The sequence below is a fragment of the Microtus oregoni genome, unplaced genomic scaffold (genome assembly GCF_018167655.1).
Source record: "Microtus oregoni isolate MIOR12 unplaced genomic scaffold, Mior012 000015F_ref0000493, whole genome shotgun sequence".
Lineage (NCBI taxonomy): Eukaryota > Metazoa > Chordata > Mammalia > Rodentia > Cricetidae > Microtus > Microtus oregoni.
In genome coordinates, this window is record NW_024543074.1 from 36,886,594 (window position 1) to 37,029,556 (window position 142,963).

General features: G+C 47.0%; 3 protein-coding genes and 1 non-coding gene across 4 annotated transcripts; all 4 read left to right on the top strand.

The window, feature by feature from the left end:
* The first annotated feature begins 15,329 nt into the window (after positions 1-15,329).
* Positions 15,330-15,401, top strand: Trnaw-cca. The gene has a single exon. It is a non-coding gene; the product is annotated as a tRNA-Trp (tRNA).
* A 6,048-nt stretch (positions 15,402-21,449) lies between these two features.
* On the top strand, positions 21,450-22,499 carry LOC121456778 (glyceraldehyde-3-phosphate dehydrogenase-like). The gene has a single exon (XM_041665230.1). The coding sequence runs from the start codon at positions 21,498-21,500 to the stop codon at positions 22,497-22,499; it is 1,002 nt and encodes a 333-aa protein (XP_041521164.1). The 5' UTR covers positions 21,450-21,497.
* A 24,160-nt stretch (positions 22,500-46,659) lies between these two features.
* On the top strand, positions 46,660-81,478 carry LOC121456830 (multidrug and toxin extrusion protein 1). Its single transcript, XM_041665309.1, has 17 exons — positions 46,660-46,791; positions 52,014-52,115; positions 53,650-53,718; positions 54,958-55,106; positions 55,911-55,953; positions 57,512-57,556; positions 60,558-60,655; positions 60,919-61,016; positions 61,096-61,209; positions 61,301-61,368; positions 64,341-64,449; positions 64,562-64,637; positions 70,842-70,911; positions 71,169-71,301; positions 75,901-75,995; positions 77,343-77,421; positions 81,004-81,478. The coding sequence occupies exons 1-17, from the start codon at positions 46,660-46,662 to the stop codon at positions 81,228-81,230; spliced, it is 1,707 nt and encodes a 568-aa protein (XP_041521243.1). The 3' UTR covers positions 81,231-81,478.
* Positions 81,479-83,350: 1,872 nt separating this feature from the next.
* Positions 83,351-118,370, top strand: LOC121457170 (multidrug and toxin extrusion protein 2). Its single transcript, XM_041665912.1, has 17 exons — positions 83,351-83,512; positions 83,590-83,691; positions 90,370-90,438; positions 91,926-92,074; positions 92,648-92,690; positions 96,659-96,703; positions 97,748-97,845; positions 100,354-100,451; positions 105,548-105,661; positions 106,562-106,629; positions 110,336-110,444; positions 110,803-110,878; positions 111,970-112,039; positions 112,928-113,060; positions 116,417-116,511; positions 117,833-117,887; positions 118,138-118,370. Exons 1-17 carry the CDS (start codon positions 83,351-83,353, stop codon positions 118,368-118,370), a joined length of 1,719 nt encoding a protein of 572 aa, XP_041521846.1.
* The last annotated feature ends 24,593 nt before the right edge of the window (positions 118,371-142,963 follow it).

Sequence of the window (142,963 nt, forward strand, 5' to 3'; positions counted from 1 at the left end):
GTGAACTTGTATGCATGGGCATGTGTGTCCACATGTGCACAGCCGTGGGCTCATGTGCCTTCTGGTTTCTTTCTTTCTTTGTTCTCTTTTTCTTTTTGCTAAGTTTTAAGTTTGCTTTGAGAAAACAGCCACCTTTCTCAGTCTTCATAGACTAGCTTTACACAGAGATGATCTTTGCCTATTAGTCTTCTAGAATTTCTAGGAGCCTCTGAAATCTTTGGGGAGCAGAGGTAAGCATCTCTCATTTCCCCATGTTTTCATATGAGTGTTTCTTGCTTTGGTTGAGAATTTCCCAAAAGAGTAGTAGAACACGCTCCTGGGTATATCTGTGAAGGACTTCTTGGAACAGTGAAGGGGAAGAACCTACCTACATTCAAAATGATGATGATGATGAAGAGGAGGAAGAGGAGCCGGAGGCAGTGTTCAGGCATCCTCTCCTCTCCACTGCACACCCCCACGAGGGAGCAGCCTTGTTCTATTCTGTCCATTCTGTGCTGATGCCCTGTTTTGTCATGATGTGTGAACAACGGAGCCAGACTACCATGGAATAAAATGCTTGAAACTGCACTGAAAGCAAGTGCTTCTGATGGAGGTGGATCTTTATCTATCTGTTGCTTTCATTGGTTAATTAATAAAGAAACTGCTTGGCCTGATAGGACAAAATTTAGGTAGGCGGAATAAACAAAACAAAATGCTGGGAAAAAAAAGCCGAGTCAGGCAATTGCCATGATTCTCCTGCCGGACACAGACACAGGTTAAGATCCTCCCTGGTAAGCCACCTCGTGGGCTACACAGATTATTAGAAATGGGTTAGATCAATATGTAAGAGCTAGCCAATAAGAGGCTAAAACTAATGGGCCAAGTAGTATTTAAAAAAATACAGTTTCCATGTAATTATTTCGGGTAAAGCTAGCTGTGCGGTTGGCTGGGTGCCAGGAACGTAGCCCGCCGCTCTTATTACTACGTGCTTCTTTCTTCCCAACCATTTCTCTCCCATCAGTGACAAGAACTAGCACAGCGTGCACTCATTCAGTTAGAGACGTCTGATGATTTCTCTTTCCAGAGTTGGCATCTCTCTCTCTCTCTCTGTGTCTCTGTCTCTCTTTCTTAATTGAAACATTTTTTCCATACAATATATTTTAATCATGTTTTTTCTTTCCTGCAACTCCTTCCAGATCTTTCCCACCTCCTTTCCCACCCAACTTTATGTTCTCTTCTCCTCTCTCTTTAAAAACAAACAAATGTACAAAACAAAAGCAAACAATAAGAAACACCCCAAAATGCCCAGAAAGCCACAAAATCAACAAGCAAAAGGCTAATAAGACAAAACAAAACAAACAAAACCCCCACTGTTCAGATCTGCTATTAGCAGAAGGTACCTTGGCAGGTTGGAGTTAAGGTGTGCTGCAGAGAGATCACACCACAAAACAGATCTCATAGAAGAGGTTTATTGGGGGAGGGGAGAACAAAAGTCCATCTTGAAGTATGCACATGAGAGAGAGAGAGAGAGAGAGAGAGAGAGAGAGAGAGGCAGACAGAGAGAGTCTGGGAGACAGAGAGAAGAGTGAGAATTTGGGGTGGCGGGGGCCTTAAAGGGTTGGCGACCAGTGATGACACGGCTGCTGAGTGGCTGAGTCCCTGAGGGGCAGGCTGGTGGAGCACCTGATTTCTGACACCCATCACCAACAAAAAACAAAGCAAAATGAGAGCAGAAACAAAAGTCTACAAAAGCACCTCTGAGTTTGTTTTGCGTTGGCCAACTACTCCTGGGCACGGGCCTGCCCTGAGTCAACATACCCAGTGAGATTCCCTTGGAGAAAGCTAATTTCCCCTTTGTTAGCAGTTGTCAATTGCAAATAGCCTCTTGGTTAGGGCAGGAGCCTGGGTCCACTTCCCCCATCAGTGCTGTGACCTGTGTGGGTCTTGTGTGTGCTGCCACAGTCTCTGTGAGTTCACATGTGCATCTGTCCTGTTGTGTCTGGGAAACACTGTTTTCTCTGGAGTCTTCCAACCCATCTGGCTCTTGCAGTCTTTCCTCCTCCTCTTCTGCATAGATCCCTGAGAAGCTGGCATTTCAGGCTCCTGGTTTACATTGCTTTACTGTAGGTTCAATGGCACCACACTGCTGGTTCTGTGGCCAGATTCTATGGAGCTGCACCGCAGGTTCCATGGCACCGCGCTGCAGGTTCTGTGGTGCTGTACTGCAGGTTCTGTGGTACAGTAGCAAGCCACCTCTCTCTCCTCTGCTCTCAGCTATTCATGGCAAATACCAGCTTCCTTCCGATGCCAAGCCCTGGGGCAGCTCTGCACATGTCTATCTACCATCCATATTCCACGAGTAGGCACTCTGGTGGCACAGTGAGAACTCATCCCTGCTTTAAAGAGCCCACAGACTTCCAAATTATACCTATTCAATTAATGCTCTTAGATGAATTCAAAACCAGTCTTTTGTGCATGATCCTACCTGACCCCACCCCCACCCCAAGGAGAAGCCACAAATTCAAGTGAGCAGTGTTAGCTTAACGGGGTGTTTGTGGTTAATGTTTTATCCACAGGTGGCTCTTCTGACCAATTTCTTTTTTTTCTTTCTACATTTATTTATTTTCATGGGGTGGGGTGGTTGCACAGAATGCTGGTGAGGTCAGGGGACAAGCTGTGGGAGTTGGCTCTTTCCTCCCACCATGTGGGTTCAGGGGTTCAAACTCAGGGTGCCAGGTTTGGCAGCAAGTGTCTTTACCTTGATCCACGTTACCAGGCCTCTTATAACTTTCCTGTAGTGTTCTGGCTTGATCTTATCTCTTACAAAGCAAATCTTAACTGGTTTCTGAAATTTCTGTGCAAAATTTGGATCCATAGATCTGTAGATTATGTTAAACCTGAGCCTCTATAGAAGAATAAAGGCTGGGGTCTCCTATTCTGTCATCTTGTTAATTCACCCCATTAGGTACAAAGGAAAACCCCAAACATCCCAAAAGGACAGGCCTACTGACTATGCCCAAGATGGCATCCTAGGCTCAGCCTGGGCTGAACGCTGACAGGAAAAACAGAAGGATTGCTGGTGGATTCTTTCAGCATCCCTCAGGAACCTGTGAAACAGTTTCTGTCAGAGATTACTGCGAATTGAAGGTCAGCGTGGGCCAGAGAGCCTGTTGAAAAAACTAAAACAACCCAAACAGTGGATTATATTATACAACCCTATTTTCATTTCTTAAGGTTTTGGTCGTGATGTTTTGCACGAGGCCTTCCCTCTTGCAGAGATTTCAGTGCAGGCTGCAGCATTGCTAGCTGCAGGTGTTCTGTGGTTGACGGATCTCAATTACTCATTCAGCCTGCTAACTAAGTCCCGCAGGAGATCAATAGCAGCTTCCACCCGCCCCTCCTCCCAGCACATTCTCTTCTCTATGCACTCACCTTCCCCACCTCAGAAATGGAGTACAGCAGCCTCTGTCCTTTTGTCATTATATTATTTCATATTTCTCAGGGGTTCTCTGGGCCACACGGGTCAGTATTCCTTTCTTGTTTACAGCTGTGTGGATCCCTCAGACTACATACTGCAGTTTGAATGGATGCTCGAGTTGCTTCTGCCTCTGGGCTATTGTGAATAAAGCTGTAATAAATACAATTTTGCAAATATCTCCTCTAGATTCCAATTTCAGTTCCTTTAAATAAGTGCTCAGAAGTGGGGTTTCTGGACCATATGGTAGTTCTATTTTTATCTTTTCAGGAGACTCAACATGCTATTCTATAGCAACTGTATTCTCTTTCTTTTCAGCCCACAGTGTGCAAGGGCCCTATCTTCACATCTTCACCAGCTCTCGATGTCTTTGTATGTTTATAACATCCACATGTAGATCAATAACTCATTTTGACTTGCGTTTCCTGATGGCTAGGGATGCTGAGCATCCTTTCATGAACCTCCTGACCTTTGAGCAGCATCCCTAGAGAGACATCTACCCGTTTGGCTCTGTTTGTTTTTGCTTTTGAGGTTCGTGAGTTCTATCCAGGTTGTGGATGTGAAGCCTTCATTAAGTTACATGACTTGTATATTTCCTCCCGTTCTGGAGGTCACATTTCCAGCTGCTGACTGTCCCCATCGCTGCTCCGAAGCCTTGTGCTTTGACACGGTCCTGCGTGTCTGTTTTTCAGTTTGTTTCTCGTGCTTTGTCACTGCCCAGGGCAGGGTTGGTGGTGGCGCATGCCTTTAATCCCAGCCCTCGGGAGGCAGAGAGAGGCGGATCTCTGTGAGTTCGAGGCCAGCCTTGACTACAAGAGCTAGTTCCAGGAAGCTACAGAGAAACGCTGTCACGAGAAAACAAAAACAACAACAACAACAACAAAAATTCACTGCCCATTCCGACACCGCGAAGCATTTCTGCTACCTTCTCTTTGACTCTTAATATCTTTAATCAAATTGCATTGATTTTTGTGGGTGTAAGATGGAAGTTCACCGCCATTATTTTCCATGTTTGATATCTAGTTTTCCCAGCTGCATCTGTTGAAGAGAACTTCCTTTCTGAATCGTGTCTTACTGACATCTTGCCAAGGATCAGGTGCCTATTCATGGGTTGATTTCAGGATTTTGTCCTGGCCCATCGGCCGATACACCCACTTTCACTCCGTTATCACGCTGATACCACATGGTTTCATGTTACAGCTGGGGACTGCTCTCTTCTGGTTTGGCGTTGAACCTGGGGTCTTGATTTCCATAAACAGGCCCTCTACCAGTAAGCTCCATCTTTGGCCAGACCCTTCTTTTTCATGTTTATTTATTTAGTATTTATGTGAGTGGTCATCACAGGCGTGCCTGCTCACGTTACACATGGAGGTCAGTTCTTTCCTTCTTCCATGTGTGTATCAAGAGTTCAGCTTAGGACTTCAGACTTGACAGCGAATATCTTTACCCACTGAGCCAACTCACATCCACCTTTTATTTTTTTTTTACTTTTTTATCTCAAGACAGAGTTGCTAAGTTGACTAAGCTGGCCTTGAACTTGCAACCTTCCTGCGTCTTTCCTCCCAGGTAGCTAAAATTTCAGGTCAAGTTAGGAAATGTGATTCTGATTTTCACAGATTACCCTCTGACCTCCACCACACATATGTTATGGCACTTGTATGTGTGCCAGCATGTTCGTGCCGCGGGGGTGACGCTTAGAAACCTTATACTAAGTGAATTAAATCAGCCACAAAAGAAAGGTCTCTGACTCACTTGGGCAGCTCCCCTGCATAGCAAATGGTAGTTGGTACATGGTGCCCTGCTTTGTAAAGACTGTGAAGGCTAAACATGACCAGTTTGGAGCCTTCTCTGGGCAGAAACCTACTCCCACTGACCTCACCCTCTGCTGCTCTGGGAAGGGAGTCCACTTGAAATGAGCCACTTTCGCCTCTCTGACCTCTAGAGTAGGTAGAGGCTTTCCTGTGTGGGTGATTCTCAGAGTCACCCACACTGTATCTGGTGACCGATCTCTGATGTGGTCTGTGTTAATCTCCCCTGGTTGATAAGGTTCCTGAGAAGGTGGTTAGTGACAGGGAGGCCCTCTAGAGCAGCGTTCTCAACTTCCTAACACTGTGACCCTTGAACGCAGATCCTCACATTGTGGTGACCCCAACCATGCGGTTATTTTCGATGCCACTTCGTAGGTGTAATTTTCTTACTGTTATGAATTGGCTGATATTCGGCTGATCTTAGGTGACCCTGCGAAGAGGTTGTCTGACCTCCTAACCCTCAGGAAAGGAGTCATGACCCACAAGTTGAGAAACACTGCTCTAGGAGGATTTAGGCAAGTAGAGGCCGCTTAGAGGAAGCCTCAAATGCCCCATGTTCCCTGAGTACTCACAGTACAAAGGAATCCACACAACGAGGTTCTGTGTGTGATGTGTGTGCTGTGTGTGCTGTGTGTCCTGTCTGTGCTGTGTGTGATGTGTGTGATATGTGTGCTGTGTGTGATGTCTGTGATGTGCCATCTCTTGCCCTTGGCAGCTATCAGGAGCATCCTTCTTCCTGGGCGCAGGCTTGTTATACCCAGTACTCCCTTTACAGATGTAAATTACTTTCTCAAAGGATTTTTTTTTTTTTTTTTTTTTTTTTTTTTTTTTTTTTGTAGAACTGCTCTCAAAATAACCCTTTACCGTTGCCAGAAAAGACAGCAGCAGCAGAGTGTTCTAGTCTCCTGCAGTCATGCAGTCATGAGATCTTGGCTCCGGAGCCCACACGAGCTTCCTGCACATTTGCTCATGGGTTCCCTGGCTCTCCCAGCTTCGCTGGCTTCCCCCAGTTTTCCCACCTGTCCTTCATGCTTAGTCTCATTTTGGTTCAGTATCTATGCTCTGTAAGGATAAAGAGTTCACAGGTGACCTCAATGCATTTGGCACCGGAACCCACACTTGCAGCCACTGGCATCCGTCCATGGTGATGCAGACGTGTGGACGCTTTTGTCTCAGCAGTGAAGTAAAACTAGGGCAGACAGAGTGAGCCTTTCAGTTAAAAGGGAAAGGGAGTGCGGGAGAAAAGGGACAGCACTGTTAAGCGAGATCTAGGCTGTCCCAAGTCAGGGCATGAAATTGGCCCTTTCTTTGGTTGCTGGACAGGTGCTAGGGCTGGTGATTTCCTGCTAATGATAAAGGGGGTGTGTGCGCACGCGTTGTGTGTGTGTGTGTGCACACACGCGTATGTGTGAGCATGTGCACACATTCATGAGTTTGATAAGGGAATGTGTGTGCCATGACACAGATGTGAGTTCAGAGTCCGACACTTGAGGATTGGCATTTTGTCTCGTGTGTGTGTGTGTGTGTGTGTGTGTGTGTGTGTGTGTGTATGCTAGATCCCCTAGAACTGCCATGTAGGTGCTAGGAATCAAACCCAGGTCCTCTGGAAGAGCAGCCAGTGCCATTAACCACTGAGCCATCTCTCCGGCCCTGGTACCTGAGGTTTTACACTTGTTTGAGGCAGGGCCTTGGTTCTTTTGATGACCCACAAGCTTCTGGGGAGTCTCCTGTCTCCACGCTGCCCCCTCTACACTCCGTGGGAAGCCGGGACTACACTCTCCAGCCTTTTTTGTGGTTCTGGGAATTCTAACTTGGGTCTTCAACTCACCTGGCATGTTCTTTTACTGTCTGACCTCAGCCTCTAACCATGGGAGTGATGTTTTAAAAGAAGTTTCTTTCTTATATGTGAAGAAATGGCTTTCCCATGTAAGATACAGACAGACCTGAGGCCAGTTTGCCTTTGGGGACCTTGTGGCACCACCTCGCCCCTGTTTGGTTTTCATCCTCGTGCTGGGAGTAGGAGAAAGATTTAAAGGACAGATCCACACACACCACCACCTAAAAAGACTGGGGCTTAGTTCTGCGGGTAGCGAGGTGTTGAAGCCTCCGAGGCTCATAGAGAGGTGTTGAAGCCTCCGAGGCTCTCTCCATCTCTTGTCCCCACAGGTGACCTTGCTCTACCTTAGTAGGACAGCAACAACACAGCTTCCTAGACTCCTAGCACTGCAAAGTAGGATGGGAGCAAAGGGGCATCGTTCACAGGGCTCTGCCCTGGGCTGTGCTTCTCTCTGGCTCAATGGGCAGTCATTTAAACACAGGAAACGTGACATTGAAGTGAAAGCTCAGCTCTAATAAAAGGATGGGCGTGGTGATGAGGACAAATTGTCCACTCTTCCAGCTGTATTTTAGAGAAAAAAGTATTAAAATTTGTACAACTCTATCCTGAACAATCTGCCAATAGTGAACAAATCCTGAGATGGTGTATTCTGTGTTTTAATACAGAATTTCTTTCTTTCTTCTTTTTTTAAAGATTTATTTATGGCTGGAGAGATGGCTCAGAGGTTAAGAGCACTGGCTGCTCTTCCATAGGTCTTGAGTTCAATTCCCAGCAACCACATGATGGCTCACAACCATCTGTAATGAGATCTGGTACCCTCTTTTGGCCGGCAGGGATACATGCAGACAGGACACTGTATACATCACTAATAAATAAATCTTAAATTTATTTATTATGTATGCGTGTTCTGACTGCATGTATGCCGGCATGACAGAAGAGGGTGCCAAGTCTCAATATAGATGGCTGTGAGCCATCATGTGGTTGCTGAGAATTGACCTCGGGACCTCTGGAAGAACAGTCAGTGCTCTTAACTGCTAGACCATCTCTCCAGTCCCCTAATACAGGATGTCTAAGGTGGACATGAGCAGGACTAGACTTCCAGGGAGGCTGGGCCACCCCTAACCCTAACAGCACAGAATTAGGAATTGAATGTGGCTTAGAGCTGGAGTGAGGGCTTAGCAGTGTGTGTGGGGGGAAGGGGAAGGTGTCTCCCACCCCAGGTTGCAGAAGAAAAGGAAGTTGGAGCAGGAGAGATGGCTCAGCTGTTAAGACCACTGGCTCCTCTTGGCAGAAGCCTTGGGCTCAATTTCCAGCACCCACATGATGGCTTGCAACTGTCAGTAACTTCAGTCCTAGAGTGGTGCAGGAGAATTGTCTGTATTCTGTCAATCATGTTTTGAGTAAATGATTTGAGTAAATGTTTTGAGTAAATTCCAGGCAGGAATATAGGCAGGTCAACCAGACAGGAAGTAGAGGTGGGGCGATGAGAATAGGAGTATTCTGGGAAGCAGGAAGCTCCCTCCACACTCCTGCCCAGACCCCCGAGAAGCAAGATGTAATCTGCCCAGCTGAAAAAGGTACTGAGCCACATGGCTAACATAGATCAGAATAATGGGTTAATATAAGTGAGAAGAACTAATAAGAAGCCCGAGATAATGGGCCAATCAGTTTTATAACTTATGGAGATCTCTTTGTGATTTCTTTGGGGCTTGCGGCTGTGGGGTATCGGGTGGGCAGAAACCCCAACCAGCAGGCCCCTCATGTTACACTAGGGGATCTTTGGTTACTTCCCAAACGTGGGAAGGTAGGCTGTCATTACAGCGTGCCAGAGTGCGTGGAGGACATAGTGGACTCTACTGCCAGGGCCTCTGACCTGCACCATTCCGTATTTTTGAGGCAATGCAGAGGAGGTAGGAGATACTCCAAGTTGAGCCTGTTTGACTTGGGAGAAAAACACCCAATAGCAGGGTCACTGTGAACTTCCTGGACAGAGGATCATCATTTGTGCCGTGACCCTGCCCAACGGTCTAAGTCCCCAGAGTCCAGGCACACTGGCCACAGGGGACTAGAAAGGACAATGGAGTTAGAGAGCCACGTGGTCCTAACTCCATCCTGAACTCAGAGAAGCCTCAGAAGGGGGAGATGTTGGCTATTTCTTGGGCCAGCTCAAATATCTGTATACCTTCCAGCCTAAGTGAGAACAGGGGCTGCACAGATGGACCCTAGAGGAAGCTTCATGACCTGTGCCTCTGGCCACGGGGTCAGCCAGGGAACCTGTGATTCTATGGGGAGAAGGCAGAGCCCAGGGAACACTGGAGGCCTTGCATCTGCATGGGGCACTGGATACGCCTACTCTTTCTGCGCACTTCCTCCTCCACCGGAACATGTGAATGGCCATGGGTCCCTGGAACCGTCTGCCCCTAGGGAGCAGCCAGCACAGCCGCTCTCCTCCTACAGTACTGACAGTGGCCTTGCCTCTCACAGCCGGTAAGCAGAGTTTTCTCCACATGGCTACACCCACATCCCTCTCACTCAGGGGTTCCTCTCATGTGGGCTAGGGTCCTATCCCCACAGTGACCTGCTTTGTCCCTCCCACTCTGAGGAGGTTCTGCCTCTCCTAGAACCTTACCTTTGAAAAACTACACGCACATTCTCTGTAAGGGGAGGTTTCCTCACTAGCGCAAGGTCACTCATGCGCCTTTGCCCAGCTGCCCTCCATCCTTCAGAAACCCGTGCAGTTCCTGCTCTGGTCTGTGCAGCCGGAGGTGTACTAGTTTGCCTTCTATTGCGTCAGAAAGACCACAGCCACAGGCAGTTTAGGGAGGAAAACATTTATTTGGCAAATTTGTCCTGATCCCACAGTGAAGGGACGCTAGCCCACTCGAACATGTGACTCTGGCAGGCCTCCCCCCCTCCCCCATTCCCTCTGCCCCGCTAAAAACCCTCAGATTACATTCCTAAAGCCAGACACTGAGGTCTCTTCCCTTATTTGGCCAACTTCCTCCTCCTGAGGCCGACTACCAAAGTCCAGCAATCAGAAGCCCCTTTTGGTCTGCCTAATTAACATTCCCAATTAAAATTAAACCCCTCATTCTAACACGGGGTTTCCCCTTTCCTTTATAAACCATTTGCCTATGTGCTACGAGTGTCCCCCTCTATCCAGAGGGATACCCCTGCAGGACAAATGCCCCTTCCTCCTTTCCCATGTCTCCGTCTCCCTTGTCCCCTAGCTCCTTTACCATTGCATCCCAGCCCGTTCTCACACAGACCTCTCCTTCTCCTCTTTCCCGAGTCAGAAAGCAGCCGCTTCAACTTTTCATTCCTGCTTAATAAAGGATCTCTCTGTGAAAACAGTGTTTGGGTGTGGTTTGTGCCTAATCTGGAGGCCTCAGAGGAAATCCCCACTGTTTGGGGGTCTCCTCACACAGTCCTTCACTGAGGGAAACCAGGGCAGGAGCTCAAATAGGGCTAGCAACCTGGAGGTGGGAACTGAAGCAAAGACCACGAGAAACACTGTTCACTGGCTTGCTTCCAGGTTTCTTATACAGCCCAGGTCCACCTGCCCGCGTATGGCACGTGCCATAGTAGGCTTGACCCACCCACATCAATGAAGAAAATGCCCTATAGACTTGTCTACGGGCCAGTCTGATAGAGGCAGTTCCTCCGTTGAGATTCCCTCTTCCCAGATACTAATAGGTGTGTGTCAAGCTAATGGAAAAACTGACCAGCACACAGTCATTTCCTTTCCGGATGCTCCGAATGAAGTCGCCATGCACACCCTTGTGCACATCATCAATGGAGGTGAACAGACAAAACAACATGTGGAGATGGCTTTCAGTCATCTCTTCAGGCCTCAAGGACCCGTGGCAGAACCTGTGCAGGGTCACATGACCAGGCTATGCAGTTAGGAAACAAGTCTGGGTTGCCTGCTGTCGCTCTTTTGTTCCACCCACATAGAAAGCACAGGCCGTGGGCCAAAGACCTCAGGGCGGCTAAGCTGCTGGTAGTGGGCAGGCTGAGCGGCTGAGCATGGCGCCCTCTAGCGTTACAGTCTGGTTCAGGCCTCAGGTGCCTGGAACAATTAACAGCGCTCATTCTGAGGTCTGAGAGCCTTAGGATCCGACGGATCTTTGATGAGGGCCTGCAGTTTCTGTTTTCTGGATCTTTAAAACCTTTTTATTATTTTCATTTCATTTCATTTATTTTGAGGTTGAGACTTACATAGCCCCAGCTGGCCTTGAACTTGCTTTGTAGCTGAGGGTGAACTTGAACTCCGGAGCCTCCTGTCTCCACCTCCAGGATTACAGACTTGGGCTTTTACACTCGGCTCCTTTATCCTCCATTAGCCAGCCCCACCCACTCCAGTCTCTCCTGGCACCGGCTTCGGCTCCACTCTGGCTCAGCAGCCTCTTTCCGCTGTCAAGCGGTGGGCTGCCTTGTTGCCTTTTCATCTTGGCGCGATGACTGCTGAGCTGCCGCTGCCACCTCTACCATAGCCACTGCTCTCTGTGGTCTCTTTGGCTTCTTTGTGTTACCACCTCCGTTCTCACTACAGAAGTCAAGTGAAGATCACTTACTGCGTCTTTAGAGGAAGTTGGGTGTCTCCCTGCCAACTCATTGGATGAACTGGGTTATATAGCCTAAGAAGGATGTTAGGGCCAATCACAGCTGTGTGTTTGGGCCAGTCACATCCTGACTCTTAGGCTAGTCTCGACAGCCCCTCTGCCAGACCTCCTAGGGAAGAACCCACCCTCTGACCAAGGTGGAAATAGTCACAGGGTTACTTCGACATGGATTTGGGTCGGATGATGAAACGCTGGGAATAGTTGTTTCAAACAGTGAGGACTGGGCTGTGCCTTTGGGAGCAAGGGCAGTCAGTTGTGGTTGCCAGATCATTTCCCTGCAGTGTTTCAGATGGCTGGTGCTAGCGTAAGGGTAGCCTGCCAGTCTGCTCGGCCGCTGGTCCTTTGGCTTAAGGCAGCCATTACAGCCAGGGAGAGCCAGACAGTTGCTGATTAGGGAGTCAAAAGCCCTATCCACACTCGCTGCTTCTTTACAGGAGAACGAGCATCAGAAGGAGCACTCACAATATAAACAACTCACCACTGATGTGAATAGGGATTTTAAGGGTGCTTACAGCCTGCCCAGTGCCCACGGATAGATAGACCCCCCCCCCCAACACACACACACACACACACAAACACACACAATATTTCATGGAGTCCATTTTGTGCTGTCCATATACTTTTGTTCAGGGCCATCCATTGGTTGACCAGGAGCCTCTCCGTCCCCCAGAAAGCATCAGCTGCCAACAGTACCTCAGCTGGAGGTGGGGGCTCTTGAGACGTCCCTCTCCATGCTAGAATGCTGACTGGCTTGATCTTGTGCAGCCACAGCTGCTGTGTGCATGGGTGCAGCAGTCCAAAGACACTGTTTCTCTGCTGTCCTCCCCAGTCTGTGGCCCTTACAGACTTTCAGTCCCCTGAGCCTTGGCGGGAATGTAATACAGATGTTCCAGGTGTGGCTCAGCCTTGGCAGGAGGGTCATACAGATGTTCCAGGTATGGCTGAGTGCTCCAGTCACTTACTCTCCACACTTTGATTAGCTGTGAGTTTTGTATTGACTTCCACCCAGTGCAAGAACTTCTCTGCTGAGGTCTGAGAACTGCACTGTGGGTATAGAGACGTGAATTGAGAGGGCAGATGGACACTATGTCCCATTAGCAAAATCATAGTAGGTTCACCACTATGAACTGAACTCTGGTCCTAACCCACTGATCCATCTCTTCTGCTTTATTAGTAAATAGTTCCAGAGAAAAATAAATGCTGGGACAGAGCCTGTAAACCATCTGTTACCCTGTGACCCCAGGACACAAGAGTATCAGTTCCTCCAAACCATTGTGCTCTCTCTGTCTGTCTGTCCTCCTCCCCCAATGTGTGTGTGTGTGTAGGTTCCCACAGAGGCCAAAGGTGTCCAATCCCCATGGCCACAGAACTGGTGGTACAGGCAGCTGTGAGGTGCAGGGCATGCATACAAAGTCCTTTGCAACTGCTGAGCCATCTCTCCAGCCTTGTTTTCCCTTTCTTGAAAAACCCTCCTCCATTTTAATACTTTTCTGTGTGTCCCTGGTAAAATCTTGGGATTTTTGGTGAGTGCCCTGGGGCCCCAGAGCCACGCTTTTAAAGTTGGGGCGTGAAGGGTGGGAGCCAGGCTGTTCACTTGCTTTGTCCCCACACTCGCTTTCACCTGGGTTGGTCACGGACCCAGGGCTGCGGGTCCCAGAGCACTGCTACATTCGCGGATCTTCCCGGGCCCTGTGCACTCATTGGCATGCCCCAGTTTTCCTTATGCCTTCCCGGATGCACAGCAGGGCAGCAGGGACAGGGGCGCAGGGCGATGGGGACACAGACGAATCTCCAACTCACCACTTACATGAGCGCTGTCCCCTATAGACTCAGAATACTTCCTCCCCGCTAGTTAACTTGGGTTCCCACTTTTAGTGCATTATTCCCTAACTGCTCTCAGTTTTCCTATCCATTTAGCATAGACAGTCCTATTCCAAGAGTATGGAGAGAATTTTCCAGAAAAAAAATACACTGCCTTGGACACTGGATACAACGAAAACAGCCTCTCCCATCTGAACTTTTATCCTGTCGATTTAAAACTCAAAAAACAAAATACAAAGCTATTCAGATAATACAAAGATATTCACTGAGTCCAGTAGATGAATTCTTCAGGGGCTGTAAATTTTATTTTACTTGTGTGCACGAGCCATTTTTATTTGTATGTGGACCATGTGCGTGCAATACCCAAGGACACCAGAAGGGGACAAAAGAGCCCGTGGAACTGGAGTTCAAGCCCGGCTTCAGCTGCCAAATATGGGTGCTGGGAACTGAACCCAGGTTCTCTGGAGGGGCAGCCAGTGCTCTTAACTACTGAGATATTTTCCAGGACCAGGTTTGTTTGTTTGTTTATTATGTATTTTAAAAAGTTTCTTATGAAAGAAACCACTTTTAATGAAGGTAAAGAAATTCCTTTAGATATGCTCTGAGCTGGAGGCCAGCTTGGTCTACAGTGTGAGTTCCAGGACAGACAGGCTACATAGAGAAACCCTGTTTGGAAAAACAAAAGACTATTCCTGAAAAAAGGAATCTATAGTAACCCAGAGAGACCAGAAGAGGGCATCAGATCCCAGGGAACTGAAGTTACAGATGGTTGTGAGCCATCCATAGGAGACACTTTACGTAGGAAGGAAATCATCATTAAAAATGTATCTGTATCTCATGTTAAATTACATAGTTTGATGAATTTTTTTTTATCCTTGGCCCCGTGAATGTTTTGGGTAAGCAACATTTTAAGGTTTTATGAAACGTTCAATAGATCCAAAGATATCATTTAGTAGATTTTAAGATGGTAAGAGTTCCTCAGTTTATGAGTGTGTATTTATTGGGCCTTTCAAAATATCCAAAAACACATGCTATTGGTGCTGGTTAGGAATTTGCCCTTCGTGAAAATTCGGATACTTTGTGTGCGATCTCTGCACTAGCATACGTACGGGTCACAATCGGGACGAAGAAACAGCACCGAGAAATACTAGTGTTTCTGTTTTACTACTATTCCGCGTGTTGTTCTTTTCTCAAAGAAATGCTTATTTGTATAGCTAATAAAGCTGCGCACCTTTCCTGCTTGTTCATCTAGCCGTTCGCTTGGGCATCGCCCAGTTTCTTCCTAGGGGACAGGGGACTAAGAACCAGAGCCGGCGCTCGAGTGCCCGCCGGGACCGGCCTGATCTCCACCCTCCCGGACCGGCCGCCCCGGGCCCGGGGTCCCCGATCTCCGTCACCCCGGGCCCGCCGTCCCGTGCCCGCCGCAGAGGCGGTCGCCATCTTACAGGCGGGTCCCGCGGCATCCCAGCCGCCGTCAGTCGGGTACCCCGGTTCCACAGTCCCCGGGCGCCCCCGGCTCCCGAGCACCCCTCAGTTCCTCCTCGGCGCCCCCTCGCTCGCTCGTGTCCCCGGCGGGTCGCCGCGAGAGACTGAGGGGGAAGAGCCAAACGTTTGTCGCTGCCTGGCGACCGGGCAGCCTCCGCGCGGCGGTTCTGGCCGGCGCCGCGGGATTCCGAACTCCTTCCCTACATCCGCGAGCGCCGACGCTCTATCCGGAATCCCGGAGCTCAGGAGCGAGCCGGTGGAGCGAGGCCTTTAGCGACGCAGAGTCACTAGCTGACTGTGACCTCGTGGCGCAATGGTAGCGCGTCTGACTCCAGATCAGAAGGTTGCGTGTTCAAGTCACGTCGGGGTCAGCTCTGGTTCATTTTTTTTCCTTCGCCAAGAAGAATAAAGTACAGCAAACCCTTAAAGACGAAATTGGATTAGTAGCGGATTAAGCCGTCTTTCTTACACCGTGAAAGACAAGTACGACTTTTTCTCTTCGAGATCGTGAACGCCCGAACGCTCTGCAAAGCGATGATTCCCGATGACCGACAGGAGGCGCTGCTGCAGCAGTAACTGAATCGAGGTGGGACCTTAGGGAAGGTGCGCTGACTCAGCCTCTAAGGTCAGAGCCCTGCCTCGCCCCTCGGGCTGAACCCCCCACCCCCAGGTTTCCTAGTCCGGTGTGAGCTATCAATGCTGAACCTGTGCTTTAAGATAGATCTCTCCGGGTTTGCCTGGAGTTTCATTTTCTCTTGATTTCGCGATGATTATCTCTCGGGAGGTCATGTCTTCAACATCCTAGCCCCATCCTAATCCCTCCAAGTCCAGTTACAACCATTAGACCTGGATGTTTTTTTCTTAATAGCTTTGTTTTCATTCTCTTCCTCCCCCGCAAGATTGATGCAGAAAATAAAAGTATGCTGCATCAAAATTATAAACATGAAATTGAAATTGAGTTCATTTATGTAAAGTGCTTGGAACCAGAACTGTTTCAGATTTTTATGAAAACTTTTGGAATGTAGGCTGTCTTAGGGTTACTATTGCCGTGATGAAACACCATGACCAAAGCAACTTTTTATTTCACTCAGTGTTGCATGTAACAGTTCAATCAAAAGCGCTGGGGGCAGGAACTCAAACAGGGCAGAAACTTGGAGGCAGGAGCTGACGCAGAGGCCACAGAGGTGCTGCTTGCTCTCATGGCGTATTAAGCCTGCTGTCTTAGAGAACACCTGCCCAAGGTGTCTCAGCCACCAGGTCAGGCCCTCCTCCACCAATCATTAAGAAATTGTCTTACAGGCTTGCCTACTGCCTGTCTGCAGACATTTTCTCTACTGAGGCCCCCTCCTCTCAGATTCCTCTAACTGTGTCAAGACGACATAAAACTAGCCAGGATATTGATATACATGTAATTACATATTTTTAACTTGAAACTCAAATTCAAACATAGGATCCACTTACGTTTCACACATAATTGCTATGTCCACCTGTCCTGTGAAGCCAAGGTGTAGAATTTTCGGGCTGACCTCGGCATCATGTCACTGGTCAGAAGGTTTTGGGGTTTGAAGCATTTTGGATTTCCAGCTTAGAAAGAGTCAAGCTGTAAGTAATTTGGTATTGAAATGTGTATCTGTATGTAGAAGTGAATGGCGACTCTGTTGTGGTGGCAGGAATACAATCCTAGATCTTGGGAGGATGAGGCAGGGAAGTGCAAGCTCAAGGCTAGCCTCGGCTACATATCAAGACCTCGTTTCAAGAAAAGGGGTGGATAAGTGCATAAAATATACGCATGAAGTATAATTAAATGTGAAGCTTCTCAGCTTCTATTCTGATTGCCAATTTTAATTTCTCATTGAGTTCTATGATTCTGATTAATCTTGGTATATGATATTTTTATTTATTTGCAATTTTTTAAAAAAATAATGAAGTTTACCATAAACAGGATTATACACATCAATCCTAGGACAGTGTATCACATCAGGAAAACAAAAAAGAAGAGACTGTGGTGTGTGCAAATGCTCTTTCTCACCAAAAGGATGTAGTCTCCATGGGGTCATGGAGAGATGGCTCCGCTGTTAGCAGCACTGGCTGCTCTTGCAGAGGACCAGAGTCTGTTCAAGTCTCAGCTCCCACACTGCTGCTCACAACTGCCTGTAACTTCAGTTCTGATGGTTGCAACTCCCTCACGCAGACATACATGCAGGCAAAACACCAATGCACATAAAATAAAAATAAATAAGTAGTTTAAAAAAATAAGTAAAATAAAAGATAGCTTTAAGTATGACTCACTCGACCTGACTCACTTGTCTGGTACTGACAGAGGCGCACAGAGGTGGAGATAAAGTCCCTCTGGAGGAGATGTCATCCTTACATCGTGGCCTCTAGCTTTCTCATAGAGAAGGTCTCAGATGAACCTTACTCATGATAGCATTGAAAGGACAAGAATATTAAGGGGCTGAGGAGGTGGCTCCCTCAGCAGCGAGCTTGGCATGACTGACACGCTGGCTTCTGTTCCCAGACAGGATTAAACTGGGCATGGTGGAGGCCTCGCACAAAGACTGAACTGAGAACTTACAAAGTTCAAAGGAGACAGAAAGTTTGAGCAACTGTTGAGATCATGAAAACAGAATGAAAAAAAATCTAAGCCTAAATTAAATAGTTTCTCTGAGGAAGATGATAACAGAGCAGGGGAGGGGCAACATTCAAGGGAGACAACAGAGAGCAGAGATGGTGGTTTGTTGCTTTCAGGCCTGACAACATAGAAGACCCTACTCTGCAGAGGGCAATGTATCTTAAGCCCGATATAAGACACCCACCCCCACATTCCGTGGTTTGCATGAGAAATGTCCCCAACTTATTCGTGCATTTGAACACTTGGTCCCCAGTTGGTGGTGCTGTCTGGGGAGGTTTTAGAGCCTTTAGGAGGCAGTTCCTTGCTGGAGGAAACATGTCACTTGGGTGGGCTTTAGGGCTTCATAGTCTGGCCTTACTTCCCGTTCTCTCTCTCCCTTTCTTTCTCTCTCTCTCTTTCTCTCTCTCTCTGCTGTCTCCTGTCTGTGGATGAAACTGATCACTGTGCTTCTGACCGCCAGGCTGGCCTCATGCTCCTGCTGTGATGCTTCCCCTGCCATGACGGACTGTGTTCCCTCCGGAACTGCACGCTCAAACAGACCTCCCCTCCTTGAACTTGCTATTACTCAGCATCAGAAACATAACAAGACACCATGTAATGGCATGGTACAATAAAGAAGTATTTTTAAAACACTGTCGATTATCTATAAAAAAACACACATTATAATTGGACTGAAACAGAATTATCAGCAGCAGCAGAAGTGGAAACTGGGAAAGCTGTTCTCACAATTCCAAATGCTCAAGGAGAACAATTGCCAACCTAGAACCTCAAGAACAGAGACGTTTGGCTGGGAGGGTTTCTTTAATCCCACCCTCCCAGGGGTGGGAGGGAGGCAGAGGAAGGTGGATCTCTGTGAGTTCAAGACCAGCCTGGTCTACAGAGCGAGGTTCCAGGACAGCCAAGCCTATTACACAGAGAAACCCTGTCTTGGATGCCCCACCCCCAAAAAAAATAGATACTTGGAAACAAATACACCTACCACACCCCTCCAAGAGGGACTGTAATGGACGTGATTCAGGAAGGAGGAAGATCTACAGAAGGTCTGACTACTGAAGGACTGGTGAGCAAAGGAAATGCAGACTTCATTAGCTGAATGAAAACAAGTGAAATACTGAACAAGAATAGCATGCAATCAAGAACAAACATAACGTAGAAGTAAAGACGCGCAAGAAGAAGAAGAAGAAGAAGAAGAAGAAGAAGAAGAAGAAGAAGAAGAAGAAGAAGAAGAAGACGAAGACTAGACTCTTCGCTGGCTTAGATGGCATCAAGTGTGTCAACAGTAGGAAATTCACATCCTAGAGATAAGGGCTGGAATGTAGCTCAGTTAGTAGAGTGCCCAGCATGCACCAAGCCTGTGATCTATCCCCACCTACACACACACACACACACAGACTCTAATCTGTAAGACCTATGACACTCACCTCTCAAGATAGCTAGGCCAGGCCAACTTCCTGATTCTCCACAGACTATAGCCTGAGCCTGCTCCCCTGCAGAGATCACCAGCTGAGATTAGCTGATCCACCTCCTCCTTCCACTGTGTAATAAACATGCTGAGTTTCCCTGATGTTGGTGTCTCTATCAAGGAGCAAAGCACAACCAATCCCAGCTTCTCTGTATGTGCGTCTGTCATTTCTCCATTTTCTGCTGCTCCAGTCAGATAGAAGACCCTTCCTCCCACTACCGCCCAACATCCAGATTGCAGCGGGGTTTCCTGGACTTCTAGGCGGAAGCCCTCTCTGCCTTCTCAATAGCTGTGCTCACAGGCTCATACCTCTGAGCCTAGCCAAATTTTGGGCAGAGAGGAAGTGTAGACCCAATATGCAGCCCCAGGAAACCCAAGCAGCCAGAAAACCTTGATGAGACAGGAAGAGAACAGTCTTAATCTACAACAAACAGCTCAGTTGTAAGTATCTGCAGGAAGCCTTGAGTGAGTGATGTCCTGGGTGCTGTGTGTAGTTCATATGGGCACAGCCATGTCAAGGATCTTAGCCTCAGACCCATGGGAAAATGGCAAAATCTTCCCTCTAGGATGCAGCTCAGGGGGATGGCAAGACCTTCTGTGTGCAGATGTTGACAGAGTGTGCAGAAAGTGTCTACTGTGGCTTTCTCCTCCATGATGCTCCCCATAGCTGCTCCTAACTGAGATGAGCTAAACTTGCCTCCTCATTTGCTGTATATACTAACTCTGCTGCTCTGTTTATTTGTACGCTGCAACCCCCCAGCTCCCTGTTCTTCTGTACGCAGTAACCCTGCCTCTCTGTTGAACTGTCTAATAAACACACTGAGCTTCAGAGCACCCGGTCTACCTGATCCCAGTTTCCCTGTGTGTTTGTCTTTTCTTCATTCCCTTGCTGCCCCAGTCAGGTCCAGGTCCTCAGCGCTGTGCAAGTATGTAAGTGACATAGAACAGGACATTCTCGGGTGACTTGTGTCAAAACAGGAAGGAGCCCATGTAGACAGAGACCTTCTCTGTAGGGCTCTGGGCAGGGCACTGTGTCTGGCTTCTGCATACCATCGGTGGCCTTCTGTCCCTGGCCTTATACCCTGTCTTCCTACTGCGATATCTATTGTGCGATAATCTTTTTGTACACTGTGTCTCTCCCAAGCATCTTCTGACTGGTTGAATAAAGAGCTGAATGGCCAATAACTAGGCAGGAGAGGATAGGTGAGACTTGTGAGCAGAGCAGTAGTAAGTCGAATGTCCAGTATCGGGCAGAGGTAATGAGCCACGTGACAGAATGTAGGTTAATATAAATGAGTTAATTAAAGTTTTAAGAGCTAGCTGGGAACAAGCCTAAGCTAAGGCCAAGCTTTTATAATCAATAGGAAGCCTCTGTGTCATTATTTGGGAACTGGCAGTCCAAAGAAAGTCTGACAATACTTGGTGCCCAGCGCATGGCACATATATCCACACAGAGCCTGAGAAAGCTGAAAAAATAAAGTTCCAAACACAGAGCTGGATGTGGCTTCCTAGTAACTGATGTCTCTCAGGTGATCCTGGTGCTCACAGCATACAGCTCCTTTAAGAGGCCCTGCCTGCTATGCAGCTGAGCATTTGAGCACTAGGCACTAGGTAGAAATGCCGGCCACAGCTTGGGCCCACCAACTTCCCAGAGCTGGGGAAGATAAATGCGGTTCCTGGCTGGCTGGTAGTGGTGCACTCCTTTAATTCCAGCACTTGGGAGGCAGAGGCAGGGGGATCTCTGTGAGTCTGAGGCCAACCTGATCTACAGAGTGAGTTCTAGGACAGACAGGACTACTCTGTCTCAAAAAAAACCAAAACAATAGCAACAAAAATGTTAGCTCTCCCAGGACTTGACCATTACACCAATTTTCAGAGGGTCCCCTAAAGATGCTACACCCAAAGACAACAGGAAGTAATTTTAAGAACACGATGTCCACATTCCTGAAAGGTGGGGTGGGTGGTTTTTGATCATTTGATGGGCTATGGATGTTTGCTATTGTTTGGGGGGAATGTTGGTTGCAAGTTGCTATTGGTCAGGATCAGGGAAGAAATTAAGCAAAGGAGGTTAGATTCAGGAAACTCCTTTAGAAAATAAAAAAGGGGGATATAGGAATGATAGGATGCAAGGGAAGATTATTGAATCTACTTTTAAACAAAAAACCAACTACTTTTCTCAAATATTTTACGTTGGTATAGATTTTTGTATATCGATACATATTTGAGGTTATTTTTGTTACAACACACTGTAATGTATTGTACCTATGAAACCCATTTAAAATTGTAATGTAAAGTTCTAGTCCTGTCTGCTCCTCCCTGTTCTAGAGACAGCCGCTTCTTTTCGTGCAGTGCCTGCCTCGTTCCAGAGACACGATGGTGAAGGTCGGAGTGAACGGATTTAGCCGTATTGGACGCCTGGTTACCAGGGCTGCCTTCACTTCTGGCAAAGTGGACATTGTTGCCATCAATGACCCTTTCATCGACCTCAACTACATGGTCTACATGTTCCAGTATGACTCCACCCATGGCAAGTTCAAAGGCACAGTTAAGGCTGAGAATGGGAAGCTTGTCATCAACGGGAAGGCCATCACCATCTTCCAGGAGCGAGATCCCGCCAACATCAAATCGGGGGATGCCGGCGCTGAGTATGTTGTGGAGTCTTCTGGTGTCTTCACCACCATGGAGAAGGCTGGGGCCCACTTGAAGGGTGGGGCCAAGAGGGTCATCATCTCCGCCCCTTCTGCCGATGCCCCCATGTTTGTGATGGGTGTGAACCATGACAAGTATGACAATTCCCTCAAGATTGTCAGCAACGCTTCCTGCACCACCAACTGCTTAGCCCCCTTGGCCAAGGTCATCCATGACAACTTTGGCATCGTGGAAGGACTCATGACAACAGTCCAGGCCATCACGGCCACCCAGAAGACTGTGGATGGCCCCTCTGGGAAGCTGTGGCGAGATGGCCGTGGTGCTGCCCAGAACATCATCCCTGCGTCCACTGGCGCTGCCAAGGCTGTGGGCAAAGTCATCCCAGAGCTGAACGGGAAGCTCACGGGCATGGCCTTCCACGTTCCTACCCCCAATGTGTCCGTCGTGGATCTGACATGCCGCCTGGAGAAAGCTGCCAAGTCTGATGACATCAAGAAGGTGGTGAAGCAGGCATCCGAGGGCTCACTAAAGGGCATCCTGGGCTACACTGAGGACCAGGTCGTCTCCTGTGACTTTAACAGTGACTCCCACTCTTCCACCTTCGATGCTGGGGCTGGCATTGCTCTCAATGACAACTTTGTAAAGCTCATTTCCTGGTACGACAATGAATTCGGCTACAGCAACAGAGTGGTGGACCTCATGGCCTACATGGCCTCCAAGGAGTAAGAAGCCCGCCCTGGACCACCCATCCCAGCAAGGACACAGCAAGAGAGAGGTCCTCGGCTGCTGAGCAGTCCCTGGCCTAACTAACCCTTAACACTGAGCATCTCCCTCACAGTTTCCATCCCAGACCCCCAGAATAGCAGGAGGGGGCTTAGGGAGCCCCACTCTCTTGAATACCATCAATAAAGTTCATTGCACCCCTCAAAAAAAATAGATAAAGTTTTAGTCCTTGAAGGCTACTATTATAAACAGTTTAGGATAATTAAGATACAAATCAAACTTGTAGTCATGTTAGGTATGTTTTCAAGGTCAAACAGAGATATATTTTGGATAGATAGGTGGTCTTTAAACACTGCAGAGATCTACAGAATAAGGCACTTAAGATGTTTTAATAACACAGGCTTCTCATGACAATGAGATACATCTGCTCCTGGCAGCACAAATCTATTTCAGGGAAGATGATGGGCGTTAAAGAACCTCCATATTGAATTTGCTTTCATTGTGGCAAAGTCAGTCACTGGGCAAAAATTGCCCTTGCCTCGACTGCTGATAGTATGCTGTTCAAGTTGGACAAGCAGGGCACAAAAGATGGTGACTGCCATGCTTTGCGAAGACAAGCTGGGCCAGTCCTTCAAAACTCCTGCTTCATAAGAAAGTTTGTTAGATAGTCTAGGCCTGTACGCTGAAGATGGGTGCCCCGATGCTGAGGACAAACCTTGAGTGTCTGTCCAAGCATCCATCGGTCTCTATAATTTCTTTTTTCTTTCTTTTATTTATTTATTATGTATAAAACATTCTGCCCCCATGTATGCCTGCAGGCCAGAAGAGGGCGCCAGACCTCATTACAGATGGTTGTGAGCCACCATGTGGTTGCTGGGAATTGAACTCAGGTCCTCTGGAAGAACAATCAGGGCTCTTAACGGCTGAACCATCTCTCCAGCACCTGTCTCTATAATTTCTATAGTTTTGGAAACAGTTTTCTCTGTACTTTCTGTTTATCCAGGTAATATTTTATCCTTCTTGGGTCTCTGATGGGGGTTGAAGACAGAGAAAAGATAGTTAAAGTTTTACCATTTTCTTTGTTATAATATTTTAAAAATCTCAAAAGAGAAAAATAAAGTTTATAAGGGTTGAGAGACATAAAAGCTTAAGTTGTTTATTTAAAAAATATTTTAAAAATGTGTAGCCCAGCTGGCCTTGAACTCATGACCCTCTTGCCTCTGCTTCCTTCAACAAATCCTATCCATGTGCACCACCACAACTGGCCTAAAAAGATATTTTTAGTTTGATAGTACAAGTTATGATAGAAGGTGGTTTAGGTAAAAATATTTGGACTCGACAAGATAGGATAGATAATAGAATACTTTCTCCAAATTTGCTAAATATAAATGGACTGGATATTGTAAATATAATTCTTACTTGGTAATTGTTCTTACTGTATATAGTTTTACTGTGTTAGAGTTAAAACCTTTCCTTTTTACTTAGACAAAAAGGGGAAAATGTTGTAGGATAATCTTTTGTACACTGAGAAGATGTGTCTCTGCCAAGGTATTTTCTGGTTGGCTTAAAGAGCTGAATAGCCAATAGCTAGGCAGGAGGGCATAGGCAGGACTTCCAGGCAGAGATAGGAACTCTGGGAAGAAGAGGGGCAGAATTCACCAGAAAGACATGGAGTAAATTGAACATACAGTATGCAGGAGAGGTAATGAGCCACGCAGCAGAGCATAGATTACTATAAATGGGTTAATTTAAGCTCTAAGAGCTAGTTGAGAATAAGCCTAAGCCAAGGCCAAGCTCTCATAATTAATAAGAAGTCTCTGTGTCATTATTTGGGAACTGGCAGTCCAAAGTCCAACAACAGACCTTCTGAGGGGGTCCCATGGATAGCCTCCCCCCTTTGTATCTAGCCTAGTGTGTAACTTGACCAAGTAGCACTTCTGTGGATGGTTGATATCATCTGTGCCATCTGGCTTCCGTGTGGCCCTGTGGAGTGGCAGTAAGTGGAAGAATGTTCATGTAAAAAGGGTACAAAGCTTGTGGAAGTGTGGAGTCAGCTCTGGCTCGGAGATTTGCAGAGCCTGGGCAGTAAGCAGAAGCCTGGAGGATTCCAGGGTTGTCACGAGGCTCTCTACCCCACACCTACCCATAAAGCTGGCTTCTCAGCTGGGTTTGACAGCAAGAGGCAGCCTTCAGAGCTGCTGCTGGGCAGAGAATTCTGGGTCAGCATTCTATTTTCGTGTCTGGTCTGGCCACTGTCCATTTCTATATTTACTCTCTTAAAGGATATTCCCAACTGCTTTCTTAAAGGGTCACTGCCAACTGTGGCCTCAATGGAGGCACAGAAGTCACCCTTCCCACTGGTCACTCTTGTCTTACGCTGCTAATAGCCCTTGCCTGCCTTCAGGCTTAGAGGTGTGTGTTGTGCCACCCCAGACTATGCCAGGAGGTATTTCCTGAGATTCAGGCCCGAGGCCTCAACACTGAAGGACTCCAGTATGTAGTGCTCTGATATAGTGGGTGGAAATACAAGTGTCTGGTGTTTCTCTGAGGTTAGGTAATCTGGCAGACACTAGCAGGTCATTGAGGGTGGGCCTCCTCCTGCCATAGTTAGCATTGGTGCTCCTTCCCTGATCATACAGTGATTATTTTTCTTGAGGAAAAGAACATTTTATAGTTGTCCCTCTTTAAGACTTAAATACCACCCACCCAAAGGGAAGAAGGTTGCATTAGCAGAGCTATGTCGAGGCCTGCTGAGGGAAAGCTATTTCTTTCTTATAAACTATGGCTATTGTATAGACGTGGTGGCCTCTTAGAAATGCTTTTCTTAGCATATGTTAGTCTTCCAGAATGAGAATGATGGGCTTTGTCATGACATTTCATGCGTATGTATGGTGCTTTCAGTCACGTTGGACCCCGGTACACTCTTTTGTGAGTGCATTAATTCCTTCTCCCTTCCTCTATTTCACATCTCTGTGTGTGGTCCAGTGAGGTTGATCAGGGTTGTTTACAGGAACAAGGCTGAGCAGTTGCTAATAGGAGCACAGACATCCTTCTAGTGGCTACACTACTGAAGAGCACCCCTATTTCCCCCCTTAGCCATGAACTGCCCACAGATCCTCAGGGAGGTGAGGGGCCTCCCGAGGGCCTCCCTGCTTCATGACACACTATTGACAGGTTTAATATCATGCAGCTAACACAAGGGCTGTCAGTAAAGAGCGTCACATCCTGTCACGACACTCCACTCCATCCTTCAGTTCCTACATCTTTCTTCAGCATCCCCTGAGCCTCTGGTGGGTGATATAGATGCTTTACTTATTGATGTGTTGGAAAAGAACCCCAAATTTTTAGAAAAAGGTATTCCCAATGTCTCACAGAGAGACACGGATATAAAACACAATAAACTGAACTGGGCAGGCCACCAGTGTAAACAGAGACTGCACCTTCATTTCCTGGCTTCCCAGACCTGAATACTCACATAGAAATTATGTTAATTACAACACTGCTCAGCCAACAGCTCAGGCTTATTCCTAGCTATCTCTTACATCTTAAATTAGCCCATTTAGATTATTTTATATTTTACCATGAGGCTCATGGTTTACCAGTAAGTTCTGACATCTTTTTCCTTTGGCAGCTACACAGCATCTGCCCGACTCTGCCTTTTTTCTCCCTGCACTCAGTTTAGTTTTCCCTCCTACCTATATTCTGACCTGCCATAGGCCAAAGCAGCTTCTTTATTAATCAATGGTAATAAAACATATTACAGCATACAGATGGGAATTCCACATCACACCAGGGCAGGAAGTTCAGTTAATTTTTACCCTAAAGCCGGATGATGACTGTGTCTCACCCCACTGGTAGGAGCTTGACCTCCCAATTTGACTAATTCACAATTGGTGTGAAAAGGAAAGTTGTAATGGAGACAGAGCTCAGGAATGTCTGGCATCTGGGGCTTGGGAAAACAGGTGGTACACAGTGGTTTACAGGATGGGGAATTTGTAGGATCCTGACCCTCGCTGGACTGACTATCTGTCTTAGGGTTTCTGTTGCTGTGATGAGACACCATGACCACAGCAACTCTAACTCAGGAAAACATTAGGGATGGCTTGCAGTTCAGAGACTTAGTCCATTATTGTCAGGGCAGGAAGAATGGTGGCACGCAGGCAGACATGGTGCTGGAGGAGCTGAGAGTTCTACATCTGGATCAACAGGCAGCAGGAAGAGAGAGTGACACTGGGCCTGGCTTGAGCATCTGAAACCTCAAAGCCCATCCCCAGCGGCACACTTCCTCCAGCAAGGCCATGTGTCCTAATCCTTTCAAATAGTATCTCTCTCTTTGAGCATATGGGGGCCATTTTCATTCAGACCACCACACCGTCTTTGATTGAAAAAGACTTCCTCATAGTTAGGCATCCAATGGCCATTTATTCTTAGCACGTTGGCAGTTACAAGTCTCTGCGGTTAGGGCTGCCCTCTACAAGAAGAAACTTCCCCAACTGTGGGTGATACAGCACTAATCTATGGCCATAAATGTAATTATTTAGAAGGCAATTTGGTGGGTACATCGGGACATGCTGCTGGATTTATTATGTTAAAAAAAATTCTTTAAAATTTATTTTGTTACCTGATTTTTGATCAAAAGAATGGGGTCTGAGTTAGATCTCTGGCCCTGAGTGGAGGCATGGCATTCTAAACTGCCCCACAAAGATCATATATGAAGACACAGTATTAGTATTGCCTCCTCTCTTAAGTGTTGGTCAAAGGGACCTGTCAATCACACAGGCAGGAAAACGTCTTTCTGAAAACTGGACCGGTGACATGTCTTGGCAGTGAAGGCAAGTTCCGAGCCTGGTGATCTGAGTTTGACCCTGGGTACCCGCCTGGTGGAGGGAGAGAGCCCTTTCCCAAGTTGTCCTCTGACCTGAGACACGCCCATCCCCACCATGCCTAGGCACACACATTAAATAAACAAAGGGATAAATAGGTAAGCGTAATAAAAGCTGTAACTTCAAGAAGTTACACTTGAGGGCGTTTTGAGGAGTTGGAAGAAATGACTACCCTTGACCCAGCTAGGCACGTGTACAGTCTCGAGCCTCTCCCAATGCAGGTGCTCCCAGATCGCTACTGCTAGGCCTGCCTGCCTTTCCTGAGTTCTAAGTAGGAAAGCATAACTCATCTTCTCCTTTTTGGGTGTTTCAGGAAGGGTCTCCCCTAGCCCAGGCTGCCTTTAACTCACCCTGTAGCCAAGGCAGACCTGCATCTGGCTCCCAAGCGTTGGGATTAGAGCCGGTGCCGCGATGCCTAAGGAACCTGTCTTTCCAAGCCTGCCTGGAGGCAGGGGCCACCCAACCCAGTGTCAAAGAAATGCAGGGAGAAAAAGGTGTCCCTTCCCATTTCCCTCAGATCCTGAGAGTCAATAAAATTGTCCCCTTCACTTACCCTGGTTCCCTGATTTTTCTGCAGAAGAGATGGGTGTGGATTTGGTAGTGGTGGGGACCTTTGAGGGAGGTCATGACCATTTCCTGTCACCCTCACCCCAGAGAGACAGAACAGTGTGCTCTGGAGGAGAGGCTGTGTCTGTGGGTTTGAGTCTGTGTGTATTCCTCCCAGGCTGGGGAAGCAGGGCAAGCAGCAGCAGACAGGAGGACCTGGAACTGGCTGCTCAGACAGAGAACTCGGCGGTAGCTCACCTCAGTCTCTGAGATGGGCAACTCTCTTACGGGGACGTTAGGTCTGGGGGAGTTGCATGGCTACACCTGAAGTTTTAGGGCAGAAGCTCCGGCTCTGGCTAGCCCCAGTGGGCTGGGCTCAGGCTCCAATCTGAAAGGAGACATGTTATGATGAAAACAGCAGGCAGGGGATCTCATCCATACGACCAGCCAGGAATAAGAGACGAAGTGGTGTCCTGTGGTCTCAGGTCCGTCTCGCGGAACAGTTAAGGCTGAGGTCTCGCTAATGGCTGTTTTACTACTCGTTCTGCAAGGGGGTCCGAGGAAGTCCTTACTGCTTGAGAGGCGCTCGTCCTCAGGAGGTGGATGCGCCTGTTGCCTGGTGTAGCCTCACCCTTCGGGATACTGCCCTCACAGAGAGAGTGGGCTGTCAGGGAAGGCTCTGCCCTTCATCTGGGGTCTACAACAGGACTGTGACTGATACCTCAGCTCTCTTATCTTTGTGCCCTCAGGCCGGAAGGGGTGAGATAGGTTAGCCGCCCCTAGTTTTCTAGCGTGATTAACAAGCGCATGTGCAGTCGAGCAGGAGACTCGAAGTTCCGAAGGTACACAATGAAGACAGAGGGGCCGGCCTTTCCTTCCGCTTTTAGGGACTCCGTGGGCCGAGTGAAGGGGCAATGCTTCAAACAAAAGCAGCTTCTAAGCACTTGTTTATACAGCCAGCTCCAAGCATGAGAGAAGGGGTTAGGCTCACATCCTTGAGGCGCTTTCCTCCAGGAGGGAAAATTCTCTAAGACAAATATCAGAAAGAAACCGAGTGACTGCACCTCTCTCCAGGCTGAACTGACAGGGCCTGAAAACAGAGACAAAGGGCTCCAGAGGAACCTAGACGGCTAATTTACAGCACATACAGCGGGTTATGGAACTAGATAGAGATGGGGTTTGCATGAACTAAACTCAAGGGCAGAAGCTCACACACTGCCGGACTTGGCAGGCAAGGGACATGTCAAAGTGGCTGCCTCTGAGCCCCAGGGGGCAGACTCGTTTGGTTGACTCTTGGGTATGTTTTCTCATTTTTCTCCTGGAGATGATGAAGAATGGAGGTGGGTGTGCCGACTGCAGAGTTGATGGCTCCTTTCTAAGCTTAGCTGCTGCCTCTGATTTATTGTGTGGCCCTGGACAACTTCTCTACGTTTGCACTGCCCGATCTCCTATCTGTAATATGGACATGATAATGTTTCCAACCTCATGGGGCCAATGGGAGAGCACACTCACTGTGTTTGTGGAGAGCGCTTTGAGTGAGGCTGGCATAAATTGGCAGCAGAGATTCACCCATTCTGATGCCACTGCATGTCCAAAGCTAGGCTCCTCACTTGGTCAATTAGTAACAGAAGGTTCCATACACCCCCAATATATATACAATATACATACATACATATCCAATATACATACATACATACATACATAATGTTCAATACATCCACAACTTACATACACAGTACATACTCGTACATACATACATGAATACTATTCCATACATCCCAACATACATACATACATGTTCCATGCATCCCCAACACACATGCATACATGATGTTCCATACTTCTCCAACGTGGATTAATAGTGAGATTTAGTGTTGCATGTCTGTAGTACCAGCTACTTGGTAAGTTGAGGCAGGAGGATCATTTGAGTACAGGGGTTTGAGATCAGTGTAGGGAACACAGATATAGTCTAGATTCTGTCTCAGAAATCAGCAAATAGGAAGGCTGGCAAGGCTCAGTGGATAAAGGCACCTACCACCAAGACTGGCAACCTGAGGACCACAAGGTGGGAGAAGAGAACCATGCTCTCTAGTCGCCCTCTGGCCTCTATATGCACCCCCCCCAATAAATAAATGTAATACAATCTAAACATAAACCAGACAATCCCCCAATGACAAAAACTAAACAAATAAAATCCTAGAAATGGAAAACATGTACTTGAGAGAGGGAAGACCATGGTGAGTTCAAGGTCCGTCTGAGCTACATAAACTCCAGTCTCAAACACTTAAGATAAAGAACACTCAGAAACTGAGACTGAGAATGCCTCGCTGTCAGCACGACATCCTGCCCCTGCTCTGCTGTAGATGAAACCTTCAGACCCACAGCTGATTAAGGTCCCAAGACCACAGCAGGCAGCCTGGCTCTCATCAGGCGAGGCTTTGACCACAGCTAGAAGAATACATTGCAAGAAGATAGTGTTTTCGGCATCTTGTCCCCGCCGGCATGGGAACATTGCAGAAGGTGTCAGGGGAGTATCGAAGAGTCAGAGGATAGGATGAAGGCTGTGACGTGTTCTCTAAATGCAGCAAAGCTCACAAGACCTGCAGTTACCCACAGTGGGCCTGCCTGAGACTGGTCCTGCCAACAACATGTCACGAAAGGAGAAGAGGCTCAGGGGCCCACTCCTTACTGCTGAACTACTGGCTATTGATAAATTTCGGGAGAGGAAGAACCATCATCTTCAGTGGTGTACGGACTGCCAAGTCCAGCAGACTTCTACTGATAGCTCCTGACCCAGGATCACATCCTTGGTTTGTGACTCAGTGGGTCACAAAACAAACACATGAACGCAAGAAAGGTATGCTTGAGGAAGAGAAGGAAGTACGAAGGAGAAGTAGTAGTTGAAGGATAGGACAGGGTAGAATGTCATTGGGTCTTATTTACTGTGTGTCGAATTAATAAAGAACAAATTTGGGCGGCGGTGGGGACTGGCGGGGACCGGCACTGCGGCAGACGCAGGCAGCAGGGACTGGCCCTCAACACTGAGAGCAGATTGCCCCACTACAATTAAATCAAAGAGGTAGGCCTTTGGTTGGCGAGGTCCCTGGCAAAGGAGGAGCTGGGTCCTGTTCCTGAATACCCTTCTGAGGGGTGAGAGGGATCTTGGCCCTCAGTAGGACCCAGGAAACAGAGTGAAGGCATTTTGTAAGAGGAGCCCCTGGCAAGCAGGGAAACCTGATCCGGTTTTAAAAGACCCATTAGATAGCATCGATAGGAGGAGATGGGCAGGCGCCAAGGCAAGAATTCACCCAATAATCTGAAAAACAACATGAAAACACCAGAACCCAATGATCTTACAACAAAAGGACTTGAACATCCTAACACAGAAGAAGTGGAAAAAATTGACTTTATGAAAGCAATAGAGTCCCTTAAACAACATGTGAAAATTGCCCTTATAGAAATGGATGAGAAGTATAACCAAAAGTTTGAAGAAATGGGTAAATACATACATGATACCCTGGGAAACCAAGAAAAAACAATCAAACAGGTAATGGAAACAGTTCAAGAAGTGAAAACTGAAATGGAAGCAAGGAAGAAAACACAAACTGAGGACCAGCTGGATATGGAAAATCTAGGTCAATGAGCAGAGCCTACAGAAACAAGCATAATCAATAGAATACAAGAAATAGAAGAAAGAATCTCAGATTCTGAGGACACCATAGAGAAAATAAATGCACTGATCAAAGAAAACAGCAAAGCCAACAAATTCTCATTACAAAACATTCAGGAAATATGGGACACAATAAAAAGACCAAACCTAAGAATAATAGGAATAGAAGAAGGAGAAGAGTCACAGCTCAAAGGCCCAGAAAATATTTTTAACAAAATTATGGAAGAAAACTTTCCCAACATAAAAAAAGATATTCCTTTGAATATTCAAGAAGCATACAGAACACCAAACAGACTGGATCAAAGAAAAACATCCCCTTGCCATATAATAATCAAAACACAAAATATACAAGTTAAAGAAAGAATATTAAGAGCTGCAAAGGAAAAAGGCCAAGTAACTTATAAAGGTAAACCGATCAGACTTACACCTGACTTCTCTATGGAAACCATGAAAGCCAGAAGGTCCTGGATAGAGGTTCTGCAGAAAATAAGAGACCATGGATGCAAACCCAAATTACTATACCCAGCCAAGCTATCGTTCACTATCAATGGAGAAAACAAGACATTCCAGGATAAGAACAAATTTAAACAATACGTAGCCACAAATCCAGCCCTACAGAAAGTAATAGAATGAAAATGGCAACCTAAGGAACCCAACATTGCCAACACTGCCTACAATAACTCAGGCATCTAGCGACCCTTCACCAGCACAACTCAAAGAAGGGAGACACACAAACTCTACTTCCAAAAACAATAAGAATAACCGGAGTAAACAACCACTGGTCATTAATATCACTTAATATTAATGGTCTCAATTCACCTATAAAAAGGCACAGGCTAAGAGATTGGATACGAAAACAGGATCCAACATTCTGCTGTTTGCAAGAAACACATCTCAACCACAAAGACAGGCATCTACTCAGAGTAAAGGGTTGGGAAAAGGCTTATCAAGCAAATGGACCTAAGAAACAAGCAGGTGTGGCCATACTAATTTCTAACAAAGTTGACTTCAAACTAAAATCAATCAGAAGAGATCGAGATGGACACTTTATACTCATAACAGGAACAATTCATCAGGATGATGTCTCAATCCTGAATATCTATGCCCCTAATATAAAAGCACCCACTTATGTAAAAGAAATATTACTAGAACTCAAGGCAGACATCAAACCACACACACTAGTAGTAGGAGACTTCAATACACCTCTCTCTCCAATGGACAGGTCAATCAGACAGAAACCTAATAGAGAATTAAGAGAATTATTGGAAATAATGAAGCAAATGGACTTAACAGACATCTTCAGAACACTCCACCCAAATAGGAAAGAATATACCTTCTTCTCTGCAGCTCATGGAACCTTCTCAAAAATTGACCACATACTTGGAAACAAAGGAAACCTCCACAGATACAAAAAAATATCAGTGTCCACCTGTGTCTTATCAGATCACCATGGATTAAAGTTAGAAGGCAACAACAATGCTACCCCCAGAAAGCCGACAAACTCATGGAAACTGAACAGTCAACTACTGAACCACACCTGGGTCAAGGAAGAAATTAAGAAAGAAATTAAAGTCTTCCTTGAATTTAATGAAAATAAAGAGACAACATACTCAAACCTATGGGACATGATGAAAGCAATGCTAAGAGGAAAGTTCATAGCACTAAGTGCCCACTTAAAGAAAACAGAGCCGGGCGGTGGTGGCGCACTCCTTTAATCCCAGCACTCGGGAGGCAGAGGCAGGCGGATCTCTGTGAGTTTGAGGCCAGCCTGATCTACAAGAGCTAGTTCCAGGACAGGCTCCAAAACCACAGAGAAACCCTGTCTCGAAAAACCAAAAAAAAAAAAAAAAAAAAAAGAAAAAGAAAAAAAGAAAGAAAACAGAGAAAGCATACATCGGAGACTTAACAGCACACCTGAAAGCTTTAGAAAAAAAGAAGCAGACAAGCCCAGGAGGAGTAGAAGACTGGAAATAATCAAACTGAGGGCGGAAATCAACAAAACAGAAACACAGAAAACAGTTCAAAGAATCAATGAAACAGAAAGTTGGTTCTTGGAGAAAATCAACAAGATCGACAAACCCCTATCCAAACTAATTAAACAACAGAGAGAGAACATGCAAATAAATAAGATCATAAATGAAAAGGGGGATATAACCACAGACACAGAGGAAATTCAGAGAATCATTAGATCTTACTACAAAAGCCTGTATGCCACAAAACTGGAAAATGCAAAAGAAATGGACATTTTTTTAGATAAATACCATATACCAAAGCTAAACCAAGACCAGGTGAACAATCTAAATAGACCTCTTAGTCGCGAAGAACTAGAAACTGTTATCAAAAACCTCCCTTCCAAAAAAAGCCCAGGACCAGATGGTTTCAATGCAGAATTCTACCAGAACTTTCAAAAAGAGCTAATACCTATACTCCTTAATGTATTTCACAATATAGAAACAGAAGAGTCATTGCCAAATTCCTTTTATGAAGCTACAGTTACCCTGATACCAAAACCACACAAAGACCCAATCAAGAAAGAGAATTACAGGCCTATCTCACTCATGGATATCGACGCAAAAAATTCTCAATAAAATACTGGCAAACCGAATCCAAGAACACATTAGAAAAATTATCCATTATGATCAAGTAGGCTTCATCCCAGAGATGCAGGGCTGGTTCAACATACGCAAATCTATCAATGTAATCCACCATATAAATAAACTGAAAGAAAAAAACCATATGATCATTTCATTAGATGCTGAAAAAGCATTCAACAAAATTCAACACCCCTTTATGATAAAGGTCTTGGAGAGATTAGGGATACAAGGGTCATACCTAAATATAATAAAAGCTATTTACAGCAAGCCGACAGCTAACATTAAATTAAACGGAGAAAAACTCAAAGCCATCCCACTAAAATCAGGAACGCGACAAGGATGTCCACTCTCTCCATACCTCTTCAATATAGTGCTTGAAGTTCTAGCAATAGCAATAAGACAACATAAGGGGATCAAGGGGATTCGTATTGGAAAGGAAGAAGTTAAGCTTTCGTTATTTGCAGATGATATGATAGTATACATAAGCGACCCCAAAAACTCTACCAAAGAACTCCTACAGCTGATAAACACCTTTAGTAATGTGGCAGGATACAAGATCAACTCCAAAAAATCAGTGGCCTTCCTATACACTAAGGATAAAGAAACAGAGAGGGAAATCAGAGAAGCATCACCTTTCACGATAGCCACAAATAGCATAAAATACCTTGGGGTAACTCTGACCAAGGAAGTGAAAGATCTATATGACAAGAACTTTAAGTCTTTGAAGAAAGAAATTGAAGAGGACAACAGAAAATCGAAGGACCTTCCCTGCTCTTGGATTGGGAGGATCAACATAGTAAAAATGGCAATTCTACCAAAAGCAATCTATAGATTCAATGCAATCCCCATCAAAATCCCATCAAAATTCTTCACAGATCTGGAGAAGACAATAATCAACTTTATATGGAAAAACAAAAAACCCAGGATAGCCAAAACAATCTTATACAATAAAGGATCATCTGGAGGCATTACCATCCTTGACTTCAAACTCTACTACAGAGCTACAGTATTGAAAACAGCTTGGTATTGGCATAAAAACAGAGAAGTCGACCAATGGAATCGAATAGAAGACCCTGACATTAACCCACAAACCTATGAACACCTGATTTTCGATAAAGGAGCTAAAAGTATACAATGGAAAAAAAGAGAGCATCTTCAACAAATTGTGCTGGCAAAACTGGATGTCAACCTGTAGAAGAATGAAAATAGATCCATATCTATCACCATGCACAAAACTCAAGTCCAAATGGATTAAAGACCTCAATATCAGTCTGAACACACTGAACCTGATAGAAGAGAAAGTGGGAAGTACTCTACAACACATAGGCACAGGAGACCACTTCCTACGTATAACCCCAGCAGCACAGACATTAAGGGCCTCATTGAATAAATGGGACCTTCTGAGACTGAGAAGCTTCTGTAAAGCAAAGGACACTGTCACTAAGACACAAAGATATTCACCCACTGACTGGGAGAAGATCTTCACCAACCCCGCAACTGACAAAGGTCTGATCTCCAAAATATATAAAGAACTCAAGAAACTAGACCGTAAAAGGCTAATCAACCCAATTATAAAATGGGGCACTGAGCTGAACAGAGAATTCTCAACAGAAGAAGTTCAAATGGCCAAAAGGCACTTAAGGTCATGCTCAACTTCCTTAGCGATCAGGGAAATGCAAATCAAGACAACTTTAAGATACCATCTTACACCTGTCAGAATGGCTAAAATCAAAAACACCAATGATAGCCTTTGCTGGAGAGGTTGTAGAGAAAGGGGTACACTCATCCATTGCTGGTGGGAATGCAAACTTGTGCAACCACTCTGGAAAGCAGTGTTTCGGTTTCTCAGGAAATTCGGGATCAACCTACCCCTGGACCCAGCAATACCACTCTTGGGAATATACTCAAGAGAGGCCCTATCATACAACAAAAGTATATGCTCTACTATGTTCATAGCAGCATTGTTTGTAATAGCCAGAACCTGGAAACAACCTAGATGCCCTTCAATGGAAGAATGGATGAAGAAAGTATGGAATATATATATATTAGAGTACTACTCAGCAGTAAAAAACAAGGACTTCTTGAATTTTGCATGCAAATGGATGGAAATAGAAAACACTATCCTGAGTGAGGTAAGCCAGACCCAAAAAGAGGAACATGGGATGTACTCACTCATATTTGGCTTCTAGCCATAAACAAAGGACATTGAGCCTATAATTAGTGATCCTAGAGAAGCTAAATAAGAAGGAGAACCCAAAGAAAAACATATAGGCATCCTCCTGAATATTAACCTTCATCAGGCGATGAAAGGAGACAGAGACCCACATTGGAACACCAGACTGAAACATCAAGGTCCAAATCAGGAGCAGAAGGAGAGAGAGCACGAGCAAGGAACTCAGGACCGCGAGGGGTGCACCCACACACTGAGACAATGGGGATGTTCTATCGGGAACTCACCAAGGCCAGCTGGCCTGGATCTGAAAAAGCCTAGGATAAAACCGGACTCGCTGAACATAGCGGACAATGAGGACTACTGAGAACTCAAGAACAATGGCAATGGGATTTTGATCCTACTGCATGTACTGGCTTTGTGGGAGCCTAGGCAGTTTGGTTGCTCACCTTACTAGATTTGGATGGAGGTGGGTGGTCCTTGGACTTCCCACAGGGCAGGGAACCCTGATTGCTCTTTGGGCTGATGAGGGAGGGGGACTTGATTGGAGGAGGGGGAGGGAAATGGGAGGCGGTGGCGGGGAAGAGACAGAAATCTTTAATAAATAAATAAATTAAAAAATAAAAAATAAAAAAGAATATGTAGAACCAATTAAAAAAGCAAACAAAAGAAAGATTAAAAAAAAGAACAAATTTAACTAACTTTAAACAAGTGTAGATTCAGCCGGGCGGTGGTGCTGCATGCTTTTAATCTCAGCACTTGGGAGGCAGAGGCAGGCAGTGAGTTCGAGACCAGTCTGGTCTTCAAGAGCTAGTTCCAGGAAAAGTTCCAAAGCTACAGAGAAACCCTGTCTCAAAAAAAAAAAAAAAAAAAAAAAGGTGTAGATTCCTTACAAGTAAAAATGCAGTCTACCAGCAGGGGGCAAAAGTGGTACACCAAAGTAGGTAAGGCCTGGCGCATCACCCCCACTTGCTAGCATAGCCAGTCCAGGCTAGGCTTTTGAGCTCCTGCCTCAGACTCCCGAGTGCTAGCATTACAGGCATGAACTACCACATCCAGCTTCTCCATCTGCTCTTATATGTTGTACTCTCTTTTCATCAGAAACGTTGGTTTGGGGTTAGAGAGATGACCCTGCTGCTCAGCAGTTCTGCAGTTCAGAACCCTTACTGCGCTTCCACTCTGTCAGGAGACCTGAGCTCCCAGCACCCAGGTCAGGCATCTCACAACCGCCCGCTCCAGAGGGCCTCTGATGCTCTGACCCTGTGTACATCTGTACTCACGTGCACACAACCACATACATGTGCACATGCACAAAGTTAAACACGATAGAAATAAGCCTTAACAATGAATTTGGCTCAGCAATCATGACCCCCCAACCCCACACACCATTTGCTAATGCCAGCATCCCTTCTGGTTCTGAGGCATATTCAGGCTCTTCAAAGGGCTTTTCCTTTGGGTTTGCCTTGTCGCTTTCTTGGAGAAGCGGCTGTGCTGTGGATGAGGGACGTGTTTGATGTGGGAGCCATATACCTTCAGTTCCAGAGATCTGATGCCCTCTTCTGACCTCCCCCGGTAGCACACAGGTAGGAGGGGCCCACTTGCAGACAAAATGCTCATAGGTAAAATAAATCTTGAGAAAAAAAAAAGTTGCTGGAGTTTGACTTTTGCTTTTCACTTAGGATTAAACGGTGATTTCTAAGTTCCATGTCCCTAGGAACCAGAAGGCCACAATGACCCCACATGCACTCTCCTCTTGCTGCTCTAGCTGCCCACCTAACAGCCTGCCCTTCATTCTCTGACCAGCTTGAAGGCCTTGCTAGCACGCAGGCTCCAGCCCCCGACCCCAGTGAGAGGATGGTAGGGAAGGGAGCGCCCCTGCCCCGCCACTATGCACAAGCTGGGTTTCAACCACTTAAGCCTAGTTTTAGATGAGAGCCAGTTTAGGGAATCCAGGTTGCTAGCATTTCACGCACACACGGACTTGACTGGATTTTGTCACTTTACCCTGTGTGTGTGTCCCCAGGAAAGTGCCACATCTTTAAGGCCTTTGTCCTCCGCGGATGGAAATGGAAATTCTGTCCACTTAAGCCCAACATCCAGAAGTCCCATGTGGCATAGCACGTCTTCATAAAGCCGCCTAAGTGCACCATGGATGCTTAGAACAGTTCTTACAGAAGAGAAAACATATATGCAGAACAGTGAACACACACATACCAGTGTTAGAAGCTTGGTCCCAGGTCTCTATGGTCCCTGGCTTCATCCTGTAGTGAGACCTGGGGAGTTTGGGAGGTAGGGCCTAGAAGGAGGTCCCTGATCACTGAGACCCCATCTCTTTTCTATTGCACACAGCTGGCTCATGGGTGATGGTTGGTGCTGCCACATGCTCCACCATGAGGTGACATTTCACCTCGGAACCCAGTGCTAGCTAAACAGGGACTGGAACCTTTAAATCCACGAGTCTCAAGTGTTTCTAAGAGCGTTTTATTTATTTAACATCTGGGTTTTTTATCTTTGTGTGTGTGTATATGCTGCATGTGTGGGCGTGTGTTCACATCTGTGAATTCAGGTTCATGTGTGACATCCCTAGAACGTGGAGTTCAGAGGAGCACTGGGGTGTCCGTCCTCATCTTCCAACTTGTCTTTGACAGGGTCTCTCGTCTGTGGCTTTGTACACCAAGTGAGACGCTCACGAGCGGTTGGGAATTCCCTGGCTCCACCCCCAATCTTCTGGCTCCACCCCCATTCTTCTGGCTCCACCTCCAGTCTCTCTGCCGGAGTGCTGGGATACAGGGGGCACCGCCACAGCCTGCTTTATGCTTTACAGAGGTTCTGGGAATCTGCTTCACACAGATCCTCACCCTTGTACGGAAAGTGCTTACCTCACTGAGCCTTCTCCTTGGTTCAGGTGCCTTTCTCCAGTGACAGAAGTAGACGGGTACAATAGGAAGCTTGGCTTTAGACGCGGCAGAGTTTGGGAGACTCTGGCAAGTCGGCTACTATGCTGGTGATGGTCTCTGAGACAGAGGACCTGGAACTGAAGGAGCAGGTGATGGTGGACAGGGAAGAAGGGGAGGAAAAACCCACTCTCATGAAAAATCTAGTGGAACATCTAAATTCTAACCACGAAGGGAATATCATATACCCACGAAGAAGAAACAAAGCAACCTGGGTAAGAAGAGAATCAGCAGGAAGAGCAAAAGGCAGGTCTCAGAAGGCTGTGGCTGTACTTCCATTAGGGACCATGACAGACATGGAATGCTACCAAGTTGGTAAAGTGCACGTGGCGACCACCACGGTGTGGAGGCACCTGCAAATCAAGCAATTTGGACCTTGAGATAAAAGAAACAGACAAGCAAACAGGGTAATGGGGCTTCTGAGGAGAACCAGCTTCAGCACCAGAGATAGCCTGAGGGGGACTCTGAGAAGAGGAATCAGAGCCCTCGAGGCCAAAGTGTGACTGGTTTCTTATCTCAGCTTTCTGTGGCTGGGGAAGGTTCACAGCCCAAGTCTGTGCAACCAGGCTCTGGGAAGCGGTGGGAACTGGATATGTGGTCACCAATACCCACACTCATGTGAACTCACTTCCCCAGGTAAGAAATTCCAGCATCCCAAACTCAGAGCTAGAGACTCCCAGGCAGTCCTCAAGGTGTCTGTGGGGATACAGGTAGCTAGGGGCTCTGTGGCAGAGCGCTGTCTGGTCTAGATCCAGCCTATCATTCTAATGGTCACAACCCAAAGAAATTAGAATATTCATGTATGCTGTTGAGATTCGGTGCCTAAAGCCCATTCAACTTTTATAATTTGGACATCTGGGAATGTGTCAAGACCTGCACTGTGAGCAGAGGACCCAGCCCAGGAGCAGACAGCTGCCCAGCAGGCTGTTTGACTGTCTGCCACCTGGGTGAGTTTCTGGAAGCAATTTGGCTTGGCAGTCACTGGTCCTGTGTTTTCCACCTTGTCTGTGTGGATTCTTTCTCTGATCTGTTTCTCAGGGAAGTGTGGTTTTATTACTTTGTTTGTTTGTTTGTTTTGTTTCTCTGACTGACCTGGAATTCTATATCTAGGACAGGTTGCTTTCCAACTCATAGAAGCTTGCCTGCCTTTGCTTCCCCAGGGCTAGGATTGAAGGCATGCCCTATCATGCCCAGCTGTTACTGGAGTGTGTTGGATAAAAGCCAACAAATTAGGTTCAACCACCTGTCCCCAAATGACGATTTAAGAATTTCTCAATAGTGAAAGAAGATATTGACTGAAGTTCGGGTTTAAATGGAACATGAGAGGTGTGGGCAGGTCTTGGAGTGGTCCTGTCCATCACTGACCCATCACGGTCTCTCTTCACATCTGTCCTGGTGCTGGTCTGATAAAGCCAGCCCAAGTTCCTCCTCTGGCTGGAATCCAGCTTCAGGCTTTCCTCCCTCCACCCAGCATGAGATTCCTGGGGAAATCTTATGTCTTTGAGGTCCATTGTCTCTGGTCTGACAGCTGGAAGGAGGGGCACAGCTGTCTCTTTTTAGAGTATCTCTCTTCCCATCAGGTTTGGGTTGATATATTTCCCTGTCCATGAGTGTGCAGTGGACCATTCCAGGATCTCAGGTGGGCAGGGGGTACCAGGTACAAGGGGTTTAGCTCATGTACTTCGGGATCCTCAGGGGTGCCTCGGTTTGGTTTTCATTTTTTCTGTGTTAGTATCAAGTTATGCCATCCATATGAAACATGTTTTTCTCTCCCTGAAGCTGAATGCTGTACTTCGGTGCCTGTAGATCAAGGTGGGCATGTGAATTTGCAAAACTGCCTCTCTTTTTTGTATCAAGGAAAAACCTCCCCCTCTGCCTGAGATTAGAGATTTGTCTGTCTGAGAGGCCTGTTTATTTCTGTCTCTCTCCATTTCATGAATCTCCTCACTTCACCTCCTTCTGATGTCAGCATCATCCTAGGGTTTGGAGCGTGGTAGGTATAGGCACATGGCTAGGCATGGTATAAAGCCAAGGGTGGCATAAGAGCCCTTCCTGTCTAAGAGTCTTTCTTAGAAACAAGGAAACCTGTTCCAGAAATATTTTTTTTTTTTGCTGGTTAAATATCTGTGGTTAAAATCAGGCTGTATCTATAAATTCCCACACAGGCCCTGATGAAGAAAATGGGATCATGGTGACTGGCCACAGCAAATGATTTGGTGTGAAAAGAATATTGGGGAATTAACTATTGAAGCCACCATGTTTCCTGGAATAAAAGGGAATTCGAGGAGCCTTTAAGACTTGTCATCTGATACACAAAACTAGGGGACATTGATGTATAGTGATATGCAGTAAACAAAGATTCAGAAAATATGTTTCATTTAACCTATGGAGACAGTCAATGAAGTCAAGGGAGATGAAGGACCAGGAAGCTGAAGACAGAATGGGAACATAACAAGAGTGAGCTGCCGATAATGGCCACCGAAGGCAGCAGAGACCCCAAAGCCTGTGACTGTGTTACCCTACATAGCAACAGGCACAGGTGGATGTGATTAACCTAAAATCCTGATCTGGGCAATCACCTTGGATTGTTACATGGGCTCAGTAGAATTGTGAGGGCCCTCAGGAGGGCAAATGTGTTAACATCAGAAAAAGGAGATGGAGTGGCAGAACCAAGGTCAGATGTATTTTCCATGATCAATTGCTACAACAAAATACCTGATGCTGGAGGATGTATAACAACAACAACAACAAAGATGTATTTAGCTCAAAGTTCGGGAGATTCAAGAACACAGCACCAGCATCTGGTCAGACCTGGTGGGTGCTTTTTGTCTACACTGTCACTTAGCAAATGGCATCAGGATGAGAAGGCAATGCTACAGGGAGACGTGGTGTGGCAAGTGACAAGCCAGAGGGATTGGGGGTGGGCTTGCTCCATGCAGAGCCTGCTGTAGTGGGAACTACCAGGGTTCCTACTGGGATTATGACTTTCTTCTGAGAGTTACACTCCAATGACTTAATTAGCCGGCTTGAAACCATCTCTTCTTTATTTTAAAAATATTATTTATTTATTTTATATCCCAGCTGCAGTTTCCCCTCCCTCCTTGGCACCACCTCTCAAAGGTTCTGTCTTTGGAAGACTACCATCTGGAGGCCTGAGCTTCCAACACATGATCTTGAGGGACATACTGAAGCCACACTAGCCAGTAACTTCAGAAGACAGAAAACTTTCTATTTTTCTAAAAATCAATTTCCTTCTTAATTTTTATTTTAATTAATTATTTTTGGCTTTTTGTGACAGTATCCCTTTTTAACCCAGGTTGGCCTGGAATCAACTCATGGCAGTCCTCTTGCCTCGGCTTGCCACGTTCTTGATTACAGGCACGAGCTGCCATGCCCAGCTTATTCCTTAAGAGATGGAAACTTTGCTGCCTACGCTGGGCCCGAGCTCCTAGGCCCCTGACCTTCCTGCTATAGGCTTCTGGGTACTAGGGTTACAGGCACATATTCTCATATCCAGGTGGCTTTGGTTCTTTTAATCCCAAATGAGATGAAAAACTAGCAACATCCAGAACATTCCATGGAGGACACAGGTGACAACCACTGCTCTCCACCCTTCTGCATGTTAAAACTTCAAATTACCCAAAGAAAATGCAAATTCTGTGCTGGTTTTATGTTGGGAGACCTTGAATTTTCTAGGGCTTTTTTTTTTTTTTTTGGTTTTGTTTTGTTTTTAACTGTTCATGCCAGCAGCGCAGTGTGTCACCTCCAGGAGCTGATTGATATGGACACATTATTACCAAGGCTGTGAATTCACGTTTCCTTAGTTCTTACCAATGTCCTTTTCCTGTCCCAAGAAAGGCTTGTGACACCACTACCTGGTGCTGAAATAAAATAAGTCCTAAAATAAAATTATTTTAAAAATCCAGAACACAAGCTTATGGGGTGTATTTTACGGTCGATCATAGCACAAGGGACTGCAAGGATTACTGGCTGTCACCGGAAGCCGATAGTGGTGTGTCCCAGAGTTTCTGCTGAGTCCCCAAGAAGGAACATGCTCTGCCATCTCCCTGGTTTCAGGCTTTTGGCCTCAAGTGTCAAAGAATACAGTTCTGTCTTTTGACGCCTCCAAATCTGTTGCACGGCGTTTCAGAAGTCCCAGGTTCCAAGGCAGGCATGTACTGCCCCGCTCCTCCTGGTGTTGCCCCATCTTCTTTGGCTGAGGCCATGTGTATCAGATTTCTCTGCTGTGAAGTTGTCATTTCTCCGTCATGCCCTTGCTGTGTTGTAGAACGAAGCCCAGGTCACGTTTAAGAAGCAAGGCTAAGAGGTTTTATCTCTTGCTCTTGTATCAGATATTATTATTATTTTGGATTTTTTCGAGACAGGGTTTCTCCATAGTTTTTGGTTCCTGTCCTGGAACTAACTCTTGTAGACCAGGCTGGCATCGAACTCACAGAGATCTGCCTGCCTCTGCCTCCCGAGTGCTGGGATTAAAGGCGTGTGCCACCACCGCCCGGCTCAGATATTATTTTTAAAATGTTTTCGTGTTAATGTTATCACCATCATAAAAGACTTGCAACATAGAGCTTTCTTAAACCTTCTTATGAATTCTATTTTTCCTGATGCTGGGGATGGAACTGATGGACTCCCCTCGTGCTAAGCAAGCACTGGCCATGGGGCTCTTCTGCCAGCTCCCTTTACTAAAGCCATCAGCCTTTTCCCATTTGATTTCTTTGGACAGCCTTGAATTATAAATGCAAGCAGTGGCCTAATATCTTCCTTCCTAACATTTACACGTCACATGTATGCTTCATGTCATAGTACATCTGTGAGGGTTTCCTGAAGCTCCCCAAAGAGCAGCAGCAGCTGTTTCCCTCAGAGCCAGCTGGGGTGGTCATGTCTAAAGCTCTGACCTTTGTTTGCCATGAGAAGGAGCTGCTATAACCGCTGGGCAGCCCAGAGGTGGCACCCGCCCAGCTGCGTATATAAGCGGCTCGGGTACACACTAAGGGGGGCATTCCTGCTTCAAGGATTCTGGAATCAAGGATGACCCGTGTCTCTGCCTTTGTCTGTGAGTCTTTGTATGTTTCAATCTCCAGCTCCTTGCCCAGTTCACGAACCGTATGGTAGCACATAGAGCGCAGATAGGCATGGTGCGCCACACAGAGACAGCTGTAAAATTCATTGTCAGGGACTGTGCGGCAGGACATTGGTAAAATGAGGGTAGGGTGGGAATAAACTCCAAGAATATGGAAGGGGCATCTTAGTGCCCAGCCTGGGCTTCTGACTCAGAGACTCCCGTTTTCTCTGAGGAGCTGCTTCTCTGCTCCACACATGCAGTCCTGGTGGGGGAACTCCAGTTGTGGACACCATCCAACCCCTAGGCACAGAGCTTGGAGTGTAGTTCAGGTGTAAGCAGACTCAAGACCCCGATTTCTGGACTAGGTGATTGTTCTAAAAGTAGGCAAGAAATCTAAGGAGGGCCAGTCCCCTCCTCTCTCTCATTTTGTGCTAATGGAATCAGAAGAGAAGGGAGAAGGGTCTTAGTAGTTGACCTATAGGGTAGGAGGATGAGGCTGGAGGCTGCCTTTACCTGCACAGGGACCAAGGGGAGAGCCACAGATGGTGTGAAAGGGCAGGGAAAAAACACTAATGGTCTGGTTTGTTTGTGTGCTGGTCTGAATAAGAATGCCTCCCCCATAGGCTCATATATTTGAATGCCTAGTCATCAGGAAGTGGTACTCCTTGGGAAGGATTGGGGGTGTGGCCTCAGTGGAGGAAGGATGTCACTTTGATGGGCTTTGAGGTTTCAAAAGCCCAAGCCAGGCCCAGAGCCCCCCCCCCCTTTCTGCTGCCTGTGAATCTGGATGTAGAACTCACAGCTACCTCTCTAGCACCATGTCTGCCTGTGTGCACCATGTTCCCCACCATGATGATGATGGACCAAACCTCTGACACTCCAAGGCAGTCCCAATTAAATGCTTCCCTTTGTAAGAGTTGCCGTGGTCATGGTGTCTCTTCGCAGCAATAGAACACTGACTAAGATGGTTTGTTTGTTCTTCATGGTGCTGGAACCTAGGACCTCACACATGCTAGGTAAGTATTCTACTCCTAGTCACATTGATCGTGTGTTAAAATCTTGGATTCTTCATGGTTGTAGCTCACTGACAGGGCTTATGCTCAACATGTGTGAGGTTGGGGTGGGTTATATCCCCAATACTGAAAACCAAACCCTGAATCTGGACGCCAAACTCCCTGGTTACCTGAGTGGTGTGGTTGGGGTATTCAATGTCTCTCACGGGCTTTTATGTTGAAACCTTGGTCTCCACCTGGTGGCTTCATTTTGGAAGGAGCTGGAAATTAGGGTAACTGCAGAAAGGGGGTCACACAGGCATGTCCTTGAAGAGTATTCTGTCTCTTTTGCTTCCTGTCTGTCACAAGGTAAGAAACGTAGTTCCTCTACGTTCTTTCTGTACAATGCTTGGACAAGGTTGGAGCCTTCTGAGGCCATGAACCAAACAAATCGTCCCTTCCTTTGGCTGCCTTTGGGTTATTTTGTCAGAGCAGCTTGAAGCTAACAGTGAGCTAAAACATTTGTCATGCATGGTCACTTGCCACAGAAAGGCCTTTAGCACCTCACAGGAATGCTTTGACTTAGACCTAACTCTATGAGGCAATGCTTGCCTGCAGTGGGTGGTGAGGGCGATGCATCTTGAGTCTAAAGATGAGGAGAACAAGGTTCTGGGTGGCAAGTTTGTATTTTCTCTGGGTTGCCCCTTGAACCTGCCTATTCCTGCTACAGTGTCTCCTGTGTCTTCTGACTGATGACCACCCAAGAGCAGCGAGCACTTCTGTGGCTTGCTTTTCTTTCCTGGTAGATGCTATATTCTTTAATGAAACAACTATCAAGAGGGGGAAAAATTGTAAAGTCCAAACCTCTAACAGAGTGTGTGTTAAGCTGACCGCATACTGCACAGCAGAGACATTGGACACCCAGGACTGCCTGATCCGACCTTTGACTCAGGACTCTTCTTTCCAAGCCGCAAATTTCTGAACCTGCCTCCCCACAGCGATAGAGACTGGAAGGTCGCTCGCTGCCCCCGTGAGCTTTCTTTTCACTTACAGCACTTCTGCAAACTTCTCAGTCCTGAGTTTGTTCGCCAGCCTTTGGGGACGCGAGGACCTCGGGGTTTGCAGGGGCAAGGGGTGCGTCCAAGGTCACAGAGACTGCGACTCACCCAGCCAGCTCTGGGCGGGCTTGGGGAGGCGGCAGAGGGCGGGGACTGGAATCGGCCAGACCTGTGGGTCCCCCTGCAGCATCTGAGTCCGGGCAGCGCGAAGGCCACATGGAGCTCCCAGAGGAGCCTGCTCCTGAGCCGAGAGGTGCGGCCGCCGTGCCCGAGCGCCGTGGGCTGAGCCTGCTGCTGTCCGGCTTCCAAAAGGAACTGCGGGCGCTTCTAGTCCTGGCGGGTCCTGCGGTGAGTCAGGTGGCCTCGGCGGCAGGCCGGTCCCCGAGGATTGGGAGCCCAGTTACCTAAGTTGCCCCGTCGGACTTCCTGGGTTGGGGACATGGAGAGCCGGCAGCGGGCCACAGCTGCACCAATGTGGAGAGCCTGGTGCGCCTCTGCGTGCGCCCTGAGGCTAGAGGTTCCTGAAAGTGGGGACTTTCAGACTTGGTTTCTTTGCAAACAAGCGGTGAAGCCTGGGAGGTAGGGCATCTATAGAATTAACCCTGGGGCAGAGTCATGGAGCAGGAAGGTGAACTGTCACGTTGGAATTAGGTTTTCGAAACTATTTGAAATCTAGATCCAATGTCTGACGCAGAGGCATCTTGTGCCAGCTCCTCTCCCACCAAGCACTGTTTTCAAAACCCAAGTTCTTAACGCAGTTCTCTTTGGGGTTCTCTCATCAGTGGGCTTGGCTTTACTCGTTAGGCGAGGCCTCCTTCATTGCTGTCTCTTAGAAGCAATGTGGGTTTTAAGACCACAGAACCATATCACATGTGATCTTATTCCTGTTCTCTGCCAGTTTGGGGGTTTTCAGTCCTCAAGGGTGAGAAAACCCCTTCTCTGGCTAAAAGAATCTGCCAGTGTGTGTCTGAGTGAATATACTATTGGTCAAGAGGCAGTCATTTAAGCACCTTGGAGCTCCCGAGCATTGGCACATGTGACTTCTTGGAATGGCGACCCCATTCTTGGATATGTTGGCTCACACAATAGGGTGTGGGGTGTGGAGCTGCAGCTCCTCCAGAGACAGAGTAGCTCACAGCCCTCTGCAGACAAGAGCAGCTGGTGTTCAGTCTCCAGACCTGGAGTTCAGTTCCCTGATTGGAACTTCCCAGGTGTGTTAGGGAACAGCCTGGGAACACAGGGCAGTTCCACCCTCTCCTCTCCAGAGACTAAAGAGCGGCTAGCTTTGCCTCAACGTAATCTCACTGAGGGGCTGTCAGAAAGACTTCCTAAGAGCCTCGTGTGGTAGCCGTGGCCTGGAATCTTAGTACTTTTGGGAAGAATGGGGCAGAAGGGTTGATCACCCACGAATTCAAGGCCATCCTGGGCTACAGAATGAGCTCCTGCTTCAGAAATCCAAAAGGAAAAGAGAGCGACAGTGTCCGGAGCTCCTGCCCTCTTCTGGTCACCTGATCCCCAGCACTAGGCTGACAGAAGGGAACTGGCTCCTTTTCCTGCATGGGAGCATGAATGTATACATGCATGCCATTGTTCCTGCACGGGAGCATGAATGTATACATGCATGGCATTGGTTCTTACATGGGAGCATGAATGTATACATGCATGGCATTGGTTCTTACATGGGAGCATGAATGTATACATGCATGGCATTGGTTCTTACATGGGAGCATGAATGTATACATGCATGGCATTGGTTCTTACATGGGAGCATGAATGTATACATGCATGCCATTGGTTTCTTACCAACACAATGTGTATCCATTGAAGGGAGAGAAGGAAGGAAGGGAGGAAGGAAGGAAGGAAAACTAAAACCAACAGAAGAAAAAAAAAAGGGAAATCTCAGATTGTAAAAGCAGCCAGGTGACCTGGTGACTGCTTTGCAAGAGTGCCATCAACATTGCTTTCCCAATCAGCTTAGTCTCTTGTGATGGTGTATGGAGCCCTTCTTGGGTCCTGCACCTCGGTGCCCAGATGCTGGGCATCCCGTTTCCCGAGGACTGTATTGTCTGCTGCCTTATCCTCCTAGGCTCCACTGTAAACAGATAGGGTGGCTGAGTTAACGTCCTCTGAGCATCTGACCCTCTTTCTTTCTCTTTACATTTATTTATTCATTTATTGTGTGTGTTGGGGGGGGGATACAACTGGTAGAATCCAGAGGACAACTTACAAGAGCTGATTCTCTCCTTCTGCCATGTGGTTCTCAGGCACTGAACTCAGGCTTGGGAGGAAGCGGCTGGGCCATCTCACAGGCTGGCAGGATTTTCACTTTCTCACTCACTGACTCTCCTCCAGAGCTCTTTGTAAAATGCTCACTGTAGAGCAACTGCAGTCCTTTGCACACATGTGTGTGGAAAAAACAGTGTGAACTGTGCTTAAACTCCAAACTCAGTTGTGCAGTCTGGCCCTTGCGTGGACATCATGCGTTTCCTTATTTTCACCTTTCTACCCAGCCTGCCTCTGTTCAGAGGCGTGGCCTCAACCTTCTTGCTTCAGGTTCACTGCCCTTCTCCTGCCTGGAAAGTTCTTCATGCTGTGTTGAGTTTAACGTGACACCTCCTGGAATTTTCTTCAATTTCTGCACCTCAGCCCAGCTTCTGGGCACTGATACGAGCTTTCTGCTTCAACAGGGGAAGTGTTAGGGCCTTGGAGACATCGCTGTTACCATGCACTGGTCCATAGGAAGCCCTGCACCAGGGTCATGTAGACATCGCTGTTACCACACACTGGTCCAGAGGAATCACTGCACCAGGGTCATGGAGACATCGCTGTTACCACACACTGGTCCAGAGGAATCACTGCACCAGGGTCATGGAGACATCGCTGTTACCACACATTGGTCCAGGGGAATCACTGCGCCAGGGTCATGGAGGAGATATCACTATTATTACACACTGGTATGGCTGGTTGTTATTCCAGTCCTGGTTCTGTCACGTGACTCTGGAGCCATCATCATTCAAGAGAACAAGCTCCTGGTTTCATAAGATGATTGTTCCTACATTTAGGGGTGGGAGCATTCCCATTTCCTTTAGGGGGTAATTACTGTCAAGTGAGAGGTAACCTCTTCATGAGTGATCTCTCTGAGGGGCTCTGTTGTTCTTGGGATCCAAGAAGACTGACCGATTAGAACGTGGCAGCCTTGGGGGCTGGAGCAGGGTGTTATGGAAGCTGACAGTAAGGTGTCTTGGTTGTCCTTATCTTGTGTCTTCACTCTTCAAGGGAATCAGATGGGTTAAAGAGTCAGAACTCTGTAAGTCGTTAACACACCTGTCTGTGGGGCAGGCAGGCATCTAGTTCCAAACAAGAGACACAGACACAAGTGAAGGCTTTTTGTGACTTAAGGTCCCCTGTGGGGAGGTCAGTGCCTTTCAGTTCTCTATACAGAAGTGCCCAGCAGTGTATTACATCATCCGCATCTTTTCTGTCTGTGCTATGGCTTCCAAGGTTGGGCGGCAGAGGGAACTCAGACTGGGGACTCCAGAACTGGAATTCCGAATGCGCTGTGTACTTCAGGAACACTGTCGAGTCAGGCGACTCTGGGCTAAGCTTCCTTGTGTGTACAGGGAAGAATGTCCCCAGATGATGGCTGTGCTGACATGTTGTTGCTGAGAGTGGACTTGCAGACCACTGTGGGAGGGGATGAGCCAGGCCCTTCTACAGTTCCTTCACAGTCCACTGGGCAGGCAGTTACTGGCTCTCCCTCCAAGCGCCGGGCCCCAGGCACACCCCACCCCCCACCCCCTCTCTCCTATCTTAAGTTGCAAGGCATGAAGGGTCTTGCTACCAGGTTTCTGTATTGTGGCATGCCGAAAAAAAAAAAAAAAAAACCATATCCCTGGATGAGAAGGAAGGAAAGAAGTGCACACTCCCCCACGGAGCTGCACCCTGCTGCTACGCTGTAAACTGTGGTATGTTTGGTTCTGTCTAAGCTATGCCCACTTCAGTTCACACAACAGCCACTGAGCTATATGGGAGAACCAGTCTTTGTCCGGAAGCAGCACGCCTTCCAACAGCATAGTTTGAAAAGCTCTTAGGGATTACCAAAGTAGGATTGTTGGCCGTATGCATGTTTGCATGGCACAGAGCTGGAGAAAATATAGAAATGCTGATTCCTCAGTCCCAAAGACCTCCCAAATCAATATGTTGAGGTGGGCCAGGGAATATTTATTTATTTATTTATTTATTTACTTCGAGACAGGGTTTCTCTGTGTAACAGTCCTAGCTGTCCTGGAACTAGTTCTGTAGACCAGGCTACCTCAAACTCACAGAGATCCGCCTGCCTCTGCTTCCTGAATGCTGGGATTAACGGCATGTGACACCACCACCTGGAGGAACGTTTTGAATATCTGCAGGTGACTTACATCTGTGGCCAAGTGCTCACTCAAAATCTTGTCACCAAGGGCTGAGAAATCAATAAACTTATGCTCCAGAGCACTGCCCCTGCAGGTACTGGCTACGTTTAGTACTAACCTGGCTAGTGAGCAAAGTTGTTGGGGTGCTGCCTGCAGAGCCGCAGCCTCCTGAGGAGACGGGGTTAACTGGCCTGGCCTCGGAATTATCCAAACTTAGCTCAAATTCCTGGACTTCTGTGTCAGAGACACAGCACTGTGGAGGAAGTCGTAGCCACCGTTGGCATGTCGGGCACAAAGGCCTAGTAGTTGGAGATATATTTGCCCTCATGGTGGGGCCATCCTAGAACTAGAGAATTAGACATCCTCAATAAAACAGGCACCCTTCATGTGAAGTCTCAGATTCCTCTGCTGTCCAACCGGGTGATCTCATTTGTGCCTTAACCCCTTTTAGTTATATTTCATTTTGATAAAACACCAAGACCAAGGCAATTCACAGAAGAAAGGGTTGATCACGGCTTATGGCTTCAGAGGGCTGAGTCCATAACGGTTAGCTTGAAGTACCAAAGCCTTCCACATTCTTCTAGGGAATGCGGTCAGGTTCTTTACAGCGGTAGCCCACTCCTTGGTACCAACTTCTGTGTTAGTTACTTTTCTGAGATTGTGGTAAACACCATGGCCATAAAAACACTTGAGGAGGAAAAGGTTTATTTCCGCTTGTACTTCCACATCACAGTCCAGCAGGGCAGGAGCTCAAGCAGGAACCTGGAGGCAGAGCCTGAAGCAGAAGCCGTTGGGGAACGCTGCTTACTGCCTTGTTCTCATGGGTTGCCCAACCTGCTTTCTTATAGCATCCGGGACCACCAGCCCACGGGTGTCACTGCCCATAGTGAGTTGGGCCTCCCATATCCACCGTCAATCAAGAAAAGGCCCCACAGGCCAATCTCAATAGAGTAATTTGTTCTTCTCAAATGAGTCTATCTTGTATCAAATCGACCTAAAACTAGCCAGCACACACATCGTATGCTATAGTGAAATCGCGTGCTCGTTCCCGTGATCAACAGTGTCCGTGTTTCTCCGGGGAACTGGACGGGCAGCACCATGTCCTCCCGTGCACTAGGGAGGTGGGTGCTCATCCTGACCCCTGCTCTCCTCTCTTTCCAGTTCTTGGCCCAGTTGATGATGTTCCTAATCAGCTTCATAAGCTCCGTGTTCTGTGGTCACCTGGGCAAGCTAGAGCTGGACGCGGTCACACTGGCAATCGCGGTACGTGCAAGACTTTCCACAGAGGCTTAGAGAGCTGTCGGCTGTGGCCTCCTGCTGCTGTGGTGGACAACCACAGCCCCGTGGTTTAATCGTGCTGTGGGTTTCCTTACAGTGCCGGAAGTCAGGAGTCTGAAACAGGTTTCTCTGGGCTAGACTCAGGGTGCCAGCAGGCTGAATCCTTAGAAATTATCGTGTTTAGTGTGATCTTGCAGATTGCCAGGCCTAGTGTGTTGGATAAAGCCATCTATGGAAGGCATGATCTCCGTTTATATCATCTGGTGTGGGAGTTTGAATATGGGAAGAGGGAACTTCCTTGAAGTTTGCTGAGCTCAGGAGGGGTCGTCTTACCTATACACCAGCATTTCCACTACAAATGAAAGTCCTAATCCAGAAATGGAATGGGAGGGTAGGGTCTAGATCCAAACCAGTATCTGAATCTGAAATTGGGAGGAGCCCCAAATTCTCTTTGTGGTGGATACAGTCCCCAAGGATGAGGTGATGAGTCACTGGTCTCTGCTAGGGACTGGTAACTGGCCATGCAAGGGTAAGAGTCCCATCAACTTATTTAGTTAGTCACGTGTTTCTTTAAACACGGACTCTGGCTCTTTGCAGGATATATTCCTGTTCTGCTCAGCCCCCTCCTTGTCTTGTCCTATCCCTTCTTGCCTGGTCTCTAGGCAAAACCTCTCCCACTGAGCAACACCACAATTCCTTATTTGAAAATCTGGGGCAATATAGAAGTGTATGCAGGTAAGCCTCAAGCAGGTTTCTGCTGGCTGTGGTCTTGTGACAAGCCAGCTCTTACAGCAGGCTGAGCTCAGTTTTTGTTCAGGGAACCTGCTACAGATTCAGTTCAGAGGGGCAGCTGCATGAGGCCCCTTCCATGCTACTTCCTGGTTCTAGGGAAGACAGTGAGACAGTGAAGAAGTCTCCAGCAGGCTCCAGCTTTGACTATGTGTTTGCTTCTGTGTCATTCTTGTGATTCAGGGCTTGACTTGGGGCGGGACACACTGGAGAAACAACCCTTGTCTGAAATGCAGACTGGAAGGGTCTCAAGTTTCTCTGGGCATTTCAGAATACTGACACTTTACCCAGGTGAACATACTTAATCTGAAACTCCAAAATCCGACCTGAGATGGTCTGTGTGACTTGTCATCGATGTTGAAGTTTCAGATCTCTGAACATTTGGGGTTGTGGAGTTTTGGGTTAGAGATGCTCAACAGGCCTGGGTTAGAGATGCTCAACAGGCCCTCATCTCTAGTGGGTAGACTCACCCCAAACTGCTACTGTGTCACAGTGTGTTCCTTTAGGAGCTACTCTGAAGCTGGGGACCAAGACAGCTAAGACTTTTAAAAGGTGGCGCTATTGTCGCCGGTCTGAGATTTGGGTGTCCCTTCCTGAGCTTTTGCATGTCATTCTAGCTGACCCAAGTGGTCTGAGCAGGTTCTCTAGAAGGGGGTCGGCCACCCTGTGGTCCTGGCCTACAGGGCAGAGAGAATGGGCCTCTGTGAAGTCATTCTCTGTTCCTTTCCAGGTTATCAACGTCACTGGCATTTCAGTGGGACATGGCTTATCTTCTGCGTGTGACACCCTCATCTCCCAGGTAAAAGGAAGTACGCACTCTCGGTGACTCCACACATCTCTCCTTTGGGGTAGACGGAGGAACTCACTACAAGAGGAAGAGCCATGTGCACACATAGATGAGGAACTCAGAGCAGCCAGCCCCTGACACCCTTTGCCAGCCATAGGCTCGGGTTTCCACGGCTGTCTCTGAAGTGTGGCTAGGGTTCTTTCAGTCCTAATGAAAAGTGTTGCTCTGAGTGACTGCCTTTGATCAAGCAGGGGAACTGTGTAAAAGTCCCTCCTATGGCTTTCACGTTGGAGTTTGGTGTGGTCCTGGGCATCTCTAATGGAGTCTGCATCAGAGTTATCTGGAGGGTTTGCCAAAGCGCAGGTCGCTGCCCCCCACCCAGGGCTATGAGTGTTCAGCATCCTCCAGGGGTGTGGTATTCCAGTTTGCATAGGATGTTCTTTGACTAGGGTGGATTACATCTGGATAGATCCATCCTAAGTGGGAAATCCTAAGATGAACATCCATTGACTCTCCCTCACCTAGTGGACATCCTGACTCAGCAGCATGGAACACAGCTTGGTCCTCCCATGATCCATAATTGAGTGGGAGTCGTGGCTCCCCCTCATGATCCATAATTCAGTGCTGCCCAGCGCCAAATGAGAGGATCACACCCCACATCACTAACCTGGGGAAGGATCCAAAATAAAACCTCAAGGCTGGTTTCTACCATGTGTGTGTTTCTTTTGCACCAACCTGGAGTTGAAAAGTTAAGCCAGTCCATCTTAAGCAGAGGGCAGTCCCCCTGGTGTATGTTCCCCTCTATAGCTGATCCGAAGTTCCCACATAGATGTACTGGACAGAAAGCTGAGAGTCACCGGCACCCTCTGGCTTCTGTAGGTCGGTAGGAGCTGATGCCCCACGCTGTGGCCCTTGGCCCAGGTCATGCTTTGGTCTGGAGTCAGGTCCAAACATCTACATTTAATCTGCAGTCCAAACATCTGCATTTCTAACAAGCTTCCAGATGATGCAAACTTGACCGCAGACTAGAACCGCATGGAACCTTCAATATGTCTTTGCAGCTCGGGTCCTACGTAGGATATTTTTGTGATGCTGGGCAGTGCAGCCAGCCCAGCTCTCAATCAGTCACACAGTCTTTCCCTGAGAGATTAGCTAAGCCACCTGCTTTCTAATGAGGCGTGACTGAAGGCTTCTGAGTGATAGCCGGGTTGTGTCTTCTGTTTAACGGGTTTGTTTGCCTGTGCTCCCCAGACATTTGGGAGCCAGAACTTGAAGCACGTGGGGGTCATCCTGCAGAGAGGGACACTCATCCTGCTTCTCTGTTGCTTCCCCTGCTGGGCACTCTTCATCAACACCGAGCACATTCTGCTGCTTTTCAGGCAGGACCCAGATGTGTCCAGGTAAGGCAAGGTTGGGGGCAGGGACTCTACCTCTGTAGAAAGATTATACTCAGCCTCCAGGTGACAGAGGCCAGACAATCACACCAAGATAAACTTAAACTGGTCTTGGCTAGTCCTTCCCAGGCAATGATACCTTCCATTTCTGGCTTGTACAACCTGGATACCCTCTTAATACTGACTTTCAGGGTCGAGAGTTTGTGTGGAATTGTACTCATGAACGTCTTTGCTTCGGGATGGCAGTCTGTGGCTTGTTAATACTTAGTGATTTCTGACCATTGTTGGTATTAAAATCACCTTGGCACTATGGATAATTCTCTTGGCCTCCACCCCCACCCCCCAAGTTCTTAACCAGTATAGGTGAGGCCCAAGGCATCAGTAACTTTCAAATCTTCCATGTGTGAGCTGCCATGTTTAAGACCCACTTTGACTTAACTGATTAAGACTTTTGAAAAGCACTTGCCACATGCCAGTGGTTCTGAACACACAGGCATTTGACAATAGTTGAAGACATGCCTGGATATCCCATTGGGTAGAGGGGCTTGGAGCCAGGAAGGCTGAGAGACCGTTGTGGTGCCCTGCAGTGTGAGGCTCAGAATCCCTGTCTGAGAGCTTTAGACTGGAAGAAGCAGGAAGCTGAACCAGGGTGCAAGTGGTGGGCTTTGTATAGTTTTCCATTTGCTCCAACAGCCGAAGTCCATTTCTTTAGGAAGAACCAAGAATGCAGCAACAGTGCCCACTGTTCTGTTTTGTCTCTTCCCGGGAGAGGTGGCCTTGTCATCATTTTCACTATTTTCTATTGTGTAGGCTCACCCAGACCTATGTCATGATCTTCATCCCAGCGCTTCCTGTGAGTTTTCAAGGGGTCAGAGACCCCATTCTTGGGTCCTTGGGTGAAAAGTGGCTGGGATGTCATGAACTCGGTCTGATGTAATTCTTACATGTGACATCGGCTCATCACAGAAGAGTGCTTCTAATTATGTCCCTTAAGGACACCAACATTTGTCTCTCAAAGAACAGAAGAAACTCCAGGATGGGGGTCATTGCTTTGACTTCTTGCTCCTGACATATCCTTGGGGCATCCAACAGAAGAGTCCAGAATGTGTCTTTAAGGGGTAAAGTCTTGTCCATCTCAGATCCTTCAAGAGCATCATTATGACCTTTAGACAGTTGTGTGTTAATGTTTAATAACAAGTTGTAGATAGTCAATGAACTGGCAAAGCTAAGTTTATTCAGTTGGATAGAGGGGCTGGATGGTTTCTGGGACTGCCACATACTGGGGGCTTAAACAGCAGGAATGTATTTCCTCCCAGTTCTGAAGGCTGTAAGTCCAAGATCACCACGTGGGCCTCAGTGGTTTCCCTGTGGCCACTATCCTTGGCTTACAGGTGTACCCTATTGTTCCCATGTAACATGGTTGTCTCTTCTTACAAACACACAACTGGGGTTGGAGAGATGACTCAGCAGTTAAGAGTGCTGGCTGTTCTTTCAGAGGACCTTGATTTGATTCTGAGCACCCACAACCGTCTGTAACTCCACAAAAGGGGATCTGACACCTTCATACAGACATTCATGCAAGCAAAACACCAATGTATGTGAAATAAACTGTGATAAACACACCAATCCTGTTGGATTAGAGCCCCACTCCAGTGCCCTTATTTTGATTTAATCACCCTCTAAATCCAGTTGTCTATGGGCGTAGGACTTCTGTGTGTGAGTTTGAAGGACTTAGTCTGCCCTAATGGTAGCTATTTGCCCTCCTAATTGGCATTGCACTTCTTAGTTCATCATAAAATATTTTCTTTTTCTTTTAACTTTATATTCTGGGGGATGGAGCCCAGTGCCTTGCATGCTAAATGAGTTCTCTATCCCTGACCTATACCCTCAGTCCTACCCCATAAAATCACTTAAATATTACATCGTTTCATTATCCCACCAAATAAGATGAGAGCTGGGCTACACTAGCATGTCAGTGTACACCCTAGGAGACCATATCTCCTCCTGCCAGACAGGGAGTGGAGGTGTACCTCTCTTGTTGCTGGGATAAAATACGCAACAGAAGCAACTTAAAAAGGACTTGCTTGTAGCTCATAGTCCCACGGTGGTGTGACTAGCTCCTATTAGTGACCTCAGGAGCCCAAGAACGCTTACTTATAGCTAATGCCCCTGCCCTTGCCCCAGGAAGCAGGAGTTCAGGCCTGTAGTGGGGCCAGGCAGAACCCATGACCCTATATTTCCCACACGTTGTATGACTTCTCCAAACCACAGACACCACTTGCTCAGGATAAACGAGGTTTTTCAGAGTGGAGAGCAGCTAGGGTGGCTGTGGGACAAGCCTGCTATGGTACCCAGATCCCTGATGGATGCTCAGACTGGAGTACTAACCCCGTCCTCTTCTTCTCTTGTAGGCAGCCTTTCTTTATACATTACAAGTTAAATACCTGCTCAACCAGGTAATGTGGACTATTCTCTTTCTTTTGGGGGTGGGCTGATAGAATCAGGGAGACCAGGGTGGAGGGAACTGGCCTGCTTGAGAGTCATTGCAAGATGCTCCCAGGCTTGTGCACACAGGACTTTGATGTGGAGAGATCTCTTAAGTACCATCAAGGAGTGAATGAAGCATTATTCTTGGCTTTGAAAATTTATATCCAGTTCCTGCTTGGAAATATTGCCATTGGCAATGCTAAGGTTAGCATCTGTGTTCTTTGGCTCTTTACTGGTACAAGCCTGTCTGCTCTGTAGAGGGCTGAAGGTCAATGTGGCTTGGCTGTGTCTGGGGCACCCATACCTCTTCTCAGTTTGTCTGAAGGCTCCTACTTTCTGGGGCAGAGGGTATAAAAGCTTGTATTGTGTTGATAACAGAGAATAGTCAAGACTCTTCAAACATGGCTAATGGCAATGGCCAAAGGCTCTGGGAATGGTGGCCTTGACTTGGTGGGGGTGGATTTATGAGGACAGTGTGTGATATAGGGTTGTGGACTTTCTTCTAGAAAAATCCAAGTAAAGGAGGAACTGGCCACAGATACCCATCACACAGGCAGGCTTCCTCTAGCATATTTAATAGGGAGGTGTGAAGGAGGGATAGGAAGAGGCAGGGAAGTTTCCACTTTCTGGACACTTTATTAACGTTGCAGGTATGTACTTGAACTAGTTGAACACAGGCGGTATAAACAGCATTTCTGATTGTCCTCCAGGTCCTCTCTTCTCTGTCTAGACTCTTGTATGAACCAGGTAGAATCCTCTGCACTAGGCAGGAGCGCTGAGTGTAGGTAGAAGACACAGCGCACAGTGGCATAAGAGGAGCAGGCTGGCTGGTCTGCTAGGGCAGCGTGCTGTATTGACTGGTGATTGGGTTGGTAGAAAACAAACTAATTTCTAGTGCAGAGATGAGCATTTTGAAAATGGTGGGCTGAAAATTGTCTAATAAGAAGAAATAACTGCCCTGAAGGAGCAGTACACACGGTGATGGGTGGGCCCTGGAGACTGGGCTGTGGGCTCTGGGAGAGGCAGGAGTGTTTCAGTTGAAACATACTGCTTGTTTGGAGGAATATACTCCCCTGGAAGAGGGCAGAAGTTAGAAAGGGAGCAGAGGAAAGACAGGGAACATTGAGACCTGCAGCAGAGGAGCGAGAGGAACTGGGCAAGGAAGCGACTTCACTTCTTGTCACTTCAGTAGAATCTTATTTGCCAGGCTCTTTTCTCTCTGCTTACCCTGGTGTCTTTGTTAGGGTTTCTGTTGCTGTGGAGAGACACTATGGCCATGGGCAACTCTTATAAAGGAAGCATTTAGCTGGGGCTGGCTCACAGTTTCAGAGGTTTAGTCCTTTATCATCATGGTGGTGCGCGGGCAGACATGGTGCTGGAGAGGTAGCAGAGGGGTCTACAACTGGACCTGCAGGCAGCAGGAAGGACAATAACACATTGGCCAGGCTTGAGCACCTGAGACTTCAAAGCCCCCTCCCCTGCCCCCCCTCCTGCCCGTAGTGACACACTTCCTCCAACAAAGCCACACCCACTCCAACAAGGCCGTATCTACTAATAGTGCTGCTCCCTATGGACTTATGGGGACCATTTTTATCAAACCACCACACCTGGGACCCTCAAAATGCAGGCTGGCAGTTTTTCTGCACCAGAGGTGTAAATCTGACTCCCCTCCATGAAGCTCTCCAGGGGCTCACATGGAGCTCACTTGAACTGTCACTCTTTAGCCCTCATCCTGTCAGCTGGAGACAAAGCTGCAACCCAGAGGTGTCTAGAAGGGGGGGTCTCACCAGACAAGGGGGAAGCGCAAGGGCAAGGTTCTGTAGAAGCAGATGTGGTGTATTGCAGGCCTGCCTGTGATCTCAGCGTGACCTTCAGAGCCACAGACAGGAGCTGCTTAGTGCCCTGCTCCCCATGACTCGCCCAGCCTGCTTTATTATAGAACCAGAACACCTGCCCACAGGTGGTACCTCCCACAGTGGGCTGAGCCCTCCCATATCAGCCATCAGTCAAGAAAATACTCCATAGACATGCCCATGGGCCAGTGCGATGGGCAGGGCTTCAACTGAGGCTTCCTTCCAGCTTTAGTTTGTGTAAACTGAAACAAACAAACAAACAGTTGGGCAGTGGTGCCTTTAATCCCAGCACTCAAGAGGCAGAGGCAGGTGGATCTCTGTGAGTTCAAGGCCAGCCTGGTCTATAAGAGCTAGTTCCAGGACAGACTCAAAAGCTACAGAGAAACCCTGTCTTGAAAAAACAAAAAACAAAAATAAAACAAAACAAAACAAAACAAAAAAACAGAATCCAGGATGACTTTGAACTCCAGATCTTCCTGTCACCATTTCCCCAATGCTGTCACACAGGTCCCAGTTCTCCCCAAGCCTGCATGTATGTCTGTCTGTGCACCACTTGTATGCCTGGTGCCTGGGGAGGCCAGAAGAGGGCATTGGATCCCCCAAAACAGGAGTTACAGGTGGTTATGAGCTACTTTGTAGGCACTGGGATTTGAACCTGTGTATTCTGGAAGAGCAGCCCATGCTTCTAGTTGTTGAGCCATCTCACGGGTCCCTCATCTTAACGTGAGGCAGGAAGCAGGGAGGACATTCTTCCCGCTGTTCCTGCTTCTCAGAGTCAGTCATGAAGGAATCCGCTTTCCATTTCAAAAGAAACAGTTTTACAAGCTTCTGGATTTCAGTTTTGGTGGAGAAAGCACAGTTTATTTCCAACCTCTTGCAAATGCCACCTTCTACTCTTGCTAAGTCCTGCCATTCTGAGCAAAGCAGAGTGAATCTCTGAGTTCCTTCCACTTCTTAGCTTCTACCAGTTGCAGTCAGAGCTCTCTATTACAACAAAGAAGAGGACCCAGAGGGGAGGGGAGAATGGGAAGGCGAGAGGTATGCTTAGCTGACTAACTGCCCCTGTTAAGCCCAAGTCCCCTGATGTTCCACATATAAAGGTGTCTCCTCGTTCCAGGGCATTGTTCTGCCACAGATTGTGACCGGATTCGCAGCCAACCTTATCAACGCCCTGGCCAACTATCTGTTTCTCCATCAGCTGCATCTTGGGGTGATGTGAGTCGGGCTTCCTCTTGGGCCGGGGGGACTGCATTAGCCTTCTTCAGGGAAAAGAGGGCAGTTTAGCTGGTGTGGGTGTGGCCTTCTTATGTGCTTTGGAAAGTGCTATCAGAGTGTAGAGGATGCTGCCCCAAGCCGGAGTAACTTCAGGGCCTGTGGTGGAAGAGGGCACAGTGAGGGGTCCATGGCTTTCTAACTCCCCCAAGTCAGAGTGGAGAGGGTGGAGCACAGTGTCCACCCACAGTTGTTGGTCTTCCCAGGGGTTCAGCGATAGCCAACACCATCTCCCAATTTGCCCTGGCCATCCTCCTGTTCCTCTACATCCTCTGGAGAAAACTGCATCAAGCCACGTGGGGAGGTAAAGACTTCCTTTCGATTGCACTGTGGCTTTTGCCGGAAAGCTAGACATGTTGAAAACCCACCTATTGTACCTGCAGGGTGGTCCTGGGAGTGCCTGCATGACTGGGCCTCCTTCCTGCAGCTGGCCGTCCCTAGCATGCTCATGCTGTGCATTGAGTGGTGGGCCTACGAAATAGGCAGCTTCCTGAGCGGTGCGTACGCAGACGGGAGAACTGGTGGGAACTGGCTGGTGGGAACAGACTGACTGAAGCGAGGCTGATATCAGCTGCCCGTCTTTCCCAGGTATCCTTGGCATGGTGGAGCTGGGAGCCCAGTCCATCACCTATGAATTGGCTATTATTGTGTACATGGTAAGTGCGCAAGACCCTGTTGTGTGGCCGTTGGGGAGGCATCCTGTTTTCTAACCCAAGAGTCCCACAAAGAGCAAAAGGCATTGGTGGCATTCAGTAACACCGTATAAGATGTTCCTGGACATAAAACATCACCCTGCAGCAGGGACGAGTGATAAGGACATGTAATCCCAGTTGGTCAGAGGGGAAACAGGGGAGTCACAAGCTCAAGGCTGGACTTCACCAAGGAATAAGATAATTTCTCCAAATAAAAAATAAAATCAGTGGTAAAGTGTTTGCCTAGTACTCATGGGGTCCTGAGTTCGATTCCTGTCCCCGTCTCCCACAAAGTCATCTTGGAACCTGGACAGTCCCTTTATGGCTGGTTTGGTCATTTCTCTCTGTAAGATGAAGGGGGGTGAGGAGGGCAGAAATCCCAAAATATCTGCTAATTCTGTCTCTGGCCCAGTTCAGATCCAAAGGACTTGACTCTGTTCCCACACTGCCCTAGTGCAATGCCCTGGGGGTGGAGGGGTATGGAATAGGTGTCTGGTCACCAAGGTCAGCTATGTGCTGATTCCATCTCTGAACACACTGTGCCCGCCATGTATGTTTATGGGGGATGGGAGCCGGGGACTTGGACAGCTATGTGCACACCGTGTTCACAGAGGCGGTACTGGCTGTAGTTACGCTGCCTGGGTGTCTGCCCATCAGTAGAGGGATGGGTGGACCAAGTACATACACGCTCACAGTGGAATGTTGCTCACCCTTCAAAGTGGAGGAGATTCTGACATGCTAGAAAATACATTGTTAAAGGCTTTTCCGTCACTTTGTGTATCAACCTGAAACTCTGAAGGGCTCTGATTTATGCCTGCACCGCTTCAGACAGAGAGATAAAGAAGGGACCAGGGTATGGCGCTGTAGTAGAGGAGGCTCATGCCCAGCATCATGCAAAAAAATGGACCTTTTTAAACAGAGGGAAAGGGCATTTATAGTTTGGAGAAGGACTCAGCCAGCTGACATTCTACCCTCCATTGTTTATATTTAAAATATACAGGGTATACACACTTCTTTGGTTTTAGTTTATGTTTTAGTTCCCCTGGGGATCCGAGCATGCTAGATCAATTCTCCTACTTCTACTCCTTGGGGGCATATATTTTTATTTTTACTGCCTGTGGAAGACGTTTTTAACCTATACTTCACGTTTTTACATTTTACTCACTTCTCATATTTTAGTAATTTTAGTTGAGTACATCTATCAAGGCTTGAAGGCCGTGAGCCCATTATCTCTAATCCAGCCTTCCACTGCCCAATGTTTAATTTATATTATTGTAATAAGATCGTCAGCACCTCGGGATACCTCCTGGAACAAATATCTTTGTGTGATTTCCGATTTTTTTCCTGCCTGAAGAAAACAAAACAAACAAAAGATAATTGTTTACACTGCAGGGTAGTGGTAGTGGAACCTTTAATCCCAGCACTCGTGGAGGCAGAGGCAGGAGGATCTCTGTGAGTTCCAGGGCAGCCAGGGCTGTTACACCAAGAAATCTTGGCTGGGAAAAAAAAATCATAAAAAGATCAGTGCTTACAACTCTCTATATGTGCTCTTTGCACATCTTGTCCTCTGCTCTCTATGGGTACAAAAAGGCACGTCTGTATTCCTCCCCGGTTAAAAGAAGGCTGCACCCCTTCTCTATAGGTGCACCAGCTGCTCTCAGCGCTGCATTTAGAGGCTCCCTGGCTGTCTGCCATCACTTGTTCTAATGATGTGCTCAGTAACTTTCCCCTCTGGCATACAGGAGACACGTCCTGTTAATGTCCTTTAATCATTAATGTCCTTTCATGGGGATCAGGGTCTTGGCCTTTCTTTGTCCCTCTTGACTGTGACATTTCCCCTCAAAGTGTTACAGTTGTTTCATCCTAATTCCAGGCTCTCCATTTGAGGAGGGAATTCTATGAGAAATCTTGTCGAGTCCTTCTCGGAACTCCGTACCTGGAGACGCACCATACGGGCATTAACTAGGGATGTGTGGTCAAACGGTTGCCGATAGCTTTCTTCACATCACATTCCTGTCTCCCATTTCTCCACTGTTCCTTATTCTGTGTGTTAGATTTTCCTTAATCCTCACCATAGTTATCCCAATTCGCAAGGCAACATTCAAACTCAAATAAGTGATTAATTTTTTTTAAGATTTATTTATTATATATACAGCATTCCTTCTATGTATGTTTGCAGGCCAGAAGAGGGCACCAGATCTCATTACAGATGGCCGTGAGCCACCATGTGGTTGCTGGGAATTGAACCCGGGTCCTCTGGAAGAGCAGTCAGTCCTCTTAACCTCTGAGCCATCTCTCCAGCCCCAGTGATTAATCTTTTAAAAGTTATCATTAGTGAGTCAAGTGGTAAATGTATAGATATTAACGGGAAATCTTTATTGGATATTCACCACGTGTGAGACTCTGTTCTAAGTTGGTAGCCATGTGAGCTCTGTCAAGTCTCCATTATTAGAGTCTTTGTACAGATAGAATATAACATCAGAGGTTCAGCAATTGGCTTAGTGTCACGTGGGTACTAAGTACAAACATGTCAGGATCCAGGCAGTTTGGACTCAATAGTTACAAGGATTTTCTTTAGTAACTTTTCTGCTTTATGAATGGAATCTCTCTCTCTTTCAAAACAGACACTAAAGTGGACCTTGGTCAAACCCGTCCTGTATACTGTTCCCCTATGTCCCAGAGGACAAATGTGATTGCGTGGGGGTCCTCCCTCCTGTGGCAGAGGCTGGAAATCCTGCAGAAAAGCCTAATCTATTGTGAGAATCCTAACTTGGAGACAGAGGTTCTTCATTAGCCCAGAGCTTCTAGCAAGGCCACAGAGATGTAAAAGTCTTCAGAGCCCATAGGGCCTTTTTAGCCCACACGGTGTGAAGCACAGGCCGAGTCTGTCTGTGGGGTCTCGATGCACAGTCTTATTGTAGTTTCTTTCCTTTTAGATTCCTGCAGGCTTCAGTGTGGCGGCCAACGTCCGGGTGGGAAATGCATTGGGTGCCGGAAACATTGAACAGGCCAAGAAGTCCTCAGCAGTTTCCTTGATAGTCACAGGTGCTTACACCCCTTAGCCCGAGGCTCCTGGTGCACGCAGGCTGTGCATGGAGCACCCTGACTCCCCACTTTCTGTGACCTCCCTGTGCCCTTTCTTCTGCTCTATCCCTAGAGCTTTTTGCTGTGACCTTCTGTGTCCTGATGATAGGGTGTAAGGATCTCGTGGGCTACATCTTCACTACCGACCGGTGAGTGCTGGGATTTTCTTGACATGTGGAATCTATGATAAAAAAAAAAAAAGATTGGGTGGATGTATCACAATGGGTGGCTCCCCAGAAAAGCTGCATCTTGGTGCGGTGTTCTGAGTCTTTTGCAAGACCAGAAACCTCACTGATTTACTTGAGAAGAACCTGATTATGGAGATAGAAAAACCAATTTGTAATCTGAATCTCAAGCTAGTGGGGATTGGTGGTGACAGTATGCTTTCGATGGACACGATAGTTATGAATTTTTAAAAATCGCTTTAAATTGCTTTTAGTGTGTGTGTGTAAGGGAGGGGGAGGGGATGGAAGCCAGAGGACAGCTTGCAGGAGGCAATTCTCCCCTTCTACCATGTGGGTTCCAAGGATTGAACTCAGGCCACCAGGCTTGCGCCATCTCAAGAACCCTCCTGTATTTTTTCCTGTTTTAAAGCTTTCACAGCACTGTTGACATTTGCAGACAGTTTGCATTGGTTGTTTAGTGGTAGAATTCTTGCCTGTCACGTTTGCAGGTTGGCTGGGCATCCTATCTCCCTAAGTTAAAAAAAAATGCTTCAAAATCTGAAAGTATTTGAGCACCATGATACTATAAGCGCATTTGTCAGTTCAGGATACTAAATGGGATAAAACAACTTAAAATAGATTAATGCAAGCCAAGCGCTGGGACAGCTAACTCTGAGAGCTTGTATCTCAGAGCTCCCAAAAGCTTTAAGATGCCAACCAAGAGCTGCCCCTGGCCCAGCGAGAATCAGGTCTGAGCCACGTTACAGCTCTGCACGCCTCCAGAGTGGTAGCTCTATGGGGCACTGAATGATCTTGGCATGTAGGGGCTCAAGACTGTCGTGGGAGCAATCAGGTCCTCCTGAAGTGGGGAGTGGAGTCTTGGAGCCAGGGCAAGAACAAGTCCCCCTGCCTACGGTTGCAGTTGGAGGCCTGGAGGCTAGCCTAACTGAGCTCTTGCCAAGGAGGCCTCTATCTCAGGTGAGTCTGTCCCAGTGAATCCCGAAGGCAGTTGTCTCTTCTTCCTCCATTGGATTCCAATGGCCCCTGTACTCAGAAGCCCAAATGCATAGGGTACTGACTGTGACTGGCTAAATGTCGGTATGAAAATAGGGTCAATACAGGAGTAACTGAAGAAGAGCAGTCAAATCTGGAGAGGTGGGAAAGAACCCTGAGCCCACTAGAGGTGCTGGCGTTCACAATCAGGTGTGCAGGTCTGTCTCCATAGATACTTGTTAAATAGCCCAAGCATTCCCAGAAGGAACTTCTTCCTCCTCCTCCTCCTCCTCCCCCTCCTCCTCCTCCTCCTCCTCCTCCTCTTCTTTCTCCTCTTCCTCTTCCTCCCCCTCCCCCTCCCCCTCCTCCTCCTCCTCCTCCTCCTCCTCCTCCTCCTCCTCCTTCTCCTCTCTCTCTCTCTCTCTCTCTCTCTTCCTCTGGGTGTTTTTTTTTTTTTGACAGGGTTTCTCTGTAGCTTTGGAGCCTATCCTAGATCTAGCTCCTGTAGATCAGGCTGGCCTCTAACTCATAGAAATCTGCCTGCATCTGCCTCCTGAGTGCTGGGATTAAAGGCATGAGCCACCATCGCCCGGCTACCTAGGTACCTCAGATCTGCCAAACTGCCTTGTTTTTAGAGTTTTAGAATATATTTGTCACAGAGATTAAAGATAAAAAATCTCATCAGTGACTGTCGTAGAAATCATGACACTGAACTGATTGCTGAAGAGACAAACAAACCCATTCTGCGCTCTGCAGGGTTTTTTTCTTCCTCAGGAAGGCAAGCTCGGATGTTCTTTCTGTATGGAAATGTCATAGAGACACTTGATGTTTGGGATGTCTTTGTCAGTAGTCACAAATTGCAAACTGGCTTTTCCTTTGTGGATCCAGAAAGCGTCTATTCGGAATAGATGCGGCTGCCTCAGTTTCCTCCTCACCTGCTTCTCTTTTGTCTTTGGATGGTAGGCTGATGTTTGCTTTCACAGACTACTCACTTCAGGGCAGGGAGCAAGGCGACCATAAATAGCTCTGTTTTTCTTTCTCAAAGGATGGACATGGAATCAGATTGGGGGTTGGGCCAGGCTCAGAGGTATGAGAGACTTCTTGTGCTTCCTGCCATATGAATTCTGTGGAGGGCTGGTGTGCTGTGGATTTCAGGTTGGCGTGGGCCTAGTGCCCCAGGTTGGCCTGGAGACCATGCAGCCGGGTGTCCCAACAGGAGCTGGCACTGTACTGCCCACTTGGGGGCTGTCAAGAGTAGAGAGGTAGAAGCTGGAGCGAGCCCAGCAAGCCGTCCTCTCCCCATCCAGGAATCCAGGGTGTAAAGCCTCTGCAGAAAGACTGGAACAATCCTCCAAGCTTCTGGAGGAGAGGATCTTGCTACTTGGGCCAGTATGGGGTCACCCTGGGGATTCTCTTTAAAAAGGCATCCAGCCAGGTCAGTTTCAAGAACTCGGGTTAGGCCCCGCCCCCCTGCTGGAGGAGTGGGCAGAGGAAGCCAACAAGAAGCTTCAAGAGCTAGGCAAAGGACAGACCCTGGTGCAGGCCCACAAGAAAGAGCAAAGCATGGAGAACCAAGTGAGAGAGAACCTGAAGGCCTCACGTTCCTACGGCAGACCACCCTTACCTAGCAGCGTGGCTGGAGAAGGGTGAGGTTCTGGGAGGTTCTGTGACCCTCGCCAGCAGGGTAAACAATCCAGCATTGACTATTCCCAAAGAAAGGAGTTAAAGGCTACAGAGTCTCTTTTCCTAGGGGCCCTGTATCCTTTCTTCTGTTCCCAGAACCCGGTTTCGGCACCCCAGCCTCCACTTTACCATGCTCAGCTCTTTAGTCCTTCTCATTGCTCTGAGCTCTTCTGCACATTCAAACTGAGGTGCCTGCCCTGCCTAGGGATGGGGCAGAGGGGAGAAGGTCTGGGTGAGGCAGGGGATAGAGCTTGGACGGTATCCGCCAGCAGGCAGGTCAGGTTCTTTATTACTGAGCAGTGATTGGAAGCACAGGGGTGGGGCCGGGAGGGTGGGAGGAGGTGGTTGGCAGGAAAACGAAGCTCAGCGATGCTCTTGATTTTGAGTCCATATCACTCATCACTCGGTTCTTAAATAAAGAAACCTGGACACAGTGAAAGAAAAAAATGCACTTAGGGGTTGGAGAGATGGCTCAGCAGTTAAGAGTGCTGGCTTCCACAGGCCTTAGGTTCAGTTCCCAGCAGTCACCTAGCGGCTCACAACCATCCGGAACTCTAGTTCAGGGAATCTTAGGTCCTCTTCTGGCCTCCAAGGGCACACCCGTTACACATGTGCTACACAGACATGTGAGTGCAGGCAATACCCATGTACAAAGAATAATAATGAGCAATTAAAACTGCATTTGATTATTGTGCTTCATATATGTATATAGTATGCTTCGATCATATTCACCTCCCTCTCTCCTGTACCTTTAATCACGTACAGCATAGTATTCCTATGTATACAACATTTGCTGTAGCACACTGCTTGGCCTGCTGTTTCCTCTGCAACATGCATGCACTGTGTCCCTCAATCCCAGCGTTTTCTCTCCTGTTGGATTTCATGTCATTTTGTTTGTCAGGCCTTAGGAGCAGCAGTCTGCAACAGACAGACAGACCCGGTCCCTGAGTAGCAGGCTAAACCATCTAGGTTTGGGTTACCTCATTCTGTGATGTCACATAGTGACGAAATTGGATAAAAAGACTTTTCTCAGATTGTATCCCTGCCTTTCTGTGTGCAAGGCTAACTTAAACTGGCAGAATAAGTGAAACAGGTGAAATCCTACCTGACCATGAAGAAAACACAAAGAGAAGGGCAAACCTAATTGATCTGCTGGTGGGACACAGCCCAGGCTCTGGTGCCCCCTTCCCCCCTCCCTCTGCCCCCGTACCCAGCCAAGCATACGGTCCCAGCGGCAGTTCTGTAACTCCACCAGAAGGGCATTTGAAAGCAAGTTTCTCTTGCTTCTTACAAGGAAATCATTTTATTTCGATCTTCAGTTTTTCCAGGGTAAATTTTGCAGCTGATAGGCAGGCAGGCACACACACAACATAATCATTCAAAAAAAAAAATCCTAAGAGATTAGTTCTCACATTCTCTTTTTGTAAGAAAAAATTAAAACCTAGAAGAGCAAAGCCAGGCACAGTTTCACACGCCTGTAATTCCCCCACTCAGGATACAGAGGCAGGAGGATAACAGGCTTCAGGTCAGCCTGGGCTACAGAGTGAGGCCCTGTGTCAATAAACAGAACAAAACAAGGACAACAAAAAAAACAACAGAAAAAGAAATAATTCTCTAGAAAAATAGTTGACCAAAATTTGCTCTAGAAAAGACTAAATAAGGTGGTTCCCTTGTAAGAAGGGGAACTTGTTTGAAAACGCCCAAAAAGGTCACTGATTCCAGAAGATTCCAAGGGAGAAAGTTTTCAGATTGTTAAAATATAGATCATTCTAATGATGTTTAATCTTTCAGAGCACAGAAAAGGAAACTGGATTTTTTGTGAAGCAAATGTGTTCCCAGAGCCCCCGAATCTGACGGTTCACACACACACACACACACACACACACACACACACACACACACACACAGAGAGAGAGAGAGAGAGAGAGAGAGAGAGAGAGAGAGAGAGAAAACCAGTCTGTTCCCAGTCACCAAAACTGATCTAAAACCCAAAATCGGGCTGGAAAAACACCTCAGCGCTTTGTAAACTTGAAGCAAGCCCTGGTTTGACCCTTAGTCCTGCAAAAATGAGTTACTTATCTATTTAAAAGTCCAAAGAAAGGGCCTGGGTGTGTGGCTTAGTGGGAGGGTGTGTATTTAGTAAGCACATAGAAGGCCTTGCTTCAGTCTGAGCATTGCCTCTTCCCCGACCCCAAGATAGGAAAGAAAGAAAATAAATTAGAACCCAAGATGACGTAGTAAACAGGATCGAGCAGTTCCGCACTGAAAGTGCATTTCGGTGCACTAGAAGAGAGACGGTCTGGGAGAAAAAGTGGAGCAGGCATCATGAGGGGGGCATGTGTGTGTGCCAGGGGAGTTTCTCATAGCCATTTGTATTTGCTTCTATTTTCATAAGCATCAGACAAACACAGGAGTGGTAAGAATATGGGGACAGGGCAGTCACGGTGTGGCCTGGGAGGCAGTGGCCATCGGACTTGTTTGCATAAACTTCTCATTCGATGCTTTAACAAACAGCTGTATTCCTGTGTTGGCTAAGGGAAGAAAGCAACCACCCAATCCTATGCTGGATTCTTTACTCATTCATTCAGCAAATATTCAATCTAGACATGGTTCTTTTTTCTTTTTTGGTCCCACTCAGTGCCTCTGAGGGTGCTTCTCCTGGTAGCATTTCCATTTTTCCCCCTTAACATGCAGACATTAAAATCCAAATTCATAGCATTAAGGGTAGATCCCCTTTCTAGAAAGGAGAACCCCAGAATACCTTTGGGAGTCTCACCAAACTTGCTTGACTGGGAAGATCATTTATTGTTATTGTTTGATGGTGCCAGGGTCAAACACAGGCTTCATGCATGCTAGGCAGATGCTCTGCTGCGGAGCCTCACTCCATGCGAACAGCACGCATGTGCTTGCTCTGTCATGTGTCACTCAGACAGCTCTTGAGATGTGCATTCAAGTTCTTCCTCAGGGACTGGGTTAGCAGGAGGGTGGCAGTGTGATCTCAGCTTTGTTTAGGGTGGGTAGATGGGTACTAAATTTTTTCATTGGTTTTTATTGACTAAATGGATTACATGGATTTTTCTCCCTAAAAGCCGTGAACTAAATTAGGACATTGATTTCTGATGTGTGTCACATAGCAGTAGACTTATTCCCACTTGTCACCCCTGGTGTGAGTGCACCAGGGCAGCTAGACAAAGAGCCCAAGCCTTGTTGAGCTAGGGTACATGTGGGGCCTCCTCCTCTGGGGTCCATGCCCTTCGATGCCTTTTTCTTTTTTATGCCTTTGGATGTTTGCCTGCACGTGTGTCTGCGTGCTGCATATATGTCTGGTGCCCGTGGAAACCAGAAGAAACTCTTGAACCTATTAGGATTGGAGTCAGAGGCAGTTGTAACCTGTCGTGTGGGTGCTGGGTATTGAACCTGGATCCTCTGCAAGAACAAGTTCTCTTAACCACTGATCCCTCTCTCCGGCCCTTCCTTTCTCACTGATTACCATGTGCTCTGTTTTCCCGACAGAGACGTCGTGGCCTTGGTGGCGCAAGTGGTCCCCATTTATGCTGTGTCCCACCTCTTTGAAAGTCTTGCTGTGAGTATCGAGCCTGACTTCCCTGCCCACTTCCACAGTCTCTGTCAGTGATTTCTTCTGATTACGCTAAATTTCAAGTGGAAATGAGGGCCAGAGTGGTCTAGGGGCTACTGTTGATCATTATCATGGCTGCTTCTACAAGCATTATCAAAGTCATGCTCAAGTCTGAGGACCACAGAGAGGCTCTCTACGCTTGCGAGGTGGGGTCTTTAGCAGTACCAGCTGTGTTCACACTGATGGATGTCCCCTGCCCACAGTGTACCTGTGGTGGAGTGCTGAGGGGCACTGGAAACCAGAAGGTCGGAGCCATCGTTAACGCCATTGGGTATTACGTGATTGGCCTCCCCATTGGGATTGCACTGATGTTCGCAGCCAAGCTGGGCGTGATAGGTAAGCCTGCCTGTGGGAAGACAGGCCAGCTGTCCACAGACCCAAGGGGTGATGGCCAGGTGCACGGAAACGTCACTGCTTACCCTGACTCCCTCCCCGCCACACTCCTGTATCTCATCAGAGCGAGAGTGCACAGGCAGGGGGTGAAAAGTGGCCCTGAGCCCAGGGCTGCCTGGTCACTCCCCTCTTGTTATGTGTCACTTGCCCATGCGTCAACGCTGGAGCACAAAGTGTCCTTTCTATTCTTCTCCTTCTGAATCAGCCAGTCCTTAGGACTTGATGACCAGGGCCTCTGAAGTTGTAATGTAGATCTTGCCTTGTTCCTTTAATGAGGGTTCATAGCACTGTGAAGCTCCTGGCATGATAACACAGTACCAAGGCCTTATCCTGGTATATTGAGGGGTTTCGGGTGATGTGGGAGAAGCCCTAGGTTAAGATGATTGGGGCTGGACACAGAACTTCCTGGACCAGCACCCTGTGTACTCAGAGGGCAGGGCTGTTGGTGGGCTCCTCGTTACCTTTGCCCCCTTCTGCAGCCTCTGCTCCCCACCTGCTGTCGTCATCCGTGTATCTCACGTGTCCCTGCAGAGGGACATGTGGGAGGAATGTAGAGCGAGGGATGGTGGGGCAGACTCCTCTGGATGACCTTGGAGCTGAACCCACATCTCTGAAATGACCAGAGTTCATCTTCTTCCAGTAGGGAAATAGATTACCGTACAGCTTTGGTTTCTAAGATAATAACTGAGAAGACATTGGCAATGAATAAATGGTCAGATGAAAACCCAACTGTTGTCTTTGGGGTAAAGTAATGACGGACTTACGCATGGTTTGTTTGAGTCCATCAGTATGTGGTGGGCTCAGAGGAGCCCGGGAGTCATCCGATAGCTGCCGAGGATTTCCAGTCCCATGTAGTTAACAATGTCACTCCTTTTTCTCAAGTTCAATAATATTTTAATTAAAAATATTGGAGTTGTTCAAAGAAGGAGAGTGCCAGAGTTCCGTGGCTATGAAGGCACAGATAATGTCTGCTTGAGTTTCCGGTGCTGTTCATGGCCTGGATCTGCCGATGACGGAGCCAATGGAAACACCAAAGGAGTCTAGGTTTTGGAATTGTATTTTTATTTAACACAACGCTTCCAAAATATTATTATTGTAACATGCAATCAGTACAAAATACTAAGGAGACACTTCATAGTTTCTTTCATATTTTTATTAATATTATTTTAATTGATAAACACAATTATGAGCATCTATGGAATACAAGAGCACAAAGTGCTGTTTTGCTGTATGCAGACAATATGGCCTGTTTATGCCAGGGTCATTAGGTTATCCGTCTCCCTGTGATGTCATCGTTTTATACAGTGAATGCTGCATCTGGAATTTACTTTTTTTAAAAAAAGACAGTTTTATTATATAATTTTGGCTAGGCTGGAACTCACTCTGTAGACCAGGCTGGCTCTGATCTCACAGAGATCCACCTGCCTCTGCCTCCGGAGTGCAGGGATTCAGGACATGCATCAGCTCGCCCAACTATGTTCAACTTTGCTTTGTTGTTGCTGTTTTTCTCTTGTTTTTATTTTAGGAAGCGGCTTCCTTTGTAGTCCAAGCAGGCCTTGAACGTGAGATCCTCCTGTTTAGCCTCCCAAGTGCTGGGATTACAGGTGTGTGTCCCCATGTCTGGCTGAGTTAAACATTAGAGAGGAACCAACTTTAAATGTAGATACATGGATATCCCAAGGCTCATATCAAATGTCTGCATTTGGCCCTTTTAACTCTTCTTAGACGTGTATCTGCTGTGTGCAAAGTGGAGGTTAACTGGGGACTCTTGGAGAGAAATGATGGGGTCCTGGCGGTGGTCAGGGCTGTGGAAGAGCATGTACTCGGTCCTTCTACTGGCTTCTTAGATGGAAGTGCCGTGCACATCGGCCTCACCCTGCAGTCGCCACCGTTAGGGTGTGTGGTGTGTACAAGAGGTTCCCGGAAGCTCGTTGAAGGCTACAAGCTCTCACAGGCAGAGCGACTAATCAGAACAGCCATCAGCTATCAGTTTTCCCCAGCGGTTTTCAAACACGCATTCCTGGCCCTGCCCAGAGGGTTCTGATAATCACCCTGTATCTGTTAATAGGCATTATGACATTTGTGGAAATAAGTTCATAACCCAGATTACAGCTAGAGCTAGCTGGGTATTTCTGTCAAAAATCTTTGGAATGAGCTTTGTAGTTTCTGTGTGGGAACTGAGTGTTGGAAGGAGGAAGCCTTTCTTGCTCCATCCTGGGACTGACTGGTGGTCACTGACTTTACTCTTGTGAGGAGCAGACTAATGGATCACTCTTGATAAATGAGAGGTTGGCAGTTGGCACTAAGGAGCCGAGCTGTCAACCTAACGGGAGTAAGGTAGAGATAAGCCTTTGAGCTATCACTGGGGTTTATCCTCAGCCCTTCCGTGGATCTGATCAGAGAGCAAAATCTATGCATTCGGATCCTGTTATGCGAGGGACTTGGTCCCTCCCATCTTTGTCTTGGCAGAGAGCTGAAAGGCAAGCAAAGGAGTTGGGAGAGCATCATGGAGGAGGAGGGAGGCTCAGGTGTGTCCTGACTGAAAGCAGACGAAAAGACGTGGCCTTGTGTGGTCGCTTAAGGTTTCATATTTGACTATGGTCTAGATGAGGGAGACTGTCAGTTGCTGGTCACAGTCACCATTTAGCTTTCTGGTGGTGGTAACCTGGCTCTCTGCAGGGGCAGCTTCTAGCAGGCGGGCTTCCTGGGCTGTGCCATGAGGCGGAGAAGCTCCTTTTCCAGGCAGGTTGTTGCAGCAATGGGTTCCAGAGTTGGAGTCTCATGTGCTGTGGTATGCGTCTGGTTGTGCGCTCAGCGCTTCTGACAGGCCGAGCTTTGGTTCTGCTGCTTGTTCACTGTGGACAAACGGCTCATCACCTGTGGTCCCTCATACCCCTCCCCTATGCAAGTTTATTAGATAGACTCACCAGCACCTGGGGACCCACTCTGTGTGCTCCCCAATCCTTCCTACAGTGTAATTCGCTGTGGAAGCAAAGCTTGCGTCTAAACAAAATTAGGTTTGAAGGTTGAGCAGAAATCTCTGGGGGATTTTTAAAACAGATTTCTGCCAGGTGTGGTGGCACACATCTTTAGTCTCAGCACTGGGGAGGCGGAGGCCAGCGGGTCTTTGTAAGTTTGAGGCTAGTCTGACCTACAGAGGGAATACCAGGCCAGCCAGGGCTAGGTAGTGAGACCCTGCCTCACACAAAACAAACAATGGAAAAAGATGGGTGGGTCCTAGTTTAACCCCCTCTATTACTCCACGTGTCGTCTCCATATCCACGTAAGGCAGGAGCAGGGTCTTACAGGCAGAGTTTTAGAATGCAGAGGTTGATTTCTAAGATGGTCCCCTCCAATGAGTTCAGTACAGAGTGAGTGCCAGACACATACAAGGCCCTGGCTTCCATCCCCGCAGTCAGTACAGAGTGAGTGCCAGGCACATACGAGGCCCTGGCTTCCATCCCCAGTAGTTTGTTTCCTTTTTTAGGTATCAAGAATATACATAAACTTTAGGGAATTTTAAACTATATTTTAAAGTTTTTTGAGATTATTATTATATCATTTCTCCTTCCAGGGATGTTTTTAATGAGAAGTTTGGTGTTCTGTTTTGCTACCTTTTTAAAGCTGACAGCCACACACAATAATTAATTTCCAAATCAAAAACCTCTACAAGAAATATCCAAACTAAAAGTGAAATATTTAAACTCACTTATTGGCCGTAAAAATGTTAGTTTTAGTTGACAAGATGGCCCAGCAGGTAAAGTGCCTGCCACACAACCATGAAGACTGGAGTTTGAATCCCCAGAGCCCAGGTAAAAAGCTGGCTGAGTATAAAACCAAGTAATACCAGTATAGGGAGGCAAATCAGGGAAGCCCCCAGAACAAACTGTGTAGTCAGATTGCCAGAACAGTGAGCTCTGGATTCAGTGAGAGACTCTGCTCACTATTTAAGGTGGAGAGAGCCCCTGCCTCATTCTATACGGTGGGGAGAGCCCCTGCCTCATTCTATAAGTGAAGAGAGCCCTTGCCTCATTCTATATGGTGGGGAGAGCCCCTGCCTCGTTCTATACGGTGGAGAGAGCCCCTGCCTCGTTCTATAAGTGGAGAGCAATCAAGGAAGATGCTTGACACCAACCTCAAGCCTCCACAATTATGCAAACACATGCATGTGTACCCTACCCACGTGTCCACACACACACACACAAGCGCGCGCGCACACACACACACGTGTAGACCACACACATATATATATGCAAACTAAGAAGTTAGTCTCTGCTTTTGAGGAGCACAAAGCAGTGATTTTTCTGGAAAAGTATTTCCTTACAGCTGGCCCGTTTCTTAATATCCTATCACCATAAGCAAAAAGGACCCAGATAGCCTCCTGGAGCTGTTGCTCTGACATTGTGAATCATGGCAGGTGGTCTTAAGGAGTGCTGGGTCTCTGCAGGTCTCTAGCCCACTGTGGGCTCTCTCTTGCCCACGGAAGCTGGCTTAGTATGGCCATTGTCTTCTTGAGCTAACCTGTCAAATCTCCCCGCGCAGGTCTGTGGTCAGGGATCATCATCTGCACTGTCTGTCAGGTTGTATGTTTCCTGGCTTTTATTGCTCGGCTCAATTGGAAACTCGCCTGCCAACAGGTAAGCGTCCTCATTGCTGCCCCGTCTTCCTGCAGATGCCACGCCAGACCGGATGTGGCGTGTATTCCTTCATTTAGGGAGGTTCTTTTTATGCTATTTTTATGCTTTTCTTGTTATTATTGGGCTTGTTTTGCTTTAATAGGGTTTTGAGGTGAAGGGCTTCATGACCATGGCCTCATTCATTCCCCTTTATTTGCTCAGTGAATAGGAAAACAGGATTCCATTTCGGGTCTCTTGCCGGGAAAAACCAATTTTTTTTTTAATTTTAAATTTATTTATTTATTAAAGATTTCTGTCTCTTCCCAGCCACCGCCTCCCATTTCCCTCCCCCTCCCCTAATTAAGTCCCCCCCCTCAGCCCGAAAAGCAATCAGGGTTCCCTGTCCTGTGGGAAGTCCAGGGAACCCCTCACCTCCATCCAGGTCTAGTAAGTTGAGCATCCAAACTGCCTAGGCTCCCACAAAGCCAGTACGTGCAGTAGGATCAGAAACCCATTGCCATTGTTCTTGAGTTCTCAGTAGTCCTCATTGTCCGTTATGTTCAGAGAGTCCGGTTTTGTCCCAGGCTTTTCCAGACCCAGGCCAGCTGGTCTTGGTGAGTTCCCAGTAGAACATCCCCATTGTCTCAGTGTGTGGGTGCACCCCTCATGGTCCTGAGTTCCTTGCTCGTGCTTTCTCTCCTTCTGCTCCTGATTTGGACCTTGAGAATTCAGTCCTGTGCTCCAATGTGGGTCTCTGTCTCTGTCTCCTTTCATCGCTTGCTGAAGGTTAATATTCAGGAGGATGCCTATATGTTTTTCTTTGGGTTCTCCTTATTTAGCTTCTCTAGGATCACTAATTATAGGCTCAATGTCCTTGGTTTATGGCTAGAAACCAAATATGAGTGAGTACATCCCATGTTCCTCTTTTTGTGTCTGGCTTACCTCACTCAGGATAGTGTTTTCTATTTCCATCCATTTGTATGCAAAATTCAAGAAGTCCTTGTTTCTTACTGCTGAGTAATAAGAGAAAAATTGGAACTGGAGAGACTTTCTCCAAGTTCATGTGTGTGTGTTTGTGTGTGTGTGTGTTTGTGTATGAAGATACTGTCAATGCGAGGTCTGGAAATGGGATGCAGAAGCGGCAACGGAAGTAAGAAGATGAAGAGGGGTGAATCCTTAGCGACCTTGGTTGATCTCCCCTCAGATTAGCCTCCTCCCCTTCCACTCTTGGAACCTGGGTCAGTTCTGGAAGAGAAGCTTTAGCTCACATGTCAGTTCGGGGACATGGCTTCTAAACCAGGTGGCCATGTTTAGCACTGTTACCTGCTGATACCTCATCTTAACTTGGAGTTTCTCGTACTTTTCTAGGCTCAAGTACATGCCAATTTGAAGGTAAACGTGGCCATGAATGGGAGTTCTGCTGTCTCTCAGGAGCCGGCTCACGCAGGTATGCTACAACTCTCAGTTCTGGGGTAGACCTGGCCGGACAGGACTGGAGGGATTGGTGGGACACATCTGGGGTAGCTGCTGCGTTCTCACGGAAGCAAGGCACTAAAGTTTCAGAAGCAGATGTCAAGTTCCACCCACTTCAGATAAACTGACCTTTGTTCCCTTTGATTCCACACATTAACACACTGTTGTGGACAGGTTAAGCTTCTTCGGCCCTCTGCTAATACTTGGTACTTCCTCAAGCCTTCGACAAGTATTTCTTTTTTTTTAAAAAATGTATTGAAATTTTTTGGTCCACACACCCTGAGACTTGCGGGAGGTGGGGACATCTTTAAATCCTGCATGTAACCTATGAGGGCTTTGATCCCAGACACAGGAAGGTTTAGCAGGCCCACCCTCACCAGGTGCTGCTCAGTCCTGAGCCACATGTCCTACACACAAAACCGTCAGGGCAAAGCCAGCCCTGTCCCGCCCCCTCCCCCCGCCCCCGCCCCAGACTGGCTCACCCCCCAGGGTCCCAGCTTGCTCTGGGAACTTTTCTTGGCATCATTAGTTCTCTGATACCTTCAAGATGATCTTTTTAATTCATTTTATCCTGATTTAACAATTATCTTGAGAGGAAGGACTAGTTTGTGAAATGTGGGAAATAATGACACTTAGCCTGTCTTGTTACTGTGAGGCTTGCTTTAGGAACTGGCAGATACAGCCAAAGTATTTTGTAGATGTGACCTGATATTGTTTAATTTTAAAAGTTTTGTTTCTTTGACACAGGATCTATGTAGCTCAGGCTAGCTTCGAATTGGCATTTAGGTGAGGATGACCTTGAAGTTCTGACCCTCCTGCCTCTACTTCCTAAACTGGCATTACAGGTGTGCACAGCCATGCCTGGTAAACCTGTATTATGATGTTGTTAGGACTCTGAGCCATTGTAACAGCCTTAGCACAAGTGAGAAATCCCTAATCTGAAACATTCTGACATCCAAACCCTTGGCATATGAAATACTTCCGTTTCCAGGCATTTCAGCTAAGGTGTACTCAGTCACTTATGTACCCTTACGCTTTTTAAGAAAGCTGATGCCCATCTTCTTAGGCTGCTAGGTAATCTGCCTTTATTTTTCTCTTGGGAAATTTCTATTGTGTTTTCCTGTTAGTTGTCTCGTTCCACAAGGCCATGAGACATGAGTCTTCGTGTGAGTCATTATCTTGCTTGGTACTCAGTGGGTCCTTGGGGGTGACAAGTCCCATCTTCAGTTCTGTGAATGTCTTGAGTCTTATGTTTATCTGTCCTCCATCTGTCTTATCTTCAGTATGAAATGCCTATTAGGTAGGTATCAGGGCCCCTTCAAAAGCCTAGGAAGCTCTCTGGCTCCCCACGCTGGCTGGGTTTGTGGAGTGAAGGGAGGTCCTCAGAAATAATGAACTAAAGCATGGCACTGTTGCCAGCATAGTTAGGGGTCAGAGCCTGGGCCCCGCAGCCCAGCCCCAGGCTCCATCCCTGCCCTTGAGGGGCCAACTGAACAGAGAAGTAATGCTGGGAAGCAGAGAGACGGGATTATTATTCATTGTAGCCACACTGGAAAGAGAACAACTGAAAAGGTCCAGTGACACCTCTCCCCTTCACCTTCAGGGTCCTGACATGAGGTTTAGGTTCAAGCAGAGGGCATAAGGAATGCATCGGTGTGCAGTCCTGGTGAGACCCGTCACTGACAGTCTTCCTGTCAGAAGTGTGAAATCTCTGAGGGAGGCAAGCTCCTCTCTGACTGGCACCAGGCCTTGGCCTTCTCCTTCTCTTAGCAGGAGATTTCTGAGGAAATGCCATATCTTGGGAATCATTGTTGTACTAGTCTGGTGGCTGAAGGAAGGGGCACAAGTGTCTCTTCGAGTAATCTTCACCTCTACTTGGATGATTCCAGAGTCATTTCTTGATGAAGTACAAAGCCAGTAAGCATAACCCAGAGATAAGAGTGAAGAGTGTCCTGGAAATCCCTCCCTCAGCAGTACTGGGGATGGAATTTAGTTTTTTATCACAATAAACAGAAACAGGGAATTGAATCTTAGTTGGCTCTATTCAACATGCAGGGAGACCTGGGAAGCCTGGGGGAGACCCGCCTACCTACGTCTTCTCTTACTAGTCTGTTTACAGAGAACAGGGAACAGTGGTGTCTTAGGGTTTCTATTGCTGTGAATAGACACCGTGACCACGGCAACTCTTATACAGGAAACATTTAATTGGGGGTTGGCTTGCAGGTCAGAGATCAGTCCATTATCGTCATGGCAGGAAACATGGTAGAGTACAGCTAGACATGGTACTGGAGGGGGGGCTGAGAGTTCTGCATCGGGATCTCCAGGCAGCAGGAAGGAAGAGTGAGCCACTGGGCCTAAGCTGAGCTTCTGGAACCTCAGTGACATGCTTCCTCCAACAAGGTGCTCACCTCCTAGTGGTATCACTCCCTGTGAGCCTCTGGGAGCCACTTTTCATTCAAACCACCATGTTCCACTTTCTGGCCCCATAGGCTTGTGGCCATATCATAAAGCCGAAATGATTCAGTCCAACTTCAAAATTACCCATAGTCTATCACAGTCTCAACCCTGTTTCGAAGTCTAAGGTCAACGTCTCTTCTGAGATTCACTGTCTTAACTGCAATCTCAAGATCAAAACAGAAAAGCCGATGACATACTTCCAACATACAACGGCACAGGTTATACACTACTGTTCCAGAGGGAAGAGAAGGGAGCATAGTGAGGAAATATTCAAACCACAAGAGGCAATAAATAACTTTAGAGTTTAGTCTTGGCCCCCTGGCCAGGTGTTTGGCCTGTCTCTGAGATTCCGTAGCAGGGGAGGGCTGGCCAAGGTCACCGAAGCTTGCATTTCTCCAGAACCAATTTGGACAACATTCAGATTGAAAGTTAACTCCCGAACAAGCAAAACATTAGCAGTGCATGCTTGCAAGCTGCTGACAGCGTACACTCACGGATCCCGTCCTAGAGAATGGGGTGCAAATGTGGTCTCGTAAGTTATATTTCTAACTCAAAATGAAACATGAATGTACCCTATTTGTCCTCTGTGAGTATCTCCTGGAACAAAAACAGTAAAAAGATTAAATTGGAGCCACTTATGCCTATTCCTGTGGGAGACTTAGCACAGGTCAAGGCAGGGACACCTCTGAGCATGCACAAATCATGCCTTGCATGGGCAAAATGGTGGACAGGAACTTCTGGACAGAGAGTGTCAGGATAATGAGGCTGTAGCAGACAAAGTGCGAGTCAGGCAGAAGAGTATGTCAGAATGGCTTGGCAATTTTGATGGCTTTGTTAGGGTTTTCTCTGCAGGGCCTTATCTGAAACAAAGGACAACTTGAAGGGACATTAATAATCATTTAAAGCAACAAGAGCACAGCCCTAAGATCTCTTACCTAGAAGTTAACAATAGTTTATTTATTTATTTATTTATTTATTGCAACAACTGTTTCTTGAATCGACCCTCTTCTAGAAATAATCACGAATGATAATCACCATTTGTACATATGAAAATAAAAGTCCTTCCACACTGCTCACTAAGGTCCTTTCACCCCCACAGTAGGTCTGGAAAGCCATGGAGAAATTATGATGACGGATCTCGAAAAGAAAGACGAGACTCAGCTGGACCAGCAGATGAACCAGCAACAAGTTTTGCCTGTCCACCCAAAGGCCAGCAATGAACTGTCTAGGATACAGTTGGTCCTAAGGCGAGGGCTCCTGCTCCTTGGAGTCATTGCAGTCTTGGTGGGGGGGATTTTAGTGAGAGTATATGTCAGAGTTGAGTGATGTGGAAGAACCAAAGTTCAAGCCACACAGTTGCTCCCTGGTTTAATGAGATTACATACTGAAAATATTACATTCGGACTGGGGGAATTGCTGTGGTAGACAAACACATGCTTAGTGTGTTCAGGACCCTCTAACAAGTAAGCGCTCTCTCTCTCTCTCTCTCTCTCTCTCCCCCACCCTCTCTTTTTCTCTAATACACACAGACCCACACAGAGAGAGACAGACAGAGAGACTGAGAGTCACAGATACATACAACACAGATGGAGAATCACAGACACACAGCGCATACACACAGAAACAGAGAGATGGAGAGTCACAGACAACAAAGAGAGAGAGAGTTGGAGAGTCTCTCTCTTTCACACACACACAGAGAGACAGAGAGACACAGACACACAACACACACAGAGACAGAGAGACAGAGAGTCACAGACACACAACACACACACAGAGACAGAGAGCTGGAGAGTCACAGACACACAGCACACACACATACACACAGAGAGAGATGGAGAGTCTCTCTCACACACACACACAGAGACTGAGAGTCACAGATACATACCATACAGATGGAGAATCACAGACACACAAGACACATACACAGAGACAGAGAGATGGAAAGTCACAGACGACAGAGAGAGACAGAGAGATGGAGAGTCTCTCTCATACACAGAAACAGAGTCACAGACACACGACACACACACAACAGACAGAGAGATGGAGAGTCTCCCTCACACATATACACACATATATATGGAGAGAGAAAGGGGGACATGCACTGTGAATGGACAATGTATGTAATACACTTAACCTACCAAACACCAGTGTTGGAAATACTGTACCAGCTAGAATGTTGATTTTTTTCACCCCTGGGGCTGCAACTGGGGGGGCTGTAGTGCACGGTCACTGTCCCATATCTCTAAAGGATGGTGTCACACACTGTGAACCCAGGGAAAGATCCCAGTTCAAAATACTCTCTGTTAAACGCGTGTCACTTTCACCAATGTAAAGCTGAGCTCTTGGAAAGGGAAAGCCTGGGACCACATGTGGCTTTGAATTCACAGACAATGCATAGACCTGGCAGCGGCCAGCCATTTGAGCCAACAGAATTCAATCGTGCTCGTGGGTTTTATGAGCTGAGAATTCAAGATGTTTTTCTAGTAAAGACTAAGGTGAACACCATATTGTGGCCTGAGACAATATGGGGAAGATGGTGGTGAAATATTACTCCATCCACCACTGTAAAGTGCGGACTTTCTATTTCTTCTGCCTATTGATGTCTAAGATAGAAGCCTATGTTCGAACTCCTTCTATGTTCTTACCGTGTAACTTCTATTAAATACATTTTATGTCTCTGGGTTGTAGATTATTATTTTGTGAGCAAACATCATCAGAGGAAACTCAGATTTCCTGCCAGGGTGTAGTCAGGGGCGGTCTGTGGAGCTGCGGAGCAGTGAAGACAATTCCTGGTGGTGGCCAGAGGATGAAGCTTTAACAAATTAGCCCAACTCTGTTAGCCTCTAAAGGGTTAAGTACACACTGATAACTCCGCAAATTTTCAAACAGCAAAAAATAAACAAAATTAGGAAATGCAACTATCTATGGTGAGTAAACCGGTTCAATTTATTTATTTGTTTGTTTGTTTGTTTGTTTGGTAAGTGGGGCTGGAACTCGGGGTCCACTATAGGCAAGCGTTCCTCACTGAGGTACTTACATCGGTTGTTGGATTTGGTTGGACCACCTAAAGCATCCCTCAGAGGTTTTTTTTTTGGGGGGGGGTGGTAAACAGCCTTGGCTGATCTGGAACCAACTCTTATAGACAAGGCTAGGCTCGAAATCACAGAGATCCACCTGCCTCTGGCTCCCTGAGTGTTGGGATTAAAGGCGTGTGCTACCACCACCCTGCGAGATTCATTCTTGTTGGGTAAATAAGATTACATTTTCTTGCCACCCAGATCGAAGCTTGCCCTGCACGCTGCATTCGGTGACAGTTGGACTTGGATGCGTCGTCCGCCCAGGGCGGGGTGGCACGTGGGCGGGTCCCGCGCGGCTGCCCTGGCCCCGCAGTGGCCACTCCGCCCTCGGCTCCACGTGCCGGTTCCGCCTGCATCAGAACCTGCACCATGGAGCCCGCAGAGGACAGCTTGGGCACGGCCATCCGGCTTTCGGAGCCACCCGTCGTCCCGGTTGTCCCGCAGTGGCGCAGCCCCTGGGGCCTGCGGGGAGCGCTGTCCCCCGACGTGCGGCGGGAGGCGGCTGCGCTGGCGGCGCTCGCGGGCCCGGTGGTGAGTCGGACCCCCGAGCTGCGGGCGCGGGGTGGCCCCAGGAGGGCCGAGGGTGACCGCCTTTCTGCTCCTCGCAGTTCCTTGCGCAGCTGATGATCTTTCTCATCAGCATCGTCAGTTCCATCTTCTGCGGACACCTGGGCAAAGTCGAGCTGGACGCCGTGACACTCGCTGTTTCCGTAGGTGTTAATTTTGTTTGGGCTGATGACGTGGGTAAAGCCTCCGGAGTAAAGCTTTAACGTGTTTTTATTTGTGTTTTTATTTGTTTGCTGGAGATGAACTCAGGGCTGTGTGTGTGCGCGCGCTCGGCACACTCCCCACCCCCAAGCTTCAGAATTAGATGTGCAGGGACTGGGTCTGACCCACCAGTTACCATGATGATCTTCTGATTTGGGAAGAGTCTGAGCAGATCTCACAGGCACTGTGGAAGGAGTGTCCTAAGCAGAGGCATGGTGCATAGCTACCCGAAAGGAACGGCACACCCTCCCCCTCCTTCTGAAACCAAACCACCAAAGCTATTAGTTACACAGTTCATTAAGATTCCACCATGTCTTCCTTAGCATCACACATCCTTAGAAGCCTTTCTCCATCTGGTAAGGGAAGGGAGAGCTGCTTTGCTCACATTTGGTCTGCTCTTTCAGATGTCAGAAAAACTCCTGGTGATGGAAAACTGGGTCCTCCCCTATTTCAGAAAACGTTCCTTCTACCCTCCTAGGATGTTGGAATGCAACAATGGAGGCCTGCAGGCTCTCTGTGAGCATCCATGGTAGAGGACCTGGCTATGAAGAGTCTCTGTATAGGTCTATTCTGTATTGGCAGAACTAATGTCTTCCCTCCCTCCGTCAGTCTTTGTGTGTGTGTGTGTGTGTGTGTGTGTGTATGTGTGTGTCCCCTGTGTCTTCTCCAGGGAAGATGAGTTTGGTCACTGCAAAGCACTGAACAATGTCGACAGTGTTCTGCTCACCTAGTGTGAACAGTGTTGACAGGGTGGCTTTTAGAGACCAGGTGTCTTCCCAGCCAGGAAGCTCCATTTTGGTCATCCCATCCTGTGCTTTTCCTCTTATCCAGTCAGCCACCTCAATCCCTGCAGCCTCTCTTCTCTCCCACCCTTTGGTGTTTGGGGAGTGTGGCTTGACCCCTCTCATCTACCTCAGTGACCTCAACTCTTCTGCAGTCTCCTTCCAGTAGAAAAGAATGCTTGGCCGGGCGGTGGTGACGCACGCCTTTAATCCCAGCACTCGGGAGGCAGAGGCAGGCGGATCTCTGTGAGTTCGAGACCAGCCTGGTCTACAAGAGCTAGTTCCAGGACAGAAACCAAAACCACAGAGAAACCCTGTCTCGAAAAACAAAACAAGAATGCTTGGCCTCACATCTCTGGGCTCTCCTCAGCCCCTTGTCCTCCAGCCCTGTCAGGTCCTCACCCATCCTGCCTGCTCTTGACCCAGGGAGTCCTACCAGGACTCCTTAACCTTCGACAGCTCCTGAGGCCCTGCTGGATTCCTGGCCCACCACTAAGCAGGCGGCTCACCCTCCTTCCTCTTTCTTGTCTTTTGGGCACCTGATCCAGCATGCACCTTCCACCATGCTCTGGAACCTTGCTTTCTCTTCCAAGCCCGGCTTCTGCTCATCCCCACTCTTGGCACTAAACACATCCCGGGTTTTCTATGAACATATCCCACCACCTCTGCCTTCTCTCCCCCTCCTCTCTTCGCCAGAGTCTACACTCAGTCTTGCCTCCTGCAGTCAGCTTTCCCCTCTCCCACTGGCTGCCAATTCACCTGTACTGGGCGATTTTGTCTGTCAACTTGACACCAGCTAGAGTCCTCAGAGAAAGGACCCTCAGCTGAGGAGATGCCTCCTTGAGATCCAGCTGTAGGGCATTTTCTCATTTAGTGATCAATGGGGGAGGGCCCAGCTCATGGTGGATGGGCTAATGGTTTTGGACTCTGTAAGAAGGTGGGCTGAGCAAACCCAGGGAAGCAAGCCAGTAAGAGGAGCCCCTCTGTGGTCTCTACATCAGCTCCTGCTTCTGGGATCCTGCCCTGTTTTGAGTTCCTGTCCTGCCTTCCTTCAGTGATGAGAAGCAATGCTGAAGTAACAAACCCTTTCCTCCCTGACTAGCTCTTTGGTCATAGTACTCAGTGGTAGCAATAGTAACCCTAACTAAGGCATCACCAGATTCTGCCCATGGTTGTCAGGAGAGTTTGCCTTTGTGCTCTCCACCATGTCATCCCCCACATCTGGCCATCCTCCAGGCTGCCGCTCCTAGGAACTGCACACGCTCGGCTTGACTACGGCCTCTGATAGTTGCCCCTTTTATTTCTCTGCTTCCCACTTTCTATTTCATTTAACTGTTCACTAATGCCACAGTGAGCAGTTGAACCCAGGACCTTGCACGTGCCAGGCAAGCACTCCACCACGGAGCTGTACCCAGCCCTCTTCTTTCTGTTCTAAACGCCCTCCGTTGGTGTCTCTCAAGTCAGTGTCTCCATCCTTGACAAGGGCTTCCAGTTCTATGGTGGTTTGCAAGGTGGACCGGCTGGAGACCAGAGGTGAAACCAAACCAGAACTTGCTGCAGCCGCATCTCCCCGGTGATGCTGGGAGTTTTCTGTTCTGTCTTCATAGTGAAAAGGATTAAACCCTGAGCCTTACACCTGCACCCTCACGCCCCTCACCGTCCTTCCTCTCCATCCATCAGCTGCCTGTTTCTTAGAGCCACCCCACCCCCATTTCTTCTGCATTCCATATTACTCTCTTTCTGCCTCAGTCTTTCTGCCTCCTGAGGCCTGGAGGGTGTCCTGAGAGCCTTTCTGGTGTCCCCAGGAAGACTGAGGTCTTGGCTATGGTCACTAGAGCCTTGCATTCTTCTCTCCAAGGAACAGGTGCCTCATTTTTGTGAAGCTTGAATCCTGCCACAGGTCTGGCTCAACCAAATGTTTTGGAGTCCTGCAGCTCTGCTATCCTGCCTGCGCTCACCAGGCTTCCCCTTCTTGTCTCTTCCTGCCCCCCAGCCTCATCTGGCTGGACATTTCCATCCCCTGCTTTGGGGAGGCTTCCAAGCCTTGAAGTTTTGTGTCTGCATCGCATCATGAGGCTGTTTGTTATTTTCCTTGTTTCATTAAAATTATTTTAAGATGTATCTTTTGGGGGAAAGCAAACTAAAATAGTGTGTGTGTGTTGCTGTTGTTTTTGGCAATTTCCTTTCCCTGTTGAAATCTCTAGAGTTTTGGGGGTAAAAACAACAGGAATAAGCGCAGCCCCCAGTGAGATGGGAGGCTTGGTGGCGGCCGTGGGGAGGCTGGTGTGTTCCGCAGGCAGGCTTTCTGCAGATAAGGCCCCGAAGAGGGAGAGCCACTGCCAGCCCTCCGTAAATGGGTCAAGGAGATGTGTTACTTTTAATGGATGCCAACTTGTAACTAACTGTTGGGAAGATGGGGAACTCGATGGCACCACGATTAGATATGTTAACTTTTATACATTTTGTTTTTGAGACAGGCTCTTGCTCAGTAACCCAGGTTGGCCTTGAACTCTCAATATTTTTTACCTCAGTCAGAATTACAGGCCTAGTAATTTTTGTCTCATCTTTTATTAATGTTATCCATGGTAAGAGAGAGCTCTAACTTAGCTCAGTCTGGAAGAAACTTGAACAAACGTGAGCTAAAGAGGGTAACTCAGCCAGCAACGGCAGTTAGTGTACAACAATAACAGCAGCAACACCAGCAGCAGCAACAACACAACCAAACACAAAAGAACAAAGACCCTCTCGTGTCTTTAGAGAAACAAAATATTTATAAAGTGAATTACCTCCCCTTTGCTTTTCCTTGATTGGTTCGTAGTAGTGTGTACCTTGCATCTGGGTCCTCGTTGTGCCCTGAGCCCCTGAGTTTTATGTCTGGTAGGATAGTTTTAGGACATTCCACATGTGGCCTGCTATTGACCTCTTGGGGCTAAGGAGTGTAGATTCCAGCTGTCTTGGTCCATTACTACAATTTCAAAGTATCGGGCCTGTATAGAGAAAAGGTTTCTTTAGCTCACACTTCAGGACACTTAGAAGCACGGCACCAGCTTCTGCTGAGCTCTGGTGGGGGCCTCTTCACTCCCTCATCACATGCAGATGGTGTCATGGCTCATGAGAGGAGCAAGCAGTCACACAACAGGAAGCAAGAGCGATTCTGGTACCTGGCTGGCTCTCCTTACAATTCATTTTCCCAGGAGCAAATTAGGTACCAGGAGAACTTTATTTATTTATTTATTTATTTATTTCTGAGATGGTCTCATTGAAGCTCAGCCTGATCTCAAACTTGCTACGTACTAAAGGGTAGCCTCGAGCCTCTGCTCCTCCTGCCTCCACCTCTCCAGGGCGGGGGTTACAGGCACATGCCAGCATGCCCAGCTCATGAAGTGCTGGATTTTCACATTCTAGGATAATACTCTATGTCGTAAGGAGGCCGTTAGTTAGTTCCCAGCTGCTTAGCCCCAAAATAATCACACAGAAACTGTATTATTTAAATATCTGCTTGGCCCATTAGCTCCAGCTTCTCATTGGCTAACTCTTACATCTTAATTTAACCCATTTTTATTAATCTGTGTATCATCATGAGGTTGTGACCTACCAGCAAAGTTTTAGCACGTCTGTCTCTGATGCTACTCCATGGCTTCTCTCTGACTTTACCTCCTTTCTCCTAGCATTCAGTTTAGTTTTCCCCACCTAGCTCTGTTCCTTTATAGCTCTGCTATAGGCCCAAAGCAGTTTCTTTATTAACCAGTGATATTCACAGAATGCAGAAGAGAATCCCACATCAACTCTACCTACTGAGCTACATCTTCTGCCCCCTGTGAGAACTGTGTTAGCCCCGTCTGAGGCTGGCATCCCAGTGACTTAATCACCCTCCATTAAATGTCATTTCTTGAAGGTCCCACTACCTCCCAACTACACCATACAAAGGACCAGACTTTCAGCACCTACACCACTGAGGACCACATTTCATTAGCCAAAACACTGGGTCTTGGTAAGCAAAGCTGTTAATTTACCTGAAGTTGACATGGGCTGCTACATGTGAGACCCAGGATGAAGAAGTGCACTGCACTTTCCCTCTCTTCTCTGCTGGCCTGAACAACAGCACTTTCAGCCCCACCCCCCAACCTAAGGGCTAATCTCTGGGTAGTGGGGAGAGGATGAGTTCTGCTTGAGAGGGCGGCATAAACCCAATCCTTACCAGACTACTGAAGCCTTAGGTCTGCAGTCAGACTTCCCAGCTTCGGGTCACACCAAGGCACCTAGTTTACTATATAGTAAATATATAGTAAGTTTTCTGTCACCCAGGCTACACCTGAAATGGGAAACCTAACGCTATGTACATGTGACTTAGGACAATGCCTGGCTTGCAGTATATGTTCAATAAACACTTGGTGTTCTGTGTGTGCGCACGTGTTTGCAGGCGCAGCCCCCTGCATGTGCATTCGGAGTCCCGAGGAGAAGGTGGGTGTCCTGCTCGCTCCCTCTCCCTTGCTCTTTTGAGGCAGAGCAGTATTTCCAAGACCGGAGCAGTATTTCAGCCAGGCTGGAGGGTCAGTGAGCTCCAGGGTCTGCTTGTCTCCATAGTACCCCCTGCCTCACACACCAAGTCCTGGAGCTGCACAGGCATGCAGCTTTTACAGGGGTTCCAGGGATCCAGACCCAGGTTCTCATGCTCACATAGCAAGCATTGCTACCACTGAGCTCTCTGCCAAGTCTGGACTTTTAAATAGATATTTTTCTTTTCTCTCTCTCTCTCTCTCTCTCTCTCTCTCTCTCTCTCTCTCTGTGTGTGTGTGTGTGTGTGTGTGTGTGTGTGTGTGTGTGTGTGTGCATGCATTCAACACCCTAACCCTGTTACTTTTGCATGCATATCCTCTGGCAGATGAGGTACATGGCCTTAGACAATAGAAAATCTTTCTGTTTATTTTTTAGTTTTTTAAGGTGGGCTTGGCTCTGGTACTGAGACTGGTCTTGAGCTCCTTGGGCTCCAGTGATTTTTCTGCCTCCATACTTCAAGGTGTGGGGACCACAGGACATGCCACGGTGCCTGGCTTTACTTTCCTAAGACAGAAGCTCTTACATGCTAAATTAAGAAAATTTAGGCTTGCTGGGTACAGAGATACTCACCTTTAATCCCAACACTTGTTTGTAAGAGGCAGGAGGATCTCTGTGAGTCTGAGGCTAGCCTGGTCTACAGAGCAAGTTCAAGCCAGCCAGGGCTACATAGAGAACCCCTGTCTCAAAAAGACAGCAAAAATAGTCTTTAAGCTCCCCTGGTTGGCCTAGGGTGGCTGTGGCCCTTGGCTAGAAGAGGCATTTTTGTTTGATAAGCCTCAAGGATCTGTGTGGCCGTCTGAACCCCAGGAGCCTGGGCATTCACGTGGGCGTGCCTGCTCTTTGGAAATGAGCGGCTGAACTGGGTGCAGTGGCTCCGGCCTTTAATCCCAGCACTTGGGAGGCAGCAGCAGGCGGATCCCTGTGAGTTCCAGATCAACATGATCTATGTAGTGAACTCCAGGACAGCGGGAGTTACATAGCAAGACCCTAAGGGTGGTGGGGTATGGGGGACAACAGCAACAACAAAAAAGCAAAAACAAAAACCAACTAAGTGAAAAAAGGCTACACAAGGTAGGTGGCGTATGCCTTTAATTCCAACACTGAGGAGACAGAGGCAGGTGGAGCTCTCTGGGCTCAAGGGCAGCCTGATCTACACAGAGAGTTCCAGGACAGCCAGGGCTAAATAAGGAGACCGTGGCTCATAAAACCAAAAGGAGCTGCTGGGGCCCTTGGCTCTCTGCAGCCGCTGCCTGCCGCACTCGGTTGCTTCTTTCCCTGCAGGTTGTGAATGTCACCGGGATTTCAGTCGGAACTGGCTTGGCCTCAGCTTGTGACACACTGATGTCCCAGGTGAGAACCTCGTTGCTGCCTAGGGAACCGCACACTGGGATTTGGCAGCCCTTTATGTATGGACTGTACAGTTAGATTTACTAAATCATGTGACCAACAGCTAACTCAGCTGTGACTCTCAGGAGTTTGCCTTGTTTGTGATTTGTGCTAGGGGACAAGAAGGCTGCAGCTCAGGCTGATGGCAGAGCAGTGAGTGGGCTTTGCAAGGTGGGGACAAGGGGAGCACAGTGAGAAGTGGGGACAAGGGGAGACAGTGAGAAGCTAAGCAGACAGGAACAGGACCTGGGTGGCACCAGGTTCCTTCAGGTGGTTTTTTTTTTATTTGTTTTTTGTTATTGTTGGGTTTTTGTTTGTTTGTTTGCTTGTTTGAGACTGGATTTCTCTGTGTGACAGCCCTGGCTGTCCTGGAATTTCCTCTTGTAGGCCAGGCTGGCCTCGAACTCATAGAGATCCACTTGCCACTGCCTCCCGAGTACTGGGATTAAAGGCATGTGCCACCACTGCCCAGCTCAGGTGATTTTTTTTCCCCCAACAGTTTAAAGCAGAGAAACTTACTAGCCTGACTTACAAGGCTGGGACCTCTGTTTTGGGGAAAAACTGTTTGGTATCCTTTGGCCTCCTTAAAGTTTCAGTTTTCACGTCATTTAGCAAAGGGACTCCACTTTTTGGTTGGGTTTGGTCTGGTCCTGGGGCAGGTCAGTGGTTCCCATTGTGTTTGGCAGATAGTTCTGCTCCCCCAAATCTTCACAGGGGTCATGTTTTCCTTGTCCCTCACTCTGAGTTCCACTGTAAGCTTCTTAGAAGACCTGGTGGCACACGTCTTTAATACCAACAGTCGGGAGACAGAGGCAGGTGGATCTCTGTGAGTTCAAGGCCAGCCTGGTCTACAAGAGCTAGTTCCAGGACAGGCTTCAAAACTACAGAGAAACCTTGTCTCGAAAAACCAAAAAAGAAAACAAAAGGGGAGCGCCTTTGCACTCCAGGTCCTCACCCCAGCACTGGGCTCCATCCCCAACACTGCCCTTTCGGTCACTGCTCCTCCCACTGGGCTTAGCCTTTGCTGGGTCTCCTTAGGGCTTCTTCAATAAAATCGTCAAGTGAACACAAAGCCACCCTTAACTTTTGGGTGACCTCAGTGCAGTGGGTGTATTACTTTCTCTGCACCCCTGTTCTGTGCCTGTCTCCTTCTCAAAGCTTCATTCTGCTCCTCCATGCTCCTTGTGAACAGCTCTAGTTCCCAGAGCAGGGGACAGTTGTCCCAGGGCACATACAAAGCCACAGTGGTGGTTGGCTGTCTGGGACCTGGCAGCTGTCCCTTGCATCTCCCCCATCACCTTCCTCCTGCCCGGTCCCTTGGGCGGTGCTGCCCGGAACATGGCTGTCAGAGCTGCTGGACCTGCTGGAAGTGGGAGGCCACCGTCCCCAGTTCGCTGAAACATTGTTTTTCCAAGTCCTTCCCACGTTAGCTGAAACATTGTTTTTCCAAGTCCTTTGGAGGCAGGAACCTGAGGCGCGTGGGGGTCATACTCCAAAGAGGCATCCTCATCTTGTTGCTCTGCTGCTTCCCCTGCTGGGCCATCTTCCTCAACACGGAGCACCTGCTCCTGCTCCTGAGGCAGGACCCAGAAGTCGCCAGGTGAGCACTGACTCAGAATCCCCGGTCAGCAGGAAGCACCCAACATTCTCAGCTCATTCGCTGGTTGTGGGCACTTGGAACCAGAAGCTGTGCTGACCACAGAGTAACACACAAGGCCAAGGCAGCTCACACTGATGCACTGGGGGGTCCCATTCATGTCCACACAGTTTTCTCCCATAAGAAGTTCAACACACAGCTGTCTTCACTGTTGTGCTTAGGGTTGTTTTTTTTTTTTTTTTTTTTTTTTTTTTATTATTATAAAATGTAACGGTCTAGTGGGGTTGCTGTCCTGGGCTTGGTTCTTTCTAAAGATTTCGGCATCATATTATGCTCAACTTGTAACAAGTTTTCCTGCTAGGACATCCCCCGCTCAACCTTCTCCCCACTGAAAAGTCTCTGCCGCCCCTCCCCCAACTTCATGACCCACTCTGCAGCCTTTGGACCCTGCTTTGACCTGGTGTCTCCCCAACAAGTGTTTAGTTTTAATTTTTAGAAGATACCCCCAGCTGGACCCGAAGGTAGAGTGACCAGAAACCACTTCACTGTTGCCTGAAAACTGTCTTCTTGTTCCAGGCTAGCCCAGGTTTACGTGATGATTTTCATCCCTGCTCTTCCTGTAAGTTTCACAGCTGCCGTGCTTCTTTATTAGTGTGTAATCATAGAAATACTAATAACAATAATATTAATTAAGTGATGAGTGCCACAGGGACATTTTCATACATGTCCATTATGACATACATATCCATTTTCCTTTTCCCTTCTACCTTGTCCTGGTTCCCGTGATCCTTTTCAGCTTCCCCTGTTCTAACCCCCTGTCTCAAGTCACATATGAGAGAAAGTATGTAATAACTGTCCTTCAGAGTCTGGCTTTTCACCCAAACGAGGAGCATAAGTTCCGATAATTTTCCTAAAGATGACATGACATGATATCAACCTTATTGGCAGAATAGTATTCCATTGTCTTATGTGGGCCTCATTTTCTCTATTTGTCCATTTAAGGCCACCAAAACTACACTTCCATAAAGTGTGATGGCTAATCTCAATGGTCAACTTGATGTGATCTAGAATTGCTTCGGAGACCAGCCTCAGGAATACCTTTGGGGGATCATTTTTATGAGGTTGATTTGAAAGGCCCATCCTCTCTATGGGCAGCACCAGGCCTGTTCACTATGGGTGGCATCATTCCTTGGCTGGGTTCTCGGACTGCACAAAAGGAGAAAGCCAGTTGAGAATAAGCATTCATCTCTCCGTGCGCCTTGACTGTGGATGTGACATGACCAGCAGCCTCAAGCTCCTGTCACCAAGGACTTCCTGCTGTAGTGGACTGTGTCCTTGAACCGTGAGCCAAAACGAACCCTTTCAGCTGGGCAGTGGTGGCGCACACCTATAATCCCAGCACTTAGGAGGCAGAGATGGGAGAATCTCTGTGAATTCAAGGCCAGCCTGGTCTATAGAGCAAGTTCCAGGATAGCCAGGATGACACAAAGAAACCCTGTCTCAAAAAACCAACCAACCATCCAACCAACAAACAAAACCCTTTCGTCTTACATTGTCTTTAATTACATTTTAAAAATTTTGTTCCAGTGGGGTTCAAGTCCCAAAGAAAGGGTGTGGAGTTGGTGAGGGAAGGAGACTGACATGATCTGAGGGTGAATCAGGACGGCTGCCCATTTACTGAAAATAGGCCACACCTTATATACTTTGTAATTGCATTGTAGTTTAACAACAAGCAGTACTGAAAGCAGAATTAATGATTCCAGGATGAAAGCTGTATTCAGTGTCATTACAGCATTTCTCTTGAAGCAAAAAAAGTAAGCTTAGCAAGAATCTAAATGCCTATTGTCCTCCAAGACTCAGAAACCCCGCCAGGTGCCTTCTTCCTCTTGTAGGGTCTCAGCCTCTGTGGTCAGGAGGTGCCAGTTCCGAGAAACAAACTCATTCTTCAAGGGACAGGACCTAGTGTTTGTACCATGTAGCAAGCAGGCATTGAGCTGTTTCCTAACTGCATTCCTTTGGAGAGGGAGTGAAGTGTTCTGCTGATGCCATCAAAAAAGTAGCCATGGAATTCCTAGACAGGGTGGCACTGTCTGCAACCTGCATTCAGAAGGCTGAGGTGGAAGGATAGAACATTTTGAGCCAGCCTGAGCTGCACAGAAGACAGTTTTTAAAAAGAGAACCCATGGCATAAGGACTCAGCAACAGCACTGTGACAAATAAGAGGGATTGGAAGGCGTGCGAAACCATACCCTGAGCTGCTTTACGGCTCCCCAACACCCAAGTAGCCCTGAGCCAGCCGGGGCTCCTCATGGCATGGCACATGTGTGGACAATCAGTTATCTTCATCCCCCATGTGGGTCCTGGGGAGCCTGGCGCTCAGATCCCTGTACATGGATGGTATCCCTGAGGATCATGCTCACACCCAAGCCCTAACTAGGGCTCTGGGACTGAGCTTCCCGTCTTCTGGGGGCCCAGCCTGGATTCACAGCTGCAGCTGGGAGGATTCAGGCCATTGCTTCTGCCTCACCCCCTCTTCAGGCAGTCAAGGCTGGGGCATTTGCTTCAGCCAATAGAATCCACTCCTCTATGCTCTTCAGAAGTGAATCTTTCAGTCACTCATTCCGGTATTTGTTTAGGGTAAATCTGGTTTTCTGGATTTTGATGTCCAAGAATCAGAAAAAGAATATTCTAAAAATCAGAGTAGGGCTGGAGAGATGGCTCAGCGGTTAAGAGCACTGGTTGCTCTTTCAGAGGTCCTGAGTTCAATTCCCAGCTCACAAGATGGTGGCTCACAACCATCTGTAATGAGGTCTGGTGCCTTCTTCTGGCCTGCAGGAAGACACACAGGCAGAACACTGTACACATAATAAATAAATAGATCTTAACCCACTGCCCACCCCCAAAAAAACAGAGTAGACAACAATGGCATAGAAGACCCAGAAATAATCCCGTACAAAGCCTTTCGATCCTTGACAAGGGTGTCAGAACCCACACTGGAGGAAGGGTGGCCTCTCTGGTGAGTGGTCTGAGAAAGGCAACTGTCCACATGTAGAGGAATCAAATAGATCCATATCTCTCACCCAGCACTGAGATCAGTTCAGGAACCGAGTGCACGAGGAAGACACTGCGAGCCAGCACAGGCAAGGGCTCTCTAAAAAGGCAGACAACAGCAAAGGAAAGAATCCCAAGGCTTAACAATTGGGACAACATGGAATTAAAAAGCCTCCAAACAGCAGCAGAAATGTCATCAGAGGCAGCGCACAGACGGGGAGCAAGTTCTTGCCAATCGCACATCCCACGTGAGATTAATGTTTAGAATATACAAAGAACACCAACATTCAAATATCTCCCCATCAAAATGGACTAATGGACTAAATAAAGGAAGAAATAAAAGTAGTCAATATCTTTAGCTATCAGAGAAATACAAATTGAAACTGCCTTGGCATTTCGTGTGAGTCCAGCGAGATTAGATCTCATCAAGAAAACAATGACAACAAATGCTGGTGAGGATGTGGGAGCATAAATCGGCCTGGTTGCCATGGAGATCAATAGGGAAGCTCCTCCAAAGCTAAAACTGTATTTACTCCAAGATCCCACTGTACCACTGTGGCTGTATAACTGAAGGACACCAGCATGCAACAGGCATGCTTGTATATCTTTATTTCATTTCTGCCAAGATATGAAACTAGCCTGAATTTCCATCAGCAGATGAGTGGATTAAAAGGGTATACATGTACACAGTGAAATTTCATTTAGCTATGAAGAAAAATGAAATTATAGGATAGAGGAGATGAATGCCTTCTGCTAATCCTGATCTGAGTGCAATCCCCAGAGACCCACAGGGTGGAGGAGAACCAGCTCCTGCCAAGTGTTCTCGGATCTCTACCTGTGTGCTCTGGCACTAGCCTGCACACACACACACGCACACACACACACACACACACACACACACACACACACAAATAAGACAGATAAATATAAAAAGGAAATGAAAATGAGTAGAACTGGAGACCATTTATTAAGTGAAGTAGCCATCAGACTCAGAGAAATAAATATCGCATCTTTTCTCTCTTTTGCAGGAAGTAGATTTACAGTTGTGTCTGTGTGTGTATATATACGTGTGTGTGTGTGTGTGTGTGTGTGTGTGTGTGTGTGACACAGAGGTAGAAAGGGCACCATGAGAGGGAGGAGGGGAGGAGAGCAAGACAGGGAGGTGGAATGCATACCATCAAAACAGAAGATAAAGTTGTGGGAGGAAGGGGAGCAGGGCTGGGAGGATAGTGACAGATGATGGAATAAGAACGAAGTGCATTGATATGTATAGGGAATGGCAAGTGAAGCCCATTCTCTTTTTGGACAGCATACAGGCCAAAACTTTAATAAAAAAATTCATAACTTGACATGTGTGAAAATATTGTAATGAAATCCATTGTTGTGTAAAACATTCAAAAGAAACTGAGCTGGGGCATAGCCTTGTGGCAGACATTTTGCCGACTGCAAAGTCCTGGGTTTGATCCACAGAAATATCCAAACAACAGCAAAACCAGAAGCAAAGTAAGCTCTCCTGTTTTCTGTTTCATCTTCTAGGCTGCGTTCCTATTCCAGTTGCAGACACGGTATTTACAGAGTCAGGTATTCTTTTGTATTTTTACTGCACACTACTGTGGGAAATGTGGAGTCGATGTTCTAAAGGGATTTTCTGCAGTAATTTGCACCCGTTTCTCTTTATTCATCTCTGACACATTCACGTACTTGGGCAACATGAGCCCCTGGGGTTTCTCGTACTGAGAAGATGGCCGCCGTGTGGACTCATCTGTTTAGATTCCTCTTAGTTTTTCCTTGGTCCCTCTGCGGGCTTCACTCCTAACCCTTCCCTACTCTTGTAGCTGACTGCTGGCTTTGCATCTGACCTGGGGACCTGATACTGAATGAGAGGGTCTAGGGTTTCTACAGCGACGCTTGGAAGTGTGGGTAGGACACTGTGTGCTGCACCCAGGGCAGAAGGGAAACAGAAGGAGGAGAGAGCCAGAAGTGGGTGGGCAGAAACTGGTTCTCTCTTTAGTTAGTGGCCTGTCCCTTGTTACCTCCAGACAGCTTGCTAGCCTTCAACTATAAAGGCCTCGTCCCTAAGCCAGAGGACGTTGCTCTGCTTTGACAGCCATCAATTCTGTTTGATTGCCGTGAAGAAAGGGTTTATTTGAGGACAGAAGCATAGACAGCATAAACAATAGGAATGTGCGTTGTCAGGCATGGTGGTTGCACGTCTTTAATTCCAACATTAGGTGTGCTCCATGAGTTCGAGGCCAGCCTGGTCTTCATACAGAGTAGCCGGAGGGACGGACATTTCCCCCACACTTGCTCTGAAGCAAGTATTTCTGGGGGGCTGTGCATGTGAGATCCTTGAGCACAGGTCTGGGCCCCAACCCCCCAAAGCCTGTGTGTTCTTCCGGAAACCACACCCCTTTCCTTGTTGCTGTGATGAAACTGGACGGGTTTTTGCAAACAGCGACCGCAGGCTTCATCAAGGGAGGGGACTCATTTGACTGTTGCCATTCCTGGCTTTTCTACTAGCCTTGTATGACTTCACTGCCACCTTTTAACTAAGAGTTCGCTTGACAGCCTAGCCAACTCGCTTTTGAAAATAGTAATGTTTTCCTATTTGTTTGAGAATTTTAGGGCATCATTATGCCCCAAGTTATCGTTGGGGTCGCAGCAAATGTTATCAACGTGGGAATGAACGCCTTCTTGCTGTTCGCCTTGGACCTCGGAGTGGTGTGAGTGGAAACCCATTCATTCAACAAAGACTGCAGCGTGTCCTAGGGCTGGGGATAGGCCAGTGAAGCGGGGGAATGTGGACAGGTAAGCAGGCACCTAGCACTCTGGGTTCCGGTGTTCTGCATGGCAGGCAGGCTGGTGAGAACTGACCCATGGGCCCACAGGGCAGCAGCTAGCTCGTGTTGCTGGAATAGCAGGGAGCCTTGGACAGGATCTGGAGGCTTCTGTGGTTGGAGAGGTATTTGTCCAACCAGCAAGCTGCTGCCACCTGGAGGCTGAGGTGGGCGACAGGCAGAGGCCAGAAGGGCTTCTCTCAGGGCCTCTGAATTTTAAGCGGCTGAGCCAAATTCCTCCTTGAAGCTTGAAGCATGAGGGCCCCATAAAGAAATAAAAAAGTTAAGGGTACCCCAATAGTGTCCCCATGGCCCTTCCTCACATCAGAGGATGCTCCACCGCCCTAGTCCAGAGCTAACCTGCATATGTGACGAGAGAGTCACCCCAGCAAATGGAGGCTGAGCCCCACAATTTGGGCGTGCTTCAGGGCACTATGTTCTTTGGCTAATGGGTCATGACTGTTACCCATATATATGTAACAACAATTAAAGAAAAAGAGACCATAAATTTGAATGAGATCAGCGTGGGGAGTACATGGGAGTGGGTAGGGGAAGACAAGGTAAGGGTGGGAAATTAAAATATATATAATTAAAAGAAGTTAAAAAATAAAAAATAAAAATAAAAAAAGAAGTTAATATGTTAGGAATTAAAGAGAAAAAACAAAAGAGTATAAAATATGAGTTACGTCAACTGCTGAATCACATGTTAATGTGGGCTCTGAATATCAATGAAACCATGGCAGCCCTCACTAAAGAGAAACATGGGCAGGGATGCAGCTCAGGGGGAAAGAGCTTGCCTAGCATGTACAAGGCCTGGTTCCCATGCTTTCTCCCTCATGTAAGATGAAGGAGGTTTTATCAGTCAGTTTCCTGGAAGAAGGAGGAGGATGGGAGGAGGAGGGGGAGGAGTAGGAAGAAGAAGAAAAAAAGGAGAGGGAGGGAAAGAGAGAACAGGCACACACTACGAAAGAGGACTTCCGGGATGGACTTATATGGTAAGAGCTGGGAGTCTAACAGTGACCACACATTGAAGAGGCAAGAAGTTAGAGGCCTCAGCTGTCCCAGGCTGGCACTGAAGGCCTGGAAAGCTCCTGCAGAGTCAGTAGTAGCAGGCCCAGGTTGAAAGCCTGAGGAAACCTGTCATAGTGGGGGTTTCTGTGGCTGAGATGAAACACCGTGACCAAAGCAGCCTGGAGAGAAAAGGGCTTCTTTTGCTTACACCTTGACATCACGTCATGGAGGAAAGTCAGGGTCAGAGCTCTGCAGAGGCTGCGGAGAGCACTGCTTACGGCTGGCTCAGCCTGCTGTCTTATACCACCCAGGTCCACTTGCCCAAGGGTGGCACCGCCCACAGTGAGCTGGCCCCACAGGCACCAGGCACTAATCAAGGCCACTTCCCATAGATTGTTTACAGGACAGTCTGTCCCTCTTCTCAGCTGTGTCTAGGTTTGTGTCAAGTTGACAAAAGTCAATGTCAGTGGGTGGTAACGACATCAATAAACACTTTCACCTCAAAGGAAAGGGGCTTGCAGATGCTGGAATGTTCCTTCCCCTGACTTCTTTGTTCTGGATCACCAGCTTGCTGGGTGGTGTGGCCCACATTTGGGGTGGGCCTCCCCTCAGTTCCTGCCTCCTATGTTCATCTCTAGGCATGCCCCACAGACAGATAGAAGTGTTTTTTTAAAAACTATTTTTAGACATCTCTTAATACAGCTAAGTTGACAACCAACGACAACTGTCATCCAGGCATTGATCAGAGCATAGAGAGGGCCCATAAGGGAAGGGGAGGACCAGTGGCCCAGGATCCCCTGTGAAGGGTACCTGAGAGGCAGAGTCTTGGACTTTTCCTAAAGAGATATGCCCAGGATGGTTGGAAAAGGAGGAGCGAATACAGGGGTGGGTTAATAACGACCAAGTGTGGAGCGCAGACAAGAGCATCAGAAGGGAAAGTAATCAAGACGGAGGAGAGCGGCACTGCGCAGGCCCAGCGTGGTTGTGGGGTGGGCGACGGCTCCCACTGATGATGCCCAGTGCTCTGTTGACGGAAAACAAACCCCCTCTAATCCTGTGCAATGAAACCATGGCTCGGATGAGCCCTTGAGCAGCAGAGCTGGCTGGTTCAGCCCATTTGAACTAGCCGCCATCTAAGAAATGCTTAGTTGGGGTTGGTTAAGGTTGGTGCCTTGTGGGATGGCAATACAGCTCAAGCCCTTTGGTGTCCATCTCCATCTCCGTGGAGTCAAACAAGCCTATCATACATGGATTCAGCCAACACACAAAGGTAGCCGGCACAGACATTGCAAGCTCGCTGCCAGCCAAAGCTTGTCAGAGGCAGTCTGTGGGCTTGTGTCTGTAAGGACACACTCGAGCTAACCCTCACCTTTTCTCCTGCAGAGGGTCAGCCTGGGCCAACACCACCTCCCAGTTTTTCCTGTCTGCCCTGCTTTTCCTCTACGTGTGGTGGAAGAGGATCCACGTTCACACCTGGGGAGGTACGTGACCCTCCTCGTTCACACCTGGGAAGGTGCATGACCCTGTCAATGGAGGTTCCCAGGTACAGCTCTGACTTTTGAGTTTCTTTCCCTTGTAGAAGTTGGCCTTTTATTTTTATCTTCTAGGAAATCTCAAACTATAGAAAACATTTGTTACTGAAAATGCAGAAGTTACTAGGGACGGTGTGGCTTTGTGTTTGTATGGTTACCAAAACAACCTTTTGTTTATAGAACATGGTGGTAGATACTCAATTTTAAGGTGCAGTTATATTTTTAATATTTAATGAATTAAAACTGGTAACATGAGATCCTGTTTCTGGAAAAGCATGCTGTTCAACTGAAGGGCAGTTAGATGAGTGTCCTATCAACTTAAGAGAACAGACTGTTCTCTGACCAGCCAGGACCACTCACAGCTAACTGAGGTGCCCAGAACCCTTGAGTAGACACCCACAGGCTTAACTGGATTTGTTGTTTGGCTTTCTTTCTTCCCTCCCTCCCTCCCTCCCTCCTTCCTTCCTTCCTTTCTTTTTTTCTTCAGTTTTACTGAAGGCTTTAGCTAATGATTGAGAGGAAACAGTCCGTCATGGTGGGGAAGTGACGGCAGCTGTGTGAGGCGGCTGGTCATGTGCAGTCGGGAGGTGGAAGAGAGAAATGTGGTGCTGACTAGCTCTCTTCTGCACTGGACAGACACATTCTGTCTTGGTGACTAGCATGTGATCTGTAGGAAACAGAAAACATTAGAGCACCTGGTTCCCCAGTACCTTTCCATCCAATGGCTCCAGTCCCCAGTGATGATTCTCCACTGAACCAGTGATTGCTCTGAGTCTCAAACGCTCTTAGGTTCTTTTTGTGCATATTTGTGCCAGATATGATGCATTCAGAAATAAGTTGAAGGAAAAAGGGGCCAGGTAAGCCTAGGTGAACTGTTAAAGGATTACGTAAGTGGTGTGAATAACTGGAATTCCAGAGTAGGTGTTTCGGTATTAGTGCCCAAAGGAAAATTAGGCAAACTGCACTCCTCACCTCTGTCCTGTATGACACACCTTGGTTTCCTCTCTCCTGAACCTTATATGGTGTGTGTGTGTGTGTGTGTGTGCGCGCGCACACACACTATGAACATATGTGCAGAGGCCAGAGAAGGACATTTGGGGTCCTGCTCCACCACTCTTTGAGGCAGGGTCTGTCATTGTACCTGCAGCCAGGTGGGCGGCTAGCCAGCCCCGCAGCCTCCCCACTCTGCCCCTCACAGCACAATGTCACAGCTGTGTGCAGCCACACTTGGCCTTCTAGCTGGGGACTCAAACTCAGGTCCTTGTGCTTGCACACCAGATGCACTGACATATTGAGCCACCTCCCCATCTCCTAATGATAATTCCAATGCCTTGTATCTTATTTAGCTTCTGATTCATTGCTTTTTAATTTCAACGATTATGTTTTAATTTCTTAACATTTTGTTTGGTTCTTTTATATATATGCCCATCCTTATTATAAAGGTTCTTGACTTTGAGTATTGTTTTAGATTTTTATTTTTTTTATAATTTATTTTATTTTACATACATTGGTGTTCTGCCTGCGTGTATGACTGTGTAAGAGTGTCAGATCTTGAAGTCATAAACAGTTGTGAGCGGCCATGTGGGTGCTGGGAATTGAACCTGGGTCCGCTGGAACAACAATGTTCTTATAACCGCTGAGCCATCTCTTCAACCCCACACTGCCTTTTTCTCTGTGTAGCTCTGGCTGTTCTGGAACTCTCTCTGTAGACCAGGCTGGTCTTGAACTCACAGAGATCTGCCTGCCTCTGCCTCCCAAGTGCTGGGATTAAAGGCACGAGCCACCATTCCTGGCTGACTTTGAGTATTTTCAAAAGATACTTAGAATTAAACATTTTAATTAACTCTCTGAAATTTTCATATGCTGTGTTTTTATCATAATTATCCCCTAATTCCTTTCTTTAACTCATCCCAGATCCACTCCCATCTTCTATCCCTCCCCAACCTCATGTCCTTTGTTGTTGTTGTTGTTGTTAATTTGATGGCTCATTGACTCCAATCTGTGCTGTCTATATATTCGGGGCATGGAGCCATCCACTGGAGCATGGCGAAGCTACCAGGAACCATACCCTTAAAGAAACTGACCTTCCTCCCCCAGAAGCCATCAGCTGTCCTAGTGCCTTTGTAACGGGTGGGGGCTCATGAGATCTTTCCCTCCTTCGGACTTGGATGTTGACTGGCTTCATCATCTTGTACAGGCCTTGTGCAGGTAGCCAGAGCTGCTGTGACTTCACGAGCACAGGCAGTCCCGTCTGCCCAGAGGACACTGTTACCCTCCGGTCCTTCCCGGTCCCTGGTTTACAATCTTTCCAGCTTTTCTTCCATGCTAATCCCTGAGCTCTGGGGAGGGAGTCTGATTTGTGCCGGAGCACACCACAGTCACTTAATCTCTGCAGCAGTTCCGAGTTTTTATATTAATCAACATCACTGCACAAAACAGCTTCTCTGATGAGGTCTGAGAGCCAAACTAATACACGTAAAGAGATATGACTTTAAAGTTTGATATTATGTCCATTTAATAAATGAATAGTGGCAGATAGATACTGTGTATCAGTGGTTCTCAACCTGTCAGTCGTGACCACAAGGGTCGCCTAAGACCATCAGAAAACACAGATATTTACATTTCTATTCATAACCATAGTAATTACAGTTACGAAGTAGCAATGAAAGTTACTTTATGGTTGGGGTCACTCCAATATGAGGAACTGTATTAAAGGGTTGCGCAGCCTTAGGAAGGTTGAGAAGCACTGCCCTGTATATATATATATATATTTTTTTTTTTCGAGACAGGGTTTCTCTGTGGTTTTGGAGCCCGTCCTGGAACTAGCTCTTGTAGACCTGTATCTTTTAACTGAAGGTCAAGACCACTCACACTCAGGGTTGTTGTTTAGAGGGCTTGCTGATTCCTATAGCCTTTTTCTTGGTAGGGCTGGTTGTTTATTTTATTCTTTTCTCCTTCTCATGATCATCTTATTCATGTGTTCATATCAGGGGCTGAATCCTACTTTTGAATGGGTCACAATTATTTCCCAGTTCTTTGTTCATTTGTCCATTATTTTTTTCCCTGTGGTCTCATGTTAGAGATGTCTTTCTCCTTTGTGTGTAGGACTCCTTTAAGTATCTTCTACAGTGTTGTTAGTCATCATGAATTGCTTTAGTTTGTGCTTCCCTCAAAATAGCTTTATTTTCCTGTTGATTTATTTGGAACAGAAAGTCATTGTGTCCTAGGAAGCCCTGAACTTGATGTGTAGTCAGGGATGACCTTGATTTTCTGATTTCTCCTGCCTCCCTGCACCTCCTGCTTGCTGGGATCATAGGCATGCATCACAATGCCTTGTTCAAGTGCTTCTGGGGGCAGAATTGTGCGGTCTAGGTGAGCATGTAACCAACTGAGCTATAGCCTCAGCCCTGTTTCATTGGTTTTAAAAGATGACCTTACTGTATGTAGAAAGCTTGTTTGATGGTAGTTACTTTTTCACAGGTCTCTCTCCTTCTCCTCTCCCACCTGTGTGTGTGTGTGTGTGTGTCTGTCTATCTGTCTCTATGTGTGTGTCTGTCTCTCTTGCTCTGTGTGTGTGTCTGTCTCTCTGGATCTGTGTATGTGTCTGTCTCTCTCCCTCTCTGTGTATAAAATCACTATACTTTCCTGACTTTTAGTATTTTTACTGAGAAGTCCGATGTTATTCTGTTGGGATTGCCTTTGCAAGGTGACTTTTTTTTTTCTTACAGACTTTAAGATTTCTTTATTTTGTAGTCTTAGCAATTCCACTGTAAAGTGTGGAAGGGTTCTTCTCAGGTATGTCCGTTTGGAGTTTTAAATGTATCTTGTTCTTGAATGGCTGCCTCTTTGCTTACATTTAGGACATTTTCTACTGTAACATTATTGAATGTTTATTGTGCCTTTTTTTCTTCTGTGTTTCATTTGTTTGTATGTGGTGTGTGTGCATGTATTTGTACTCAGGTGTGCTTGGGCACAGTGTGTAAGTGTTTGTGAAGCTCAAGTTTGACGCTGAAAATTTTATTCCATCTTTCAACCACTTGGAGAGAAAAGGGTTTTTTTCAGCTTATGCTTCAGCATAATAGTTCATCATTAAGGAAGTCAGGACAGGAACTCAAACAGGGCAGGGACCTGGAGGCAGGAGCTGATGCGTTGGCCATGGAGGGTGTTGCTCACTGCCCTTTATGGCTTGTTCAGCCTGCTTTCTTATAGAACCCAGGACCACTGACCCAGGGATGGCACCAACTGTAATGGGCCGGGCCCTCCTCCATCTATCAGTGATTAAGAAAATGCCTACCTACAACCAGAGCTTCTGGAGGTATTTTCTTAACTGAGGTTCCCTCCTCTCAGATGACTAGCTTGTGCCAAGATGACAGTTAGGCCGTGGTGTAATGCTGGTGTGAACAGGGACATACAAACTGTTCTTCTGCATCCCGTTATTCTTCTGAGTTCCCATTGAACTTTTGGTTCTATACCCAGAGGCAAAATGGCTGAATCATGCAGTTATTCCAGCCTTGGTTTCTAGAGGAGTCTACCTTTTTTATGTTCTTGTAACAGTATACAAGGCTTTCCATTTCCCTGTATCTATCCATTTTTATTAGTTTCTACTTTGTTGTGGGTGAAGGGTGCTGCCGATAGCCTAATGGTTAGTGCCAGCTGGTCACTCACTGTGGGTGTTTGCTTATGTATTTGGCTTTTTAAAATATTTGTTTATTTATATATATACAATGTTCTATCTGTGTGTATGTCTGCAGGCCAGAAGAGGGCACCAGACCTCATTACAGATGGTTGTGAGCCACCATGTGGTTGCCGGGAATTGAACTCAGGACCTTTGGAAGAGCAGGCAATGCTCTTAACCACTGAGCCATCTCTCCAGGCCCTGTATTTGGTTTTGGACAGCTTCTCACATCGCCAGTTTAGTTCCTTCCTTCTCAAGCTGCGGTCTTCCCTGACACCCTTGTATCCTGCTGGGGAACAGGCACCCCTGTCTCCGGCTCTGTGTGATGGCCCTTGTACAGTGCATATTGGCTTTCTCACCTGTTCTCCAGGTTGGACGAGGGAGTGTTTCCAGGAGTGGAGTTCCTACACCCGCCTGGCCATCCCCAGTATGTTCATGGTGTGCATTGAGTGGTGGACCTTCGAAATTGGGACCTTCCTTGCAGGTCTGTCCACACCCAGGGAGCCTGCACACAGCCTGGGCAGTCCTAATCCACAGCCAGGGGAACCTGCACACAGCCTGGGCTTTCCCTATCCACACCCAGGGGAACCTGCACACAGCAGAATTCTGTTACAGTCCAGAATTTCTCAAAAATGGCGGCTCTGTTCCTATTCTCTGGCATTTTGTGGGGTACATGTCGGGGCTTGCGCTGCAGGCATGAGCCCTGAGCCAGCTGTAAGTGCATGCAGTGGCATGGCTTTCCCTCTGCTCTGTCCCCCTGTGTTCTGTGAACAAGGAAGGGGTGGCTCATGGAATGGGAGGACAAACTCCCCAACTCAGGTGTCCTGATCATCTGACCACCTTGCTGACTTTGACAGGCTTCCAGCTGAGCATGGCTCTGTGTTAGCTATGATCTGCGCTTCTGCTGGAGCTATAATTATTTTGGTCTTATTTCTGGTAATGTCTATAGTTCAGACAGTAGCAGTGACGTTCTGTGGATGCTGCTTGCTTTAGTTGTCCCCAAAGCTGTTCATGCTGTCCTGCCTCCTTTCTCCCGGTGTGACCCCTGACACCTGCATCCCCAGGAGCCTCATCCTACATCCTCAGGGTGTCTTCTGTGATGGAGCCGGGGTTTGTAGAGTGACCACATCAGTCTCCATGCCTGAGGTTTTGGCAGCTTGCCAAGAAGAGATGGCTAGGATTTTTGCATCTGGGTTATTCTTCTTCTTATCTAGCTGGACTTCTCTTAAATGAAAGTATGGGTCAGAAACTGGGGACACAGCACAGTTGCATCCTTGTAACACACACACCTATGTATATATGTATAAAAATATATGTGTTCTAGTTTCATAAAGAAAATGGTTCCTCCGGCCTACTATTTGACTTATATTCTCTGCTGTTTCAGGCCTTGTTAATGTGACAGAACTGGGGGCCCAGGCTGTCATCTATGAACTGGCTTCTGTTGCCTACATGGTAAGAACACGAGCAGCACTTTGCACCTTCTTTTGTACGAATCCTATGGGCCACTGTCCTTGCATTTAACATAGGTGGAAGGGGGAGGAAGGAGGGAGGGAGGGAGAGTTGGGTTCTGACCACATTGTTTCCCGTTGTGTGGCATGGGCTCCTTACCCAGCTCTTCTGTGTTTCAATTTGTCTGGCGTATGAATGGGAGGGAAATGTAGTCATGTAGCTCCACACCACAGGTGAAGACTGAATGACACCCTGTATGTCACACGGCAGGGTGCCTGGCGAAGCCAGTTAACCAGTGTGTAGTTAGTGTTGGGACTTGGTTGTGTGAGGGATCAACTCCTGTCCTCCGAGGGCCTGTGGCTAGCTCAGGAGACAGGGGTAAAGGAACACCCGAGTGTCTCAGAGTCTCACCTGGCTATGAGGAGTTAATAAAACGCAAAGCAGGCTCTGAGATGTGTAAAAGCAGAGATGGGTACCTTTCAAACAGGGTCGTAGGGAGCGTTTCTCTGCTCCCTAGTTTAAGCTGAGCTTCATAGGATGAGAGCAGCTAGCCCGGGAGCCAGGGTTGCCAGGCGACTGTAGAACCTGGACAGAGCTCTGTGTTGGGAGCTACTTGGTGCTGCTAGGGACTTGTTAAGAGAAAGGATGGCAGGAGGGTGGGGCAGAAGACAGCCCCGTTTGCTACCAGGGAACAGAGGTGTGCAGGCCAGGGGAGGCAGGAGAAGGCTGCTGGAGTCACTCAGGTGAGGAGCTCAAGGCTGCCGAGGAAGACAGAAGTAGATGGGCAGGGTGTGTGGGGAGGCAGGAGTGTGGCTGCAGAATGCAAAACGAGAAACAGATCGATACAGGTAAGCTGGCTTGGACATCTGCCGGGTCGTGCCTGGTATCTTCTGATGCTTTTCAAATGTCCTAGCCCCATGCTGTCACAAGATGCTCTGGTTGCCTCTCGTTTTCATAAAGATCACATAGGCCATCCGGGCAAAGGGTTTTTTAGCCATTTTGCATACATTTAAAAAAATCGTAATGGTGAGGGCAGAATGTAGGGCAGTTGAGAGTATTTATTATACTGGAAGCTCTGGACTCAATTGCCAGCATCGCACACACCGGGTAATCTTGCACTCAGGAGGTAGAAACAGGGAGATAAGGAGTTCAAGGTCATCTTCTGCTACGTAGTTTGAGAAGTCGTCTCGACAAGTAAATAAATATAAAAATGGAAAAAAAAAGAGTTGTTTGTTTTTTTTTTTTTTTTTTTTTTTTTTTTTGGTTTTTCGAGACAGGGTTTCTCTGTGGTTTTGGAGCCTCTCCTGGAACTAGCTCTTGTAGACCAGGCTGGTCTCGAACTCACAGAGATCCGCCTGCCTCTGCCTCCCGAGTGCTGGGATTAAAGGCGTGCGCCACCACCGCCCGGCTAAAAAAAAGAGTTGGTTGGTCATCTTGGAATACAAAAGAAGACTGTTGAAGAGCAGACTCAGTGAACAGAAGGTAGGAATAGAAGGAATCTCAACCACAAGCCAGGAGGAAGCGAGTGCAGAGGCAGCGGCCAAGAGATGTGTGCAGAGGTAGCCAGGAATGGAGGAGGGGGCAGTGCGGTGCTAAGGCAGGTCCCTCTGGAATGGCTGTAGGAAGGGAAAAGGAGAGGCAGTTAAGGGGACAAGCTGCCTGAATTTCGGGGGTGGTGGGTATGTGGAGGGAGGAGGATGGAGTTGTATGGCGAACAGTAGGCCTGCTAATCGTCTGTCATGTTTAGGTTTCTGTTTTCCCACCTGTTATGTCACAGACTCCCAATTTTTTATGTTATTGTTATTATTTATTGTGGTTGTTTTTCTTATTTTGAAGAAGGGTCTTGCAATGTTCCCAGGCTGTCTTGAATTCTTGAACTTACGTGATCCTCCTGCCTCAGCATTCTGAATAGCTGGGGCTACAGGCATGTGTCATGTGACTTTTACTTTTCATTGTGATAAACATAGCTAACATGAACTCCCCTCCTTCTCCACTTACAGTCTGCAGTTTACTGACATTGGTGACACTCAATGTTACACAGCCGTTCCCGGAACCTGTCATCTTGTCAAAGGAAGTCTGTATCCATCACATCCTCCCATCTCCCATCCCATCTCTGGCTCCTGTGGCCATCATCCACTATCCACTACCTGTTTCTGTCACACACACACACACACACACACACACACACACACACACTCACACACGGAGACTCAGTAATTCTTTATGGTTCTCATGGTAAACAAGACCTCCAGGTGGTTTTGTTATGGATGGATCTGGGGCCCTTGCTTCTCAGCAAAAACCCAAGAGAGAGATGTGGGACAGTCTCATCTCTTAAGAGCTTTCAAAGGTCCACAATCTCTTGGAGATTACCTCTATCTTATATTCTTTTATATATCATGCAAATCACATGTAACAAAAAGCTCTCTACATATTCTTACTATCGCAAAGCTAGTTATTGTGTTTTGTGAATTCTCATTCTTGCCTTCAGATATACTTGGACAGAGAACAACAGTAATTTGGGGAATTAAAAACTGTGCTTGGAATGGAGGCCAGCCAAGGACACTCCACCATCTACAATTATGTGAATGGGCTTAATGCGTGCCTCTGAAGTAGAAAGTTGAAATGGGATTGTTTTTTCTTGTTTTTAACGATGGGCAAAATTTATAATGAATGAAAATTAAAACATTTAATAAATAAATTATCTCTCTCTGAAAAAAAGAGCTTTCAAAGGGAACATGCAGGAGCTGAGCCCAGGCAGGGTCCGGCATCCTGGATTTGCCTGCTTTCGGGAGGCCCTACAAACATCAAGACTTCTGGGGCCTGCAAACCCAAGGAAAGATCTTGCAGTGAGCACTTTAAACATTGACATGTAGGCTGGCCTCCAACTCACAGATCCACCTGCCTCTGCCTCCCATGTGATGGGATTAAAGGCGTGTCCACCACACTCGGCCCATAGCTTTCTCCTTTTGTACAGTTCAGGGCCCCAGACTAAGGGCTTGGGCCACCCATAGTGGGTAGATCTTCTCACTTTGATCTCATCAAGACAGCTTCCTGCAGGCATGCTCAGAGTCTAGTTTCCTAGGTGGCTCTAGATCCCATCAGGTTGACAGCTGTATTTTGTCTGTCCCACCGTCAGTGACCTTATGGAGTTCAGCTCCACCAACCTTCACCGAGTCCCACAGGAAGAGTTCTCAGTGCTTTTTATATCCGTGGTTCAGTCTTTAGAAACTGTTTATCTACTGTATCTAGATAAATATACCTAAATCTGATCTTGTAGACTGTATTTTTTTTTTTTTTGGTTTTTCGAGACAGGGTTTCTCTGTGGTTTTGGAGCCTGTCCTGGAACTCGCTCTTGTAGACCAGGCTGTATTTTAAACTAAGTTATAATAATGTTTGTGTGTTTGCCAATAAAGGAAGCCCCACCCCCTGACAAATCCAGCTGTGCTCTGGCTTGCTTGGATTAAGGCTCTATCGGGGGCAGGTGTGAGCCACACTGCTTACTAGTGACAAAGTTGGGTTTCAAGGCAGTTGAGCCAATTGTTCTTAGTCACACAGCTTGGATCCAGCAAGAACCCTCTCTAGAAGCTAGATTGTAAAGCTGTCTGGAGTCTCCATGTGGTTGGACCCTACTGCATTAGCATCAGGTTTCTTTTTTTTCTTTCTTTTCTTTTTTTTAATCTAACTGTGACTTCTAATTGCTAATTCCCAGGTGCCCTTTGGCTTTGGTGTGGCTGCCAGCGTCCGAGTGGGCAATGCTCTGGGGGCAGGGAATGCTGAGCAAGCCCGGTGTTCCTGCACCACTGTTCTCCTGTGTGCTGGTGAGCTGTCTCTGTGGTGCCCGTACTGAATTGGGTGCAGTGTCTGTGCTCCTACAGCACGGTACCTAAGAACGAAGTTCATTTCTCACAGAATTTGGGGCCGATCAAGTCCTAGATCTAGGTACCACCAGGTCTGGTTATCTAGTGAAGTCGGCCCTCAGCTTTCAGGATCTGCTCCCCACTCCACCCCCACCCGCCCACTCCGCCGCCCCAGTCAGGCCCTTTTAGAAAACGCCTATCCCGCGCCTAGCAGCATGGCCCTCAAGACTCAGTAAAATTTCCTGGTAAATCTCCCATGAGAAGCTTTGTCACGTTCTGGAGAACTGTTCTTTCCCGTGAGTCCTTTTGTGTTTCCCAGGTGTCTGTGCGCTCCTGGTGGGAATTCTGCTTGCAGCCTTGAAGGACGTGGTTGCCTACATATTCACCAATGACAAGTAGGTCGTCATCCAGAAACTGCCCTTGCTTTCCTGCTTTCTTCCCTGCTTCCTTCAGGTTAGGAGGGGCGTTGCCCTTGGCTTCCCAGGGAAGCTTGCAGCACAGCCAAGGAGAGGCAGGTGAGGAGGAGAAACAGGCTTGAATGATGCAAGCCTGTGCGGTTCCACCCCGCTCCTGCTGTACCCACGCCATTCTTAAGACCTGAGTGGAGTTTTGCTCTGAGAAACACAAGAAAGCCTGTGGGTTAGTCTTAACCCCAGAGGCAGCGCTCTGTGGTGGCCAGCCCCTCCTTTGAGGCTGTGTTTGCAAAAGTCACAGACTCAATCTTACACGTTTATTGTGTTTTCTGTAACAGGAATTACAGAATGATTTATGTATAAGAAATCATCTATTGAATAAAACAGACCATTATCAACCTGGTCTGGTGGAACAGACCTGTAATTGCAGCTATTCAGGAAGCAGGGACTGGAAGATTGCAAGTTCAAGGCCAGTTTTGCACAACTTAGTGGGACTCTGTCTCAAAATAAATAATTTTTTAAAAGAAGAAAAACTCCTCTATAGTGTCAGAACTTCTATATATTAGTAGAATTTAATGAGTATGGTTTTTATCATATACTTAAAAAATGTCATGTTTAGGGGCTGGAGAGATGGCTCAGTGGTTAAGAGCATTGCCTGCTCTTCCAGAAGTCCTGAGTTCAATTCCTGGCAACAACATGGTGGCTCACAACCATCTGTAATGAGGTCTGGTGCCCTCTTCTGGCCTGCAGACATACACACAGACAGAATATTGTATACATAATAAATAAATAAATAAATAAATAAATATTTAAAAAATGTAATGTTTGCCCTGGATTCTAGACTTGTGATAAAAAAAAAATAGTGAGTGCACGTGAACACATGCTCGTGAATGTGTGTGCCACAGTACGTGTGGGGAGGTGAGGGGGCCACTTATGGGAGTTGATTCTCCTTTCACCACGTGAATCCTGGGGCTGGAACGCAGGTTGTCAGCTTAGCTGAAAGCACCTTTATCCACAGAGCCATCTCACCCAGGGGTGTCTAAGTCACTGACTGCTGTCCTCCTCCCGAACAGGGACATCATTTCCCTTGTGAGCCAAGTGATGCCCATTTTTGCTCCCTTTCACCTGTTTGATGCACTTGCAGTAAGTATGCAGCAGCGGTTTCACTCTGATATCTGAAAATCGTGTGTCTGTGACTTAATGCTTACATGTCTGCCAAGGGTCCTTGCCTGGCTCCCATCTAACGGAATGCCAGCCATGACATGGTGACTGCTGGATCCGTCCACGCAGGCAGGGTCGTGGTGAGCTAACTCTGACCTCTAGGTCTCTCCCTGGGCTGGTCTTCTGTGGACCTGTTGCTGCTTAAAGACCCTTTGGCCACATTCCAGAACCATCCCAGGAGGCTTATTCTTAGTACGAGCCGTTGTTCTTTGTGGCGTGACTTACAAGCGTCACTGATGCTTGGCTTTCCTTCCTGTGGGGTTTCCTCCACTTCCTCCACATCGCTCTGGAGGTGGGTGCCCATGGGTGGGCACAGCAGTGGTGCTATCCTAGTGACAGAATCCACGACCAAAAGCAACTTGGGGAGGACAGGGTTTATTTGATTTACTCATCAGGATCCAGCATTAAGGAAGCCAGGCAGGAACTCAAGCAGAGATTGTGGAGGAAGGCTGCTTATTGCCTTGCTCCCCTTGACCCTGCTGCCCAGGGTTGGCACCGCCCACAGTCATTAATCAAGACAACGCCCACAGATACGCCCACAGGCCAGTGTGATGGAAGAAACTCCTCTTCCTAGGTTCTCTCTCCTTAGGGACTCTAGTTTGGGTCGGTGGACAATGCCCAGTACACGGCCTGACAGCTCTGGAGCAGAAGCTGCTGCTCTCCTTGCAGTCTTTGAGACAGGACGGTTCCCTTCATCTGTGACACCTGCTTTGGGCAGGGTGCTCTGTGGGGCAGCGGCACTGTACTCTCTGAACTTGATGTGATGAGCTGTGCCAGCCTGCAATGCTGCTGTCGGTTTCCTCCCTGCAGGGCACCTGTGGCGGGGTCCTGAGAGGTACAGGAAAGCAGAAGATAGGTGCTATCCTGAACGCCATCGGTTACTACGGGTTTGGTTTCCCTGTCGGAGTGTCTCTGATGTTTGCTGCTAAACTTGGGATAATAGGTATGCGTTTGACTCCTTAGCGATTCACCCAGATCTCACTGTTGTAGTCAAATCATTCACTTGCGGTGTAAAGCGGCTGGCTGGAAAGCTGGTCTGTGGGAAAAAGGCATTCCTGCACGATGCCTGCTGCACCAGGAATGAGCCCTGGCAGTGGCAGTGGAACTGAACTATTGGTTCTCATGCTTTCGTGATGCTCCTAGTGTTCCTCCACTAAAGGGCAGGATGGATCTGGGACTGCGATGTGCACGTGGGCATATGACTTTAAGTCATGCCCAAAGAAGTGTTTGTGGAGGGCTGTGAGGTGATTTAGTGGGTGGAAGCCTAGCCATGAGCTCATGACCTCGTCCAGTCCCTGGAATCCACTGTGAAAGCAGAGAACTAATTCCTAAAAGGTGTCATCTGACATCATAGTACATGTGCCCACACTCTCACACGCACGTCGTCCACCCATATATGGTTACATACACACATAATCACATACACACACCACTATTTATACATAATCATAAACATACAACCATAATACACAATTATATATACACTTAATCACAAACACAATTATGCATATGCAATCATACATAATTATGTACACAAATAATAAATTAAAATAGAAAGGAATTGACTGTAGAATCTGTTTTATGGAGTGTTTTTTAACAAAAATGTCTGAAGATTTGACAAATGCTGTTTTGGTGGAAACAATTGGGTAATTTTTAGCCTTAGACGGACTATGAAGGTGGGGATACTGTCTTCCTTGTGATCATCCTGATTAGGATATGCTAATCGAGCTGCTAGACTTCTATGTTCTATTTATGTGACTGTGGAAACTCACTGTAGTTTCACTTTTTGTGTGTTTTTGTTGGGTGTGCATGCTTGAGCCCGTGGCCTGGCGTGAGCTAGCCAAGTGTTCTGGCTCTGAGACACTCCCTTGTTAGAGCCTACTACTACTACTACTAATATTGCCTATATACAATGCTTACTTCATAAATAAGGTCCAAACTTTTCGTATGCCCCAATGCAAGATAAATAAGATTTATCTATTTTTGTAAGCATTAAATGGAATTCTTCCATGGAGCTGTTTAACCTGGGATTTTTAAAGAATTTTTTGCACCTGAGAGCAGCTCAGTTTCTGTTTAGACTTTTTCTTGTGTCAACATGAATAAACTATGTAATTATTAGAAGTGCTTTATTGAGGATCAAAACCTGTAGAATTGTGCCAAGCAATTTAAAAGCTGTCTTGAGTATATGTTCATGTTTTTATTTTCTATATGTTTCTACATAATAAAGCATTTCTAAAAATTACATAGTTTATTCATGTTGACACAATAAAAGGTCCAAACAGAAAATGAGCTGCTCTCAGTTTAAAGTAGCAATGAATTTTCTTCCCTATTAAAAGTAGTGCAGTTGGATCTGGGGATACCTATCATGCATGATGCCCTGGGCTACATCCTCAGAACTGGTTCTTAAAGTCTAGTTAGAGAACGGCATGACTGCCCCAATATGTGTGAAAATCACTCTTCCCACTCTTTGTCCAAGCAGCACATTTTTGATCATGTATGAAATTTTATTTCTCCCATTTCTTTGCAAAACTCAAAATGGCAGCTGGCAGAGGAGACTTGTTGCGTCTTCATGCCTCTGGGGGGCGCTTGATTGGTTCCTGTTTACAAAACACAGGGGGAGGAGCATCCAACATATACATACCACTCACATGGTCCTGAATAAAGTCACATCTAAGGATGTACACCACCACCCCAGTTACATCTTGGCTGTAGGGATTACCCCAGCCTCCGCCTAGTGTCTGCAGGAGTAAGTGTGAGAATCGATGTCAGCGAATGACTCGGGAGACGAAGTCCCAACTTAAAGAGGGCTATGCTGGGACTGTTGACTTTTGCTTTTTTTTTTTTTTTTTTTTTTTTTTTTTTTTTTTTTTTGGTTTTTTGAGACAGGGTTTCTCTTTGGTTTTGGAGCCTGTCCTGGAACTAGCTCTTGTAGACCAGGCTGGTCTCGAACTTACAGAGATCCGCCTGCCTCTGCCTCCTGAGTGCTGGGATTAAAGGCGTGCGCCACCACCGCCCGGCCAGGACTGTTGACTTTCAAGTAATTAAAAATAATTTCTTCTGGAGAGATGGCTCTGGGGTTAAGAGCAGTTGCTGGTCTTACAGAGGACCCTGGTCTGGCTCCCAGCACCTATATGGCCACTCAAACTGGATCTAGCACCCTCTTCTGTCTTCTCTGGGCACTGCACACACGTGATGCAGTTACATGCAGGCAAAACACTGATACACATAAAATAAAAATCTATAGTTGTTTCTCCTCATGCATATTTTTTATGTAACTCTCTTGGAGTTTTAATATTTTTTTAAGATTTATTTATTTAATATGTGTGTACCCGAGTGTATCTGTGTGCAGTGCCTGGAGATGCCAGAAGAGGGCGTCAAATCTCTTGAAATGGGAGTTACAGACAGTTGTGGGACTCAAATCTGGATCCTCTGCAAGAGCAGGAAGTGTTCTTAACCCCTGAGCCATCCCTGCATCCCCAAACGCTCCATAGTTTTCATGTAAAGTTAGAGGAATGTATTCCAAGCGAGCTCCTTCTTTCCTTCCTCTGTCTGCTTCTCTCTTTCTTTCCTCCTTCCTTCCCTCTTCTTCCTCTGCCTCCTCTTCCTCCTCCCCACTTCCACTCTGTACCCCAGACTGAATTGGAATTCACTATAAATCCTGGAAAAGCCTCAAACCTTTAACTTCCTGCTTCAGCCTCTTAAATGCTGGAATTGTCAGCATGAGCTGCCATGCCAGGCATCAAAGCAAGCTTTTGAAAATACCAGATCTCACACCCATCCATGCAGACACCAGTCCGAAATCCTTTCGTGGGTCCCAATTACCATGGACAGACAAATAGTAACCCTTGGATATTCCTGTGGCTCACATGTCCTCCATGATCTTCCTTCTACCTTGTCACTTCCTACCTGGCCTCTCTGCGCACGAGGCTCCTGACCTGGCCTCTTCCAGTAGCATGCTCCTCCTGCCTCAGTTTGTACAGCTGGCCTGCACCCTCCCTAGGCTGGTTCAGGTCTCCACCTCAGAAGACACCTGGCCACTCACTCGGACGGCGCTGCGGGCCATCGCTAATGACCAGAGAGTCACACACCTAGCACTCTTTATATTTCCAGTGTGTTTCTTTGCTCATCGTCTGTCCTTCAATGTCTCTAAAAGCTCGATGACAGACTGCGGTCTATCCAATTTGTTTGAGAAGTTAATTTAACTGAATTTTTGCTCCACTGACTGGGAATTATCAGGGAAGAATTTTAATGATTACTGAAACGGAACTGATGGCCCTGTTGCTCATTTTGTGCCCACAGGCCTCTGGTCTGGACTGGTAGTCTGTGTTTTCTCCCAAGCTGTCTCCTATTTAATCTACATCAGGAGGACGAACTGGAATAGAGTGGCAGAGCAGGTAACAATCTCTGTGTTGTTTTAAAATGCATCAACACTTGATCCCGTGGTTGGCAAGGCATCTTTTGGGGTGAAGTGATAAATAAAATCCCACCAGTTTCAAGACAAACAGTGCATCATGAACCACGTTGGCTACGTGGGGAGGCCAAAGGAGACAGAAAGACGGTTTCTCCTAGAGTTGACTGGTGTCTCCTGACCACAGGACTCAGCCCAGAAAACTGAAATTGGCAACAGTGTATTTTTGTTTTTCTATAAAATAGTGTTAGAAAATAGTTTCCTGTTTATGCCAATTAGCTCTTCTAAATGCTTCAATTAAAAACCTTTTTTTTTTGGTCCATTCTTACAAAGTTAAATTTCTTTTAAAAAGCTGTTTGTGATTTGTGGGGCATGTGGGCAGGGGTGGTGACCCACATGAGTGTGTGAGCAGAGATGGCTCATCTCACTGTGGGGAGGCCTAATGTAAGACACGGTGGGTGGTCAAGAGGAAGGACTCTTATTTTTTTTTTTTTTTTTTGGTTTTTCGAGGCAGGGTTTCTCTGTGGTTTTGGAGCCTGTCCTGGAACTAGCTCTTGTAGACCAGGCTGGTCTCGAACTCACAGAGATCCGCCTGCCTCTGCCTCCCAAGTGCTGGGATTAAAGGCGTGCGCCACCACCGCCCGGCGAGGAAGGACTCTTAATTAGGGGGGGAACTCAGAAATTCTGGCTGTTGCCTTTTAGTTTCATGATCCCTCTGGCTTTGCCTAATGATGATGTATTGTGTTTTTCTTAAATTCACGTTGGTTTGTTGAGGGAATGGACTATGTAGAATATTGACTTGGGGGCTGGAGAGATGGCTCAGTAGTTAAGAGAGTTGAACGCTCTTGCAGAGAATTCCTCTTTGTTTCCCAGCATCCATATGGCAGTTCACAACTGCCTGTAACTCCAGTTCCAGGGGATTCAGTGCCCACTTCTGGCCTCCATGGATACTGCATAACCTGGCCCACAGGCATACAAGCAGGCAACCCCCCATACCCATAATTAAGCCTTAGGAAAAAATTGCTATTGAGTTGGTCAATAAACTAGCTTTTAGATGGTGATGTCATTGACTGTTAGATTTGGTCCTTTTATCCGTATTTGGAGACACTAAAGGAATAAGTGCAAACATGGTAAGCTGCCAGCGGAGCACTGGGAGATCATTTTCTGGTGTGACCGACGTTCTCATGGCCAGGAAAGGCTGTGTCCAGTATTATTGCCTTTCAGCTCTAGCTTTAAATCGAAGTTTTAACAAAAGCTACAGCTAGACTCCATCTCTACTTCATTTACTCATGTAGCCTTGCTTTTAGGCACAAGTTCGAGCTGGGCTAAAAAGCGGCAAAGAGACGATACCCACCCCAGCAGGTAATGGGCCACTCTCTTTACGGTTCTGTTTCTGCTCTAAGTATGAAGCTCGGTTGTCCAGAGAGGTCGAGTCTGTGAGTTCGGGCTCTCGTGACAGTAACGATTGTCTCGCCATAACTTGCCAGACCAACTCTAAACTCTCCTGTTAAATGTTTCTTATGTAATCTCATATATCCTAACTGACGATTGGGGGTCATTTTTGTTAATACCACAGTGACAAAGTGAATGTCCCACTGCCCTCTTCAAACAGATCTGTCCATCTTGGAAAGAGACGCTATCGATGGAGTGATCTTGCCAGACATCGTCAGACCGGAGGCCCAGACGGGCCCGCTGGTAGTAGAAGAAAGCCAGCATGCAGTGCCCACCGTCGGGGAGATCTTGACGGGGAGACAGCTGATCGTCTACCGTGGCATGGCCCTGGCTGTTTCCATTGCCGTCCTCATAGCGGGAATCGTAGTGCGAGTTCTCAATGATCGTGGCTAAGATAGGCTTCTCACCGGTCTGTGGACTGGTGATAATTGTGTACCACGTCCTGAACATGGGCGGGAGCTTGTTGTTGAAACAGAAGCCTTCTCTTAACTGTGGGTAGAAGGGCTGCCAGCAAGCATTCTTGGTTACACTGAGAGACTACCCCACTCTACTGCAGGTCAAGAAGATGCAGTACGCTTGCCTAGTGTGTGCGTTGGATGGTCAGCACTAGGGTTTGTGGGGGGAGGAGGGGATGGTCAGCACCAGGGTTTGTGGGTGGGGTGGGGGGAGAACGAACAAACGAATGAATGGCTCTCCAAACTGGGGGGCGTGCTAGGGATAGAGTGCACAGACATCAGCACCTGCTAGGCAAGTGCTCCACCACTGAGCACTCCCACATCCCGGGAAGCCCTGCCTTTAAGGATGCTTTCACGTTATCATGGTTTCCAAATATGTCAGCTTGATTTTCCCTACTGGAAATGTACCTTACCCACCCATGCATCCTCCGTTGCCGAATCCTCACGGTGAGTGAATGTCAGGTACCCCCTTCTCCCTGTCTGGGTGCCACAGAAGCACTTATAAAATAAATACCTAAGATTTACAAGGCACGCTGAGAATATTTGAGGACATGATGTTATTATAAATGGTAGCTTTGGGGTTTTACCTTTAAACAATTTTCATACTAATTAGGAAAGATATGGATTCTTGTTTTGTTTTGCTTTTGTTTTTGTTGGTCCTTGACTCCCACAATGCTTTGGTTTGGTTTCACTTTCCAGGACAGACATTTTTATAGCTTAATCTAAAAAATTTGGTCAATCCTAAAATAATTTTTTTTAAAACTATATACTAAAAGCGAAACAAAACAAAAACAAAAGCAAAGAGCACCAGGCATTTCCTAACACAAAGCTCCCGAGTTACCCACGGTGGAGTACAGAGTCCTGCAGTTTTAGTCAGCTGCCGTGACTGTACCATAAACCTGGTGAGATTGGCAGACACAGAGAAAACATTTTATTTGTTTTGGAATCTTCATCCGTGGTCAGCTGCTGGGTTGTCTTGAGGAGTCTGTGATGGAGCAGAGACGCTCCCTTCGTGACCTGGAGACAATGGAAAAGAAAGAGGCGGGGCTCTGGCTATCCATCCCATGGCCAGGCTGCCAGGGACTGGACATCCTCCCGTTAGACTCCACCTCTTAAAGGTTCTCAGTCTCCCACGAGCGCTGTACTGGAGACTAAGCCTTTAACACACGGTCCTTAGTGAACACTTCGCTTATTTGATTTGCTATCTTAAGGATGAGAAGACAACCCAGGATCATCAACTCTCTCTGAAGAGCTGATAAAGAAACCCATAATAAATAGTGAGTTTATAAGGATAAAAACTTACATCCCCAAAGAGACAATAGAAAATATTAGAACCACATCCCAGAGTAGAATGCTATAAAATAAAACATTTTGATGTAAATTTAGACTGCATACAATGCGCCATCTGTGAGCAAGGACCTCAGCGACATTCAGTTCAAGTGTGCGGTCATAACTCTCACCTAGTTGTGAAGCATTTCATCGCCTCCTCCCCAAACTCGCGTTTATCAAGAGGGCACTCAAGTCCCTTTCCTCCAGCCCCCAGCAAACACCAGCCTGCTTTCTGTGTCTGTGGATTTACCGCTGGAGTACTGAAGGACCACATCGGAGGCTTTGACTCTGCTTCTTGAGACTCCTCCCCAGAGCCACGCCCATCTGGCCCTTCCTTTCCTGGCTGAGAGATACATCTACGCTGCTTCCCTCTCAGCTGGTGTGAACAGTGCTGGTGTGATCGTTCACGTACAGGGTCTCTGTATACACACCTGTCTCCTTCTGAATACGTCCTGGGAATGGGTCGAGTTATACTGCGGTTCTGCAAGTTTTAGGGGCACTACAGCAGGACAGACTGGGAAACTACGGGGATGTGGGAAGGAGAAAGGACCCATGCTCCAGAGCTTGCCAGTAGAGAAGCAAGAACCCCAGCATTTACTGTGAATGCTGCCAACATAAAGATAATATTTCTTTCACATTTAGCTATTGAGATGTCAATGATCAGGTTTAAAGCCAGAATGCATGTGATCTTGAGTAGGGCCTCACTTTTCTCCTAGATCAGCAGTTCTCAATCTGTAGGTCACGACTCTTTCATAGGGGTTGCATATCAGATATCCTACATATCAGATAGTCACATTACAATTCATAACAGCAGGAAAATTACAGTTATGAAGTAGCAATGAAAATAATTTTATGCTTGGGGGTTACCACAACATGAGGGACTGTATTAAAAGGTTTCAGCGTTAGGAAGGTTGAGAACCAGTACCCTAGATATTTTCTGGGAATCACAAATAATGCTGTTTTCATTTTCTGTGGAGACAGCCTGCCTTCCTGCACCCGTGTGATCTACACTTGAACATCACAGACTGTAAAATCCTGTCAAGTGGCCCTGGGGACTGTCTGGTGGTCTCACTCAGGTTCCTTAGCAACTCTGAGAAGACAATAGCTTCAAAACCCAGCAATTGTGAGGCAGACGCAGGTGGATCTCCGTGAGTTTGAAGTAAGCTTTGTGAGTTCTAGGGCAGCCAAGTGTCCCAGAAACAGTGAAGACAAAACCCCTGCTAAAATGGCTACAGGATTGTTGTAAAAGACCGTGGAGGAGGGCGAGTCCCTTCAAGAAACCTGCACGCATGCTTGTGGGCGCATCTCACTTTTGGAACGCCTCTCTTCCTCTTAATCCTCATGCTTAAATTCTTTCTTAAAGTGCCTTTTAATAAACCCAGCCTTCCTTTATACTAATTTGTCTTCAAAGTCTCCTACATTGAGGACAAAGGCCTGGCCCTAGAGTCACCTGCAAAGCAGATGGTGTTCTTCAGGAGTGGGACTGGATTAGCTGCGCATGTGTATTGCGAACCCCAGGGCAATAACTGTACAAGGAAAAGGTGAGCTGACTGGTATGTCAAGAAAAAAGAGCATCTCAAAAAATTGCTCAGTTGAAACCAGGAGGGCAGAGGCAGAAAAAAGAAAAAAAGCAGAATAACAAACAGAAAAGGTAACAAATATTACTTCGTCTCAGCAGTGAGGAACACTGACTGCTCCTGCAGAGGACCCAGGTTCGATTCCCAGCACCCACACAGTGGCTCACAACTGTCTCTAACTGCAGTTCTAGGGCATCTGAGCCCTCTTTGGGCCTCCGTGTGCAATGCAGACATATGGTGCACAGACATGCATGCAGGCAAAACACCCATACATAAAATACAAATAAATCTTTAAGAAAAGAAGAATATGCACTGCAGACAGAAAGACACCCTGTGAATTCTCCTTCCCATCCCTGAGGAGTGGATCCTTTTACAGTTGTTAAGCCTAATTTGGTGGTACTTTAGGGTAGCGGAGAAGGAGGTCAGCCAGCTGTAATCCACAAGGGTAAGGCGCTAGTTTTCTTCTTGGTGAGCCCCCTGCAGCATGGTACAAGAACAGCCACAGCCCCTCCGGAGTGAACCCATATATTGTTCTATCTAAGTTGTTAGGATCGGAAACTGAGCCCCGCAGCTCTAACTACCTAGGCTCAGCACCTGTCTTCAATTAGACAGACAGGAGATGGCGAAAAGCCAGGAACAGAGATTCAGCCAATATAGAACATTGGGAGGGGGAACGGATGAACAGGTCCAGTGAGCCCCCACCCCATCCCCACCCCCAGGCCCCAGGCCATCTTCAGGGCCCTGGTAAGAAGTTCAGTTTAAACAGAGAGCAATGAGTAACTATTCGGGCCTGATCGAAGTGTAGCCCGGCCGTTATCCCTGCACCAGATCCCGTCTCTTCTGTCAGGTGGCCTGAGAAGAAGTCAGACCTGTGTGAGATCTTGCTGGGAATGAGTTCCTCTTCTGGTTGGCACCAGGCTTCAGCCTTTTTCTCTTTCCTGCATGAGACCCCTAGGTAAACAGGCTTCAGCCTTTTTCTCTTCTCAACATGAGACCCCTAGGTAAATTTTGATTTCTTGGTATCTGAATTAACCTTCTCTAAGGGAAGAGAATTGATAGAATGTGTATGTGTGTTTGTGGTGTGTGTGTGGTGTGTATGTGTGTGTGTGGAGTATGTGTGTGTGGTGTGTATGTATGTATGTTATGTATGTATGTGTGTGTGGTGTGTATGTGTGTATGTTATGTATGTGTGGTGTGTATGTGTGATGTGTAGGTGTGTATGTGTGTGTGGTGTGTATGTGTGTGTTATGTATGCATGTGTGTGGTGTGTATGTGTGTGTGGAGTATGTGCGTGTGGTATGTATGTGTGTATGTTATGTATGTATGTGTGTGTGGTGTGTATGTGTGTGTATGTTATGTATGTGTGGTGTGTATGTTATGTATGTATGTGTGTGTGGTGTGTATATGTGTGTATGTTATGTACATGTGATGTGTAGGTGTGTATGTGGTGTATGTGTGTGTGGTGTGTATGTGTGTGTTATGTATGTGTGTGTGTGGTGTATATGTGTGTGTTATGTACGTGTGTTATGTATGTATTTGTGTGGTGTGTGTTATGTATGTATGTGTGTGGTGTGTATTTGTGTGTGGTGTGTATGTGTGTGTTATGTATTTGTGTGGTGTGTGTGTGTGTGTATACATATATTGGCTTCATCATCCGTGTAGTCTAGCAATGGCCACCTTACACTGGAGAGGCTGAGAACCGGAAGTTGCTCCGTCCATGAAGAAGCTGGACGTCTCAGCTGTCCCACCCTGGCCCTGAAAGCCTGGAGGATTCCTGGAGAGCTGCACTTCAGTCTACGCTGAAATACCAAAGAACTCGGTTCTAATATTGGAGAAAATATCGCAGCAATAGGAGAGACGAACTTGCCTTCGAGAGTGAGGGCGAACAGTTTCCTTCTCCCACATCCTGTTCCCCAGCTGCGAAAGAAAGGTGCTACTCTCATTTAGAGTGTGTCCGCCTGCTACAAACACTCAGGAAAACCCCTCACAGGAGGGCCGAGCACCCTGTGTTTATTCCAGACGCAGTCAGGTTGACAACCTTTAGAGGGCCTGTTGTCTCAACAGTCAGGTCTCCAAAGAGATCAACAAGACCAATGTCCTTCCTGTCAGGCCATTCCTCTCTCCCTCACCCCTTTTCCATGCATGCCACTGTTCTCAGAGCAGAGGGAGCTGAGTGTTTGCACCTGCTGTTTTCCTTCTGCCAGGTGTCCTGGCCAGAGAGACTTGGCTTTCTCTAGGGTGGTGAGTCCTCCCTCACAGTTGGCTTGCAGCCATTTTTAGCTTGCGAGTAGCCCTTCAAGGTTGGCACCCTGAACAACCAGACAGGTTAAGCTCGAGAGTTAGGCTGAGAAGGCCGTTCCCTTAGGGATGCCCAGAAAGAAAGCAAGTCTCGGGAGTCAATGTGGGCAGACCGGGGTGTGCTCCTTGCACACAGGACGTCTGTCACCCTAAGCGAATCCTTCAGCACTGTAACTTTAACAAAACCCACAAAGGGTCTCACATTGTCCTCTCTGACTCACCCCACCATGTATTAGAAGTGAAAAAAAAACTAGTATAAGTTTGATCCTCAGAATCTTAAAAAAGAACAACAATAAAAAAAACCCCACATTTTTCCTTTATAAGAAAACTCAGCCTTTATCATGTTTCTGAATGGGAACACTGGCTGCCTAATGGCACTCTGAGCTATAGCTGTTTCCTGCAGTTAGACTGCTCTTGTAACTTAGGAAAGGATTCTGAGATTTGCATGAGAACCCGCGTCCCTCACGAGAGTCTCACTCTCCAGTAAACTCAGCCCCAGAGGACATTTTTGATAGCGCCTCCTTCACACAAAGCTCCACTCAGCCTCCAGCTTTTCCAATGCCAGCCATGTCTTCTCTTAATAACTCTGCTCCCATCTTCTCTCAGACCTCTCTTCCCCTTCGCTCGTCTCCATCCACAAAGCTTTCTCTAACCACTCCTCAAGAGGGTCCAGAGGCTCTTGGGTGTCCATAACACTGACTCTCCTGTTCTGTGATGGCTGTGCACTTTCTGGGGCCTGTTAGCTGCCCTCCCCCCATAACCTCTGCTATAGGCCCCCACGTCAGCCAACAAGCTTCTCCTCAGTCAGGGATAACTCATTTCCAGGAAACTCACTGACAGCCACATTTTCCCTCAAGGGTTCTAACGTCCTTTAAAGGCTGAGGAAATGCAGCCTCATGGTAAACTTCTGATCACTGGGCTATTGAAGTAGTCCTCATAATGCTCCATGCAAAGCCCCATCTGGGCAGTAAAGAAGTCAAATGGAACCCACAGACTATTGCAGGACCTGAAGACCATAAATGAGGTGTTCTGGTCTGCCCTAAAATCCCAAATCTTTACACCTTTTGGAAATAGATATCCCCCAATGCCTCCTGGCTCACAATGTTAGGTTAAGGATGGTTCTTAACATTTCACATTCTCCTAGACTCAGTTCCCACCTGTTGTAGAATACTGAACCCCCAACACCCAGGTTACTCTGGATTGTCTTATCTCAGGGCTTTTGAAATAGTCCCACTTCTGATAGGCACTAGCCAAAAACGTGTCCTCTCTTACCAACCCTCCCCTCCCCACCTCATGCTCCCAGGAGTTCCCCTTTCAGTATGCAGCTAACTAAGGAATCAAGGACAAAGAAAAACCTACTTCAGATCAAACATCACAAGTGTGCCTTGTGTGGTTAGGTTTTTCCTTCAAAGGCCCAAATCTCTCAACAAAAGGTCCAATTCCTGGGCCTTACATTAATCAGAGGCAAAATAAGCCTTTTCCGTCAAACTATAGAAGTTCCAAACTTCTAGGAACTACACAAAACTATACAAAATGTGGACATGGCAAGGCTTTGCAGGATTGAGATTCTCTAGCTTAGGCTGTATAGCTAAACTTTCTGAGGCCTTGCAGTCTGTCCAACTGTGTGGTGAAGTTTGCATGCTTCCCATGACAGCTCTCAGTCTGGTCCAGTTCACCCCACAGCAGCTGTGGGCATGACCCAGCAAGAAGACCACACACTTACTTAAAATGTCATGAAGTTTTTTCCAATTTTTCCCCCAACCTGATGACACAGTTCTCAAGGGAGAACTTTGTAGACGACAGCATCAAGTCAATGTCGAAAGGTTGCACACATCTATGAGGGACAAGAGGAGTTATCTATTAGATGGGATCTCTGGAATGGCACAGGCCCCAGGCCTCCTAAAGCGGACACTCCTCTTGGTCCCATTGCTAGCTCTTCCTAATCGTGCATCTTTTCTCTGTGTATACGTAATCAAAGGGGGGAGGGGACTTGACCCAAACCTTGGGGCCTCCCTGGCACCCAGTAGCTTCTCTCTATGAGTCACTAGATTTGGTGGCACTGGGATGGCTCTTTCCCATCAGGAGACTGTCAACTGTGGTTCTCTTGTTGAGACAGCAGCTACATTAACCCTGGGACTGACTGGGAAGAGTCACTTCCCTCACTAGGTCCTTGAAGCCGCTAGATCGCAGATGTTCTAGTTAGTAAATACGAGACTCAGGCTGGGGATGTAGCTCAGCTGGCAGAGGGCTTCCTTAGGATGCATGAAGCCCTAGATTCATCCCCTGGCACTGCATACATTGGATGTAGAGAGGCATGCACCTGTAATCTCAGCAGTCATGGGTGGTGGCAAGAGGATCAGACATTCAAACTCAACCCAGAGTCTGGCTACTCTTCCATCTTGGGGGGATGGGTGATGTGCTACAAACATCCACTACAGCCTTAGGAAATGGCTGTTAGTTTTAGAGAAGTCTGGGGGTAGGACCTGGACACTCTGCACATCTTGAGGGGTCAGACCTAGCCACCACAGTAGTTTGGGGGTAAGGCCTGGCAGCTGGAGGACTCCAGGGCTGGAGTCTACAAGGGAAGTCTCTGAGCTAGGCAGGGAAAACTGGCTTCAGCTGCCAGATTCTGTGTAAATAGCCAACACCTACCAGAAATGATCTGGCTTTCGCCTCAGTTGCAATGGTGCGCTACAGTCCCCACCATTTGACATTTCTCTGCATGACCACCGAGCTCCATCATCTGGACAAACAGACATCTTTGCTTCTGGTCAAGGCTGCCTCCGTTCCCAAGGTCACTCTCTTTCGTCCTTAGCACACCTCAGGAAACCCAGCATGCTCACAGTACCAAGAAGGATGGTTGCAGAGTCTGGGAAACAAGCTGTTGTTTCCCTCATCCTCCCAACAGACACTCTTAACAGTATTCACCAGGCCACACCACCGGAAGCCAAGCCCGCCACACTCTAACTGAGCCCCTTCAGCAGCCTTCAGCTCTTATGATTGACGTTCCAAGCCAAACCTGAAGGCGTCCTCAGAAACCTTCCCTTTACCGCCCGTCCAGAGGTGGACAGCTCTGCTGGGGAAGATTGGCAAATAGATTTCACTCCTGTTTGCTGATGCAAGGGACTGAGATGTAAAAATTATTAGGAGCTGCCTTCACTGAGGAGATCGGGCATCCTCCCCAAAGCAGAACCTGCCTCAGAGGCAACGGCTGTCCTCTTGCAAGAGGGTGGGGACCTTACACTGATCTGGGAAACAGATACTGGTCCCTTTTAGAAGGGCTGCACCTTGCTGGGGAGAGGTGCCCCCCCCCATTGCACCTGTTACAAAATGCCTGGCAAGGAAAAGAGCCTATGCAAGGGGCAAGCCAGGTGTGGTGGGGAGTGCCCCGGCAGGACCAACCAGGGGGGAAGGGGAGTCTAGAGCAGGGAGCCCACTCTATCCTGACCAGCCTATAAAAAGTCTGACCCAAATCCTGAGGACAGACTCCTCTCTCTGGGGCTCTCCCATTTCCCTCGATGGGAGCAGTTAGTCTGTTCTAATAACGTCTGCCAGTTCTTTTCTCTCTTCCTGTTCAACAGTAACTGTTGTTCTGTGTCCAGGGTGCTCAGGATCTCTCCTTGAACCCTCCAGCGTAGGGCACCCCACCCAGCTAAGCTTCCAACTTGTCAAAGGAAAAGGCCTAAGGTCTTTTCTGCTCCTAAGAAGTAACAAAGCCAAGCTGCTACAGATTGGATTCAAGGGCAGCAGGGCTCGCCCCAAGTCGGAAGTCAAACTTGGCAAGGTCATCCACGTAGTTCTGGCTTTAGACTCCTGAAGGATGCACAGATAAGGGATGTGTGGAATATAATATTCCTCTGTTGTTAGGGGATGCTACCGAGGCCAGGTGTGTGGCAGGGGAGTCCCTGAATGGAGACCCTGAGAGGGCGGCCATTGCCTGCAGCTGTGAAGGCGAAAGCCTGGAATTATGTTAGAGACCCTGTGATGTTGCCAGAACCAGGAGACCTCTGCCCACGGGATGTGGAACCAGCCCACGAGAGAGAAGTCACTTCAGGCAGCAAAGCTGGAGTGGAAGAGTCACCCAAGCCTCTGACATCGGACATGGGGCTAGAGGATTTGGAGCTTGCCCGTCCTGGTCTTGGTCTTGCTTTGGCCTAGCATTACCTCAGATAGCCACCTTTTGTAATGGTAACGCATATTCTGTGTAATTGAACATTGGGAGTTTGTGATTTGTTTTTTTAATTTTAAGGGAGGTTCGTATATGTGGGGGACGCAGTAAAGAAAACACCAAAATGGCCATTCCATGATTGGGGGGAAGGTTTTCACTGTGTAAGAGAACAGCCAGAGGCATCTGGAAGAATCTGGAGCAGAGAGAAAAAGAAGTAGACATGGCCAGGAACAGTGAAGTGGGGCGTGGGAAAAAATCCTGCGGCTTTATTAGGAGGATGCCTTTATTAGGAGCGAAGCCTTGCACTGAAACAGGCTTTGGAGTTTAGGGCAGAAGAAGAGCTGAGAGGGGCCAGAATTCTAGTGTAGGGGTTTTGAAGCGTATAATGGGTGCCTGTGACTAGAGACTGAGGGGGCCTGGAGGCCAGCATGGGCTTTGATATGCAACCACAGGTATATATTAATGGAGAACCCTATGGTATCCCGCCAGAGGCAAGGGAAAAGATTCCTTTTGGCACTGGAACCCATTTTACAGGTTCCGGAGGAATGCTGGCTTTTTTCTAACTACCAGAAACCCTTCTGTGGTTCAACTGGAGCTCATTTCTGGACACATACGCTTCCTGAAGCCTAACAGTTGCAATTGAGATATTGTCTTGAGTTTCAAGGAGCCTGTGGACTTTAAAATGGTGTTGAGACTATGAAAGACTATGGGGAGTTTTAAAGCTGTACTAAATGCATTTTGCATTATGATATGACCATGAACCTATGGGAGCCAGAGAATGGAATGAGGTGGTTTGAAAGCCTCATGGGGACAGATACTACTTTCTCTGTGGCTCTGACTTCACTACAGCCCTCGTGACTATGGGTGGGGCTAATGTATGGTGGTGGCTGTCTTTCAGATTTCCCATCACGTGCACCCTCCTTCGTGAAACTGGTGGCTTCTGCGTCACTACTTCAGGATAGATATTGGAAGATCGCTTAAAATCAAAGAAAACATCAAAATACTTGGAGGCCTAAGTTAAGCAGGGATAGCTTCTGTTTAGTCGAAATCATCACCCCAGCTCCCTAACACAAAGAGCCTGGACTATTATACTCGGGGCCTCATCCCAGCCCCTGGCACCCAGCTTTGGAATACTGGGCAGGAGCTCCATTTCAAGCCCCTCCCCTAGGAGTTGCCTTAGTCCAAACTCCACCCCCTAGAAAGCCCTGCAAACAGTGACCCCTCCCCAGGGAGGGTCAAGAAAGTCCACCAAACTGTAACCCTCCCCAGAAAAGGTCAAGACCACTCCCACAGGCTACTTAAACTGCCCGCCCCCAGAGAATGTACACATGGTCTTCCCTTCTCTCTCTTCCCCTCACCATGCTTGTCCGGTGCCACCCAAGAGCATTGCATTAAACATGGGCATCTTTTATTCGCTCTAATTCAGTCTGAAATTATTTGCATCAGTGGAAAGGCTTGTCTTAAGAAATATTCGTAATAGCTCCTCCTTTAGACTCTTTTCCTATAGGCTGCTAAAGACCTTATAGCTTTCCATTGGTCTCTCTAATTTTTAATTCTGCTCTGTCTTTAGCTTCTGTTTACTTAACCTTCTGTATGATCCTGTCTTTTAGATTGCAGTCCATTATCTCCAGATGCTGTGGTCTCAAGAATGACAAGCATTATCATTAACACCAACACCGAGCTCCCACCTTTGAGGACCTCTTGACCTCCAATCACTGTCTCAGTTCAGACTCCAACCTCCTACAATAACCACACTCTCCCCTCTCCAAAAATGTGTCCCAAGCTTTTTATGCCATCTGGTCTGTGGCGGTTAGCACTGTCAACTAGATAAAGTCTAGAGCCATCTGAGAAAGGAGTCTCAATGAGGTATTATCTAGATTAGGGTGGCATGTGGGCATGTCTGTGATTAAATTATTTAAGGTGGGAAGACCTAGTCATTGTGGGTGGCATCATCCCCTAGGCAGGCGACCCTGGGCTCTGTAAGAGTAGAGAAAGTGAGATACATAAATGTATTCATTCCTGTTTCCTAACTGGGGCTATAATGTGGACAGCTGTTTCAAGCTCCACCTCCCTTGACTTCACAGAGGTGATGGACTGTGCCCTGAATTGTGAGCTAAGATAAACTGATTCTTCCTTAAGTTGTTTTGGCCAGAGTATTTTATCACAGCAATGGAAAAGAATCTAAGACATGGTCCTATCCCCGTGACAGATTAGTAATGCCAACCAGGTCTCCTTGATGCCCCTTCTCGACTCTAAAACAGTTCTGGAAAGGATACCTCTGTCATTTGCCACAGATTTGACCTCACTGATCTCTTGGAGGAAAGATAAAGACAAAAAGCCCCAATTTCTAATAATTAGACTCTCGCCACTGGCTTGCGTAGCTTATATAAGTAACTATGGCCTTATACCTAATGACAGCGGGCATCTTACCCCAAATGGCCAGTCTCAAAGAACAAATGGTATCTTAAAATATATTGCCTGTTAGAGCTAAAATCTGATGACTTGTTTTCAAAGATGCCTCCAGTCAGCTTAGGCCCAGGTACACATGAACAGAAACTCCTAGAGTCCTGCTCATGCCTGCTAGTCCAGCTCTCCCCAATGCTGTCAAAGTACACCCCAATACCCACTCTACAGCTTTAAAGTAGAAAATTCCTCACGGCCAAGCTTTAAAGTTTTAAAACAAACAAGAACGGTAGAGATGAACCCTCACACTGTTTTTATTGTAACAAACAAGCCACGGAAGGAAAAATAAGGCGTGGATGACTGTAGGGTTGTGCCTTCCTGATTACACAGGAACAAACAAAGGGACCAAGGGTTTACACTGCTGGCTGCGCTCATTAGTGCACCTGTCTGTCATTCTAGGCCAACACCTGACTTTGCAAGGTCGTGAAAAGAAACTTCCCTGTTTGGCTACACTGGGTGTCAGTGTTCCTATTATGAAACAAGAGCGTTCCTGTTACAAATGGGGGCCACGGTTTTTCACGCTACCAAACAAGCCAGTCAGTAGCTCACTTATCTACTCATTAATTTATCCCTTCAAATGACCCACAAGATAAGACCAAATGCCTTCTAGGAACAGAGACAAAGTGCTCCAGTTCCCCCTCAGGGCAGTCAGTCTCTGAGAAGACACCCACTGTGGGCTCTATCTTTCAGCAGTGCCAGTGCATGTTCATTATTCAAGATTCATCAGCAGGCTGAGGGTGTCACATCATTGGTTGAGCCCTAGCTTGCCATACGCAAAGCTCTAGGTTCCATCCCTAGTACTAGACGGAATCAAGTCTGGTGGCACATGTCTGTGAATCCAGCACTCTGGAGGCAGAGGCAGAGGCCACCCTTGCCAATAAAGTGAGTTTGAGTCTAGCCTGGGCTACCGGACACCCTGCTTCCAAAAAAAGAAACAAACAAAAAAAAAAAAACCAGCAACAGCAATAACGAAACCTTTTACACTCATTCTGATTTTGTAAATATGTCTTTCCCTACACCATGGCCTGTTTGTGCATCTGTTGCCAGCTGGACACATTGATGCTTCTCATCCACAAACGCGGACTATCTTTCTTTGATAGCCTCAGACTTTTGTAGTTTTCCTCCTGTGTGGCCGATACTTTTCTCCATCTGTTAACACATACCTAAGTATTTTGTTTTTGGAGATGCTGGTGTACATAGTGTAGGTATTATCAGCAGTGAAGGGACAGGGACACAGCGCCATGCTGCTACCCTGAGCTGCCTGACTTTTAGGGACCTTGACTCAAACTAAACTGGGGTTTGTGGCTTCCGTGCTGGGAAGAATTTCTGTTACAAAGCAGGATCTGATATTTTATTAACAATGTTTTAGTAGAGGTACAGGAGTTAAGAGAGGTAGGTGTTCAGAAGAAAGAAAGACATATCCAGTTGTGGGGGGGGGGGTTTTAAGGGAGAGTGGGGGGAAAAACACGTTCCCATGTGTGGGCTCGGGCTTCTCCAATAGAGGGTAGGCAATTAATAGTCTTAACTTTAGCCACTGTGTATGTGTGTGTGAATACGTACATATAGATTTCTCTCCACCCCAAACTCATCTACTAAGTGAAATGCCTTATACAATTATAATCTATAATTTGATAAGGCAAAACCAGGATCCAGTAGGGCTGCACAAGGGCGAAGTCCCTTTGCTGCAGATGGGGTTTCTGGTGACATTCCTAGAAAATGGCTGGGAAGGGAGAAGGGTCTAGAACAATTGCTAACTATGCTGAATTCTTGCTTTGCTATCGATGAGATGTTCAACCAGATGCCCAGAAAGGGGCTTCTCTTCCTTCCGTGAATGAAAAGGCTTAAAAAAGAAGCCATGCCTGTATAGACTCACTGATTAGAAGGTCAGTATTGTGACGAGGGGGTGTCTCAGGTTCAGATAATGATGACCTTAGCCTGGTCTAGCTTTAGCCCCAACCCCCCAGTAGCCATTCCTTGCTCACCTCTATGGCAGAACTAGCGTCCTGTGACTAACATGTAAACCCTTTGCAGTCCACTAGAGCACTAACTTCCACAAGCGCACAGGCTAGGGGTGTCAGTAGACAGCATCTGGGGGCTAGGGAAAAATATTCCGCCATTCCGCTGCGGTTGCCCTGATGCACCTACTGGTGAATTTTAAACTTGCCTTAACTTATGACTCTCTTTGTTCTGTAAAACTATAAAGCTTTGTGAAACTGCTTCCACGTTAGAGCACGGAATTTGGGGTGACCCGAGTCTGTGTTCCTCGGCCTAGTCACTAAAATGGCTCGAAGATAAACTCTCTCTTATTCCCTTTAAGATGAGAGCTGTAGTGACGCTTCTCGTGGCCCCATTTTTCTCTGCCTTTCTATCCCACCTCATTCTAGTTTCAGTTAGTTGAATGCCGATATATGATTAGTGGGTTTTCTATATTAAGGTTGCACCCTTGCAAATTTGGGTAATTGTCTATTAATTCCAGAAAGTTATTTTAGGTTTCTTCCCCCTCTTTTTCTTTTTAGAGAGAGGATCTCACCAAATTGTCCAACCCCGAATTCACCATATTCCTGTCAGGTTTGAGCTAGGGGCTATTCGGGCCATGCACATCTGCAGTAGCCTCTTTCTCTCCCCTCACAGATGCAGTAAAAGAAATGGAAAGAAAAAGGAAACCACCACCATGCTTTGGTTCTCAGAGACTCTGTAATCTCCACTCTTCTGGAGGAAGTTTACCAAGTACTTTAGGCTAAGGTAACACATTCCACATGATAGACACCCCCCCCCCCCACTCTCCTCCCACCCACACACACAAAAGAAGCGAACCTTTCCCCTGCCACCTGGGAATCAGACTGACTAACTGCAAGCATGCACTATGAGCGATTCATCAACTACATGCAATGATGAGGTCTCCATCTCTGAAACCTTTAAGAGGGGACCCCGTGGTTCTGAATGCTCCTCAGAGTCCCTATCGTGTTGCTTTTCTTTGGTGTTAGTCCTTCACTTACCCCAAAGGACAGTTCACCTCAGTGTCCCTTTTGAACACTGAAACTTGAAACCTTTCACCTTTTTCTTCAGCATCCCTGCTAATTGGGACAACAGGCTTTGCGATTTCTACACCGCCTATTATGCGATCTGCAAACAAAGGCAGCTTTATTTCTTCCTTTACAGTTTGGAATAATATTACTCCAGCACTTGCTGGGTTTTTTCCAATCCTTCCTCTTCATCTGGGGGTCAAGCTGTTGCAAATGGAAGGCATCCAAAAATGTACCTTTTGTCCCTTCATGATTGCCAAGAGCATAAACTAGAGTTAAGGTCAGAGCTTGTGGCTCTGGCAGCCCTAACAGTCACCGGACCTCAATAAGTCAATTAAAGGCCAAGTTAGCTGTGAACCACAGCAAAAAGTAATTCACTCAGTGTGACCCTACTGGGAAGGCAGAAGGGTCCAGTGACCTACTTCCCATACCCAGGTCAGCTTCAGGGTCCTAACACGGGGGTCAAGTTTAAATGTAAGGCAAGAAGAATGCGTGGTTAAGTGATCCTGGTCCAGGTGCGGTCCTGCTCACCATTGACCCATCGTGGTCTCACGTCGCTCTTTCCCCTTTGGCTGGTCCAGGTCTTAGTCTTTTCCCGTTACCAGCACGTGATTCCAGGAAAATTCCAATCTCTTGGGGGCTGAGGGGTACACGGCTCTCTTTTAGAATACCTCATTCCTTCCTGTATCCCAGGAACAGCACGTTACTTTTCCTGTTACTCAGCATTTAGATGGTCAGTGTCTGGATTCTGGAGTCCACACGTATTTGCGTCCTCATTAAACTCATTCACCGTTTCCTCTTCTCGGTGTTACTGTGTGCCCTCCTGTGTGGGTGCCTGTGTGCTTGTGCTGGTGGGAAGGGAGTGGGCGCCGGAGACTGAACTATCAAGGTTAGTAGCTGGAACCAGTGGGCAGAGGAAGGCTGGAAGCTCTTCCTCACCTGGGCTCCATCCACCAAGAGTGTGAGCCAGAAAAGCTGGCCATATGCAAATGAGGCCAATGCTGTGGCGGTGAATGTCCTCCTAGGCAGGGTTCTGTTAGGCTCAAGGTCAGCACTTGGGGACGGCCCCCCACCCCTCCCCAGTCCACAGGCCACTTCCGTTCTTGGGGATGCCTTTTCTTTCTTTTCCTTTTCACTTTTCCTTTTTTTCTTTTACTGAAAAATAGACTTTTTTTCATACAATATATTCTGATTATAGTTTCCTCTCCCTATATTCCTCCCAGTTCCTCCCTCCTTCCCCTCTCATCTAAATCCACCCCCTTTTCTAGCTTTTGTTAGAAACCAAACAGGCATCTAAGGGATAATAATGAAATAAAATATAATGAAAGATAAAATGAAATTGAACTAATTGGAATAGGACAGACCAAGCAGAAGGAAAACAGTCCAAGAAAAGGTACAAGAAACAGAAACAGACACAGAGACACACTTGTTACATTTTCAGGAATCCCATAAAAACACAAAACTATGTCATAATATATATGCAATATATATATATATATATATATATATATATACATACACATACAAGAAAAAGACAAAATAAGAGTGGTTATCAATTGGAGATAGCATCTGGGTTAGAGATAGGGCATGCGTCCACTCCTCTTAGCTCCAGATCCTATCTGGTGCAGACCTATGCTGGCCCTGTGCATGCTGACATTTGTAGCTGGGCTGGTGTTTACATTTCTCCTGAGTTATTGGAGGATTCCCATGGGACCCCTTTGGCCAGCAAATCGATTAGCTCTAACCCATTCCTGGTAAAGAAGCTTTGTTTGATGATGAGAGATGTTCAGCTGGGTCTCTCTCCCTTCCATTATTTGTTGTTTTCATTTGATTACCTTTATATATGTCTATAGTTTAGGAAGCCTCTATATATTGTTTGCATAGGCCCCTCAAATGACTCTTAATTCAGCTCCCATATTCTCGCTTGTCCCCCTCTTCCCTTATTCTCCCTGGTTGATCCTCCTGTTCCATTCCCTACCTGCTCGTCCAGCCATAACTATCTGTTCTATTTTGTTATTCTATTCCTACCCCGCCATTCCCTTACCCTGTACCTAACCTCTGTATTCTATGGACTGTAGCTTGCTCATCACTGACCTAATATCTAACATCCACATAGAAGTGACTACATCATTTTTGTCTTTCTGGGTCTGGGTCACTTCACTCCTCCACTCAGGATGATTTTTCCTAGTTTCATCCATTACCTGAGAATTTCCTGATTTCATTTTTTTAAAACAGGTGTTTAATAGTCCATAGTGTATATGTACAACATTTTCTTTATTATTCATCCATTGACAGAAATGTAAGTTGTTCTAATTTCTGGCTATTATGAATACAGCAGCAATGAACATGGTTGAACAAGTGTCTCTGTAGATGCTTAAATTTGGTTTTTGTCTTAAATGGCTTTCTTTCTTCGTTTATTGTGATTGACAGTTTCCTGGGGATAGTAGTCTGGCTGGTGTCTGTGGTCTCCTAGAGTCTGCAGCACATGTGTCCAGGCTCCTGGCTTTTGGAATCTTCATTGAGAAATCAGGTTTTTTTTCTAATAGATCTGCCTTTATATGTTACTTGGCCTTTTCCCCTTGCATCTTTTAATCTTTTCTTTGTTCTGTAAATTTAGTGTTTTGATTATTATGTGCCATGGAGATTTCTTTTCTGGTCCAACCAATTTGGTGTTTTGCCTTCTTCTCGTATCTTGATAGGCACCCCCTTCTGCAGGGAAAAAAAAAACTCTACAATTTTGTTGAAAGTACTTTTTGTGCCTTTGACCTGGGCGTCTCCTCCTCCCTCTTTGCCCATTATTTATAGATTTGGTATTTACATAGTGTCCATTATCCTGGATGTTTTGTGTCAATTATTTTTAGATTTAATATTTTCTTTGGCCAAGATACCAGTTTCTTCTCTCATTTTCTTTCTCTTCAACTCTTTTTCTGACCTTTATGGTTTTTATCACTGTATTGACTACTGTTCTGGCTGGTTTTTATGTCAACTTGACATAGGCTAGAATCATTTGGGAAGAGGGAATCTCAACTGAGAAAATGCCTTCACCAGATTGGCCTGTGAGCAAGCCTGTGGTACATGTTCTTGATTGATGAATGATAGAGGAGGACCTTGCTCACTGTAGACAGTATCACCATTGGGCTGATGGTCCTGGGTGCTTTAAAAGGGCAAGCTGAGCAAGCTGTGAGGAGCAAGCCAGTAAGCAACACTCCTCCATGGCCTTTGAATCAGTTTCTGCCTTGATTTCCCTGGATGACAGACTAGAAGCTATAAACTGAAATAATCCCTTTCCTTCCCATGTTGCTTTTGGTCATGCTGTTCCATCACAGCAATAGACACCATCACTAAGACAACATTGTTTTTTTTAATTTCTATGACCAAAGGCTTGACAAGAAGCAATGTAGAGGAGGAAGAGTTGGTTTGGCTCGTGATTTGAAGACACAATTCATCATGGCAGGAAGGCATGGAGGCGGAAGAGGTTGTAACTGGCCTTCTCACACTGATGAGGAGGAAGAAGGGAACAGTGAATGCCTGGGGGCCCAGCAAGCTTATCCATTTTCCTGCCACCTGCAACTCAGCCCCTGGGACTACCACTTGTCCCAGGGAACTCCAGTCCTGGGACATTGTTGTTTGGTTAAAAGCATCACCTCAGCTTCCTAACACCCCTTTATTAAAGAGTCTGGATTGTTGAGTTGGGGGGCTTCACACCAGCCCCCTGGCATCCATCTTGAAATGTTGAGTGGAAAGTTCCATTCAAAGCTCCCTTCCCTGGGAGTTGTCTCAGTCCAAACTCCACCTCCGAGAAAGCCAGCCAAGCAGTGACCCCTCCCCAGAGAAGGTCGGTACCACTCCCATAAGCTACTTAAACTGCCCCCCCAGAGAATAAACATGTGGTCTCCCGGTTTTATGAGATCTTCCAGGTCTCTGTTTCAATCTGTGTGTTTTCCCGGTGTTAGTAGCCATTAAACCTGAGTATCTTCTAGTTTGGTCTGATTTGATCTCATTGGAAATTACTGCCTCGGCAGAGAGGTCTGTTGCTTAAGGAAAAATACTTAACATTTGGAGGTCCCACTGAGAGGGCTGTTTTTCCCACTGGCCCAGGGCTATGTGTTGGAAAACGCCCTTCTCACCTGTGCTCTCCACTAGGCTAACATCGGCTTCGACTAGGTGAGTTCCCCTTCTTTTTCAAGTACATGTTTATAGGGTCCGGGACCCATTACGTTTATGTTTGTCGATTTTCGGGCTATCCTGTTGGAGTCATGGTGTTTGCCAGGTGCCCGACACAAGCAGCAAGGCAGACCTCACTGAGATGGGAGTGAGTGGATAGAGACGTCTGCCCACTCATTTCTCACGACCCCCTGTTTTTGACTCAAGAGTCTTGTCACGGTGGACACATTGTCACAGGCATTGAATCCCGAGATTTGGCATAGACTTGTAAAATGGGCTCCTGTGAGTCAAAGCCTGATCTCCAAACACCCTTGGGCTCCCTTTTACAAAATTCCTTTTAAATTGGGGTTATCTAACACCTAACCAAAAAAAAAAAAAAAAAATCAAGGCTCCAAAAGCACATACATGGTTTCTGGCTGCTGTGCTCCTGCTCCCTCTTCCTCGCTCCCCTCCCTGCTTCTCTGGCTGTTTACTGTTTTGTCTCTCATTATTTGTTCTCTACAACGGACCCATTTTCCTGTCCTTCCACTCTAAAACTGTATCGGTGTGCTGTCCTTTGGTTCTGTTCCCTCTTGCAGCATCTGCTAATCGGGTCCTTAATGGGACCACATGTGTGCTCCCCTGGCTTCTGCCGAGTGCCTACACCAGGACTTTTAAGTTGGTCAGCTGACCAGGATCCGAAACAAACAAAAAAGTTTTATTTGTCTGTCTGTGAAAATAATGTGGCCACAGTATGCTTGTTTTATGTCTGTGTGAGTATGTGGGTGTGCTATTTGGGTGCTTGTTTATGTCTCTGTGTGTATGTGTTTTTTGTTTTTTTTTGTTTTTTTTTTTTGTTTTTGTTTTTGTTTTTCGAGTCAGGGTTTCTCTGCGGCTTTGGAGCCTGTCCTGGAACTAGCTCTGTAGACCAGGCTGGTCTCGAACTCACAGAGATCCACCTGCCTCTGCCTCCCTAGTGCTGGGATTAAAGGCGTGCGCCACCAACGCCCAGCTCGTGTATGTGTTTTAAGATCTGTAAAACTTATAACTCCAGATTACAACAGCCCCAAAAAAAATGCAAACATGTGGGTAATCTCCATTTTGACCTCACTGCCATCTTGGGTAAGAGTACCCATGTGTGCTAGTATTCTTTAATTTATTAAAATATTTCTTTAAATCTTCTTACATTTACTAGCAATGGTAAGCTGTAACTAATTGGGTAAAGTACATGTCTAAATTTAACTTATATGTCTAGTTTAAATATAACTAACAGGTAAAGGTACCCAATTCTCAAGTGCCTTTATAGATCGGAGAGTATGGCATTTAACAAAAGAGCTTATAACACAGAGATATGCCAGCTCCTGCAGCATCCTATAGCTCCTCCAAGAAGATGCGCATGGTCACAAAAGACCTTCTGCCTTAAGCCTTGCCTTTGGGCATAGCAAAGTCACCCACACAGCAAAAAGCAGCCTTCCACCTCATCAATTTCCTGGATGCTACACCTGGGATCGATCTTCTCAGCCTGCTAAGACAGGTAGACTAAATCCTTCTCCCCGACAGGAAAATCTTCAGGCCTCTTGTACTCAGCAGCTAAGGGCAAGCACTGTTTCTAAGGCTGGTGTTCTCCAAGGACTAAGGAGAGACTTGGGATTGCCTGAGTAGCTTAAAAAGCTGTCTCGTTTATCCCTCTTGGATCTGTCTGATGGCATTTGATGACTTAAGGTACTCATAGCTCATTACTTCATTTGCTAAGTTTCCTGCTAAAAATACAAACAAATGAACCTCTTTCACAGGCTTCGTAGTCCAGGATTTACAGGTTTCAGATGTATCTTAAAAGATCCAGAGTTCTCAATTCCTTTTAATTGTCTTTTAAAATGTTCCTATTCCAGTTGTCTTACAGATACCTACAGGTTCCTAAAAAGTTCTGCTGCTTTATCAAAAAATCTGGTCTGGTAAAAACTAAGAGTCTCCAAAGCCTATTTTAACACCACCCATTTTCAAGCATATTTTACAGGTCACTCCTGCTGTCTGGGCCAAGACCAATTTACAAATGGCCCTCCAGACAATGCCAACACCTGCACCAGCTCCTGAGACTTCACCATTGGTACCAACTCTCCTTGATCAAGAAAACCTACCAATTAAAATCTGGTTTTAAAAGGGCATATCTGCTTTTGTGTCTCACTTATACACCCAAGCCTCACCTGTACAACCAGGGTACTTTTCTGTCCCATTCTTTCTAACAGTTAATAACCTTCCCATGGCTAGCCCCATTCATAGGGCCAATAATAACAATATATATTTTTTCTCCTAGCCACTTGCCTTCTCATCTCCTTCAAGGAACAGCTGCCTGTGGTCTCCAGGATGACAATAAACTGGATGCCTCTCCAGCACACCTCTCGCTGAGCGTGAGCCCACCGACTCCTAGCTCTCCCATATTGCCCCATGCCTACAGGAAGCAGCCAGACTTAAGCTGGCTCCCCTTTATCCAAGGAGTCTAAAATGTTTAGTTGAGGGACTTCACCTCAGCTCGCTGGCACCCCTTTATCCAAAGAGTCTAAAATGTTTGGGTGGGGGCTTCACCCCAGCCCCCTGGTATCCATATACAAGGGAGTTTAAAAAATGTTTAGTTAAAAGCATCACCTCAGCCCCTAACATTCTTATCCAAAAATGGTTGGAATGTTTGGTTGAAAGCATCACCTCAGCACCCTAACACCTCTTTATACAAAGAGTCTGGATTGTTGAGTTGGGGGGCTTCACCCCAGCCCCCTGGCATCCATCTTGAAATGTTGGGTGGAAAGTTCCATTTCAAAGATCCCTCCTCTGGGAGTTGTCTCAGTCCAAACTCCACTTCTGAGAAAGCCTGCCAAACAGTGACCCCTCTCCAGGGAGGGTCAAGAAGCCCACCAAATGGTGACCCCTCCCCAGGGAGGGTCTAGACCACTTCCACGGGCTATTTAAACTACCCCCCAGAGAATAAACACATGATCTCCCAGTTTTTTGTGGTCTGTAGGTTCTCTGTTCCCCTCTCCTTGTTTTCCTGGGGGGGCCATCTGGGAGTGTGGCATCCATTAAACCCGGGTTTCTTCTAATGTGGTCCGATTGGAATTATTGTGTCAGCAGAGGGGTTGGTCGTTTAAGGAAAAATACTTAACAACTACAACTTGTATTCAGGATGAGTCTTCTCAGTTCACTCCCTACAAGTACCTTCAAAGACATGCCCGGAGGGATGTCTCCTAGAGATTCCAAAGTTAGTCAACAATAAAGAATGATCTCATAATTACCATCTTATGTTTCTATTTTATCACACTTGTTGATTAAATTTTAATGTTTTTAGTGGTTTGATATATGCATATACCACTTGCCTAATTCCCCTTCTGAACAACACCATTCTGCTTCAGAGGGACTGTAACTGAGAGATTATTCCCAGTCCCTCCCCCTTCCCCTCGTGATATGCTGTCACCAGACATGCAGAAGCTTTGCTAATCAAACGTTGTTGTTAACTCAACAAATACTTTTAGAGCAGTGAGGAATAAGGATAGTGATTCTGTCTTACTTTCATCTACTTCTCCAATGAAGACAGAGGGCCCACACGGCTGGTAGCCTGAGCTCTTAATCCTTAGACTTCTGACTCTGGTAGAGCCAGTATCTTCACTTCCCCATAGAAAAGAATTTCAGGACTTGTTGTGTGAGTAGAGTTGGATTTTATTATTAAAAGACATTGTTAGCAATGACCTTAAATATGAAGATTAAATAAGGTGCTTGGTAAGGAAACAAGATATACATGAAAACATAGATATGGGCTAATTTTAAAAAAGAGTTAAAATCATTTTAGTTTTTAAATATCCACTGTGTGTGTGTGTGTGTGTGTGTGTATACATGTGCGTGCAAGCACCCGTGCAACCTGCAGGTGGCAGTCAGAAAACAGCTCCCAGGGGTCTGTTCTCTCCTTCTACCATGTGGGTCCCGGGATTGTACTCAGGTCGGTCTGTAGCTGTCTTCACGGTAGAACTGTTGTTATACTGTTTTGGTGGCTTCTGGTGTTACTTCTCAAAGGGTTGCTAAGGAAGCTTTCCTTTTGGTCAAAAATATTATGGAGTGGTTTCTTATGTATCCAAGGATTGGGGTTGATGAGGTAAATCCTGAGGTCTCAAAGTCTGCACAGCAAGTTCAGATTTAAAAAAAAAAAAACAACTTTTTAAAAATTGTAAACAAATGTTTAATCTTGTTTGTGAGCTTTCCAGAAAATATCTGGGCAAGGGGCAAAGCCGTCCTGGATGGCTACTGAGGTTTAGGCCTTAGCTGGTCTCTTGCTATACAACATTCTTCCTTCTACACAAGGAATATTATCTCTATGATGGCAACCGTCAAAGAAAATGTTAACAGTTTTGAGATTCTCGACTCTCAGTTGGAGAGAGGCTATGCCCAGGTTCCTTCCTCTTCCCCCATGAAAGGAACAGGAGTCCATATGGATCCGTGTATGTTTAGACATCCAGCATGAATCAGCAAGAGATAATTGGCATCAGATATCCAGAGAATCCAGAAGTAATCAATGATGTCGTCTATCACATAGCCAGTTTCGGGCAGAATGCTACTGTTGTGTGATTCTATATAAATATGACATTGAGGTCAAGACCTTCACCTTTGCTTTTGCCGGCCAGCCTGTGAAGGCCTGTGTGTGTTTAACTTTAGCCCGAGTGTAGGTAGGCACCTGCGTCTGTGTTTGCCAGTGCTTGCCAGTACGCACTAAAGGCACACACCTGCATGCCTGGCAGCCTGTGTGCCAGGGTAAAGTATGTCTTAGCTGCATCCCACTCCGTGTGTTCGCCTCAAGCTCCCAGCCTCAAGCTCCCAGCCTCTGTTCTTGGCATTGGAGCTGGGACCTTACTTCTAATCTTTTTCCTCACTCTGTAAGAAGCTTCTAGACTTTCTTGAAAGGCAGGCTACTACCAGATACTTCATTCTTTACTTACATGATTTACTAGCAAATGTTTGCAGCTTGAATACAAGCTTAGGTATAGAATTTTTCTCCTCTGTTTTTGGTGAATGAAAATTCTAGGGAGGAAGCTGTAACCACAAAGGTTGATTGACTGGCTAGAACATCAATGCTATGGAGAGGTTACAGAGTTGCACGACCACAGCCAAATTATCTTTGGCCATCTATAGACCCCTTAATAACCATTTGACTCCCACCTCTGTGCATGACCTAATTAATATCTTTGTGATCATTAGGTAAATCCTTTTGAACGTAGAAGCCAACTTCTAGATCCCACCAACCAAAAGGCTAAAATCCCACAAAATAGCAGCTGACGCCTACACAGAGTTTTTTTCCCTCTTTACTGTAACCCACCTACCTGACAAACTCACTAAAATAATTGGAAGGTGTATTGATTTATGACTTGACTTGTTCTGTTATTATTAAAGTTTCAGGAAACTGCTCCCTCACTGGAACTTGGCATTTGGAGAGACCTGACTCTGTGCCCCAAGCTGCAGCCACTCATATTCAGGTTCTAAATAATCTCCTTTGTTTCTT

What these genes read in the sequence shown, in the direction of transcription:
- LOC121456830 (XM_041665309.1), top strand. Translation starts at nt 46,660, where the DNA reads ATGGAGCTCCCAGAGGAGCCTGCTCCTGAGCCGAGAGGTGCGGCCGCC. An exon ending in CAGGACCCAGATGTGTCCAG is followed by an intron (nt 55,107 to 55,910) that starts GTAAGGCAAGGT and finishes TCTATTGTGTAG; the next exon opens with GCTCACCCAGACCTATGTCA. An exon ending in TCTTCATCCCAGCGCTTCCT is followed by an intron (nt 55,954 to 57,511) that starts GTGAGTTTTCAA and finishes CTTCTCTTGTAG; the next exon opens with GCAGCCTTTCTTTATACATT.
- LOC121456778 (XM_041665230.1), top strand. Translation starts at nt 21,498, where the DNA reads ATGGTGAAGGTCGGAGTGAACGGATTTAGCCGTATTGGACGCCTGGTT.
- LOC121457170 (XM_041665912.1), top strand. Translation starts at nt 83,351, where the DNA reads ATGGAGCCCGCAGAGGACAGCTTGGGCACGGCCATCCGGCTTTCGGAG. An exon ending in GTGACACACTGATGTCCCAG is followed by an intron (nt 90,439 to 91,925) that starts GTGAGAACCTCG and finishes TGTTTTTCCAAG; the next exon opens with TCCTTTGGAGGCAGGAACCT. An exon ending in TGCTAAACTTGGGATAATAG is followed by an intron (nt 113,061 to 116,416) that starts GTATGCGTTTGA and finishes TTGTGCCCACAG; the next exon opens with GCCTCTGGTCTGGACTGGTA.